Source organism: Pezoporus flaviventris, unplaced genomic scaffold (assembly GCF_033815535.1).
Source record: "Pezoporus flaviventris isolate CSIRO_AGI_PZ_B2104156 unplaced genomic scaffold, CSIRO_AGI_Pfla_v1 ptg000002l, whole genome shotgun sequence".
Classification (NCBI taxonomy): domain Eukaryota; kingdom Metazoa; phylum Chordata; class Aves; order Psittaciformes; family Psittacidae; genus Pezoporus; species Pezoporus flaviventris.
The window spans coordinates 35,958,197-36,085,975 of NW_026892550.1; the positions used below are offsets into that span (position 1 = coordinate 35,958,197).

A 127,779-nucleotide genomic window follows, 5' to 3' on the forward strand; every position below is an offset into this window, starting at 1 on the left:
GAACAGGTTCACTTCCCTCTTGTGTTGGGGGCCCTACAGCTGAATGCAGTACTCCAAGTGGGGTCTCATGAGAGCAGAGAAAAGGGGCAGGATCACCTCCTTCGACCTGCTGGTCACGCTCCTTGGGATGCATCCCAGGATACCTTTGGCTTTCTGGGCTGCAAGCGCACACTGAAGCCGGCTCATGTTCATTTTCTCATCGACCAGCAGCCCCAAGTCCTTCTCTGCAGGGCTGCTCTGAATCTCTTCTCTGCCCAACCTGTAGCTGTGCCTGGGATTGCTCCGACACAGGTGTAGGACCTTGCACTTGTCATGGTTAAACTTCATGAGGCTGGCATCAGCCCACCTCACAAGTGTGTCAAGGTCCCTCTGGATGGCATTCCTTCCCTCCAGGCTATCAACCGAACCGCACAGCTTGGTGTCATCGGCAAACTTGCTGAGAGCACACTCAATCCCACTGTCCATGTTAATGACAAAGGCTTGAGGCTAACACAAGTATGGTGAAGAGCACTCAGGGAGAGCTCACCATCACTTTGTGTTGGTTTTCAGAACAGAATTCTTAGTTAAATTCAGTAAGATAATAGACCCCTTACATTCAAGCATGAGGAAAGGTAAAAGCCCCATTCTCTTTCCTAAGACCAATAAAGTCTAGGTTGAAGCATTGCTCCAAACGTCAATTTAAAAGCAAATACAATTCAAAGGTGTTATCAGAAGCTTTGTGGCATGGCCAGGGTCTGTGCAAAGCAGCACAGAATAGCACAGCAAGCGTTAAATGAGCTCATGCAGATGACAGAAAGCCTAGTCACCGACAGGAGAGTTTTGTAAGGGATAATTTATCCCACCTTTTACAAAGCCAATGAAATCATAATGACCTCCTGCAGCAAGACTCAACTAAGTAGGTTGCAGTACCAAAAAAAGATAGAAAACAAGAGAGGAAATTCTCAGTAATGCAGTATCATACCAGAGCCTGCAGTCCAGGACAGTGGCACCTGGCAGCCCTGCAGAGAGCTTCAGCTCTCCTTGCAGTTGTTAATGCTTCAGCTTCTCCAGCAGCCCATGTTGGAGCATTCAGTCAGCATACATTTTTTCCACAACTTTGATGGGGAAAGATAGTATTATTTTTATGTGAGTGAATCCTGTTTGGAGAAGCAACACAGCGAGGAAGGCAAGGAAACACAGCCAGACCTTTTCCCCTGCTTTAGTAGCAATCGATAGAGTCACTCACACCACTGAGAGAACATGGCCAGCTCAAAGCAATTTTCTCAAGGTGAGAGGCCACAGAAACAACAAAATTGCCAGCAACAGAAGCTCCAATTCCCAATGAAAGGATTCCCAAGGTTGTACAGAAAGTAATGAATATCAATTCTGCTGCAATATTATTTACCTCCTAGGAGAAAACACTCTCCAGCACTCAGGCTCAAGCACCTCTAAAAGTTCACAGGAAAAAATGATAACAACAGAGAGATGCAAGCCAGAGAGCAAACTGGGGGATCTGTTCAGCAGCTATACCGGCGTCACGTACCTTATTTCTCTTTAGCACCCTGCCACAGGAAGCTTGGCAAAAATGAAGATGGTCTCAGTGCTGCTTCTGCTGAGCACCCTCCTGGGTACCCCTGCGGCACCTTCCCGGCATCCTTCTTGTTACCGGAGAGCCCTCAAAGACCACAGCTGTGACAGCATGCCCGATGGCACAGAGAACCTTCGCCAAATCGATGATGGTCTGCAAAATCATTTTTGGGAAGGGAAGGGCTGTGACACGATCTGTTACTGCAGCTGGAATGAATTGCTCTGCTGCCCGAAGTAAGACCACACTCATTTTATATAAACCCGTACTGTTCTGTGTGACTGCTAATTATATATCCATCATTTTACATGATGGAATAAGCAACCATTTTAAAGAAATGCATCACCTCACATAGTTTGAAATAATATTGAGAGAGCCAATTACCTACTCCACCGACAGTTTTCAGTTTTTTTTTTCCAGTGTCTCACCTAGGACTTGCTTATGGTGTAAACCTCCATATCCTATTATAGGGGACTTCAGTGTTTAAATCACCCAATTTTTTACTCTTCTGTTTGATCTAAACTGAGCATGATAACTACATCATATCCTTACTCACAGCACTTTGCAAAGATTTCAGGACCATAAACAAAACTATTAGATTTCTGTTACACATTGAAGAACTGTATTGCTATTCTAAGGCATATGCACATATGTCAGTTGAATAAATGATTCTGTAAAGACAGCTGTTTAAAGTAGGAAAGCAAAAAAGGAGAACAGAGGTTCACAAATGCCTGCAAGGGAGGGTAAAGATTTAGCTCAAGAACATAAACACTTCTTCAGCTCGCTGGCACTGCTGACAAAGCTGAATGGTGAAGTTCTCGCTGAACATGGGTTTTGCTGTTGTTGTTTTACAGAAAGAATGTACATCGCAACAAAATTAATATTGAGTTAATAAACACCACCGGCCCATATTGGCTTGAAGTAATAAAATGTATTAAGATGTATTATTTAATTCAGCTTTCCAGCAACATCTTTTATTCAGGAAATTTAATAAAAAATATCAACACTGCAAAACTTACTAATGCTTCAGGGACACTAGAATGTAATGGCATTACACAGGAAGCAAAATTTACTTTTAATATGTGCTCCTCTTACGACACAAGTTTCTGATGTCCCCTAAAATCCAATAAAAGGCAACTTTCCAGCACTCCTGTAGGGGACTATGTCTGAACCAAGTGGGAATGACTTCTGCAGCTACAAACCTCATGTTCAAACTGAACACAGTTTAAATAAGTTTTTCATATTTTACTTTCCCTAAAACTAGCTATGGTATCCTCACTCTGAAGCACACTTTTGGTGTCTAGCTTCAATCTCTGAACTGTGAGCAGCCTAACAAAGCCTCTTACTTTGATACAAATACATAAGGTTTTACTTGAACCATCCTGAGGTACAGACAACCTATGCTGCAGGACTGCTCTCAGGACAAACGCACTAAACAGTACGCATGTGCATGCCGAATACATGCACATGCTTTTTTAATATAATATTATGTATTTTATAAGTTTACTTTCTCAAAGATACAATTCCAGGGTGGAGTCTGCGCTGTTCAGGCAATAAAATGTTTTGCCATCTCTTCCAGATCAGGCCAGCAGAGGTAGAAATGCAGTATCTACATCTAGATCTGCAGTTGGATGTGCATTGCTGCAAGTGCAACCCATGAACACAGTAATCTTATGTATACCCCATCATAAGCTAAAAAGTCAACAACTAGACATGCATGCCATGTTAAAGCTCTGATAACCCAATGATCTAATTATTGAAATATCTGATAATATCTTTCAGGGATATTTTCTTTGGACCAAAGATATCTTTTGTGATACCCTGCAACAGTCAGTGATGGATATAAAGTCTGCCAGTGAAGACAACAGACATCATTCTACAGTCACATAACAATGCTTTCAAAGGAGAAAGCAAAACCACCACCTCAAAAAAAAAACATTCTAACCACAAGACAGTGCCTCTTTTTACACTGTAGAAAAAAAACTTTTCTATACCTTTTCATAATCTCAAATATGTAAAAAGTTCTCCTTTCAAATCTGATAGCTGACTTAAATTCCCATAATGGTGTAAAAGACTGTACAAGCTCATAATGCTTTCTAATATTCACCCTGCAGCAAAAAGCCTAACTCTTGTTACTCAGCCCAACATTCTCAACAAGTCTGGATGAAGAAACTTCAAGCCTAAGCCTTCATGTCATTAGAAAGGTGGCTCTTGTAGCAACTCACTGCTGTACAGCTTTGCCATCACACACTTAATGCTGCTTTAAGCTGAAACTAGTCCGTCGCTGGCACTTCTGCAGACAGGCTCCCACAGTCTATCTGAACATCTTAAAATTACATGCACCTACAAAAGGCAAAATTTAACATTTAAAAATTCCATGGGGTGAAGGTGTGGAGGGAAGCAGGCAAAATGCACATTACTAGTACACTAAAGCAGATTTATATGTGTAAGTGGTCACCTGCATTAACTATGCACTCTGTAAAACCTTAAATTGCTTAACATTGAGCATTAAAATTCTAGGACACTTACAATAGCATATATATATATATATATATATATATATATATATGTATCTCCAGAAAGACCTCTAAAGAAGACAGGACTAATTTAGTCTGTTAAGGCAACATAAAAATCCACACTTAAGCAGCTTTTTTAATCAAGCCTTGTTTGAAATACAGTACTCCACAATTAAGTTTTAATGCTGGGTTTTTATTTTGGGGCTAGCCCTGTAAGGCAATAACTACGGAAGAGAAGACAAAGAGGTAAGCAATCATCTTAATGTTTAAGAGTTATCATGATCTAGGCTGTAGATAGTCACCTCTCAACGCCTGCCAACACCAACTGCAGTACAAGAGAAAAACAGCTAAAAATTTGTGTCCTTTTGTAAGTTTAAGGAAAACCACTTGAACAAAGCAGGCTTATAGGCAGTAAACCCGGCTTATTGCTTTACATACAAAACCTCTTTGGCTATCAAGTCATACGGAAGGTGTGTAGTACTGAAGTAACTATTTAGCCTTTTCCAGTCAAAAAGTGTACTATTTATCTAATAATCTTGAACCATTACACCACAAAACCTGCTACCACCAGCTTACCAGACTTATTTCACATGCAGTATGAAATATCACAATGACTGTTTTTCTTCCTCTGTTAGTAAACCAGGGTTGGATGGTGAGGGAGGGAGGTGATTATACATAGCTAATAATAAATGTTTCAAGTAAATCTGTGCGTACTATTTTTGCCAAGTAATTTTTAGGCTACTAACTCTTAAAACAGTTTGTGTCACCAGGCTTTTTAAGCCTGGTTTGTGTAATTATTCTCAAGCCTTTTAGGCTCCCTACCAAATTAAGGGTAAAAAAAAACCCCATAAATCTGACAACCCACAGTCAAAATATCCAAAGTCAGTGCTCTGCTAAAGAAACACATGGTATCTGCTCTTGTGTGAAGTCCTCTATAACCATCTAGCAGTAACAAGGGCACATAACTTCTATTGGTTGTGCCATCTACTATCTGCATGAATCATGTAATGTACGCCTGGCATTCACAGCTTTTCAAAGCAGCAGTAGCAAAAAAAATAAGGCAGATGCAAATCTGGGTGATAAAGTTAGTAGGTGGTTCTCAGTCACTTTCCTTCCACCACTCCTGGAAAATCCATAATCCACTGGAGCAAAATTCTGCTGCTTTCCACATATAGCAGGATATGGTCACTTTAGGGTACTACCTTAAGACTGATGTCCCATAGAAACTTGCTTTTGTTTCTCTCCCTCCTCCCAAAGGTTCTATGTGTCCTGCCAGGCCTAGGTGAGAACACTCACCCCAGCCAGGCACTCAAGAGAAAAAGCTCTTGTCCTTTGGATGCCCTATGCATGGCCAGGCTCCCCTGGCTGTTTATACTTTAAATGTGACAAGCTGAATTTGTGCAGATATTTAGCAAACTTCACAGTCTCTCTAGTGAAATGGGCACTAAAACAGCTCTTCAAAGGAATACCAATTTTAGCTGTTACTACCTAGGTATCACTAACTGTCTTGAACTGCAGCCAACACTGCAGAACTTTATTGTAGAAATATATAAGACACTGCAAGTGAAAGAAATAAGGCCACTGAGAGCTACTGGGAAGGCAGCCAGTTTAAGGTTAGGTTTTATGGTTTATCATCATTCAGTTCAATGCAACTGTCACAGGTCAGAAAAAGCAAACTGCAGCATCTTAGTTACAGTGATGCTAGCAAAAGAGTAGTTTTCAAAAAATGCATAATATTAACATTGAGCAAATTAAACCACAGAAATACGGCTTTCTCATTTTTCCCCAAATTAAGAAAAACCTTTTCAACATTAGATTATGGCTAAGAGTTGCAACAAATGCTAACTGAAAAAGCTGAAGCTGTGTTCTCTTCTGCTTTAAGAACTGTTTCCCTTCCACGTTTTCAATTTATGTGTCATTTAAAGAAGAAAAATCATATTCCATACATCACACATTTAGACTGGCACAACAGTTAAATGACAATAAAAAGTCATTCATAATATCATGTTCAACAACAGACTTTACTAAGATACTCAGTTAAAAGCAAAAGTATTGCTGGATATTTCTCATATGTGTTATCATAAGTTTTGTTTGGGGATTTTTGTTTTTATATTTTTAACAGGCCTGAGCTAATGCATGCAATGAAAAAGAAGCAGCATGCCTATTAAAAGATACTATATTGACCCAGCACAGACTCCGTCTTCCATTCTCCAATTAAGTTCTGAGCAGCAGCCTATGTAGACAAATGGAGAAGTCAGCAGCTAAAGGATTTCTTACCGAGTGGAAGGATTTCTCAGCACAGTAAGCTGCAGCAGTCTTTTCATCCTACTTATAGCTTTGAAATTTGAGAGCTGCTTTTTTTTTTCCCCATTTTAATATAGGAGCAGGAAGGTCTCAGTGCTTCGAAGCACATATCCCAGCAGTGACAAGATGAATACACACACCAGAAAATCCCCCATCAATTCCTGTTTCAAGGGGAAAAATAAAATGTCATTCAACTATTTCTGCCCAGCTAACAACTGGGACTGTCATTTAAAGCCTTTCACCTTAGGAAAAGGAACCTATTGCCAAGTCTGCCACAGCTTTGGGTTTTTTTTAAAGGCATTGCACCATGAGAACTTGAAGTACATTCATAAATATATTCTTGGCACACTTTAATTGAAAAATATTTTAATATTATTACATAGTTAGTCAAAGCATAACTATTAGGTACAAGTAACTCAGTAAGTTACAGACACACCCACTCAAGCAACAGTATCAGTGATATTTATTTAAAATACTTTTGCTGAGGAAATTTGTTTCATAAGTGATGGTTTTCAAACAAATCAGCAGGGTTATGAAAAATAAAACAGAGACAAAGTCTCTGGGGAGAAAAAGTTACAAAGAAAGCTTCTGCGTATCAACAAAACCTCAGTCTTTTGATTTGCAGCCTGAGTCTCAGTCCCAACCTTTTCCGTCTAATGAACCCCACTATCCATCTTTAGATCTGGCTTGTTCTTTTCATTCTTCACCGAGTAGATGAAATATGTTAAGGTGTCCTTTTCATTCACTGGAATTGTCCTAAAGTGGCAGCCAATTATCTACAAAGGAAGAATGCAAGGAAATTAAATAACAACTCCTATATGCAGTAACCAAAGTTTCAGACTGAAATTGAGGACATTAAGCTTTAAAAGATTAATCAAGCAGCTTTAAAAAAGCTACCTCTCTTCAAAAGACTTGGTGCAGTTTAACTAAAAAACTATAAAGCAACTAATAACTGCAGAATATCAACAAAACGACAGCACAGAAATGGGAGGCTACTGCTCATCACTCAGGCTGGGGGGGACATGAGGGTATGTCTGTATCAAGTCACAGACAGAAACATCCACAACAATTCAAGAATCTTCAAAATACTATCACTGAAAATTCACTGCACTGGAACACTAAAATATGATGATCTCTAAACAGTTTTTGAATCATTTTTTTGTTACTCCATTCCAGAAGTCTTTCCCTTCACCACAATGAACATCAGCTCTAACACAAACCATGCAAAATATTATACTTGCCCAAGTCTATTCTCTGGCTTTTGGCAGAATGTTTTGTTAGACTGCAATTAGCAAGCAAGAAACATGGAATTGCTCATTTAACTACCACTATATACTACTAGCTATATAGGTATAAAAGGTTAGTCTAATTAGCAAGTTAGGAAGCTTTTTAAACCCCATCTTCCTAAAAAAAAAAAAAAGAAAAAAAAAAGAACATCACAAAGAAGTAGTTTGACAGAGTGACAGAGTCCTTTGAAGTGAACTTTAAGTAACAGCCAGAGGAGTGTCTATCGTATGTAAGGACAGGTTACAAGGAATCACATGTACTGTAAACTACACAAGTTTTGCAACTTATGTTCACAAAGGCCTGCATGTCAGTCAAACCAAGCACATGACAGAAGCAGCTTTGCTGGTGCACACCATGCAGTAAGAATAACCCAATGCAAATATCTAGAGAGATACCTAAAGCAGACACTTAAAAAATGCCAGTTGTGCAGAACAAAAACAGCTTGTGCTTTTTCAAATCACATTACTGCTAACTCAAAAGCTAGCTGTACCTCAACTTGCAGATAAGAAAACAGAAGCCTGATTTCACATTCTTATAGTGGCAGCAGCTCAGCCTTGAGATCTCCCATACATTTAAGAATCTCGCCTTTAATCCACACAAATTAAGGGACAGACCAACAAAATATCTGCACTGGAGTATAACTGAGTATCTCTGCACATAAGTGAAAAAACAGTAGCTATACCTCCCTTTTAAGAAGATAACCAGCTGCCATGGCTTAAACCAAGACACCAGTTCTCCCACATATTTACATCAGCATGCTGTAACTGCATCTTTGTAGTGCAGAATTCCTTAAAAATATACTTTTAAGCTGCAAAGATGCTTATGTACAGCTGTACGCACACAGCTCCAGCACTTTTAGGAATATTAATAAAAATCCTTAATTTCATAAAGTTCCATTTTTCTGATGGCAGATCCCAGTGATTTTAATCAACAGAATTAATTATCAGTAGAACCCTGGTTTTTTTCAGGTTTACGTACTTTACATATACAGAAGAACATGCTTGCAGTAACTAACTTTCTAAAGCAAACTCTGAACCTTTCTAGAACTTCGCTACCACCCCTCAGTTTCTAGTTCTTTCAGCAGGACACTTCAGGTGAAGGTGTGACTGATGCACAGACTGTAAATGCATGATTCTATGATATTCAGAGACATGCAGATCATCTTACTGCTCTAACTCAACGCCTCATGTTTTTAAGCAGCACATACTCCTATCGGAAGAGTCCCGCCTCTGGAAAGAACTTTTACTTTTGATTTACTTGGCTCAGGAGCTGTGGGCAGTAAAGGAAAGTAGATAAGCAGTTCCCTTTTGTTCTCCTAAAAGCCAGACTACACATGCTCTTTATGCAACTATCACATTGTATAGAAAACCACATGCTATGGCAAGTTGCATTTTCTATTATGGAGCAAACGCTCATACGTACTTCAACAAGCTGTGCTTTGTTAAGTCCTGGTCTGGTCTGTAGCTTGAAGTGTCTTTTATACCTTCGAAGTGTGTTTACTTGTAACTGATATAAATCAACCTAGAAGAAAAGGAGGCGGAAGGGGAGGAAATCTAATGCAACTGAAAATGATTCAATCATTAATAGTTTGCCTCTCAAAAACATTTTGGAATCTCACAGACACACAAGTGAAAACAGTCAGCCCAGCAGACCTCATTTTGACAAAAAAAAACCTCCACCCTATACCTTCCAGCAGAAAGGAAAACACCCCAGCTCAGTTTAAGAGCATTTTATCATTACCAAGCATGGCTCTGCCACCCTTTAGCTGTGGACAGTATTCAGAATTCACTGGGTTTTCCATTTGTTCCCCAGTTCAAGCATGACAACACAAGGCCCAGTAAGAGCTTTCATACAGCATCTATGAAGACGCTGATTCAAAGGAGGGCCCTATATTGTGATTTTTTTTTATTTTTTACACAAGTTCCATGCAAGATATGGCACATCCACACCACAAAAGAGCATGTATTAGAATCAGGAAAAAGTCTAGAGTGCAAAGTTTTTCTTGGCTTGAGGTGAAAGAAGAAAACAGCTGCTCTTGCTCTCCAAACATACTCCTGCTATATAAGCACAATGCAGAAGTTATGTGCATGGGTGTAACTAGCCAAACTGTTTTTCAGCACGAGTGGATAGTTGAGAGAATTGCACAAGGTCCTCTTAGGGATACAAACACACAACCTTAACCCAGTCCTCTGCCAGTTTTGAATCCCATGAACTCTGACCAACAGTCACTTCTCCCAGCAACAGCTTACCTTCCTCCCACCTTCCTTGACAATGGAAGAGAGCTTAACCAGATGACTGAGTGGGAAAGTAAGCTGAGAAAGCAGGCTGAATGAGAAAGTCTGCTAGATCAGTGGCAATTACAATAGCATTCTCCAAACTCACTGCATTAAAGATTGCTTTTGCTTTAAATTCATTTAGCAGTCTCACTACAGAACACTTCAAGAAAAGCAGTGCTACTGCATACTTGGTAATCTGGCCAGACTTTATGTGATGCAGCCTTCCATGACAGAGGATGGGTAGGTATCTTTTGGTGTTCTAAAGCTTACATGGCACAAATTCCACTTCCCAAGTCACAGTGCGGAATCCACACCCCAGAGCATCACACAGAGGAGTACTGGCAGCTTTCCATCAAGTCGCAGAAGGTACCAGTACTGCAGAAGCCTCTTCGCCTCCTGTAGGAGCCACTTCTAACAGGTAATGATGGTCACAACCAAGATGGAAACAAGAACGCTTTACAAGTCTTCAGAAGAACGGTATTTTTACTTTTTCCTTAGTAGACTGGATAGCAATTGAAAATAAAGAAGATTGAGGGCCAATGGGCACTTAATGCATGCAGTAATAATGTGGGATGAACATACTGCCCTTATCCAAATGGCCAGCTGAAACTCCTCAAAAATACTTCCCAGGCAGTTTAATTTCGCTCAGTAGTGCCATTAATAGAAAAAGCTTGCTTTCTTGTCCTAGAGATATCTATCAGTTGTGACATGTTTAATAATTCTTTCATGAGAAAAGAAAACAGGCTTGCAAGAGAGCTGCGATTACCACTGTGCCAGAGAGCTACCTGAAGTCACACACAGCATTAGCTTCAGACAACTCTCAAAGATGCAGTCCCAGATATTTAACAGACAAACAACACAGCCCAACATCAAACTACTCCCAATCCCCGAAAATCCTCTTAGCTAGAGCCTTCGGACTGGAGCCACGTGCTTTTAGACACAGATTCCTATACAAAATTTCACCACTTACGATGCTGCTAACTACAGATACTGACCATAAGGATTCCATTAAATTAACACTTACGGAGCAATGTTTGAATGCTTTAAAAATCCCTCTCAGAAAGGAACAGGTAGGCATGACAGCCTCTGCTCAGAATTACCACACTGAAGAGCACCTGCTAAACCAGGCTGTAGCAGAAATAATCCAGAGCACATGGAGAGGGGAAAAAAAAAGGGAGCCTTTGGCGCAGTCTCTCCTACTGTGCTCTGAGAAAGGTTTAAAACTTTTTTTAACGGGTGAAGTTTCACTGGTCTGCAGCAGAGAAATCAGGTGGGAAAAACACCATCTTCTTGTATAGCACAACTCCCTGAATGTCTCTTCCCCCAACAACAGGGTCAAAACACAGACTACCATTGTTAAACTGTGTGTAAGGTGACTAAGGCAACAGAATAACTGCAAGAGCCATCTCCAACACACTGAGCACAGAGTAAAGGATCAGAGGGATGGGGCACAGACAATATCCCAAGCCCCATGTGCAATTCCCTTCAAATTGTCAACTCCTGCGAAGACAGTTTGCTGTTATGTGGCAAAGCACCACTCTGGAGAGCACCAAAAAGCAAGCTGGAAACAGCTGTTTTGTGAGAGAGGGAGCAGCCAAAAAAATCACAGACAGACTCTTGTTCATTCTACTATGCACAATTAATACAGAAAATATACTGTAAGATTCTGTTCTATTAAGAGTGAATCAAGAATCTTTCCCACATGCTCCAAAATAGCGTAAGAAAGTGGTGTCTGTGTGGACTTGGTAGTCATTAACAACAAGCTTAACAGGACAGTTAGGAAAAAATAAACACCAAACCAAACAACTACTTAGCTACCTCTGGAGTGTCGATGTCTTGCACGGGTGAGTCACCATCATCATCGCTGCCTTTCCTCTTTCTTCTATTTCTCACACTCTGAATTAAGTTTTTGTGGAAGTCACAAATATACAGATGTCTTGCCTGGAAGAGTAATTCGGCGTCTTTCAGTCAAACTCACGTCAGAATCTCCCACTGACAATATAAACGCACATACAGAAACAACCCTTCAGCAACCGCAGCCACATTAACTGCGTTGAGAAAGGTTTTCTACCGGGTTCTGCTCAACAATGTGCTGTGCTGCAGCTCGCTGCCACCGGCTTGGCCAAGGGAAGCCGAGTCCTGCAATCTACGGGTTCAGCAGTAACAGGCTGCAGACACATACGCGTACCACCCTCCCTCCAGCCATGCACCCCAACCCGGGGATCGGGAAGCAAACACAAAACAAGCTTTCAGGTGTTCTTTGGAGGGCAAAATGCCGGCTCCCATTTCCCATCTATAGCCTCCCACCTCTTGTTTCACTTCCACTACCTAGGGCAGGTCAAGCAACACTTCTTTGGGTATTTTTCCCTTTTCTTTATGTTTCCGTCTGTGGGGGTCTGCACACACTGGAGAGCTCTTCAGCAGGTACCAACACCGAATTTCACGGCAAAGAAAGTACGGACCCCGCTTAGGGATCGCGCCTGCGGAGCGAGGAACTCCCGGCCCGGGGTGGGGCAGCTGCGGGGGTTCCGCTGGCCGACCCGCGGAGTACTCACGTCCGCTACCGCGCATTTTAAGCGACCTTGCCCCCGCGCCGGAAAAAAAAACTGTGGTACGGGGCCAGAGAAGCACACCTCCGAAACGGGGCTGTCCCCGCTCCCGTGCCGAGCCGCGCTGCGCCTGATGGCTGCCGAGCGGAAGATACAGTGGCAAAGGGAGACGTGCAACATTGCAACACGAGGCGGAGCAGCCGAGCGCTGCGCTCGCCAGAAACAGACACAAACTAGCGCGGCGGGAGCCATGCGGGCTCCACTCTGGGGAGGCGGGGCGCTGCCCAGCCACGCTGCTTCCCGCTCCAGCTGCGCGGGGGAAGCGCAGCCCGTGCCCCCCGCTCCTGGGAGCTGGAAGGAGACCCCAGGAGCACGCAGGAGGGGCCAGGGCTTTCCCCCTGCTCCTCCTGCCGATGAAGAGCACTTTCAGGCCGCGCTTCTGCAGCACTAGCCAAACTCCACCGTGCTACGGAAAAAGGGGCGAAAGCGGAAACAACGCTTCCCCGCCGCCAAAAACCAAAACAAAACCAAACCTAAACTTTATTAAAATCCCCCAAACCAACTGAGGCATGGGAGTACCCGGCCGGAGGGAGCGGGGACTGGGGTCGGACCCGCCGCCGCTGCCCAAGCACGCACCGCCGAGACCCACTGGCCGCTTTTGTCCGCCTGCCCCGCCGCAGCCCCGGCCCCTGTGCGTGGCATCCTCCCCTGCCCGGACTTACGCTCTTGTCCAGCTCGATCTTCACCTTCTTCTGCGAGATGCTCTTCTGGATCCGCTTGCTGAAGCTGGCGTTGCCGGCGGCGCGGCCGCACCGCTCCCCCTCCTCCCGCAGGCAGCACAGCTGCCCTGCCCCGGGGCCGCCCGCACCCCCGGCGCCCACCAAGCCCGCGGCGGCTGCTACGGCCGGACCCAGCCCCGACGGCGCTGGCGGCGGCGGCGGCACCTCAACGGCGGAACCCGCACTGCCCACCACCGCGGCGGCTGCGGCAGGGTCCGCCCCGCGCTGGGTCACCTCCTCGGGGGGGAAGCCGTTCATGCCTGGCGCCACCGCCGCTGCGGCGGGAAGCCGAAGGGAAAGAGGCAGGATCCCGCCCCGCGCCGAACTTCCCCGGTGAGACGCCGCGGCCCGGGGAAGCGCTCTCCCGCTCTCTACCCGCTCGCCCGCCTCCTCTCAGCGGCGGCACCGGGTTGCAAACCCGCCCCCGAGGGCGGCCAGCCCGCACGTCGCGGGAAGGGCTATCCCCGTCTGCTGCGCTGCCCGAACCCCACAGCTACCGGAGCGGCAGCGGCGCCCCGCGGGTCACCCCACTTCCTCCTTCCCCCTCTGTCATGTGGAGACTCTTCAGCTGTTTCCTATGTAACAACAGCAACCTGCCCGCCGCTCCGCCCCGCCCCGCCCGCCGCGCATGCCGGCTCCCCGCCGCGGGGCGCCACGGGAAATGCAGTCCTGCCCCACCGACCCCTCCGCGTTCGCCGCGGTGGGAGAACTACCGCTCCCGAGCTGCTGCGCGACGCCGGCGGGAGCGCGGGCGGGCGGGCGGGCGGGCGGGAGTGCAGGGGGCGCGCCGCGCAGTGCTGGGGTCTCGCCGTGCCGCTTTGCGGTGCTCGGGCTGGCTGGGCAGTCCCGCCCCGGTGGCAGCTGCTTGCTCCTCTCCGTCCTGCCCCGCGCTGCGCACCCTGTGCCCCGCCGTGCGGAGGGGTGGCAGCTGCTCAGCCCACTTTTTAAAAGGCCCCGTTCATTCTCTTCCCCTTATTCCCCCCCTTGTCGCTCCTCCCTAGCGGCGCGGCCGTTGGGATTTGAAAGGCAGCCATGCGGAGAGCTCATCCCGGCCGGAGGCGGGAAGGCGAGAAAGGCGCCGGGCGGAAGGCAGAGGCCGGGCAGGAACCGGCGCTGTCGTCCGCACCGCCGAGCGCGTAAACGTGCCTCCGCCAAGGGCGCATCGGGCGGCCGCGCTTCCCCTTGCCCGGACTCTGGCGGTGCTCCTCGCTGCCTCCCTCGGCGCTAACTCCAGCTCCGGTGTTTCCGCCACCCGGGCCACTTGTCCAGGGTTTTCTACAAGTTGGGGATTAATTTCTTGTCGTCCCTTCTTGCCTCGCCGCCTCCTTTCTTTTACACTTTTTCAACCGTTGCCGGGTTGCCCCGGGTGCCGCCGCGCCGATCCCGCTGTCACGGGCAGCTCCCTGGGAGCCTGGTCGCAGCCCCCGATTGCCGCTCTGAGTCGAGAGCAGCCTGAGCTCCGGCCTTTGTTACATCTGTTTTTAAACCACACGCAAGGGGTCCGCCTGGCGTTCCTTTGGTAAAGATCTCTGAAAACAAAGAGGACTTGCGAGTTCACACTTTTGTCATTTAAAAGAGCTTTTTGTTAATAAAGGTGACTTTTAACAACAGAAAAGACTATGAATGCAGAATCGTTTTCGCTACGAGTGAACCAAGACCCTGCTGTGCACACGGCTAGCTAAAACAGTGTGAAAACACTTGATAAAAGCAACTATTTTCTGTTTTGAGAGTACAAAAACTACGATGCGAGATGCATTGGCATTAAACCATGTAACGATTCAGCTGTCGACAGCAGAGCGGCAGAAGCAGCAAGCTGACCTTCTCTCTTTCTTCCAGCGCCTTCAAAGCAGACGCAGTAAAGGGTGAGGTTTTGCTTTCCTTTTGAACGGCCGCAAATACTCCCTTAAATCTCAGAAGCGGCATCCGAGCTGACCGTACTCGAAGCGTAATGATTTAATCACTGAAATATTTGACCGTATCGCTTGGCCTGCGTTTCCAGCTTGCAGGAGGAGGAGAGGAGTAGTGGGGAGGGCGGTGAGTGATTCGAGGAGACACAGATCCTGCGTAAGCCAAAGTTCTGCGTGAGCCGGGAACGCGATTATAGCGCAGTTTTGGTTTGTGCTGCAGATGGCTCCTTAATCTGATTGCATAACCTGGTATTAGAGAACAAGGGTAGGTCCCGCTTCACTCACCCACCGTTGCAGCTGAAGGAAGGATACAGTAACTGAAGCTAAACTCAGCATAAAGTCACTGGCAGCAGTTCCCTAGAAGTCACGTTTCAGGCATTAGAGAAAGGAATTGTGTAAGAGGTGGGAAAAATACCGAATCCCGGTTTGTTTGATTGAAGACCATGTGGAGTGCCTGGGTTTAATTCCACGCTCTGCTGCTGTGCAGTCTTAAGCATCAGAAGTTTAACTCACTTTGTGTTTCTTGTGATTTTACACTTTCAAAAATATAATAATGTTAAAAAAAACCAAACCAAACCCAAACCCAACAACAAATCAGTAACAATGATAGTGGGCCTTAAAGAAAAACATAGGAAGCACAAGCTGGGAAAAGTGGGACAAGGGTGAGTTCCAGGAATTCTTTAGTGGAAATCTGGATTCTGAATAGCAATTTCTAGATTCTTAGGCTATGTCTGTAGAGGTCCCTTTCATTTCTTCAGACATATTTGACCTTACTGCAAGCATAAAACATGTCAGCCTGGGTCTGGCTGCTGTGATTTGCTGCAATGGAAAGATCAGTTGTGCATTTTAAATGTTTCTGATCCTCTTTGTACAGTTTGTGAGCAGTTAAAAGCCTGATTATGTTACCCAGCCATGCTTGCCAGTATGCTAATTTTTAAGTGGAATTTCAAGTAGAGGAGTATCATAGTTTCGTGATTAGATCACAATAACACAGTTGTGGGGCTGAGAATGATGGTCCTGCTTCTGCCATAAACTGCGCATTTTCACACCTGTGCCCTGTCCTTCTTTGTGCCTGCAAAAGCATTTCTGGCAAACAGGATTGTGTTACAACTAGACCAGTGACAGGAAAATCAGAGAAGTTTAACCCTGCTTTACCGCTCAGTCGCATGATGTCCCAGGACACAGGAAGGTCCAGTGGAAGGGCAGGATCGTGTGATCCATTCAGGGGGATGATTGCCTCATTTGGTATGAACCCCTGCTTACAGTAACAAAGAAATCATGCCACTTTTAGTCTTGCGTCATATGTGGGATCAAAAAATACAAAGAGCTGCAGACAGAAAATACAAAGCTGCAGCTAAATGAGCTTAACAGGCAGTATCAAGCTTAATATAGGATGGATGTGCAAACTTTCATGAAGCTTGGGCCTCATGAGATAAAAAAATCAGTTGTCGCAGAGTTTGTCATCTAAAATTATTATTTTATAACATAAGCTCTAGTAGTGATTGGTAGAATTATTCAGGTATAACTAAAACACATCTAGGGAGAGATTTTAAATAAACGTAAAACCATGCAGCATTGCAACAATATACTGATTAGAGTAAAACATTAAATATTAAACCAGTTCAAAGGCAGCTACAAACCAGCAACTCTGCATGAGATACCAGTAGCACTTACAAGCCGTGCACACAAGCAGAACTGAATCATACGGAAGGCAACAGTTATCTACATCCCTCATAGGTGCCAAAACCACAGCATGTACTACTAGTAAGTGGTATGCAGTAGGAGCAGGAGCTACAGCATCCCCAAAAGTGTGCCTGAATCCACAGCTCCCATGCTCTGAAGCTGGCAGGACTTGGTGGCCCCTCCTGGCACTGAGGTGGGCCAGGCACAGGTGGAGCTGGGCAGCTTGTGCCACTCTGAGATGCCATATGTCTCAGCTCTTGTTGGCTCTTGACTGATGTGTTTTGTAATTTGAGAGAGAAGAATGACACCAAACACATCACCTAGGATATATTGCAGGCGTGCTGCAAACATATTATTAGTAATTAATCATGGAATGCAAATGTGGCTTCTAACTGTGTACATCTTCACATGATAAGGTTCAACTGGGGACGACTCTTCCACAGCACACATTGGCGCACTTGTGCGCAGCACCTGAAATTATCTTGTTAGCAAATAAAATAATAAGGAAAACTATTGGTGTACATTTTTCCACAGCAAATATACATTTTCTTTGTTTTGGATTGTAACTTGGATTGATTTGGATTTTTCAAAAGAAAAATAGATTACTTTAAAGTACTTTTAAAATTCCACAAATTCTACCACATGCCCTGGTGGTTTTGATAAAAGAACAACCTACTTGATAGGCATTCATGGGCTGTGATAAAGAACAGTGACTAAACCTCTCCTCCCTTATCAGAAACAAGTCCTATTCTTTTTATTGGTCTCTCTTTTTTTCTGATTTTTGAATTTCTGATTTTCCCTTCCCACTCCTGCGCCAACTAACTGCTACTGCCTCCAACTAACCAACTGCCTCTAACCAAGTAACTGTGCTACTGCCTCCTACTGTTGCACTGCCTCCAATTAATTATCCAAATCTGTTCAAGCATAGAGTCCAAAGAACAGGAATATTGGGACTTATTTACAGACTGTATATTTTTTCACTTCTTTATATGTTTTACACTAGGATAGTTAAAATGTAACTTCAGATAGTTAATTGTATAATAAACCAATCTGCTTTAGCACACATAGAGGTTATTGTAATACAGTAAGAGAAAAAAAATCATGCCTTTAACCAAAATAGTGATATTGGTGCCAAACTGGTATTTCCAGGTTTTTTGAGTAAATCCACCTGAAGCCAATGTTCCTTTTCTAAGCATTCTGCCTTATACAGTGGAAACTAAGGGCGTATGAAAGAGTTCAGGTAACACAGGCTCTTATTGAAAGATTTAAAGCAGTAAACAGGGTCCAGAACTAAACACTGTATTTTAAGAATAATCTAGGTGTTACAGGATTAAAACCGATGAGCCTGCATACTGTAAAAGCTTTAAAGCTTTGTAATACATGCCCCTTAACAATTTGTGCCAGTTCACTTTCACAATAAGCCATTAGTTACAGGAGGCATCAAAAGGCCTTCTGTTAGAAGGCTTCATTCTTACGTGCAGAAATAACAGAAACTTTAGATGTTCTTTGTTGACAAATGGTTGGTGGGGGAGTTAAGTATGAGATAAGGGAGATACCTTAGATACAACAACTGCCCGGAAGCAGAGAAGCCAACTTCCAGCTTTGCACTGCACTGGGGTACTCCCAAAGTTTCAACACCCATCTTCTAACTCCATCTTCTCCTCCTCCTCCCAAGCCCAGCTTCTGCCAAGTTAAAAGTGTACATCCATCTGCTTTTTTCAGAGGCACCGATGACTTGTCTATCTAGAATTAATTTTAGAATTAAACTTGGCTAGGGATGTTAAGGATAACAGGAAGGGATTCTGTAGGTACGTAGCGAATGAAAAACAGACTAGGGACAATGTAGGCCCCCTCCGGAACCTATTGGGAGACCTGGCTACACAGGATTTGGAGAAGGCTGAGGTTCTGAATGAATTCTTTGCCTCAGTCTTCACTGGAAAAGGCTCTGACCTCGCCACCCAAGTCTTGGAAGGTGGACGCAGGGACTGTGAGAATGAAGACCTTGGGCCCACTGTAGGAGAGGATCTGGTTCGAGACCATCTTAAAAACCTGAACGTGCACAAGTCCATGGGTCCTGATGAAATCCATCTGGCATTTGGAGCTGGCAAATGAAGTTGCTAAGCCACTGTCCATCATATTTGAAAAATCATGGCAGTCAGGTGAAGTTCCCGATGACTGGAAAAAGGGAAATATAACCCCCATTTTCAAGAAGGGGAAAATGGATGACCCGGGGAATTACAGACCAGTCAGTCTCACCTCTGTGCCTGGCAAAATCTTGGAGCAGATTCTCCTGGAAGACATGCTAAGGCACATGAAAAACAACAAGGTGCTTGGTGACAGCCAGCATGGCTTCACTAAGGGGAAATTCTTCCTGACCAATTTGGTGGCCTTCTATGATGGGGCTACAGAACTGATGGGCAGGGGTAGAGCAGTTGATGTCATCTACCTGGACTTGTGCAAAGCGTTTGACACTGTCCCACACGACATCCTTGTCTCTAAATTGGAGAGACATCAATTTGATGGATGGATCACTCGGTGGATAAAGAACTGTCTGGATGGCCGCACGCAAAGAGTTGTGGTCAATGGCTCAATGTTCGGCTGGAGACCAGTAACGAGTGGTGTCCCTCAGGGATCGGTGTTGGGACCGGTCTTGTTCAACATCTTTGTTGGTGACATGGACAGTGGGATTGAGTGCGCCCTCAGCAAGTTTGCCCATGACACCAAGCTGTGTGGTTCGGTTGGTACCCTGGAGGGAAGGAATGCCATCCAGAGGGACCTTGACATGCTTGTGAGGTGGGCTCATGAAGTTTAACCATGACAAGTACAAGGTCCTACACCTGGGTCAGAGCAATCCCAGGCACAGCTACATGTTGGGCAGAGAAGAGATTCAGAGCAGCCCTGTGGAAAAGGACTTGGGGGTGTTGGTTGATGAGAAAATGCACATGAATGGCTTCAGTGTGCGCTGGCAGCCCAGAAAGCCGACTGTATCCTGGGCTGCATCAAAAGGAGCGTGACCAGCAGGTCGAAGGAGGTGATCCTGCCCCTCTACTCTGATCTCGTGAGACCTCACCTGGAGTATTGTGTGTAGTTTTGGTGTCCTCAGCATAAAAAGGACATGGAACTGTTGGAACAAGTTCAGAGAAGGGCCACGAGAATGATCAGGGGACTGGAGCACCTCCTGTATGAAGATGGGCTGAGAAAGTTGGGGCTGTTGAGCCTGGAGAAGAGAAGGCTGCGTGGAGACCTCATAGCAGCCTTCCAGTATCTGAAGGGGGCCTATAGGGATGCTGGGGAGGGACTCTTCATTAGGGACTGTAGTGACAGGACAAGGGGTAATGGGTTCAAACTGGAACAGGGGAAGTTTAGATTGGATATAAGGAGGAAGTTCTTTACTGTGAGGGTGGCGAGGCACTGGAATGGGTTGCCCAGGGAGGTTGTGAATGCTCCATCCCTGGCGGTGTTCAAGGCCACGTTGGATGAAGCCTTGGGTGACATGGTTTAGTGTGAGGTGTCCCTCTCCATGGCAGGGGGGTTAGAACTAGATGATCTTAAGGTCCTTTCCAACCCTAACTGTTCTATGATTCTATTTAGATTGCTTTGATTAACATTTTGTTTCACAGTGCATGAGATCTCACAGCCAGAAAGAGACCAAACAGAATCATTGTTAGTGCTTTTCTAAAATGTAATGCAACTGTCTGGAATGTATAGTGGAAAAGTATCATAGAATCATAGAATAGTTTGGTCTCAAAGGGCCCTTCAAAGCTCATCTAGTCCAATGCCCCTGCAATGAGCAGAGACATCTTCAACTAGACCAGGTTGCCCAGAAGCACATCAGCCTGGCCTCGAATGTTTGCAGGGTTGGCACATCCACCATCTCTCTGGGCAACCTGTTCCAGTATTCCACCACCCTCATTGTAAAGATTTCTTCCACACATCTAGCTTGAATCTCTCCTCTTTTAATTTAAAACCATTAGCCCTCGCTTTATCACAATAGGCTCTGCTGAAAGGTCTTTCCCCATCTTTCTTTTAGGCCCTTTTAAGAACTGAAAGGCCACAACAAGTTCTCTCTGAAGTTTTCTCCAGGCTGGACGACCCCAACTCTCTCAGCCTTTCCTCATAGGAGAGATGCTCCAGCCTTCTGACTATTTTTGTGGCCCTTCTCTGGACCATCTCCAACAGGTCCATCTTTCCTGTACTGAGGACTCCATAGCTGAAATCCTCAGCTGTATCACCTCTGGAGATTTTGAGCAATAATGCAATAAAAAATTGGCTATGAGTAATAGACCGATATAGTATATTGCTTAAGAGATATTTCTTAATCCACTGAATATAAATAAAAAGCTTGCTCAGCTTTTTTTGTTTTGTTTTTTTTTGTTAGCTGTAATACAGACTGTCATATCTTCTCAGCAAATTTTGCAGGTCTCTAATGCATTGCTGATACCACAGAAAGCACTGAATACTCTTTGCTGAAGTCTTGTGAACCACAGTTTTCTCCTTATAGAAACTCAAGATTTGACACTGTCTTTAATCACTTGCTTTTTGAGTTGAATAAAGCATATCACATGATCTTCGCAGTTTTGTCAGTCTAGAAACTGCGGTGGTGCTTTACACTATCATGTTTTCTTCTGATCTGGATTCATTCTTCAGAAAGGGAAATGGGAAATGTCTGTAGCCCTGACGCTTCTTCCAGTGCCCTTGTCTTTGAAGTGCAGTATCTCGCAGTTTGACTCAGCTCTTGTTGAGCTTGTTTACAGCAGGTTTTAAGTGCCCCTTGGGAGCACGCTTCCTCCACCTGAGTCCAGAATGCATCACTTAGAAGGTCTCTAGAAGGCATTTGGTTCCATCAGTAAAAACAAAAGAGAGTCCAATACGAATACAGATATTTTTATAAAAATAAAATGAGTAAAATTACATATGGGTTTGGGGTTTAAATGTTTTCCTGACTTCCTGCAGAGCTCATTCTATGCAAAAGATATAGGCTTGTACTCCAACAAATTGAAATATCATCATAGTTTTGAACTGCAGTTGGCTTTTGATGATGTTACTTGACAGTAAACCCTTAACTGAGAAATGCAATGGGAAAAGGATCAGATAAAATGTTCTCCGGTCTCAGCTTTCATATTAACAAAACTTTCAGCCTTTATGGCGGCAAAGGTAAATTTGAAATCCTAAAGGATAGAACACAAAAAAAAGACTCCCACCCTCCAGCTTCAACATTCTGGTTTTTAAACAGATACGGTTTTAGAATTTTTCTTTTTAATCCATGAGTTTGCTTGTTAATCTTTATTAACATTATTAACACCATAGATGTGACCCAATTCTGCTATTAAAGCTATCCACAGGCACTAAAAGATCCTTACCTCTCTCCAGAAGTGACTGCTGGAGCACAATTTTACATGATCCTGTAAATTATGTCATAATTGGGAAAATAATAATGTAGATCTTTTACCTCTTAAACAACGTTAACTTCTTTGTTTTGTGATTCTCTCTTTGTAGTTATGTTATGAAAGGCTGTCCCAAAATGAATCATATCTTTACAAAGTAAATTTTTAACTACTGGAAAAGGAGAATGAAGATTTTATGCTTTTAATATTTATGCACATGACAATAATTTAACAACATATAAATGCTAATTATTAATATAAATTTAATGACAAAAATTGCACAACATGATCAAGCCTACAAACTGGAGTATACTTATCAAGATGGCTTCTCAAGGGTTTACATTGAAGTCAAGAGTTTACAGGTTTTAAGGATTCTTGTTTTCAACTTTTAAAAAATGGAAAATACATTGTTTGGGCTGCAATTTAGCTTTTTGGTAACTTTGAATAAGCTGCCCTTTCTTTGACATGAACAACTTGACATTTCTTTGTTTATTTCTTCCAATGCACAATTGTGCTGCTTCCTATTTCTTTTTCATTTGTAGTATGTGTTTATCCCTGCCAGTTCTTGGGGAGAGCTTCTTCTTGACTTCACACACGATCAGACTAAATGATGAGAGTTAATCATGGGCCCAAGGGTTTATTATCAGACTTCCTTAAGATTTATTCCCACCTCCCAGCAGTTGGCGCCATGAAGTAGAAGCATTAGCTTTGACTGGTATTACAGACAAACACAATTTCTAGTAGCGCAAGATCTCTGAAATAACCTTCCTTATTACTGTAAAACATTTCCTAGTATGGAGTAGGGTATACAATTCAATGTTCTAGAGAAACTATATTTTTATATCATTAGTTGCTGGAAAATCCCGCAGGGTCTATGACAATCAAGAATTTCAAAATTTCCTGTGTATTTTCTTACTAGTCTCAGATTACCTGTGTATCCTATGATCATTCCTCTGACACGTATGACAGCACTATTTACCAGAATAAATTACTCTACCAAGACAGTGTCTACATTAGCAACAGCAAGGATGCACTCCACATGACCAAAACTTGAGACCCATTTAAGTTTAATGAGACTCATTGAAATTCATTTAAGCTTTCTACCACCTGGATGCAAGGCTAATGAGTATCACAGTGCTCAGGAGGAACACAGCTGTTACCAGTCAAACCTGCTCTCTCTCCTGGCTCTGCAAGATAGGAGGGCACTACTCCTCCTTCCTCTTGCAGCTTGTGGCACGCATCCTTGTCAACACACGCTATCATTTCTCTTTCCTAAGAAATTTTAGACCTACAATTATATAGGGAACAGCTTCTGCCACCAGATTCAGCTTGGTTTTTAGGTTTCTAGCCCTCACAGCCACAGAAGAAAGCAGTCCCTCAGATAGGACAGGGTACAAACAAAACATTCTGGTTTGCTCTGTAGAAGTTTCAGCATTTGTAAGTCACCATGGGTTATGAAGTACTTAATTCTGGCAGCATGAGCACCAGTGGCTAGCCCCACATGGGTGCCTGGACTATTCAGGAGGTGGACTGGGACTGCATTCTCTTCAGACCTGCTTGCTGGATGTCACACCTCCAGGGCCAGACACAGTCCAACCCTTTGTCTTACTGCTTAGGAGAGAAAAAGCCCCGCATCCTAGAACTGTGTTCTCCAATTCCCAAACAATGCAACATTAGTAATTATATTTTATTTTTTAAGAGTAAGTCATGTAAAGTACCAGTGCTTACCAAGGCTGTAAGGGGCTGGGGGGTGGTAACAGAGGGGTAAAAAGCTTCCCCCCCCCCCTTTAAACTGATTTCAGAGTGTAAATTACAGCTATCAGCATTTTAAAGTTCCTCTACATTGCCTGTGAAACTGTCTAATGGATGAACAAAGGCAAATTACTGCTTTCTTCTCATACCCATAAAAAGGGATTAAGAGTATAGCAAAATATAAAGGAGTTCTATTAAGATCTTCGGGCAAAAATGTTACATGAGTATTACTTTGGATGTAAAGAAGAAAGTAAGTGAAAATTAAGTCTAGGAATACAAAAGTAAAAAATATATACGTGTGTGTGTGTATATATATATATAAGCTTGTAAACCCAATGCAAGAAAAGTTCTTGTGAAATTAAGACTGAAAAAGTTCAGTTAACAATTACTATGACTAGGAACAGCTGGTGCTCCTAGTATTATCTACATTAGTACCAGGAGAGATTTGTTGTACTTATTTCTTATCGTGTAACCACTGCAGTTTCAGTCTCCACTCCACACCTGTCCCAGGTAGCATCTAATGTAGGACACCTTTGTTTCAAGTATTTGGTACACAGCAGAAAGTCAAAACAAGTTCCTGAGCTTTCAGACTAAACCAGCCTGCCACTTGCCTATGAGCTGCTTAACTGGTTATGCAGGCTTTACAAGAGCCTGCATAATAAAACTATAATGTTTAAAGGGTAAATATATTTACAATTTTTACAAAATACTTATTATTTGCATGCTACAGCAAAAATGGGAAAAGTTCTATTATCTTAATGCAATTCTTTAAGACATTGACAGAAATACCAGTTTTGCAAACTTTTGGCAGCTGCAGTTATATATGTTTTTATCAAAGTACAAAGAAAGGAAATGCTTATAACTGGAACACTAAAGTAACATAGGTTTTGTGTTGAACTTGGGTAACCAGTAGCCTAGGTAGATCTGGTTTTTCAGCAGCTTTTCATCCTAAAGCTCCTACCATATATCTATTATGAGATGCTCACATAAAATAGGTCAAAAACATAGTTGCTGCCTGTAGACTTTGAAACTTATATTAAAAAGTGGGGGGTATTTTTGTGGGTATTTTTTTTTTCTTTCTTCTAAGTAGTGACCTATTTAAATGCTTTTTGCATCTTGGATTTTAATCTTTTCCTGTATCAAAAAATTGCTGATCAAAGCTAAATTTGTTCTTTCTTTCATCATTTTGCATTAGTGAAGCTAGGTGACATTGAAAGCAGCTGTTAACTCTCTTTCATTAATCATCTGTCAAACACTGACTTTTCAGGTCCATAAGAGAGACCCTTTCAGCAGTAATCAATCCAGATTGATCACTTTCCAATGCAGAATTTTACTGCCATTCAGGCTACATTAAAAAATATTCCATACAGAAGCTCAGGTAACAGCAGAGTCTCTGGGTAAAGACAGTAGAGCTTCTTCATCCAACCAACTGAATTAGAACTGACAGTGTCACCATATACTACGCTTACGCCGGAATGGAAGTTTGGTCAGGGTTGAGGTCCTGGAACTGTAGTTTGCAATTTCCTCAGCTGAACGGTAACTGTTGCAATGGATCTGCTGATGGAAACATTAATTCAAATAGAATTTTCTTCCCCTGCTTTGTCCACCCTGACACCAGTACCCAGAGAAGCTGCACACAGAAGCCAGGAGATACAGTAGGATGTGAAGTTTTATCACTCCAATCACACATTTTTGTTGTCCATGACATACTTTTCTTTAAATCTATTAATCAGCTCTGTAACCTGGTCTCATCCACCTCGTCTTTTCCTTTTACCCACTGTTTCTAGTCACTACATCACTTATCTCTCCTCATATGCAGTTTACTGAAGATTAAGTGAAGTTTACAATAGTGCCCAAAATTGTAATCGTGGAGCAGATTAGAAACTCCAAAGGGCTCAAAGCCAGGGAGCTATTTCATGAGTTGAATTATTCAAGCAGGAGCAAGCTTCAAGTCCTGGAGTCTACAGTTGCCTTTCCCACAACTGTCATCCACATGCGGTTAATAAATTAACCACACAGACTGACTTAAGTCAATACTGCACAGACCACTGCTTTGGAGGAGTAAGAGTGACTGAATCTCTCGAGACAGAATTTGCGGTTTTGTCTGAAAGGGAACAGTGCGGTGTAATGAAAAAAAAACAGTGACAGCTTATTGTGGAACCAGGCGCACAGAGAAGCGCTTTCCAGGTGTGAGGGTGCTGGGAAGAAGGCTTTGGGACTGACACGTTTCTAACATTGGCATTTTTGTGCGCAGCTTTCAGCATAGGCGCTGCTGTGGAAACCTTCCAGTATCATGTTCAAGCGTGGAAAATTTTCAATACTGCCTTCCTTGTTGGAGGACAGACAGATGTTACAGTACAACTGCTTGGTTTGTTACGCTGCCCTGTGTTGCATGACATTGCATGACATAACCCTGTATGTATATATGTAATTGTACAAAAGCTTTCTTTTTCAGCGAAGAGAATCTAGAACAAGAATATCTTTAAAAGAACAAAGAACCCCATTTCTTTCTTAAAAGATCCGATTAAATCATTTGAAAGTCAAGTCGACCCCTTTTTTTTTTCCCATAGCAGTAATTAGATTTTCTCACCCTACCTGCTTTTCCAGAATTATTTCCTTCATATTCTTGGAGCAGATATGAAAACAGATGCAACAGGGGAAGCTGTACTCCAATTATATCCCATAATTTCAAAAGACTGTTTCAAAGTAATTTTTTCCCCTTGTTATATTAATGTGAAAAGGAAGAGTAAAATATGTTGATAAACTTAACACAAAGCTTTTCCTTTTTTTTTTTTTTTTTTTTGCTCAAGAACTGACAGAGAATGGATTTGGAATGATAAAATGAGAAAAATTCTTCTCTCCTTTCAACTGTTAAAAATAATTCCCAGTGTGTGTGTGTAGCCATCCTGATAACCTGTCAGTGATAAACTCCCTCCCATTGGTCAAAACTTGCTATTTTAGAAACACAGACACTGAGAAAACTTTGTTTCCTGAAAATCAGCAGCCCACTTCATTATTTTTCCAGCTGCATCAGTGAGGATTCAGAAGTAAAACTGATTTTGATGGAATTAACCTACACCTTTAAATAGCTGTAAACAATGCAGATGGTACCCATGAACTTGTTTGAATGGCACGGTATGGAGAGCTACAGGTAAATCTGGTGGACAAAGAATGGTTTTACACCAGAGATAGTAAGAGCTATTCCATACACACTAGAATTGCAAGATTCTACCATCTATTACAAAACTGCTTTATAACTAAAAAACACTCTGCAAGAAACTGTCATCTACAGGTGGTTTACCACAAAGTGAATGAGTAACCCATCTGGCAGCTTAATTCACCAAACAAAATAGTGCTTGCCAAGTAACGTATGAAGTAAAGGCACTTTAAAGCTACATAGCAATTAAAATAACTCCTTCACAGAATTCAGTGCCACAGAACTGAGAATATGAATTTGCTATTGAGCAGCACTGGAATGGTTTACAGTAATAAAAAAGCCAAAACTGGAACACAGAATATCCTCTGTAAATGTTCATTTTAGAAGATAAGTGTAAGCTCTGTTTGTACATTAAACACCATCAAAAGGAATAGCCACAGAAGGCAGCCAATACAAGAATTTGGATAACTGGCTTCTGACAGGCTTTAACATCTGCAAAGCGACTACATCTCTATGTATTGCTCTGACAATTTACCTCCCAGTTATGCACTCTTTGTAGCAGATTCTAACTTTTTCCTAGTTACATTATGTCTATTAAGGCTGCAGTTTGGGCAAGTACATAAAGCTTAAAATGAAACAGGGATCAAGGAGTCATTTGCTACATTAGTGAACTACTCTATGTGAACACATCAACACAGAAGAAAAAAAAAAGGCAAAACACAGACAGCTTGAAGGACTGAACCCGGTAAGTGCTTCTTATTCAGTGTTGCTTACAGCGAGCAAATCTGGAACTGGGGGGAGTTAACAGATCAAGATACTGACTGCTCTCACATCTGCAGTTACTCAACACACTCAGATATCTTAGGGATTCTTTATGCTTTCTGGGTTTTGCTTCATTTTTTTACCATTGAGCTAGGTTAATGTGATTAAAACTCAACTGAAGTCATGGCGTCTTCAGCAGGCAAAGTTATAACCTGCTTTTCACCAGTGCTATAAACTACACCTCGAAAAGCAAGAGTGTTAGAAGGTGCTCAGATGACTAAGGGTATTTAATTAAACCGATGTCAGCTAGAGAACCGAATGAAAGCAATCAGAAGAAAACCAGCATCAGCACACCCCACATCGTGTAAACCGGGGTCAAATCACGATAAACCAGACTGAATGACTGTACGGAAACTTCGGTTTTATCCCCAAACCGAATGGGCCAGGTTCACTGCTGGCAGTTCACTTAAGTACATTAACACTGACCACAGGCGTTACAGCTTGGACTGAGCGTTGTCCCCGGGCTCTCACTGCTGCGGCTTTCCCTTTGCAGAAAGAACAAAACACGGAAAGGGGACACTTTCTCTTCCCAACACAGCCCGCCGCGGCATCTTCCATCAAACCTGCCAGGACGAACGGAAGGAGCAGGCAGTTTCTCCACACCAGGCCTCTCTGATGGCTGGGTGCAGCACCCCGAGCCCTCCCCGCTATGTAACCCCGTGCCTCGCCAGCCGTTACGCCGCTACAAGGCGGCTCGGGAGTGGGGGTTCGGGGTTCATCACCACCCCGGAGCAGGCCTCGCTCGGGTAGCTCACCCGAAGTTAAAGCCCAGTTTTACAGCTGTGGCGACTGCTGCTCGCCAGGCTCGGAGAGCCCCGGGACCACCGCTCCGCCCCGAGGGAAGCGAGCGATGGCGGCTCTGCCCTCCGCGGCGCGCCCCGGCTACTCTCCGGGACAGGAGAAGCATAAAAGCCGAGGGGACGCTACGCTCTCCGGCGGCCATGCCGAGACCTGGACAGATGTCCTCCACCGCCGGCAGAGCTGGCCCGGGCGCCACTCGCCCCGGCAGGGGCCCACCACCACCCATCCCGTTACACGACTACCCGAGTTCAACACACCCCACCATCCTCCTCCCTCCCTTTGTATTTTTAAACCACGCTACAGCATCCCGCTCCTCCCAATCAAACCGCGCGCAGACCCCAGCGGCCAATAGCGCGGGCCCCCGCGGTTTTTTAAACCGTCCCTCTCCCCCAATCGCCGCCCAGCGCTCTTAGTCCCGCCCCTTCCACTATCCTCACCCCAACCGGTTCCAACGAGTATGAGAGCTAACGACCCCCTGCGCTCGACCTAGCCGAAGAACTGCTCGGCCACTGACGTCAGAAACGCAGCCAGCGAATCCCAGGCAGCTCTGGCCCTAGTGGGCGGGGCTGCAGGCAGTTTGAACCGGTGCGGTAGCCAATCCGCTGTGGCAGGGGGCGGGCCCTTAGGCGCCGCGGGTCAAGTTGCTGTGGCGGGTAGAGCTGTGGAAAACAAGAGGCTGTAAGTGCGCCGCCGGGAAACCATTCAGCGGTAGTCGCGGAGGGAGTACAGCCCAGTGCCGCCAACGAACTCATCCCAGTCAGGCAAGGCCCCGCTCACCCCCGGCCGCGGGGAGGGCTCCGGGAGGGAAGGAGAGAGGGAGCAGGGAGGCGGGAGCCCCGCCGCCTGTCCTGGGAGCGGAAGGAGCGCGGGGTTGCCAAGGCCGGCTGTGCGGCCAAGCCTGAGGCAGGAATCCCGCCGGGCGGGTGGGCCGGGTGGGGAGGGCGGCCCCACCGGGGCGGGCTGGAGCGCGGGCGGTGGCTCCGTGGGGGCCGGCAGCGGCGGGAGGCGGGTGGAGGCGCCTGGTGGCGGGAGGGACCGCGAGGCGAGCGGGCGGGCGGGCGGCAGCGAGGTCGGCGGCGGGGGAGGGGCCGAGGCCGCGGGGGGTGTGCTCGGGCGGGAAGCGCCGGCAGAGAGAGGCGGGAGCGGCCGGAGGCGCGGCTCCGCCCGGCGCTGCTCCCGCCCTCAGGCCGCCTCTCCTTTCCTGCTGCCCCCCTCAGGGACCCTCCGCCGACTGCGCCATGGGCAAAGGCGACCCCAACAAGCCGCGGGGCAAGATGTCCTCGTACGCCTACTTCGTGCAGACCTGCCGCGAGGAGCACAAGAAGAAGCACCCGGACTCGTCCGTCAACTTCGCTGAGTTCTCGCGGAAATGCTCTGAGCGGTGGAAGGTGAGAAGGGCCGGGCCGGGCCGAGCTCTGCCGGGCCGGCCCCCGCCTGTCCTGCGGGCTGCTGGGAAAAGCACCCTGGTGGCAGCTGCTGCTGAGGCGTTAGTGGGTCACCGGGCGCTTTATCTTATGCTTTTACCTCCACGTGTCTGCAGACAATGTCTAGCAAGGAAAAAGGGAAGTTTGAAGAAATGGCAAAAGGAGACAAAGCTCGTTATGACAGGGAGATGAAGAACTATGTTCCTCCCAAAGGCGAGAAGAAGGGAAAGAAAAAGGACCCCAATGCTCCTAAAAGACCACCGTGAGTGTTTCTGTGACAAAAAAGAAGAGAAAAAGGTATTATTTCTACTAGTCTGGCACTTACCTTTAATCACTGTCTCTTATTTTAGGTCTGCGTTCTTCCTTTTCTGTTCCGAACACCGTCCAAAAATCAAAAATGATCATCCTGGCTTGTCTATTGGAGATACAGCAAAGAAATTAGGTGAAATGTGGTCTGAACAGTCTGCCAAAGACAAACTGCCATATGAACAGAAGGCTGCAAAATTAAAGGAGAAATATGAAAAGGTACAGTGAAAGTGATAAAATAATGGCTCAAGTTGTACAGGTGAATGTGTGACTTGTTTTCCACCTAAACCATGTATACCTCATAGCTACATCTTTATGTCAGCCCTTGTCAGGCTTCAGAGGGCAGGGTATGATGTGAGAGGTGTCTGGAACCTTTGCAGTGAACCTGGATGTGTTTTTTGCATGCCTAGGGATTTTACCCATAAGATGCTTTACTTCCAGAAGACAGGACACCTGCTTGGTAAATTACACAGTCATGCTCCAAACTGCTGTGGTCATGAAATTCTTGAGCTGTCCAGGTCATGTGTTTTCTTGCTAAAAGGTTTAAGTGTGAAAGTCTTAAGGCTGAAACCCTGTTTTACCGCACACTCTGTAGTTGGTTTGCACAGTAAAGTAAAATTACTGAAGCAGTACAGATTTGTCTTCAGAACTATGTTACCATCATCTAAACAGCATTTTTCTCGCAGGATATCGCAGCGTATCGTGCCAAGAGCAAGAGTGACGCAGGAAAAAAGGGCCCAGGTAGGCCTGCAGGATCTAAGAAGAAAGCGGAACCAGAAGAGGAAGAGGAGGAGGAGGAGGAAGAAGATGAAGAGGAGGAAGAAGATGAAGATGAGGAATAAATGAATGTCCCGCTGTAAAGATTTATGCTCAAAATCCAATATTTTGCTAAGAATGTGAACTCAAGTGCAGCTCATTGTTAGCTTCAGTATAAAAATCTGTACAGAATTGTGTATAGGTAATGTGGTTCTTTGTAGGGAGACCTCTATTTTTAATGTAAGTAGTAGCTGAGGGCTGCTACGGTTTGGTTAAAAATTAAAGAAAAAGTTGTGGAATGTTTCTGCATATTTAATGGTTTTGTTGAAATTCAGTGACTGATAGCCAGGTGTTTCTTTATAGCTAAGTAAAACAAAGGAGGTAGCTTAATAGCTGATCTTATATTTTGTAGTATATTACATTGTATTACTTTTTTAACAGTTTTGTAATAAAATCTTGTACATGATGATTGTTGCATTCTTGACGTTTTGGAGTGGCTGGCTGCCCCTAGAGCACTGCAGCCCTCTCCAGGGAAGTGCTTTGTGTTCTTGCTCTTGTCACAAAACTGACAAGTGTCTGGGACCATTGACTCCTGGAGTCTGTACAGGAGCCTAAACCTTTTAAGTCACAATTCTCTCCCACATTTACTGCCGTTAGCTGCTGTTGATGTTTTCCTTATGCCAGCATTTACTTAGACCACCTTGTGAGTGAAAAAAAAAAAAAAGTACTGAAGTTGCTGATAATTAGTCATGGATTGTTTTTCCCAAGCTACTGAAGCACGGGTCATTGAGTTTTTTGCCTTGTATTCTCTGACAACTGCAAATCTTGGGAACTTCTCCTAGAGCTCAGGGCCACAGGCCTTTTCTGCTGCCCGTACCAGGACAGGAAAGTTGGCTGTTAGACAGATGTGGTTAGAGGTATGTCTTCCCAGATGTTCCCTACTCCTTTTGTCTTCCCTTGGCCCCAGTATTAGTGGCTTCTCATAAAATACACAGCTTGCAGAACAGCATGAAAAATGTTGGAATGTTATTTCCACACATGCCAATAGATTCCTGCAGAAAAGAGAGGAGGAGGTAGCATTTGTAAAGAACATGTGCTCCTGATATATTCCCATTTGTGATGGTAACAGTATCATCACATAAAATTAATTGGTTTTCAGGGATTTTTTTACTCAACTGTTAGTATGTTTAAAAGTAAATCTAGATATCTATGTTTGCAAGTGGGAAATGGGAGGTGCCACAGCTAAACTAACAGCTTAAGTTTAGTTTGCTCAGATAAATACTAGTCAATAGCTTTTACGAAGACTTTGAAAGCCCAGCAATGAGAAGCATTTAATGTCTAAAGTAGTAAGTACTATAAAGAGCAGGTTTCCAACTTTGTTTTTTAACTGTCTCCTTATCGTCCATCAACTTCTGAAAAGAATCTTCTTACAGTCATTGTGCATGTGTAAGATAAAAAGCGGTTTCCATACTGTAACCGTGGTGAATGTCACTGCAGTTGGTTAACAAGAGCGTAGCACTGTCTGAAGCAGGAGCCTGGACATAAACACTGTATTCCTGAAAGTATGGAAATAAGGTAACTGTATAGGCAGTGCAACCATTTTCATACTAATACAGGTACTAATCTTTGGAAGCCTCGGAAACCCAGAGTTGCTTTTTCCTCCCCACCCTGCTTCTGAGGTAGATACAGTACTACCAGAAGGACTGGCTGCTGTTCAGGTGTTGGCCTCGCTGGAGATACTCTGCACAGGCGGGATCAATGGCTCCGTTTTGCAAGCTCAGCTTTTGGGAAGCCACAGGTGTGAACTGGCACCGAGAGGCAGCAGGTCTGTGTGCAGTACATCCAGTGCTGAAGAACATTTTCTTTTGCTGGAGAGCCTGCAATCCTAGAGCACCTTTATCCTTACTCTTCCAGCTAGAGGCAATTCCTTTGTCATAACATGTAGCTGAGACTGTGCTGGTCTCCGTCCTTTTCAGCATATTCTGTTCAGGTTTCCCTGTAGAAATGCACCACCACATCCCCTCATCTCTCAGACTTCTTCCCCAAACAGAACAGCAATGCTTCAAGGAGTCTTTCTGATTAGATTTAAATAATCTTTTGCAGTGGAGCAGTAGCATCAGAGTGAATTGGCTAATTTGATTACATGAAATGTTTTTTACTTCTGCTCAAATCCTTTTAAATTGAAACAAAATACAACCCTTCAAGTGTCCTAGAAAGCTGCACAGCTCATGGAATTTTCAATACTGTGTCCGAATTAAGAGCACACCTAGAGGTAATTCAGAATAAAGGAGCTCTCCTAATATTTTCCTCACTGAGGTAAAATGGCTTTTAGGTTCTATTTCATTTAGCATTAATTGGCTAATTTTGTTGCAGCACAACTTCTGCACAAATCAGTGCAGAACCACCTAATGTTGCCACTCTGCTGTGCTCTGTCTTCATGATGTGGGTTACTTTTGTTTGTGAGCTCATTTACAAATATATATCTCGATTGCTGGAGTGTGCTGTATTGCAAAAATAGCCCATTACACAGCTCTGCTAGCCTGACCCACATCATTACACTGATCATTTTGGGTGCATGCTACGTCAGCATGAGCTGCAGCAAGCCACGGCAAAGCTCTGCATCAGGCTGATCTATCAACCAGGAATGACGTTATGACTCAATCAGCAATTTAAGAAGAAAATAGTATTTTGTCCTTTTGATAAGAAGTATGTTGAATACAGATTAAAGGCAAATGGAAAAGAGCATGTGGAAATTCCTACTTTCAAATTAACCTTTAAAAGGTACGCTATGTCAGGTCAGGGGGTTCAGAGAATGCCCATCTGTGAGCACTGAAAGAGCTAGTGCTGGAAAAGACTAGTAAGTGATCAAAGTGTAATGGGAATGTTCAGAAAAGATAAGGCCTCAGGAGAAAAGCCAAATTAGTTTTTCACATCCGTGTTCAATATGGACAATCTTCCCAAATGACTCACTGGAAACTTTTCACTGGATGTGAACCGGGAGGTCTGTCTCAAATAAAAACTAAAAGCGATGCCTAAAATGGTTGCAGGCATCAGGGAGACATTGCACTAAAGGTCCAGCATAGAGGCATACCACCAGGTGAACCAAGCCAAAATACCACCAAAAGTAAGATTGAGGTGGATAACGAGCAGGTATGAAAGAGTAACAAATGTAGGAACTCAGTCTTTAACAAGTCAAAGTTATTTCTAAACCAGAAGAAACCTGCACCTCAGCAGGCCAGACACAGCAATGTGTGGCAGGGAAAAAGAGCATCAGAGCAGCTTGAGAAAACATATTAATAACAACTTACAAACACATCTGTTTAACCCCACCCAGCAACCAAGCACAACCCAGCTGCTCCCTTGCTCCCCACCCCAGTGGAATGGAGAAGAGAATCAGAAGGGTAAAAGTGAGAAAACTTGTGAGTTGACACAGATAATAAAAGTATGAAAAGGTAAATAACAGAGGGAGAACTAAAACCCAAGAGAAACAAGTGATGCAAATTGAAAACAGTTGTTCACCACCAACGGACTGCTGCCCAACCTGTTCCTGTGCAGTGGCCTTGCTTTCTATGCATACCATATGGTATGGAATATAGTTAGTGGGAGTCAGCTGTCCTGGCTGTGTCCCCTCACAGCTTGTTGTGCCTCCTTGCTGGTGGGGTGGTGTGGGAAGTAGAGAAGGCCTTGACTCTGTGTAAGCACTGCTCAGCAACATCTAAAACATCAGTTACCAACATTATTTTAGTCCTGAAACCAACACACAGCACTGTACCAGCTACTAGGAAGAAAATTAACTCTATCCCAGCTGAAACCAAGTCAACATTAGAATCAGGAGGCCTGCCAAGCTGTCCTAAGGACAATAGAAGCTCAAGATAAAGTAGCAATGCCTAGAGAAGATTTCAGGAAAATAAAACTACTTCTTTTTTCTTTTTTAACCTTGTAGAGGAGCTGCAGGAAGTTTTCATGACAGCAATTTTTAATTGGAGAGGCATGGTGGAGCATCTGTCTCAAATCCAAGTGTAAAAGGTTCTGAAACAAAATGACAGGACAGATGGTATTCATCCAAGAGTTCTAAGGAAACTTAAGGATGAAATGGCTGAACTATGAACTGTACTTTGTATTTTTTCACTTAAAATTGCCTTAGTGCTAGAGGAATGGAAGGTCACAAATATGACACTGATTTTTAGAAAGCATTCTGTGGAGGTACGGGGAACTTCAGATCAGTAATATCCATATGGCAGGTTGGTAGGAGCCATGGTACGCTGAGAGTTGTTGTCCAAATGGCTAAACAGGACTGGCAGTTTCACCAGAGGAAATCCTGTCCCACAGACATGTAAATATTCTTCAAAGAAATCAGTGAACATGGAGGTAAAGGAGATCAAGTAATTCTGGCCTGCTTGAGTTTGGTCTGGCCCACTCAGAAATAAGTTGTCATTGAAGGCCTTGCAGGGGTAAACAGGTGGTTAACAATACAGGAACAAAGTAGGAATTAGTCACCAGTTTCACCAGTGGAGGAACATTACCTATGAAAACCCATAAATTGTTTTTGGAGATGGGGTTCCTGACTAGTGGTTGCTTAATATATATATTAGTGGCTTGGAAAAAAAGCAGTGAATGGTGCTGCAAGAAGGGCGAGAGCTAACAGCAGAGAACTGCAAAGCCAGCCTGCGGCCTGAAGTGACAGGATAATAAAACCAACAGGTGAAATACGGTGTTAATACAAAGCATACTATGTATTAATATGTGCTTCTCCAACACATGGGAAGGGGAAAAAACAGGCCTAACGTTTATGTCATGGGTAATGTGAGTGGACAATAAACTACATTATGTTAGTCTGGAGGAGATGCTGAACCTGTAATAGGTGATTCTGTGAAGACATAATAGATAGTTGCTAGAAAACCAAATATCTAACGTTTGTTAGGCATTATTAGGGAAAGAATTAAGAGCAAAACAAGTATTTAGTGTTTCCTTACCATCTTCCTAAAGGAATGTAAAGATTCATTTTATTTAGATCAGCTTAGGACAAAGCCTATTTACAAAGTTGTTCTTATTTTCCCAAAGTAAAACCTATGGTTTGAAGAACTGTAAATATATTTAGAACATCTACAGAGCAGGGAACTTACTGCAGCATATACAGGCTGTAGAGCTAAAAAAACACGAGAGAAATTGCAAACGGGTGTGGAGAGAAAATCAGAAAAAAATGGAATTGGAGTTTTATCTTTAGCTTATGATCTATTAAACGGTTTTGTAAGTGTATCACAGGCATCTTGTATATCGCATTGGTAAATAATGTAGTACATACTGCTCAGTGATGGATTATTTGCTGTGGTGGTGTCTGTCACTGTTCCTGCTACACTTGCCTTACCATCCTTTGTGTATATTTATTCTTGTTTGTTTTCTCATTTTTGGCTTGTATTTCTTTCCACATCTTGAAACAGATAGGTGTTTTGCCAGCAACCCCTGCATTTCCGAAATTGCTGAGCCTCTTGTATGAGCTGCATCATAGCTCTGTCTGCTTTTCCATGATCCCATTTGAATCCAGTGTCAAGAATCCCATAACGGAGCCCAGATGTCGAGCTCATGGCTGCATTCTCCAATGCATGCAGCCCTTGAGGGATGCATAAGCTCTGCTGGCTGTTATGGGATGTGCATGAGATTCAGACCTACCCTGTTAAAAATTTGACTGCCTATGCAAATTTCTCTTTATCACTGCAATTAAGTAATTGTCACAGGCCAGCACCAATTAGTGAGCGAATCTGTACTTTGCTCCGACTATCCTGATATCCTGAGATAAACTATCCAGCTTGCCTTAGTGTTGGAGAGGGTCTTGATGTTCCAGGACTGAATATCATTATATATTATATTACATTATATTATAATCTATATATTCAGGAAACTGCTCATAGCCAGCATATCTGGTGCTCCACCTAGAAGTTGTATGGCTATTCTCAGTATTTCCTGGCCCAAACATCTAATGGTAAAATTTGTACCCATAAACCAGTTCTTCAACAGAGCTACAGGGGTGGTGTTTGTGTGGCCAAGACCACACCCTTCTGAAAGGCCCTTTGAAAAACATGCTGTGATGATGTTATTGTCAGTGCTGCCACCTTGAAGCCAGTTCCTGGCTGGCTGGACCCAGCACTGACCTAGCATTAAACACTGCTTTGAGAATTAAAACCTTTAGCGAGCCTTCATAGTTCTGCTATACCTCACTGATTTGTCTCAGCAGAGGAGTGGACTGCAGAGCCAGCGTGTCTCTTCGCAAACCTTGGAACTTTCTGCATAATCAGATCTGACGGATGACCGAAGCCTGCCTAGATTCAATCAGCAGTTGGACAAATTCTGAACTATCAAATAGAAAACACCATCTCTAGCTCAGAAAGTGCTTGAGTTGTATACTGCCAGAAGAAGGAACAATGTTGGACAAGTATCCTTATGTTAAGCTCAGTTCTTTTCCTAAGTCAGGGTTTTTTTTCAATTTTATCCATTAGACAAAGGGTTCTGATATTTCTGAGCGTGGACTCCACTCCCCTCATAATCATCACATGGAAGATAATAGGATACTATAACAGGCAGAAGAACCAAGCAGGAGTACCTGGGAATGGCCCAGTTCAACATTACTTCATCCCCAATTGCTCTAATACCAGCATTAACCAGACCCCACTCTGCTGTAAGGTTACAGAATTGTTTTCTTCAGCAACACCCCACACCATCTTACCTTCACTCCCAGACAGCAAGACAGGCACCTTTCCCTTCCATTGCCAGGCTGATTAGCTCTGTTATTAGAGTGCCCTTGACATCTTCAGGACAGGCAGGACTTCAGGGCATTCCTCAGTGCAATTGAAACAGCAGTATAACCAGAAACACTTCTAGAACTTGGTGTGCTTTTTCTCCCAGTCAGCTCTTCTTAAACCTCCCTATGAACCCACAAGAATCCTCCAAAAGGGTTCTACTCTCATCCAGTTCTACTTTTGTTCATTGTTTGTGCTGCTCGGAAATAAAGATATGAAAATGCAATTGTGGCTGCTTGTGCAGCTGTGATGGCCCTGGGGACTCTGGCAAGGCGGTGTAGCCATCCTGCAGGCTCAGGCTATCAAGACAGCAGTGTGTGGGGCTTCCTGAGTGTACCACAGAATAACAGGGTGCTTCTCCAGTGGGAAGAGATGTGTGGAAAGCACGGCTCATAGAGGGCACATTTTCACTCAACAGCCCTCAGAAATGCAGGTACCAGCCTTCATGGCTCTGGACCAGCTGTTACCTGTAAGTGCCAGTGCTGTACCTCAGAGAACATGCATGCACGCAATCACAGAAGACCCAGAGTGCTTTGCACTCAAAGATCCACCACTGTTTAATATCAGGGCTTGTTCTACAAGGGGCTGCACTATTCTCTTGTGGAAACCCTTCCAAACTTCCAACAGAAAAGGCTGTATTTTGTTTCCGATTTCCACTCCAGTGCCTTCAAGTGATTCAGAAAGCCTATTCAAAGCAGGACTAAGACCACTTTAACTCTCTGGGCATGCTGCCTTTTTGACTGACACACACTGCCACCAGCAGCCCTCTCCAGGAAACTGAAATATTGTCTCTCCATTAATTTTCCCTTCCCCTTTCAGGAGCCCTGGAATGCTCAGCCAGAGGGCTGCTGTTGCCATTATGCACATCTTAGGCATTAGCTTGTTCGGTTCTGGTTTTATTGTGAGCTAGTGCTACGCTGCTTCTCTCACCTTTCTGCTCCTGTCTTGTGCAGGAAACGTTATTCTTGTTTAGGAGACATTACACTTGAAGAAGAAACATCGCCGAGTTATTCGAACTGGCAGCCCACCAGAGGCAGTTCTGCGCTCACACTGAACGACTGCATCCAGGAGACCTGCGGGACGTAGCTAGCCCTCATCCCACCTCTACTTGCACTCCACCTTGGATGGGGTATGGTTCTTGTCCCTAAAGCAATCACATTTCTTTTCAGTAAAGCATATTACTGGGAAAAGATGTCTTCTAACACTCAAACATACCTCTTTATCTGGGTGTTTGAACAGCTCAAACTCCTGTTTACATGCTTGGATCCTTGTCACATTTGTCGACCTGTTAAGGAACAACCAGTCAGTTAAGGTCTTAAGCTATGCCACTATTTTGCTGAAGAGTCTCCATCTTGGCCCGGTTCAGAACAGCCAGAGGGCAGTGCAACATGGGAAAAAACCTATGAGTTGTGCAGACAGCTTGTTTTTTTCTTTTATGAGGACCCATCTTACATGGTAATGGGGAATAATTAATTTGTTTCCCAGTGTAAAGAACGGATGCTTTTAAGATTTAAAAACCAAAGGTTACTAACCATTAACTGGGTTAATGAGATGTATAATCCACACACACACTTCTTCCCGCTTTTGCTGTGCTCCACACTAGCTGGTGTAGAGGGCACAATGAGCAAGGCAGCACGCACCAATGCACACGCTTGTGGCAGCAGCATGTGAGAGAAGACTGCTGGAGGCTCCCCACAGTGAAAGGAGGGCCAGAGTGGCTTCAGACTTCAGGGGTCACTCACGGTTTATATACTTTTTGTTCTTTAAACCTGAAGGGAGGCAACGTATCTTGATAAGCCTATTGCTTTTCCTAACTAGACTCACTCTACATAGAGAGTCCTCCTGTATAGTGCCAGCCAAGGCACACAACTACAGGAGTTCAGAGGAGGCCTGCAGGCCAAGTCAACAAGAAACAGGAACAGCTGTTTTTTTCCCCAGGTTGTTTCTTTTTACCTGTTACAACTAATGGATCTAAGCTCACCAGCCTGCAGGGAACAAACAATTAATGCTTTTACAAAAAGAACCCAGTTCGTGTTCAATGATGTAGGTAATTTCTTCCACACTGTCTGAAATTCCCCTCCTTATTCCCATGCCTCCACAGATCTTGCACAACTTGATGTTTTTTAACCTAAAGAGGAAATTGCACTTGATGTACAGCAAAATCTACCAAAGCACCTTTTGTGGTTTTATAGGCAGAGGTATGTTTTTTCTTTTCTTGTGAAAAGTCTCACAGATCAGGCAGAAGCATAATTTTTTTTACATCTCTGACATTATGTAATAGATCCCAGGCTTCTTGGTCTAGTTTCAGAGCACTAAGTTGTCAACTTTTGGCTTTAGGGACTGTGACTTGGAGGCAGATGGTACGGAAGAAGCAGACAGTAAAGGAGATTGACTGGCATTAGGGAAAGAGGATGAATTGATTCTAGGATGCCATCAATGGGGACAATATCTCTGGTATTGCCCAAAGGGTTTTGTTGGTTTTCCTGGTGCTAGGATCCTGGTAATAAAGAAGGATGTCCCCTCCCTTCCTATCAGTCCCTGTTTCTGTACATAAAAGGATATTCCTTACATGAACTGGCTGCTACTATATCCCCAGGGTTTCGCCAAAGGAGTCTTTAGAAATGTTAATACACAATAGTGCACTGACAGACATGGCTGGGAAACAAGAATATCCTATGTAAAAAATGCTGTAGATTTCAGCATATAGGTTTGTTCTTAGGCCAGAACTTGCCCCAGTTTAATTGCTTACTCTTTTGCTAAGAAACCTTTACAGGGCAAAAAAACCCCAACAAAGTATATCTGATTGAAACATGTTTGCTGGTGGAAACAGAAACAGACCAAGTTAAAACAGAGAGTCAAAACATTACCAACTAGTCCTGATCTTTGGTTCTACATTAGAGATCATTCTCAAATTAATTTCCTATGAACATATTAAATCTACCTAATTAGATCAGGGCAGGCGATACAAAAATCCAAATGCATCCATGCGGCAACTCTCAGTGGGAATTTAATTTTTCATTTCACTGGAAAAAAACCGGAATCCCCACAGATGTGACAGAAGGTGCCTAGATAAAAATTAAAATGAAACACTTTAAAGTAAGTTTGTAACATTGAAGTTGTCTAAATTTTGAGATATGGGATTTCCATAAAGGTAATAATCCAGTTTTACTCTGTAAAAGTATAGTAAACCCAAAAATCCAAATCTTTTATTTACTTCACCTAAAAAACAAGCAGCCCATAGGTAGGATATACATAGGTTTCCTCGATTTATCCCTAATAAAGTTTTAAAAGATTTATACAATTTCTACAGAAACATACAGTGTATCAAAAATCTGCATAAATCAAATTTATAAAATATGTAGAAATGCATAGTGATATTATCAACTTACAAAGCAAGAATATGGGAATTATTTTTTTCCAAGCTGGCTATAGTAGGAAAAAGTCATTACAGCAACAGCTTCTTATGATCTCATGTTTTGTAAGGTTTCAGTCTCACATACAGATTCATATTCACATACAGCATCAGCTTTCAATGAATTGCACAAAATATCCATTTAAAATGCACACCTGCACAATTTATGTGCCACCATTCTTTCTCTTATGCATAGTCGTATGATTAAATTAATCTACCCAATACACAAAAATGGAGTCAGTTTTCATACACACAAGGAACAAGTACCGGCACACCCCCTTATTTTCTTTTTTTTTCCAGTTTCTCCCTCCTTTATTTTCTATTTTATCATAACTCTGAAAGGACAGATGAGAAGTTTAAAGAAACTAGGAAAGATCCCAAACTAATAGATCAGTGCAGACAGCCCTATAAAGATCAAAATCTGTCACCAAATATGATACATAACCCTTGTTAACACCAATGGAAGCTGCATGCAATGCTATTCTAGACTTTAGGGAAGTATTTAGTCATATTTATTAGTGTGACACGTTCTAGGCATGACTCTTTTGAAATCAGTACACTGATGTCAACATTTAAGTCACAAAATCTGGAATAAGGAAGTGAGGATAAGTCATTTCTCCTCCACCTCTCTGCTTATTCAGAGTAAATATTTATACTCCTAAGGGTGTTTGCATCAGCTCCTTTCCAGAGCATTTTTAGAAACTTCTTCACATTCTATTCTGTATACTATAGCACCAAGTGGTTGTATTTTGTGTTTGTAGTCCCTCAGGAGAAGTTCCAATGACTTCCATTCTTCCAAAAGAAGAAAATTAGTATGAACAAATGTGGTTTCAGGATTTCCATTTCTCTTTTCAAATCTAAATCTGGCATCCAAGCTAGTTGACAGATGTCCTCGTAAAGAATTACGCAGCTGTGTTAAGAAGCGGGATGCTTTTTCCTAATTCAAAGTTTTAGTCCACCTCTAAGTGATTTCCATTTAAAATAACAAATCAAATGAAGCATTGGATACTTTCTAAGTTTTACATAATTGTGCAGCTTTATTTCTTTGTTTTTTAATAATTATTTTTTATGTAAGGCATGGTTTAAACAAGCAAGTTAGTGCTTATAAATTCTGAACTGGAATCACGAGGGTGCTGACTACCAACAAAATGTACCACATTTGCACTAAACGTGACATTAAGCTCTTCTTTGCACCGTACAAAGTGTCCAGTTGAAGTAGAGCAGCCAAACTGGCAATAGGAATTTGTCTTTGATCACACAGTAATGACACGGGGTAGTATGGTTGGTCCCTACCCTTGGTGACAGCTCAGAAAAATCCATTGTTTAATTTCCACAAATGCTTTTCTTGTGAAAGAGAGAAATGAAAGAGGCACTAAATATGTTGAAATTCACCTTCCAAAAAAGCAGCATGACTGTGAGAGAAGGCCACCCTGGCTAGTAACCTGTGGCAGTGCTTAGTAGGATGTAAAATTAAATAACAATATACAACAGGTTGATAATCACCAAGTTCTATGAAAATCTGGTTACTCCAACCTTTTCAAGTGTGTGTAAAAAAACTGCCTTCAGACCCCTGAGTGTAATCCCAAAGAAGACGACAACGCCTTTAGCTATGTTCCTATGAAACATAGCTAACAGCACATTAATTTACCAACATCTTGAAACAAAAAGATGTAAACATCTACAGAGTTTAAGGTAAAGCAGTTTTGTAAACATTAACTGCGGATGATAATGTTATTGTAATAATCACAGTTCCTCTATGTCCTTCATCCAACCCAGGAGGCTCACAGCTGTACAAAGTTAATAATTGCAGCAGTTTTCAGGCTATTTTGAGTCCTGTACAAATTAATGTGTCAGTAGGTAGGTTTCGTTTGTCTACACACTAAGGATGTTGTTCATTTCCCATTTTTGTGTTGCTTTACTGGAGTCACACTCTGAAATGAAAACTTGATGGAGGACTTCGGAGCGATCCAAGCACTTCCCTGATGGAATATGAGTAAATCTGTGTAGATTCTGGAAAACAAAACCATCAGGAACATGTGAGTTTGTTTTTTTTCTTTTTTAGTATAGCTATTTACAAAATCAAGTTTCAGGGTCCCAGAACAGATCAGTCCTATGCTCATTTTACTGTTTATTTAACCTAGACTTTCGCAGCCTTTGTATTACTAAATGTTGGACACATGTAGGCCTGCCTGAGACATTTCACATTTCTCTTAGGCAACAAACTGCTAAGAAAATGAGGGGAACTGTGCCTAAAATGTTTCCAGCCTTTTCATCCATCCTGTAACCAAACCAAAAGATTGACACTTGAGGACAGCTCTATGAGAACTGACTTCACCGGCAGATCTTCCTTTGGTTAGCCCTTCACACAAAACAACTGCACGACACTGGCATTAACTGCATTGGAGAGAAAAAGCACTAACTTTGCTACCTGCTTGGCTGGTAGAAGGAAGAGAAAAGGGTATGAGAGCAAGTCTGGCCTCCAGAGCAACAGGGCTGCCTAAGAAACTGCAGACCTATTGTGCCTAGCACATTCAGGCTTAGACTCACACACTTGGCTCCCTCCACACCCTCTGTGCTGCCACGCTCAAGTTCCATGCCTGTGGCTCCTCTCCTGCTTTCTGACCCCCTGCACCAGATGCAGGCAGACTCACTAACTTGTATCTAGTGTGGAGAGCACCCGAGTGGAAGCAAACTCCAGGCACTGCAGCCAGGCTGGGGCTGCACAGCCCTGCCCTGTGCACCTAGCTTCTCTTGGCATAGGGACCCTCTCTCCCGTCACTCCCACACACATGTGCATATCCAAACGTTGGTTCAGCTTGATCCCTGCTCCTGCCATGTGGCCAGACATGGGGATCCTCTACTTGGAGAGGTAAACAGATGCCTGAACAAAAGCAATAGGCAGGCTACCACCAGCTCTGTTCTGGACGTTTGCTTACGGGCACTGAAGCTCTGCTACTGCTCAATGCTCAAGCCATACAGAGGTTACACTCACCAAACTGGCACACAAATACTAATTCCAGAAACAACCGACTGACCAGCCAGATAAAATCTCCTGGCAGCTTTCTCTTATAGGAGGCTGCCACATTTTTCAGCAGTTCATAAGCATTTCATTCTTTATTCGCTCCTCATTAGAAGAAAGGGTCATACCCTCTGTACTGCACAGCAGAAAGTGCCAAATTTCTAGTATTTGCTTGGTTACACACCCTTGGTGGTCGTTTTGCTCTTACCCCCACCTTTCTTTTTTGCCTTCTGGAAGCCAGTCAGTGTTTTGTTCTACAGCCCAGACCATGCCTACTGGGCTTCCTTATAACTTTCAGTAATAAGCAAACAATTACACAACTCACTACCAGTGTGGAGGAAATGGATCTTCTTGCATAAAAGAAATGCTTAGAGAAGAGCCAAGTAACATGCTGGGACACACTAGAATGGCTGGAGAGTTAACCAGTGCTATATATTATTACAAATTTAAAGCAGAAGTTGCAGGGACTGAAACACTGCTTATCAAGTTTTAAGTTTCAGGTCTAAAGAATTTTGTCTATACGGCACAAGAAAGCTGTGTGGAAATTATTGTGCTTGATATTTCCTCTTTACATTGATTATCTATGTAAAGAGCAGAAAAGATAGAGTGGCTTAAAGAATAATAAACAGATTTCACTGCACTCGACAGTGCCTGCCTCTTTCAGACAAACACAATCCAGATAACTAGCTAATGAACTAATTAATATGCAACATGCTAGGTAGACTGAAGAAAAACTGACTCAGGATAGTTTCTTAGACAGAACCAAGTTATGTGTTGTTATATCCAAGGATAACATCACACTTATGAGTATTCAGTTTCCTTTTTTAAAGAAGCAAGCAGAAATAGAACCATGGACATTTTTCTAAACAAGTAGTAATAGAGGACTTACAGGTGTAGTGACTAAATAGACTGTAGCAACCCTAGCACGTCCATCAGCCAACATTCCAAGTCTTTATTAATTCATATTTTGCAATAGCATTATAATGGTGCCACACCCAGAACTCACAACAGAACATGTTACTAGAGAACGGCTGATGAACTGGAAAAAGAAATACTGAAGATGGCAAAACCAACACAAAAGGGCAAAGAGTAATGCTATGTTCACCTATTTCTATGTAGGCTTAAAAAGATCTGTCTATAAACAGAGCAACACTTCAATATAGACTTCCTAAAATTAGATTTAATATTGAACCTAGCTGCTAAATGCACCCCAGAATTTAAGTAATCTTCTCACAGTATACATTAGATAAATAAACTTTCTTGACAGAAAGCACAGAAGCAGAGAGGGTGATGACACTAAAAGCTTTTAGAAACTCTGTCATTGTTAGTGGACATCCTCTTTACTTCCTCTGAGGCAAGTGCTAACTCTTAACCTGTGGCAGTAGATGTAGCCTCATGAGACTCTCCTTAAAGATTTTGCTACAGAAACCAGCAACTAGAACCACTAGGAAGAGCATCTTTTCCTAGAGGAAGCTTTCCCAGCAAGCATGGATTTTTGAGTTAACAGTGTGCAGTTAATAATTTAGCTGGTTCAGTTAACCATGTCACAGAACTTTAGTTTCAGGTATATGTAAATAATAAAAAAGAGGTACAAAAACCCAGGATACAAATTATAATTTTTTTTCTGCTATATATCTGTTACATACCTTGAAGTATTGCCAATCCTGGTATTCATTCTGATTACAGTGTGTAATCATAATTTTGGATCCATCTGGTCCTTTAGTTAAGCACTGATCGTACTGCATGAGTTGATTAGCTTCATTGATTCGGAAAAGCTAACAGGAAGAAAAAAAAAGGCCATCTTTTAAACGGCTGACTCAAAATTATGACTATTTTAGAAGCACTGAAAATACCAACTAAATTTCATCATTCAAAACATTCTCTGATGTCATTACACCTAACTTTCAGAAGGATTCTTAACTTTATATGATGTAATGCACTTTTACTGTCATGACACTCAATTTCAACTTTCCTCTCAGATTTAGGAAAGTAAGAAATTTACGTAGCAAGACAAAAATGGTAAAAATTAAGGGATTCCTATTTGGGAGACTTTTGAAAGTGTTTGATTAAAAACCTTTGTATGATTTGATGGTCAAACAATCCACTATCTTTCTGAAGGTCTGGTAGCAAGTCCTAGGTGCTGGATGGTAATTTCATTTGAATGGCATTTTACCCATGGAGGAAATCAAACTAATGCACCCAGATAAAGAAAGATTATCCTAGCTACTACTTATGAAATCATTGTTACAGGGTTTTTGGGGGTAACATATAAAGAAGTAGTAGTTTAGGGAACTTTTAAATTAAATAGCAAAGAGATATTTCCAGGGGCTACCAAGAGCTAACCCAAATATGATTTTTTAAAAGCATCATTCTGCACATGATTTCATGACTGCTGTGACAAAACTTGCCTGGTTCAAGTCTACATCAACATAAATAAGGACTCTGAATTCTGAAAAGTTTTCCAAAAGGGATGTAAAGACAGAACAGCATGTTTTTGTGGTACCGTGGGTAGGTTTGTGAAGATATAGGTCAAACATGATAGCAGCTTGGATTGCAAACATCTATTAGCAGTTACATTCTGCCAATTAATTTGTAAATGAAGCAGACACATATCTGTATTCAATTTCTTGTCTCCTGTGGTGGAAGATGACCTACTGCACAGAAGTGTTTTATACCTCCATTAGAGCAAAACAACTTTGTGAAATAATTGAGCCAAAGTGAATAAGGGGATTGTTTCCTGAATGATTAATTATTAAGTGAAGATAAATGATGGATCAGCAGCAATGCCAGGAGCTGCAGTTATTCTAATGCAGTGATATGGTTGCTGTAAAACAGTACAGTTCTCGCTTCCTCATGTACCTGTTTCACTGAAGAAGAGATTATGAATTTGCCCTCAATTTTATACTGTTTGTGTTTGTAATTTTATTTTCAGATTCACATATTTTACCAATGTCACTATGTTTATGGAAAGTCCCCAACTCCCATCTCTGAAGCTGGCACCTAAGTGACTTTATGTACAGGCTGAACAGAAAACTGGCCTGTTATTATCCACAGCAAGTGATTCTCCTTCAGACCTGCTTCCAAGCTACTTACCTGATTTCCTCCCATCCTGTGGCATGGCCCAAGCTCAACAAAGCCACCGTTGGTGTGCCCCATGCTATCAATGCAGTAAGCAGTTTCAAAGCCTCTAATCTGGAAAAGAGGTTTTGCACTCTAAGTTAGCCTCAAGTTAAAAATAAGCATGAAGGAGTTCAGGAAATTCTCACGTATCTTCAAACCAGAAACAGATATGTGACAGAGAGATATGAGACAAACCTGTGTATGAAGTTTAAATACTTATGCTAACTGTTCTGAGAGACGGAGCTACCAGGTGTCTGTACTAATTTGCAGGCTCCTATGTGAGTTAGAGTACACTGATATAGCTAGAGTTATAAAGCTCAGTTCCAAATTAATGACACTGAGATGTAGGACTTTCAATTATTTTAATTTATTCAACCCCCTATCAAAGCATGTTCAGTCTCACAGGTCATCATAAATAAAGCAGAAGCTCAGCTAAGTTGCTCTCATCTTGTGGATGAGAGAAACAGGATGCAGAGGAGTTATGCATGGCAGTTATTAACTGCAGCCAGGCACAGCCTACTGACCCAGCTGCTCAGATGTACCTTCTGCAGCAGCAATTACACAGTAGAAAAAGAGATAAAATTGATGAGGGGCAGGCATAGGATATAGAACAAAAGTCCTGTCAGAAAGCATGCCTCAACTGCTGATTAGCCCAATCCTTTCTCAAAAGGGCCAACCAACAGCTTTACAAAGACTTTATGACACAAATAACATTATTTCCAGACCTGTTTTCTTTGCCAGAGCCTCTTTTTTCTTCATGACAGGAGAAGAAAGTCCGGAAGACTAAGCTTAGACCTGACTCCCAGAGAAAGGGTTAGAGAAGATGAACACCACACTTCCATTCCAGGCAGTTTGGAAATGCAATTAGTGTGGTGTTACAAACAGAGGGGTATTTCTCAGATGTAGGATAACTAGCAGCCAGTGAAGAAGAGCTGAAGAAAACTTCAGAGAAGTCTGTGAACTTTGACTTTCCTGTTGCTTTACCAGAGCTGCTCGCTTTTATTAGGGGCGATTTCTCACAAGGTGGCCATTATTATTTTATTCTCTTCAGATACTTACACCTCAGTGAGCAGTAACATATAACATGCCTTCCTAAACTTTTATGTGGATTCAAAAGGAGGTCTAAGGCTAATCTAGTAACTGATACTTTGTGCTAGCTTTTAGGCAAGAAATAAAGGTGTCATTGTTCACCTGGTTCCTCAGAAATGATACTATTTGTACCCTATTCCACCATGCACATGCTCTGTATCACTAATTCCTCAGGGAAATTAAAGATGACACTTTCTTGGCCATGGGAAACAGCATATATCTGTACTTTCTAATGCTCTTTTGAAGTTATAACTGAAAAGGTAAAAATAAATAAATAAATCTGAAAGCAGACAGGAGACCTGCAGTAAAGAGCTCCTAAAGGTGTGGCCTAAAAGCCAGGAGGAAACAAATGAGGATCAGTGAGGTGTCCTGCACTCCCTTGACTACATGTTGTCTTTTTCTGCAAACCATGTGAAAATGACAAATTTGTAACCACATTCTTAATTTATTGAGAATTATACACTGTACACTAATGCTGGAAATGACTGTTAAGGAATGGCATCAAATCATTATATGCAGATAAGTGATTTACTGGGGCTGTAACTGTGTGCGTACATCTCAGGCTGGCAAATATAGGTGAAATGTACTCCTCCTGGATTTAATGATCTGTTCTCTAGGCCTTCACAGAAAAAGATTATCACCTTTTTATCTTCACCAATACTCCTACATGCTCAGGATTCACATTTCTTCTTTTAAAAACCCCTAATTTTCAGTTATGGGAAAAAGAGCTTTAGACATAACTGAAGAAAGCGCTAGATATGAAATCATCCTTCAAGGACCTATGGAGCTAATTAAAAAAAATTCACACCTCTTAAAGTGTATATAATTTTTTTCCTAGGGTTATATTTCTACAGCTCTCTGTTTAATATCGTATACCTTAATGTAAGAGTAATCGAAGAAACTGTTCTCAGGTTGGTGCCAAGTAACAATCAGTTCCTTTTGAATTCCCATTCTTTTAGCTCCTAAAATAAATACAGGTTATGTGCTGTACTTACCTCTCCCCAGTCCACATTTTTTGGTGGCAAGGGATAATATGAAGTTATATCATATGCTATTTCTTCCATAAACCACTTAAAACTTTTGCAGTTGTGATCTTCACGGAATTTTTTCAGCTCAGATATATCTCCATAGGGTAGTGCTTTTGTTTCTGGCCGACTGGCATAGAAGTAGTCTTTGTATTCATCCCACCACACTTCTACAACTCTGACATAGTTCTGTCAAGAACAAGGACATTGCTGTGACCTCAAAGCACACACAACAAACAGGTCAAATGCAACTACATGCCAATTTCAGAAATCTGAGTATTTCTCCCTTAAAAAGTAACAGCATGAAGTTACTATAGAGCACCAATGATTTGTGACTTTCAGCAGATTGTACCAGAACTGTAATTCAGAGTTTCTATTCACCTTCTTCAGTTTTAATACAGAGAATGATGCATTAGTCTACTAGGCGCAAAAAAAAAAATAAGTCTTAAATGGGTCAGTTGGGACATATCAAGGAGATTTTACCTTCCTAAGTAGTTTACTGCTGCTTGGACAAGGGGGAAAAATGGATAGCTCGCCTGCTGAACAAGCCCCTCCCTCACATCTTTCTTCTCAGTTTCTTTGATGGCTCTTATCTCTGTATAACCTGTACCTGTTCCAGATGCACACCTCACTTTGTATAGTTGTTCTAGTATAAATGACCTGGTGTTAAAACAGTCTTAATAGATCTGACTGATGGCCCAAACTATTACAAGTTTTCCTTTAATCTACATCCAGCATAAATTGAACAAAGCTATAAAAAGCAGCAGGATTGGCACAAGATTTCCCTTCCATGGGGAAGGCCATCTCAGCTTTAGACACTAACTAGCTTTGGATAAAGTGCTCTCTAAATTGCTGCTGATAATTTAAATAGCTGTTGTTATCTAAAATCAAAAACCACCCTCAAGGTTGCAGCAAAATAGTACCTTTAATGTAGGAGAAGACCCAACATACACAGGAGGAGGATTTCCTTGCCAACCCTGGAGACGGTAGATGTGTCCAACACGAGAACAGGGAACAAACAACAGTTTTCCCCCACACTGCCAGATCTACAAGTTAAAGCAAAGGTATTATTAATATATATATGCACAAGAATGGATGAGATGGTCTCCAGAGGTCCCTTCCAACCCTAACCCTGTGGTTCTGTGAATTTAAGACAGACAGACAGGTAATAAATTATGGAAGAAATATTGATTACTTTTCTTACTGTGCTAACTGTATGATATATTTAAATATTTTTGCTTCATACATAAGCATAAACATAACTGGTCTCTGAAATGAAAGTCTTCACTGAATGCATCTTCAATTTAGCCATAAAATTACTCAGCTAAATTACTTTTTTAAAAAGCTTTTAAAAAGTTTGCCATCTCATTCCATTGCTATTTTACAACAGTAATAAATGAACCAAATCTGGAACTGGATAATTTTTATTATGACAGAATTAGTCAAAATATTTTGATTTTATTAAAGCAATTCACATACCATCACTAAGATGGGTTTTGGTTAGATTCCCATCACATTTAGGTCTTTCTTAATAAAGGCTAGTAGGAGATAAGGATGTCTTTGGTAACCCAAGTACAAGCAGATTTTTCTTGAACTATAGTAGCTGAAAATAAAATATGGGTGAAACATATTACCATTCTGAAATTCTCTCCCTCCCACATGCTCTTGGATAATCCATTTATGAGGAAAAGAAAACACACCAAAATCTGAATTTGGTTGCTTACAGTTTTGACAAGTTTGAAATGTAACATTAAATCCAAATTCAAGATAACTTTGGGGATGTACCAAATCAGTCCAAATTTCAGATTAAAAAATATGACTTAGCAGTGTTAGGAAAGATGGGCAGAATAGTTTACTTCCTTTATGGCATCATCATATCGGTTTTCTTAAGTTTCACAAAAAAAAAAAAAACAATTCAGATATGCAAGGCCACTATATTTGCTATCTAGGAGTCAGCATGCAAGGCTGGTAAATACTGTTTAGTTCTCCTAAAGACTGGTTATGATAGACATGAAACCAATTTGGAGGTCTCTACATAATCACCACTTCAATTACAAAGCTACTGTATGCAATTTCAATCATGATTTAGCTCTAAGCAAGATGGAGAATTACAAGGATAAAGACCCTGTATATGTAACATTCTCAGTAACTACCTTTTGCATATGGATTTACAGCTGAGCAAGTGCACTTGGAGCATTCCTCAAAATCATGAAGAGCAAGAGTAACTAGAGGAGCTCTGAATGTACTTTCAGTAAAATTCAGCTACAATTTCACAGATCACTACTGAGGATATTAAATGTCTCCACTTTTGTTTGTTAATTGAGACAGATTCCTGCTGTCTGCCACTTGTGTCATTATGAATATTGAAGCTGATGATTATCATCTTACGTTTCCTGCTAACTGAAGAGCCTGCATATGCCTAGGAGTGAAAATAAAATCTTCTTCAGTGATTATGAATTATGCAGTTAGCATTTCAATTGTGAAGACATCTCTTGTAAAGAAGTTCTTGAAATTTTGAAAAGTATATGAGATCATTTTCTGCCCATAAAAAAGGCAGGGAGAAGGAAAGCAGGGCAGATTACTTCTTGTTGCATCATTATATACTTTACAGGCATCTATGCATAAACTGAGTACTACTTGTTCTCTATAATCACTTTCATTGGAAATGACATTTTTCTGTACTCATCGTAAGAGCAGTCATGTAGTCAAATCCCCAGATTTGCCAGTCTGCTTTCAGATTAGATATTTCAGGGCATGTGTGATCCCAAACCATTAACAAGATCTGGATTACTCAGCATTCAGCTCTCAGCACCAGGCCACCTCTCTGAACACTTCCGCCCCAAAGGGGTCCGCACAAGGAAACACTGAGGGGACACATCTCTGCCACATCTCCTCACAATGGAACCTTATGGGCTGCACATTCACAAGGCAGAGGTGGTGCAAATCAGAGGTAGGTCTGTCTGACCTTCAAGCAGAAGTATTTACCAAAAAAAATCTAGTAAACTGAATTAGTTTTCCATTTTTGGTGTTACCTTGTAAGAAATTTCAAAATTTTCACCACCCCAAATCTGAAGGCCTGGATCATAGAGACCCAGTTCGAAGAAGAAATCGCGTTCTATGGCGAACAATCCACCAGCCATTGCAGGGGACCTGAAAGAGGAAGACAGTGTTAAGTCATTCTACCAAAGGGATACGATAACACACAGAGAAAGCATTAAATAAGGGAGTAAATTACTGTTAACATATAATAAAGATTAGATAAATGGCAATGCATTGAAAAATCATGAAGCTTTGTCATCAGTTTCCAGCAATTTTCTGAAGTGACATCCGTTTAACTTCTAGTGAAGTTAAACACAGTTTTTATTATCTTGTGGTTTTGGTTTGGTTTAGTCTTTTTTGTTTGTTTGTTTGTTCTTAAATACACAATTTTGGTTAGAATTATTTATTCAGTCAGCCAGCATTCTTCAATTAAAATAATAACAAAAAAGATAAGAATCAGTGTGACAAGACTCTCTTGAAAGTTGTTCAAGCTTTTGAGAATGAGACTGCATAGCAGACTTAAGTTTACATTCTGAGAAGCTGCCACATTGAAACACTGTCTATTAGCAAGCAACAAGAGTTTTTCCAGCTAAATGATACCTTTCTATCTTCTCCCTCTGTCTCTTTTCCTGCTGCTGCCATATGAGGTATTTTTCAATCTACTGGAAGGGTCTGGATTCAAGTTGTAAGGTTTGCATTTTGGTTTATTTATTTATTTTTTTTTAATGGCTTTGCAAATCCCTCCATGTATGCCAAAGTTCAATTAACTAGCTTTAATGTGTCAACAAGATGTTGTGGTTTGGATTAGAGCATTTTTGCACAATGGCTCTACCCAAAATTCTTTGGTAGCTTGCTCATAGTGAAACAGTGAGTAGGATATGTTAATCCATTTCCAGTGCACATACCAAGCATTTTCACCTGAGGATCAATAAATACATAAAACCCCTAATGGATACAAGCTGGAGTCCCTACTAAGATGGCAATAAAAAAATAAGAAGCTGGTGGGGAAAAAGCGAATTCTTTCTGACTTCAGATGATCTGCAGTACTGAAAGCAGGAGGATCAAAGGGTCCGGATCACGCTGGTGAGCAAAGTAAAACAAATGAAATTTTCCTTCATGACCAAATTATTGAGAGATAGGTCATTTCTAGCACTATTCAGTCTCTCCATTCCATTATATTTTTAACTTAGTGGCGCTCTTTTTAACAGCAATGATTATGTATTTCCCTTCTGCACATAAATGGAGATCTGCTTAAGAGAAAGTAACCCAAGGGTTAATATACACCCCCTTTGCATAGCAGGGGCAGGGCAAAAACAAACAGCTATTGGGTGTACCAGCTGAATTAAGTACAATGGTTATCAGTTCAGATGCTCTCCAAATCACTTGATCAGTTACCCCTAAATATCCCCTCCCACTTGTCTGCGTACTGTATTTGCCTCCAGCATTGCTTTTGCATCACAAGGGTTCAAAGGACTGGAAGACAGCAAGCCCAGCAGGGAGAAGCACGTTGCATAGCACAGCCCTGTGGCTTTCCTGCATTTTTTGGTTTTCCTCAGCGCTATAAAGACTTGGCAAGTGTAGAGGCCTCAGATGGTGAAGTTCCAGTCTTGGCCTCCAACATGCTGTCAAGTGTATTAAAGAACACAGTAAAATCCACATAAGCTCTGTAGTTTATTTTATGGGATATGAAGAGGTAAGCACAATTATTACTGAAAAAGGGGCAATTTTCACATTACAAAAAGTTTGTTTCTGTGCTTTAAGCTGTTGAGGTTTTTTTTGTTTGTGTGTTTTCTTTTTAAACCAAGCAATCCTGGCTATGGTTTCAGCAAGACTTTTACTTGGTCTTACTTGCCTTGGTATTGCTGCAACAAAATGCACACAGCCTGGACATAAACAGATGCAGGGAATATCTCTTTTTAAAAGAAGCACTGTAACTCTTGAAAGTATTATTAAAAATAAAGTAATCTTTTAAACCATTCTGAGAACATGTGTTCTGTGTTTCTGGGAACAGTTTAAAGGATTTTAAGACCTGTTTGGATAGTAAACACAGAACACAACAGCAACGTTTGAAATAGTTTATCCCCCTCTAAGAGAATATTAAAGTTCCAATGTGGACAGCCTTGTCAGAAAATGGTATTATTTATACTATATACAAAACAGATCAAAGCTTCATAACTTCCTTGCATGTGTTGCCATTTTAGCAGAGAACAATCACGGGTGAGGATAGGGAATTACCAACATCAGTTCTTACAATGTTTAAATCATATATACGAGTAATAGAAGACATTAGATTCTGAAGATGTGAGGATTGCTTTCAAATGTAGTAACACGATTAGTTAAGTGTGAAGGGGAAAGTAATAAAAACCAGCAGAACCAGTCTCCCAATCTTGAAAAGCCATCCAGAAACCTAAGCTCCTAAGCTAGGTTTCTAGCCAGGTTTCTGTGTGCTGGGAAGAAAACATACCCCACTACAAACCATAAGAAAAAGGTGGGACTTCTATGAAAGTTACTGGAGTTTTCTTAGAAAATATAGTGGTAGTGTTTTTCTTTCTTCATTTTTTTTTAAACTGTTATGTGTATTAAATTAAAATTCCCAAACATACTGAGACCTTAGAAAATATTAAGCCAAGATTCTTAAACAATATGCTTCTTTGTCAGATGTGGTCTATTATAAAACAAATGAGAGAAATATGACAAAAGGGATTTTCTTGATGCACATGCGTAATCCACGAGCTGTATGCATGCATCAAGCCATGACAGCGGGTTACAGATTTTATGCATTACCATCTATTATAAATACTCACAGCATGCTTGTTATTTCAAATCAAATGTTTAAATAAGCACGGTTGTTCCCAACACTACTTAAAAAAATATCATAGCTAAATTAAGTTTTCCCTGGAAACAGAGTCATTCAGCATTTTATTTTGCAAAAAAATCCCCTGTCATTCTAATGTGCACCCTATTAACCACACAAGAGCAGGAACAGAGAGGCAAGACAAGGTAGCAAAGGTATTTTGAGCAAATAGTTTTGGCAAACAGGTCTGGTTAAACAAAGCAGCTGGTGTGGTTAGAAATACAGAGATTTTCAGGATAGAAGTACATGCAAGTTTTAGTGGATCAGTATTGACTTCAGGAAAAATGAGAAACGGTTAAGTGATTTAGTGATTACCGATACGGTTCAGTTTTTGTCTTTCTGCTTTCCTTCTCTCGCTTGGTCAAGGGAACCCTCTTCCACAGCATACTCCAATCCCACGCGCCTCTAGCAAACCCATCTTCGTCACCACCCCCTTGGGGCACAATCTTATAAGTGTTGCCATCTATGACATCTATAAGTGGCACAGTGCATGTGGTTCTGCAGGGTGGCGGATGGTGGCAGGGAAGATGTAGTTATGTGAAAGGACCCATGTGGCACGCGCGCATGGGTTGTAGTTCATGGGAAAAGAGGTGGGGGAGGGAAAAACGAAAGGGTTTAGACAATTATTCATTACAATTCACAGTATGTAAACAGCTCTTTTTACCGATAAGGCTCAGTTTTATGCTTTCGTTTGGACTTTTCCTTGTGGCTTAACGGAATTCGTTTCCACAGCAAACTCCAGTCCCATGCCCCTCTGGCAAAACCATCTTCATCCCCACCTTGTTGTGGCTCAATGGAATAATCATTTCCATCTATGTAATCTATTAGAGGTACAGTACATGCAGTTCTGAAACATTTATAGAAGGGAAAGAAAGAGCAAAATACAATTTCAGAAGAGTAATCTGTCTAATCTGCAATTAACACCATTAATTATTAAGCTTATGGAGCAGGGTATATGAAAAGTCACTTGTAAAGATACTACCAAAAAATGAAGCCTATTTTGGATTAACAAAAAAAGAAAAAAAAAAAAAAAAGGGATAGTCCTTTCTTTATGCTGCTTTAAGGGGTTGGGAATGCAGAAGAGTTAGGTCTGAAATGCTAATATATCAATTTATCGATAATTTTTCCTTTATGTGCACTTCTTGAAATTGGTCTTCTAATAAAGCACTGCAGGAGGCAACAGAGTAGCCCACAGGGTTCTCACAGTATTGTTATTTCCCATGATTTCTATTCATATCAGATCTTATCTGTCAACATGTATGGTAAGCTCTTAGCTTCTACTAGTATAAACATGGATTTTCACTATTCTATCCTATTCAACTGCTAACCTCTCAGGATGAAAAAAATATTACTGGTGCTCTCCTAGCAGCATTCTTCAGAGAATTTTTCCTGTTTGATTTGCAATATGTTGCTCATTGTGATCTGTCACATTCACAATATTCACCAAGGAAAAGACATTATCTTATTTTTCTCCCTGCTTTTCCAAATGAGTTTCCTGGTGACCAAACTTGGCGCATTTCCATCGTTTTAAGTCAAATCCTGTAAGATCGAAAAATCAGTTGGGGAAAAGAGAAACACTAACTCTGTGCCTTCTTTGAGGCAAAAGCAGCAGCATGCTGCACCCAGGGTTGGAAGAAAGCTGCTGAGCCCTGCCCTCTGGTGTCACGTACCCCAGCATCACTGGTCCTCCTGTAACTACTGCTTTTGACGGTGGTGCTGGAGAATGCCTCTAGAGATGCCTGTTCTCACCAGCCTCACTCATGCAGAACAGTAACACACATTTCATGAAAGCACACAAGCATTTCCACCTTCTTTCTAGTACCCTGGCCCAAATAGTTTTAAAGGCTGAGTTACAGCCTTTCAAATACACAAAACCCACCTGTTCATGAAAGTTCTGATAGTACAACAGGTTAACGTACAGCTTTTTTAGGATTAAGCAGTTATCTTATGCGTTAAAGAGTTTAAACAAGCACATAGTTTCCTAAACACACATTCCCCCGACCACACAAGCTAAGAGCACAGTAGCACACAGCAACAACAGCATTTCAACAGCTGGAAGAAGTGAAGCCCCTGGGGATTCCCCTCCTCTGTCACCTCTCTCAGATCCCACACACGCAGCACAGGCATTTCCACCGCTTGACTCCTAGCAAGCGCCTGGGCTTGTGGCAGACAGGCTCAAGCCCTGGCCTTGGTTCACTACAGACAATGCTCCAAAGTGCTCCAGAGAAAACAAATAAGACCACATTGCAAGACCAAAGAGGAGAAAGTTGTAAAATTCTTGAGACCACAGTGGCTTCAAATCCCCATTAAATCAAAACACTTAGTGCTGCTTTTCCTCTACCAAAAATAATAGTTTTGTTTAGTTCTATTGTTTGATCAGGCTCCTTATTCAGCCAGAACAGCACATTTTTATAACAGTCCCTCAGATCACTGCAAAAGACAATCATTGTCTTATATTTAATCTATACTAAGCAAAATATCCAGTATGCCTACTAAAATAAACTACCCAGAGATTCGTTTGCCTGACTATTTTCCTTCCTCCTCACATAGCTTTTATGCTGGAAGAAAATAAAATCATTATATAGCTAATACTGACATAGTTTGATATATATATGCATTGGTATAGATACAAAACATACTGACTATAGTTTGAAAAGTGAAGCTCGTTACTGTGACTTTTTCTTCCTAAGGGATCAGACACTGGAAATAACAGGAGAACATTACCTGTCCTTAGATATAGGAGCTATAAGTGGCGCATACCAATTAATTCCCACCTCACAATGGGCATCCAGGTAAACCAAAACCTTCAAAAGAAATAAGTAATGCAATTTATATTTCTGTATATGAAATCACGATGACTTAATTAAGCTTATTTACCCTGACATACTTTCATATTATAAACGAAAAAAACATTACATCAGTTAAATTAATCCCCCTGTAACTACCACCACCTCACCTCCCCTACCCACCGTCTGCCTTCCCCAAAGACAAGCCTTGTGTGTGAATTGGATCCTACCTGTCCAAGTTTAGCCTTCTGGGCTCCGATGCTCCTAGCTTGGATTAAACCTTCTCTCCTCTCATTTCGAAATACCTTTACAAGGCCATTCCACTGCTTAATATACTCATCCAGCCTCTCTTGTAAGTGCGCTATCAAGTAACAGAGAAAAAAAAAAATGGTGAGGTTTAATAATAAAGAGCTTTGTACTCCTGACACAACACAAATCAACCCTACTTAAAAGTATCTACAAACACTTAAGAGAATCTTTAATTCAACTGCTTGTACTACCACTCACAAAGCTCACAAAACAACTGCTTGTACTAAACCTGAAGATCTGAAGACTTGGAGCTCTGACTTCATGGCAAAGGTTTGTCTCTGGCACACTTACAAGAAAAAAGCAGCTGAAGCAGTTGGCCACACCACAGGGGAGCTGGGTGGACAGTTCCCAGTCACTTCAATAGATCGTATTGTGGCTTTCAGGTCATCTCTAGTATTTCAACCAGGCAGAGAAGTTTCTACACTTCAGCACATGACCTTTCCTTATCAGATAATGTCATGTGTACAGTTGAAGGTCCCACTTTTCAGTTAAATGTTTGTCCTCACTTTTTGTCTCACAAAAAATGATCTTGGTCTATTAAATCTGGAAACCTGAGACAGAAACCAACCATAGTCAAACTATTGCACTCCCTCACCTAGACCAGTTTCCTCTTGGGGCTGTGGTGGTCTTACGCTAATCTTCTAATGAAATAAAGAAAAAGAATAATTGGAGGGCCAGAACTGGAGTGAACAAACTATGTCTAATTATACTGATGAGACTGGAAACCTTTAGCCAAAGGGACTTGGTCAGTATAGGGCTGAGTAACCCCGTAAGAATCATGATGGGCTACGCTTAAATGGTTGCAGATTTGTATTTGCACATTGGTCTTTGCTGAACTAATCTGGAAACCACATTCCTACCACACAATTTGAAAAAAGGATCCTAGCCTTGCATAATATTGCACAGATGATTCTGTTGAGAAATCTCATAAAGGCAGAAGGGCTGGCGCTTGCTGTTTGAGGCTACGCTGATTTAGCTACTGGTGTTCATTTAACATCTATTTTTGTACTGAAAAGCTCAAAAGAATTGCCTACAGCTTCAGTTTCCCTCAGTCAGGAGTCAAACTAAGCCACCTCAGCTACAGCTGAGGCATCCATGCACTGGTCTGAACCAGCTCTGAGGGGCTGCTTAGAGGCCATGCCCCTGCTGATCTAAGAGGAGAGGGGATGTGCAGAGGTGGAAGGAGAAGGATGTCCCCTGTAGCAGCAGTAAACCATCAGCTTGCTTCAGCAGCAACATCTTTCTCACCCTGAAATGACTGAAGTCTGGAGTTTGCTGCAACTTACATGTCAGTATGTTTTATATTCTTGCTGACAGTATTGAAAAAAAATCTAGATTAAGCAAAACTGACATATAAATAATTGAAATGGAAATGTTGTTTTTTGGAAGTGTATTTTCCAAACTTGAAAATCCAGCAACTCTACCAAAGAACAATCTCTGAAACCACTATCTTTTAACACTCTTATTATCCCTCCTCTTCACCTCTATAAAAGAATAAATTTTCTCAACTGAAAGTTTTACATATACTCTTGTTTCCCATATGCATTTACAATCTCTTTTGTAAATCCTTGTGCATTAGGAAACCATCCAGGACACATAAATATCAAACTAGAGAGAGAACAATTTTATCACATATGCTGTATAGAATAACATGCCATGTAATATATATAGAATATGTGGTACGATAGCTGTGATATAAATTTTTATAGGATAAAATCAACAGAGTTATGAGGTCATACTGAAGTGGTACTAAGAGAATCTTTATACCACGCCATTATTTATTCTGCAAATTCCAAGTATGTGTTACAGAAGGACTGTCAGGAATGTTTTAAAGATTTAAAACCTGACTTTATTTCCAGCTCTCCTGCCTATGAAGCCAAATGTTTTAGTTATCAAATGTTCAGCTATGTAAGGCTCACAGGGAGCTGTAAAAACCTGTCATATTGGTTGTGTAAAGCTTTTCTACAGTACAAGTCTCAGGACTTTCCAGTCCATTATCTGAAACCGTGCCAGGGTTAGCAGCAAGTGCTATTTCCCACAGGAAAAGTGAATTTTCCCTCCTTCCCGTGTTACAAAGCCTGCATGACAGTAGTGTATAAAATCCCGATACTTTTACAGTCAGAAATACCGTTTGGCCAGTGTTAAATTTTGTTCACCTAGAACATGTATTTATGATATCTGTCAACAGCCTTACAACATTCTGTTTTTTGTTTAAAAATGTATATTTCACCTTTCAAAATATTATAACCACCGCTCTGGTCCCCCCTTGTTCCGGGGGTTCTCTCATGTCTCAGCACATGATTAAAGCATGAATCTACGATTTTTTCAAACCACGTCCTTTCTCCAAAATATCTCAGGCACTGCAGATTACAAGAAGGGGGGAGGAGGAAGGCAGCTTTTTTTCTCTTGACTCATGGATGTCAGTTTGTAGAAAAATAGCATCAGAAGTCCTCCCTAAAGCAGCTGCCCAAGTCCCCTGCACTGTAATACTATTCATGTGGGGCTCTCGGCTAACACAAAGCACTGATCAATGCTTCAGTTTCCCCACTACAAGCACTGTTAAGTTAATAAAAATACTGTTATGTGTTTACTCTCATTACATCCCCTTTGGTTATATTATGGGATGCTGCATCAGTGGGAAATATAAAGAAAAACCAAGTGAATGCAAAATGTAGACAAAGCCTTTAAAGGCTATTAGGAACACTGGCATTTACCTTGCAGTCAATCTTTACAGGTAGCATGGGCTACAAAAGTGAGCTGCACCAGCTAAGATATTGACTTCTATGCTCCAAAGCAATACTTCTATACCTCTAAAGCAAGCAAGCTGGTGTCTAAATGCATAACAAGTAGTTGTCAAAGACCTATATATACTACAGCAATTGTAGGGAGCTTCAGAATATCTGGTGGTGTGAATTCTCATTGCCCTTCCAGAGCAACTGTAGCCTCTACTCAGCTAGCATTCACAGCAAAATAAAGTGTTTTGATCACGAAACACAAGCAAAACTGAGGAAAAAGAGTCCCCATGAGCAGCAGTGTGGGCACACTGACACTGGTAGAAGCAGCTGCAACACTTCTTGGACTCTAACAAGCGTTAACACAGAGGTCTCCATTGAAAATATCAGAACTAGCATCATTCAACTATCTTGGTGTCATCTTGTTACTGTTCCCTTTGTGCTTTGACAAAGGAAAAAATGCTCCAGCAGAACTCAGCACACCTCTCTGCGCAGTTATCCGCGGTCAAACCCTGCTGTTTGCAGAAGAGATTAAGGAAGGGAGAGAGAGTGTTGCTTAGCAAAAAGAGTGCTCCCAACTGACTTTATACAAAGAATTATAATGAAAACGACGTTTTCCAAGCATTGGAACTGTTTGTCCCTGTGAGGCACAACATATATAAGCATCTATGCAGCTGTAACTCCCTTCTGATGAAAGAGGATTTCTCATAAAGGAGGACAGGCAAGGCTTTTTTATTAGCCAGCCTTTGGAAGTGTTTGCAACAGCTATGCTCCATTTTAATTTCGTATGGCTGGAGAAGGAGGTGGCTAAGAAATAAGGACAGTCACACTGAGTGTGAGAAAACATCTACTCAGTTCAGCATCTGCATCTCTCAACGTTGGTCTCAAAGAGTGCAAAATGCTCTTTGCTGGGTGGAAAGCCAGATATGAAGTGTGTAGTCTGAAAGCAGGTGGGGGAAGGAGAAAATCCTGTATCTGTGCTGTCAGCACTGCTTTTCTTTTGGCTGAAAAGGCAAAAAGCCACCAGCAGCTCTGGTGTGATTAAGAGTGTTTGTGTTTTGCAGCTCCTAACAACTGGAGATCTCTTCAGGAGGCTTGGCACGCTTCACAGCCTGTACTAGCTCATGGTTCTCTCTGTGGAGAAAGAAGTGGAGCAAGATTCTATTCCCTTGGCCATTTTTCATCTAAAATGCAATTTGAATTATTGAAATTAAGTTAATTATGTTTACCAAGTAATAGCCTAAGGCACTTTGAAGAACTATTATAGTGAAACAGTACAGTTGCAGCAAGGTGTTCAGAGCCATTCTAGTCCGTGCCTGTTTTCCAGTCAATCATACATGAGAAAACTGCATCTTGATCTTGTTTCACTGAATTTTCTGATTCACGAAAGCTACTTGGGAAAACGAAGCGTGGGAAATAGAGAAACAAGGATCTGCTGGAGGTTAGGTCCAGGCTAGTTGTATCTGCTAACCATTCATATATGAGCAGAAGGCATAAGTAAAGTTCTGTATTACAAAACAAATTTCTTGTAAAATCCTGCCTCTATTTAATAATTGTCATATACTGGAAAAACTGTAGTACAAGTTATGCCAGACAAACTCATTCCATGAATTACATATACATAGCACAGAGTCAGCTACCACTCATGTGAAACCCAAGTACTGAGTCCAATCATGAGTAAAAAGTCTGGTAATTTTTCTAGAGACCATCAGTGTCATAGTTATGTTATGCAGCTAACTCAGCCCTTGAATGGCTCTGAAGGAAAGCTGTGATCCCAGCTGAAAAGGAAAACACAGCACATGTCTGCTGACTGAATTATTAAAATTATATCCCTTAGGAGAGAAGATATTTTTGGTTTACAGTGTGCATGTATACCTAAGCCAAATTCCCAACAGCTGTTAAAGGATATAGGAGACTATAACGTAGCATTCAGTATCTTTATTAGACTAAGACAGATGTAGTTAAGTTTACAATACAGGTAACTGTTCCTCTCCTGTAAAAACAAACAGAAAATGATACCTACTTATCTACAGGTATGATGTAAAAATTAGCATACAATAACTACTTTTAACAGCAACTTACACTCATAAAAGGCAACCTCAAATATGTGATGAGTTCAGTCATAAAAGTTACAGTGTGTATACCTGCAGAAAACAGCTCCTGTGAAGCAGGAGTTGGGAGAAGATAAGATCACTTGATAAAACAGAGGGTTTTAGAACAGTCATCTGCTTTCCATGCCACTACCCAGTTCAGCTATTATAAAAACAAAGAGGAGGGTAAAGGGAACGCATCCTATGCTGATGACCAGTTCAAACTCGCCTGTGCTCCTAAAAGCCATGGTCATCACTGTCTAGAAGAGGCTATCATCCTCTTTTATTCAATATTAAAAGTTATGCTTTTATTTATGTATCTACTCTTTTTCTGAGTCAACTTCTATTCAAGAACTATACTGCAATAACATCTTGAAGAATGTACAGCTTTGATGCACTGTTTTTAAATTTGCTTAAACCAGACAGGCTTCATCTAATCAATTATCTATCTCTAGCATACCTCTTTCAGTTCTTCTTTGTATTGAGCCTTAATTAATGCTGAAAATATAACTATTAAAGGAAAAAAATCAGTGTGTGTTTATATTTGTAAGAATCAAATGTACGTAGGTACATCCTGGCTATAAAACAAGACCAGAATGTATATTACTAAGGAGGAGGAAAATCTCTGGACTTTTGAAAATGTTTAAAGGCAGAAATTAAAACACACTTAAAAGCCCCTGCCCCTGTAAGAAACAATAAACCCCTTAACATGATGTTTAATTGAATAAGATGTTGAAAATTAGAAACATAGTGAAAATGGATCAGAATAATTCAATAGTCTTAGATGTATTTTTATTATAGCAACACACACACCAAGAGGGAATCTGGATTCCTATATGGAATAAAGAAATTATGCCTAACAGGCTTAATAAACTCCTTCAATAACCTTGAACTACTTGTTTTCACAAGAGCAAAGAGAAGTACTAGCTATCCCAGCTTTCTACTATGTACTGCTCAACAACTGTGGTAGAGAGCCCTCCACAAATCCTGTATTTCAATCAGCTGAATACACACGAAGGATTGCCACCTTTATGAAAGCAGTTCATTGGAAAAGAGCTTTCCCTTCATTGAAAAATGAAAGGACTGTGAAGAAACAACTTTTCTTGCAGTCAACTCAATCCGTGACAGGTAATAAATCAAAAGAAAACTATGTAAAGAAAAGGATAAGTTTCTTTTTCTACAAGTAGTGTGTTAATATTCAAAATATACCTTTGTTGCTAAAATCATCAATCAGCACGATTTCTGCCAAGTATTTCCTGGGTGTTCTTTTAATGACACTGTGGACTGTCCTCATGAGTGTGGACCATCCTTCATTGTGGAAGACAATGACAACGCTGGAGGTGAGCAGGTTATCATCATAATGCCAGTATTTGCATCTGTAAAAAGATTTGATTTGATTAGTTTTGACATTGTGATTTACAGAACTGCTTAACAACTCTTCAATGAAGATTTCATTTGGACAAAGATGAAGAGAAACAGGATATAGCAGGTAATGAGGCTTAAATGCATCACAGAGGTATGAGGCCCAAAGAGCAACTTTCTTCCCAGCCAGTGAGCCTTCTTCCCCTCCTGAAAGGCAGGATGGAGCTGGTGAACAAAACCACCTGCCTCAATAGCTACATACTTCCGGTAGGTGACTGGCATTGCATGGACCACATGAGAGAAGAGATTCAGAGCAGCCCTGTGGAGAAGGACTTGGGGGTGTTGGTTGATGAGAAAATGAACGTGAGCTGGCAGTGTGCGCTTGGAGCCCAGAAAGCCAACCATATCCTGGGCTGCATCAAAAGGAGCGTGACCAGCAGGTCGAAGGAGGTGATCCTGCCCCTCTGCTCTGCTCTCGTGAGACCTCACTTGGAGTATTGTGTGCAGTTCTGGTGTCCTCAACATAAAAAGGGCATGGAACTGTTGGAACAAGTCCAGAGAAGGGCCATGAGGATGATCAGGGGACTGGAGCACCTCCCGTATGAAGACAGGCTGAGAAAGTTGGGGCTGTTCAGCTTGGAGAAGGCTGCATGGAGACCTCATAGCAGCCTTCCAGTATCTGAAGGGGGCCTACAAGGATGCTGGGGAGGGACTTCATTAGGGACTGTAGTGATAGAACAAGGGGTAATGGGTTAAAACTTAAACAGGGGAAATTGATATTGGATATAAGGAAGAAGTTCTTTACAGTAAGGGTGGTGAGGCACTGGAATGGGTTGCCCAGGGAGGTTGTGAATGCTCCATCCCTGGCAGTGTTCAAGGCCAGGTTGGGCAGAGCCTTGGGTGACATGGTTTAGTGTGAGGTGTCCCTGCCCATGACAGGGGGGTTGGAACTAGATGATCTTAAGGTCCTTTCCAACCCTAACGATTCTATGATTCTAACTCATCAAATGCACGAATGGACATTCAAGTAACAGGTTCAATCAACCATGTATCTGGCTATAATATACATGTTTCCAGCAGTCAGATCACAATTGCATAAACTGAATCGCAAGAGTAGTGTCAGTGTCAGAAAGAGTAACATAAGAAATGTAGCTATTGTCTATGTTCATTCCTACTAAATCTTTTTAATTTAAGCATCAGTATTGGTGCGTTCCAGCTTGGTGTGCCATGAAAAGCCCTTCTTTGTCCATTCAAAACATGACGAATTTCAACTTCACTGTAGACCTGGGCTCAGGTCTTTTTTCCTGAGGGATTACAGGATTATTTAGAAACAAGCAATATAAGTGATTCAGTACACACTTTCCAGTATTCATTAATCACATTTATCAACAATGCATTTAATTTGCAATTGTAATGTCCATTTCCTCAACTGCATCCCTAAATGAGACTGTCATAGTCTTCCTAATTACAACCAGTCCCAATATTTCCTTACCTGGAATTTCCCTACCTTATCACTAGCCTGTTTCTTACCTATGATAACAGAATTCCTATCACCAAACCCAGAGACATAGCAGTTTTGATTTCAATGGGGAAAAGACTTCTTTTTTTAATCTTTCAGATTAAGAGAGAGAATCTAGAGAGAATCTGAATTTTCAATACTTTCTTGTACTAAGAAAATATTATTGACAAATGAAACATTTTAAACTTATGGGTGCATAGACTTCCACAGTTATAACTCTGTATAGACAATAAAATCCTCAAATGCCCAGAAACATTGCTGTGTTTGAAAAGAAATTATCTTAATCACCAGAAATCAGAAGAACTGCTGAAATTAAATTAAATTTAATGTGGCAAGAACTCCTATAACAGCTCTATAGGAGTATTTAGCTTATTGTCAGGAAACAGCATTAATATGTATTTCACACTCCTCCCCCACAAAAAAAGAAACTAATTGGTAGAAACATACTATTAATTTCAGTTCTGTAGGAAAGGAAAATTACAGAATCAAAATAGTCTATGACTAAGTCCAATATAATAAGGTATTTCTTCTCTTACGCATGCTGTAAGCAGTCTTTGAAACAGGACGATCACTGCAAGTACAGTTTGCTGACTAAAATTCTCCAGTTCAATTGTTTTTTTTGTCTGAAGTAGTCAAGTTAATCATATTTATAAGCCACAAATATATGAGTGCTAGACTGACTGTTTAAAATGCACAGTTAAGGCCACTGATGCCTGCCTTCCACAGATCCCTCTCAAAAGATTTCGGCTGATTACAGATTGCAGTACTTCCAATCAGTAGCGCAAGCATTTAAGGTATTATAATTTAGCCATCTGCAGAGATAAAATGGATATGCTACCTAGGTGTGCTAAGTTGGCTGTGCAATAGAGAGGTTTTCCGTTATATGTTTAATAACAGGCTAATAACTGTGTTGCCTTACATATATATTTACCTGGATTAATTTTGGTGATACAGTTACATTAAAATGCTGGAAAATGGGGTGTTAAATATTTAAAGTCAGCATGCCAGATGAATGCCATTCAAGAGTTCCAGGTAAAAAGTAGTGGAAATTAATAGCATCTTTTGCCTCAAAGGAGAAGGTGATATCTGGTCCAGGTTGCACTCTGTCACTGACCTGTAACTTCAGTGGTTTATCTAGGAAATCACTCTGCTCTCCAACTAAAAAGGCAGCAACCACATTTCAGACTGCCTTCAACAACAGAAACAAAGCAAACACTGCAAGAAACCTCAAAGCTTTTGGTTGCTTATTTCTTCCACTTCCTGCAGTGTAGTTTAGTCATATTTAGGAACAAAAGAGTGAAGAGCATAAAAATGAAAGACAGTAAGTTTAAAAAGCCAAACTTCTTACAAAAGCCTGAACTGAATAACCCATCTGTGTGCAATTTATAAGCATTTTTTGATCCGTATTTAATACATTTTAAAAACATAAAACCAGAGGTCTAGACAGGCTTTTTTTTGCTACATATCCAACTTAATCTCCTCGAATCTGTCAGCACGTTTTACTTTTTAAACTTGAAAAATCATGTGTTGCTAAATGTGCCATTTGCAAGCCATAAAAGCACTACATTTATACCTGCAGTAAGATCATACTTTTAGGTTTTTTCCAAAGGCTTTATTTCACTTACTGGACAGTCCACAGACTGACTCACCAAGCCAGTAAGCTCCAATAGACTGCAGCAACCCCTATGCACTACCTTGCCTCTCATTCTGCATTGAGAAGTAGAGATCTGAGACACTGTAATTGTTTTAGATATGTGCAACGAATAAATATTTTAATTTCTGCATCGATTTTTCCAAAGAAACGTGAATGTTGCTCAAGTATTTCAGTGACAAAAATCCGGATCCTCCGCTATCGTTTCCTTCACACCCACAGAGAAGGAAGCAGGGAAGAGCCTTTCTTCAGTGGAGCAGCACTGACACCCAGTGGTTGGCAAATCAAATACCAAGAGGCCGTAAAAGTTTTTTTCTTGTGTTTAAAGCCGAATTTTACAGTACCAGCTTCCCTGTAAATTTTAGGCACCAGAAGAGGAAAATAAAAAGCCTAGACTTCCAGCCTCATGCTTCAGTTCTAAAAACTAGGGTCAAGTAGGTATGGATATCCAGGAAAAAGCTGCAAGCTACTGAAAATTGTCATGGGCAAAGTACAAAAGGGTTTGTGATAAAAACGATTTAAATATGTTTCAACCTCTAGCTTCCTCCCCTGGGTGCTGTCCTGCCCATATACGTGTGCCCACAGCACAGTGTCTTATCAGATGTAATCTGCAGGCCAGCTGTGGTGATATGCTTTGAACCAAACTGATGAACAAACTCACAAAAATGTATCTGAATTCTTATGTTATAGCTAAGAGAGCAGCACATTGCAGCAGGTGTGCAGGAATGACAGGGTAGAATCCTTAAGCTAGTCTTTCCTCTAGACACTTCACATCACTTTTCCTGACCCCTGTAAAGAGTTACTGTATAGGGCAAGAAGAAGCAGGCGTGCACGGATCTGTGAAGAGCTGGCATCACCTCGTGAGGGTGCTCAGGGGTGAAAGGAAGCAACATCTTCAGATCAGTCCATGAATAAAAACTTCCTGTCCCCAAATTAGCACTGGTATCACTGAACAAAGAAATGGAGTGACTCATCACTGGAGCGAGAAGAAACCTTTTTAAAGATACTGTGGTGATTTAATGGAGAAAGAGGGCGAGTAACATTTCTTCTCACTATTAGCCTGCATACTTAAGATGTGAATTAGTCCTACTTTCTCACTACCCCGGGAGGGAACAGCACTGTTGGAGGCTGCGTCACACCAATGTCCCTGTCCCTTACTTGCAAAGTTGTGCATTAGCCACAGCAGGAGAGGACCGCTTTTGTAGGGACCCCTCCCCACAAGAAGCTGGACATCTGAGCTGGAGCCCTCCTTGGATTGAGGAAACTTCTGCTCTTACAGCTCTGTACTCTCTTTATTAGCTTGCTCTTACTGATGTCCAAAGGCCCACAAATGTGATTATGGGTGCATGCTCCAAGGACTGGATGACCCTACAGCCTCCGTGTTAGCAACCACTAAGAGTTGTTAATGGGGAGGATGTAGGGTTGCAAATATATGCTCAAATTTCCTCAAGGTAACAAAAGCACAGGCTCGAGGCTGCTTTTCCTGGAAGAGTAATCCAGCCATCAAACAAAAAAGCAAAAGTGAACCTCAACAGCAATTTAAGGGTGAGCCCTAGTCAGATACTTAGAGGGCAGTCTGAGATCTTGAGACAACAAAAGTGCTTCCCATGACATCCTGAATTCCTCCCTTCTCTAGTTATACCAGCACCTAAGATCATAGAAAAGTAATACGTGCAACCAGCTCTATAACCTGATACAATCTTTATCAGGTCAACTTGTGAATTAAGTTTAGTTAGCTGAATTCTTTAACCGAGTTGTTCTGATGGGGTGGTCTTGCTTAGCATGAGTAGTTGCTTAGCATGGGTACCTGCAGTTGCTGGAGCCTTAGGCTGCAACTACTTCTGCTTAGTTATGTAAATGAAAGCTTGAGGCCAATGCAAATTAGAATATAAAGCAGATACATCCTTAGTAAGGAGCAATAACTGGAGAGATAAGAAGGCATTCACCACTGCAAAAGAATTCAATGGCAGACAAGAATATCCCAGACCAAAGCCAAGAGCCATGTGCAAGGCCCATAAACAATGTGAGCTGGTCAAGTGTGTAGAATGTAAGGGTATAAACCCCCAAGAACTTCTTTGTTCTGGGTCCCTCACTGAAGGCATCAGTTCAAGCTGTGCCTATTCCTGCACCAGTCAAACTATTATACTATTTTCTAAGATTCTGACATCTGAGACTCTGCTGTGGGATACAAACTTTAACAAACTATCAAACTAGCGCTGTCACTTACCAAAGGTACACCAGTCCCCTCTCTGGATTTTAAAGCACTGTACCTCTGTGCTCGGACCAAAATGCAGTAGCAGATTCCTCTGGGGTAGCAGGCAGATGATACTGCATTCCTGTAGCAGCTCTAGCAGCCAACTCCTAAGAAGCTCAAGTCAGCCATTTCAAGCTGAGAGCCCTGAATCAGTACAAAGCTGAAGGTCTTAAATTAGCATTTATCCTGAAATTGTAGCTAACATTAAACAGAATCTCTCTTCTCCATTAGTATAAAACTGTTCACAATTTCAATTAGTATTTTATTTCATGTTTAAAATGGTATGAGATTCATAGTGATATCAATTAGCACCTATTGGTAATTGCTTTACAATGTAGGCATTTTTCTCACTCTTTGAGAGGCTCTAGTAGTAGCAGAGCCCCAGAATAAGTTAGGAGCTCTGTTTTCATTTGCAGCTCCCTTTTCTAGCAAGCTCTGACAAAGAGAGAGTCATTCAGCAGACAGCATGCTGTTTATATCCTTCAATACTGAATTCAGGGCTGCTTATTATTTTAAATCATCAATTTATTATGACTACTGCAGCAAACTGCATCTACCCCTTAGGAAGATGGATGAGAGGTTCTTTCACAAGACACCAACAGTGTGCTCATCTACATGGCTGGCATCATTAAGGTTCTGGCTGAGACCGGCTGCTTCATGTCTGCAAGTTAGAGGGATTGTTGCCTAAGCCTAGAGTAGAAAGAAACAGATTACAGAACTGGGCAGTTCTTTGTTAAGATATAACCAAGTGAATCTAATGTTCATACTAAATTTGTTACTTATGAAGCCTTACAGGGTATTTTTATGCACCATCAATATCAATGTAAGGTTATAGTAATCAGCTTACAAAACAGGGGTTCTGAAGGAGAAGTGCAGTGACAATCCAAAGACAGTTTGATCAGCTGAATAATTTATATATTTTCCCCCTTCAGCAAACAGCAGCAAAACCTCTACTACACACAACCTACCAGCTTAAACCTACACTGAAACATAGTATTCAGCTACTTTTACATTAGCTACAAGCATTGTCTATTTCCAATCCTGAAACAGCCTGCAAAACATTTTGTTATTAATGCACCTGGAAGCATAAGCTACATCTCCTGTCATACATCTGAAAGTGCCATCATCCAATTCAGACCAAGAGACCCAACATTAGGGCTGATGGGAAAGTTGAAGGAATAGGTTTTGCATTTCTATTTTTGATCACAGAATTCTTGCCCGTGGTATCACTTGCCCAACACTGACAAAGTTGAAGCAATAAACACCACAGGGCAGGAGAGCTGCGGCAGCTTCCTTAGGGAAGGGAAAACCCCATTCTAGAGAGGAGTCAAAGCCCTCTTTCCTGTTTTGGTTTAAAGTGGTGCAGTACCTCCCAGTGCATCTCCAGCCCTTCTGCAGCACTGTCACGTACCAGGCACTCCTGCAGGGAGGAGATGGTGCAAGTGGATCACTTGTCACCAACGTAGGACACTGCTGCGAGTTAGCTGCATGAGAGCAGCTTGCTGTGATGCACTCCCTCTCCCCTCTGAAGGGGCTAGGGCAGTGTCCTCAGAGAACACTGGTAAAAGGAAACACATCAAGCCATAACTAGTTCCCACCTCAACGGAGAAATTATGAGAATTGCCAAATGCAGCAGACTGTTGCTTATGTAAAGCTCAAAAGAGTCCACTTTGTGCATAATTCTGTATTTATCAAACACTGTCCGGTTTTATCCAATATTGTAAATAAAAGGCTAGAAGGAAGCTTAGGGTAATGGGCTCAGTCCCACAGAAATGCTTTCTTTCCACCATGTCTTGCTCATCAGATATTAAACCTTGAATCTCCTGCCCATGCTCAGCTTACTTACATTATAACTTACATCATGCAAGTTTATTTAAATGCTGTCTAAGTTCTGGTTAACAGGAACAAAACAGAGCACTTGTAAGTTCATTTGATTTATTTTGTTTCACATTCAGATTACAGCTCATTTAACAGAATGCTTCCTCCCTTTGCCTCAAAATTTCTATGACGCAAGACAGCACCTGGAGGGTTACATGAGCAGCGGCAGGAAACCTCTCAGGCTTTTCTCTGCCCTCTACTACCAAGTCGAGGTTTAAGGCAGAATTTAAACATACTCCAGGGTGCTGCACTATACATTTCTATTGAGCAAGAGGTCCTGGTCAGAGCTTGATCCTCTCATTTCAGATGTGCACACAAGAGGTAAGAAAATCCAACTACAGTTAATACACCTGGTGTTTCTATCAACTTCCTCATACTTTTTGGGTGAATCATTTATCTGCTGAAACTTATAATCTGAAACGCTAGCAGCCAAAGCTAAAAAGACACAGGATCCATCTTCAGTGTAGTTTTCACTGCTGGGACCTTAAACATTAACAGAAAATGCTTGGTTTTGCTTTAAGGCCAATGCCTGGAATTCAAATCCTTCCTGACCACAAGGAGACGCTCTGACAATACGTGGCTAATACTTTAAACACTTTTTTTCCTCCAGGAGCCTTGCCAGCAGTCAGGCAGCTGATAACCTGCAGTGGAAAGCCAGCTTTCCTGATTTAGTGTGACCACTATAATTCACCTGCTTCTCAAACCCAGCTCTTGACTGAAGCACACAAAGATTTATGTATGTACCATAAAATTAGTTTTCTTGGTTACAGAAGAGTTCCAGTGTATTATGCGGCACTTGAATAAAAGGTTTTCCCAAGGTACCTTGTGAAATGAAACCAAGTCCCTAATGCTCCATTGCCAGTCACATAGATACCAACAGTAATTGCTGAAATATTCTTCATACACCAGTATCAAATATGTAATTTGCACAGTGCTATAATTAAGGAACTAATGACATTCCTGAAGAAAGGAGGGTCCACTCCAGAGCTTTGCTATTCAACCTCCTTAGCTATGACAAGATTGACTGGACAACTAACTACTTACTGAAAGGAACATATTAAATTCATGTTATTTGCCCACTGTAAAAAGACCATCCATTTTTAATGAGCAGCTAAGATTTATCTGCCTTATTTCATACCCAGAGTAATTGCATATGACTAGAGATTTCAGTATTTTTTCAACTCAAGTATAGCGTCAGAAGTTTGCTATATAACTTGATTTCTTTTATAGCATTCAGACTGACTAAAGGGCTCAAGCTGTCACCATCAAACTACAATAGCAGAATATCTTTAGTAACACCTCTCTGCTTTACTAACACACAGCTTTGCATGTGTGTATTCTTGGAAGTCTATTTTTGGCAAGAATTCCCTCCACTGCTTCTACTAAAAATAATAACAATAAATAATACTAAAAATAATAATAATAATTAAAAAAGGCCCTTCAAAATGACAATTTTAAAAACCAAGCCAATTCTTATTTCCTTGCAATTTATTTTATAAGATGCCATGAGCTTCAAAACCAGTTGTCTAAAAATACATTTCTGTACACAAGGAGCATCATATTCAAACAAGGAAGAGTTATTTTTCCAGATTTTTCAACAAAAGCTTGTTGCCAGTTGTTCTGTTTGAAGTAAAAAGGTGACCTATGGCAACAAATCCAATTATTCGAGGATGAATTTGTGTGGCCCAGGGGACATTCCTTGTAAAAGCAGTAATGTCATTAAAAAGAAAAAGTCAAACTAGATAAGCCATGGAAGGAAAACACACTTAAAAATATTTATTTTGCCATGATCAGACTGACAGACATGTGTGGGTGATACAGCTGAAATGTTGGCTCATGCTGGCCATCAGACGGTATTTCAGTATTGTCATACTGAAAACCAAAAAAAAATATCCAGTAAGAGTTTAATTTGTCTCATGCCATAAACATTCACAGAGTCATGATGCTTCTGCTCCCAGTTAAACTACTCAGAATGAAATTCTTCCAACATTTGTCAAAAGAAGCTGTCAAAAAAAACCTGTCTTAAATACAGTCGCGAGACGAATACTCTGGGTCAGTAAGAATAATTCGTAAGGAAGTTGCCCATGGATTGGATAAAAACAGCATATCAAGCCTGAGCAAAGCACATTGAGCACTGAGCCCTTCTACAGCCAGTACAGTTAATTACCCTGGTATGAAATGTAATCAACAGTATGAACAACCCTGGCTGAAGGGGTGCAATGTAAATTAGTTAATAGGACAAACAGGGAGTTTCACAGAGCATCACTTACAGTACACTTTAAGAGAATGCTTCCCGATTTAAACTTCAATAAAAAGTGCAATAAGTGTGACCCAAACCCAGCAAAATATATCAATAGAAATGCCAGATGTGGATTGAAATGTTTCATTAACTTCATAAAGGAAAACCTGCATTACTTCTCAGTGTTACTGAGATAAAAGAAACTACAAGACACTAGTGCAACTATGGTATTGTAGATATGTAATATTTAGAAATACCGAATAGAGATTCTCTGGAACAACCAGAAAGCATCTTGTTAGAGCCTCACACTCGCAGTCATCGGTGGTTTTGTACTTCAAGCAGTTTTCACTCCTTTTTTTCACTCTGTCATAGGGAAACCATTATTTAAATGTTTCCCAAGAACTGCCATGATTTCAGGTGTCACAACTTGGCCATAGAGGGCCTGTTTTGAGAACAACCTCGCCAAAACACAGTAATGGTCCATCCCCACATGCAGTAAGTCAAACAGGCGTGGCAGAAAACCCACTTGGCTGTACTAAGACCTTCTGATGGATCTCCAATGCAAAAAACGAAGAGCAGGGAAGGTAGATGCATGGATTGGCTACCCAGGAGGAGTACAGAAATATTGGCTGAGTACATGCAGAGAGAATTAAAGGCAAAACTCTGATGGAGTTGACATCTGTGAGACAGGAAGGGCTTGCAGGCAAAAGACTAAAGAAAACATGAATTTACAGCTGAATGAGATGCAACTTTGTGCCAAAGGACACAGAAAGGACTGAGCCACTCAACACCCAATTTCCGTGTCTTTTCTTGCAAGGTTTGCGGTCACGCATCTTCCATGTCTAGTGGCAAAGTCTGTGGAAGTGAAGGAATATCCATCATAGAAGGAAGGGTTGGTGAGGGACCATTTCACTGGACATATCACAGCAAATGGGATAAACACAGCACAAATTCATTGGACTGGTTGGGCTGTACCAGAGGGTGCTGAGGGAGCTTGTGTGGTCACACTCTGCCAATTTTACAAGTTTCTGGTACTTGACTGTGAACAGAGGACTAGAAAAGACAAATGCCATGCCCACCTTCAAGAAGGATCCAGGGAACTATAGCCAGGCAGCTTAATCTTAGCCCCTGGAAAGATGGCCACTGGAAGACATTTCCAAGTGGATGAAGAAGGTGAGTTGGAATAGCCAACATGGTTTTACCATGGCCATGATCCTGACTGTGAAAAAATTTCCAACTCAAAATTAATACTTTCTGCCCCAACAAACCAGCTATTAACAACAGCCATTGGGAATAAAAAGCATAAGACTATGTCCTACAAGAATCCATTTAGGATAATGACATAAAAAGCAAAATGCAGTTTGACTCTGCCTCCTTTTAAAAGGAGGCCAACACACAATGTCAGTATGGGATTTGCATTAATGTATTTTTCAGCATACTGAGATTATTATACAACACTTGCTGCTCCGACAGTCATGCAGCAGGACTTCCATGAGAATGCAGGAAAGAACATTATTCACTGATTTGACATGACAACCACAGACTTCAAGCAATTTGACTTCTAAGAGTGATAATCACTTCATGTAGGTCTCTTTAAACCTGTTGATTTGGAGGAGTATCACAGTATGCTAGAGATTGGAAGGGACCTCAAAAGATCATCTAGTCCTATCCCCCTGCCGGAGCAGGAACACCTAGATAATGTTACACAGGAATGTGTCCAGGTGAGTTTTGAATGTCTCCAGGGAAGGAGACACCACAACCTCCCTGGGCAGCCTGTTCCAGGGTTCCGTCACCCTCACCCCGAAGAAGTTTTTTCTCAAGTTTAAGTGGAGCCTCTTGTGTTCCAGTTTGTACCCATTACCCCTTGTCCTATCATTGTTTGCCACTGAGTAGAGCCTGGCTCCATCTTCGTGACACTCCCCCTTTATATATTTATAGACACTAATAAGGTCACCCCTCAATCTCCTCCAAACTATAGAGACCCAGCTCCCTCAGTCTTTCCTCATAAGGGAGATGCTCCACTCCCTTAATCATCTTCGTTGCCCTGCGCTGGACTCTTTCCAGCAGCTCCCTGTCCTTCTTGAACTGAGGGGCCCAGAACTGGACACAATATTCCAGATGCGGTCTCACCAGGGCAGAGTAGAGGGGAAGGAGGACCTCTCTCGACCTACTAACCACCCCCCTTCTAATACACCCCAGGATGCCACTGGCCTTCTTGGCCACAAGGGCACAGTGGTGGCTCATGGTCATCCTGTCGTCCACTAGGACCCCCAGGTCCCTCTCCCCTACACTGCTCTCTAACAGGTCGTTTCCCAACCTATACTGGAACCTGGGGTTGTTCCTGCCCAGATGCAGGACTCTACACTTTCCCTTGTTATATTTCATCAAGTTATTCCCTGCCCAACTCTCCAGCCTGTCCAGGTCTCGCTGGATGGCAGCACAGCCTTCTGGCGTGTCAGCCACTCCTCCCAGCTTAGTGTCACCAGCAAACTTGCTGATAGTACACTCAATTCCCTCATCTAAATCGTTGATGAATATATTAAATAATACTGGACCCAGTACTGACCCTAATTTTGTAATTTTGCAGCAGGTCGCTTCAGTTACGCTTTTACCCACAGCTCCAAATGCAACAGCCCCCTTGGCCACCACTGTGCCTGCTTTGTCTGCAAACTTTAGATATGCCATGGAAAGTAATAGAACAGACTGGAAGAAGCAGATGAGAGGCCTGGCCCAAGGACTCATTCAACATCTCACACCCTCAGTCATGGAGCTGAGAGGGTATGGACATGGTTTATTTTTGTGTGTGTGTATGTGAGGTTCTGCTCTCTTTCCCCCCAGATGGAAAGAGGAAGAAAATAGCTGGATGTACCAAATTTCCAGGAAATATAGGGAGGGGTGGGGGAAGGAAGGGTAGAGGGAGAGTAGTTTCAGTGCCTGGATGAGAAGACAGCATGCTCTGAATTCATTTGTACATTGTGAAATTTTTGGAACTGATTAACTGTATCAGGAAAAAAATTATAGCAGCCTAAAGGGGACCTACAGGAAATCTGGGAAGGGTCCTTTTATAAGAGCAAATAGTGATAAGACAAGGGGGAATGGCTTTAAAGTGAAAAAGGATAAACAATTAACTATAAAGAAGTTCCTTCCTGTGAGAGTGATGACACACTGAACAGATTGCCCAGAGAAATTGCTGCTGCCCCATCCCTGGCAGTGTTCAAGGACAGGCTGGACAGGGCTTGGAGCAACCTGGTCTAGTGGCAGATGTCTTTGGACTGTCTGTGGCAGCGGGTTGGATCTAGATGATCTTGAAGGTCCCTTCAAATCCAAACCATTCTATCACTTCATGATTCTCCAAAACCAGAAGTAGATTACCAGAGCTTAAATGTGCTAGGGTTTGTCTAGTATGAAGATAAGGGGAAGCCATCAACACAACCACACAGAAGTACCAGCTGCCCAAGCAGGACTCAGTACCTGCAACGTGTATGGAAAAATCAGAGAACCTGACAGGACAGAAGATGCAGGAAGCTTCTACTGCCTCAGGGGCCACAATAAATATAAACTGTGCTCCAGACATTACTGTTCCAGGCATCACTAATTAGCGATTCCACAGAGGGCAGTACATCAGAGAACCCACAACAGAAGCAGCACATTGAGTCCTCAGTGGACAATGCAGAGCTCATCTGAAGACACCTATGTTGGACCACACTCTAGTTGTGGCCACAACACACTGAAGTTCTAATGCCATAAGAGGTGGCCCAGCAACATCTCCTTTTGAAAAGGGGAACTGTAAAGAAGTAAGTTGGGCTTATTGAAAAGATAAGCTAAGGGTAAAATGCCTTCAGGTTGCCTGGAGCTTTTTCAAAGATACCACATTAAGAAGCTGAGAGTTTTTATCGTTAATCATAAAAAAAAAGCCTCAACAGGAACTAGGGAAAGCCAGCATGATTAAAAAACAGATGCTTTTAGACAGACATTCTTTAAAAGCACAGGGTGGCATTCAAAAAAGGAAAACTGAAATGAGCACTAATTTAGGAAAAACAAAATGTAAATAAGAAGATAGATTAAAAAGAAAGAAAGAAAAAAAAAAGGTTGAGAAATAGCTTTCTGAAGTATAAAAGCTGCTATTGAAATACTTTTTTTTTGAACACCACAAATAGGATGCCTGCCAGAAAGTCTGTTGGGCTGATAGATGATCAAAATGAAAAGAGACCACTTCAGAAGCAGGAAAGCTAAATTAAGTATTTCCGTTGAACTCTCAGCAGTGACCAATGCCAGAAACTCAGGGAAGAGAACAAAAACAGGGCAAGCACACAGTGACACTTCTATCTTCAGCTACCTAAAACTTAATGACTTTGTAAATAGAATCATAGAATCGTTAGGGTTGGAAAGGACCTTAAGATCATCAAGTTCCAACCCCCCTGGCATGGGCAGGGATAGAAGTTTTACAGCATGGCTCTGCATGGCTCTGCACGGCTCTGCACTGCTCGGCTCGGCACGGAGAGACAACCGAGGAACCGAGGCACCCAGGGGCTGTGGGGCAACCCGGCAGCGGGAGGGGAGGAGTCGCGGCGGGGCGGGGCTGCTGTCCCGGCATGCAGAGGGGACAGCTTCCCTCTTCCCATCCCTCCCCGTGGAGGCAGTGCCGCTCAGTGTCACGGTCTCCAACGGCAAGAAGAGCCCATGCCCTGGCTACTGGTGTACCTGCACCCAGCAGAGCCGGGTGCTCCGCTTAACAAATCCCAGAACTATCGCAGCAGCATTCCTGCGAGAGGATTTTGTATTTAATGGAATTCAGGCTTTGGATGACGGGGGGCTCTTTAATTTTGGAATTGCTGAACAAGGGAATTCTGTTCCTGCAAATCCGAGTTTCAAAGAATATTCTCCTGCCAGTTTAGCCCAGCCAAGCACAGCACTGCTTAGTACAGTTCAGACCAGTTTAGCATAGCCCAGTTTACCCCAGTTCAGACAAGTTCAGCCCAGTCCAGCCTACTTTAGCCCAGTTCAGACGGGCTTATCTCAGTTCAGCCAAATTTAGACAGTTTATCCCAGTAAAGTCTGGTTTAGCCCAGTTCAGACCAATATACCCCAAACCAGCACAGACTGGACAAGTTTAGCCCAGTTTGGCCCACTTCAGCCCAGTTTAGAATTGTCCAGAATAGTTCAGCCCAGCCCAGCCTAGCCTCATTTAGTCCAGTTTGGCCCAATTCAGCCCAGTCCAGCACAACTAAGCCCAGCCAAGAACAGTTCAGCCCAGTTTGGCTCAGTCCAGTCCAGCTCAGTTTAGCACAGCTTAGCCCAGCCAAGCCCAGCTCAGTCCAGCCCATTTAGCTCAGTCCAGACAAGTTTAGCCCAGTTCAGCTCATTTTAGACTTGTCCAGCCAGGCTCAGAAATGTCCAGCCCAGTTCAGACCAATGTAGCCAAAGCCAGCCCACCTTAGCCTAGCCCATCCCACTTTATCCCACTCCAGCCCAGTTTAATCCAGTACAGCTCAGTTTAGCCCAATGTAGCCCAGCCCGGTTTAGCTTGGTCCAACCCAGCTCAGAACAGTCCAGGCCATTTTACCCCTGCCCAGCCTAGTTTAGACCAGCCCATCTTAGCCCAGCCCACTTTATCTCACTTCAGATGCTTTACCCCAGTTCAGCCCAGCCCAGTTTAGCCCTGTCCAGCCCATTCCAGCTCATCCCAGCCTGTTTAGCCCGCTTTAGCCCAGCACAGCCAACTTTAGCCCAGTCCATTCCAGTTTAGCCAAGCCCAGCCCACTTCAGCCCAGTTTAGCCCTGTCCAGACCAATTTAGCCCAGCCCTGCCCAGTTTAGCCAAGCCCAGCCTAGCCCAGTTAGCCCAATTCAGACCTCTCCAGACCCATTAGCACAGTTTAGCCCAGTTTGGCCAACTTCAGCCCAGACTGGCCCACTTCAGCCCAGTTTGGCCCACTCCAGCCCAACAGAGCACAGTTTAGGCCAGCTCAGTCCAGCCCAGTTTAGCCCATAGCCCAGTTAATCCTAGCTGGGCCCAATTCAGCCCAATCCAACCCAGTCCAGTGCAATTAAGCCCAGCCAAGAAGAGTTTAGCCCAGTCCAGCACATTTTACCCCAGTTCAGACCTGTCAAGCCCAGTTAAGCCCAGTTTAGCCCAGTCCAGCCCAACTAAGCCCAGCCAAGAACAGTTCAGCCCAGTTTAGCCCAGTTTGACTCAGCCCAGTCCATTTAGCCCAGTCCAGACAAAGTTAGCCCAGTTCAGCTCATTTTAGACTTGTCCAGCCAGGCTCAGATAGGTCCAGCCCAGTTCAGAGCAATGTAGAAAATCAGAGGTTTCTGTATGATAGGTTCTGCTGGATTTTTGTGCCTTGAATAGCCATTTTTATAAACCTATTATTTCCAAACAAATGCAACCTAAATTGACAAACTCTTGCATTATATAAACATTGCTGACACCAGCCTTGTTATCAGACAAACAAAAGGAGGAAAACATGACACCAGTTTTTATAAAAGGGCAGCGAGGAGGTAAAGAATTGCAGACCGCTAAGTCTGATTTTTATGTTGAAAAGAAGCAAGCCATAAATAAGAAAATTAGCAAACCATAGACACAGGTTCTGTGGAAGAAAGCCATGCCACAGAAACACACCATCTTTTGAGGAAATCAGAAACTATGTAGACACAGGTGAGCCCATTAATAGAGTGTATTTTACAGTGTAAAAACTGTCTATTCATTCAAATTTTTTGAGGAAGTTTGGGAGTATAGTAGCCTTAAGTGTCTGCGCTGGGAGCCAAGCTGTCCGCCTCCTCTTCCAGGTCATTACTGAATAATAGAAAAAAATTCTTGGCAGTTGCAATTAGAATGACTATAAACAGCTGCAGAATAATTCAAGGACACTAATGAAATGAGCCGGCAGGAAAGCTCCCTGTAAGTGCAAATGACTGTATACGGAGTGTTAAACCACTCTTAGTGTGTGCAGTCAGTGACAGACCTGAAACGCGGCACTACTACTCAAAAACCAAAATAAATTAGAGTGAAACGTGAATAAATTTTTTGAGCATTTTAGCTCAGAGTTAAAGAAAAGACAAACAGAATGGCGGGAATAATAAGGAAGCAACACAAAACATTTATATAGTAGCTTGATGTAGATATCTCTGTTATTACCGTATCACAGGGTGGTACATGACAGTATCCAGGAGGACAGGCTAAACAAACAGCATGTTCTTCAGCCTGGAAAGAGTCACTGACTCGGGGTGTCATTAATTCCAAGAGTAGAAAAGCATTTAAAAGACAAGTCTGTGCACAGAAAAAGGTCTATGAATCATGACAGTCCTGTTGCGATTTTTGGCTCAAGTGTCCCAGCTCACTGGTTGCCAGGAGTGAAGCTTAGTCTGTTTTCGTATGTTTTCTCCCAAGCATGTGTTCCTGGCAGAGCTAGAGACAAGACTGTAATGAAAAATGATATCTAGTCAGGCCCAGAGACCTATAAATTGCATTTTATTTTAAAATACTCTGCACAAGTGGCTCATTATGCTGGAAAAATAGCTCAGTTCTTGTTCTCCCTAGCAGCAATTCTCTTCAGTTCTGATTCTGAGAGGACACACCTTGTTACCTGACAGCATTCACCCTCAAACCTAGGTCCATTTTTTATTTCCCTCACATGATGTGTTTATCCTGAATCCATGACCATCCAGAAACTTTATCACTCTTTTTTTTTTACACCAGCTCTACCTCTGTACGGACTTCTGATCACAAAAAATAAATAAAATCCAGAGAGCAATCTAATTAATATCCTTCTTCCCTGAGGCTAAAATTAGTTTTATCACAGGTCTGGTAGGAGGCAGGCACATGTAAAATCCAATATAAAATATAAATGACTGCTCTAAAAAGTAAAAGGCTGTCACCTATCAGGATAATAAAAAAGGTCCGAAAATGGTAAAACACACAAAGTTTTAAGGAAAAGTTTTTTTTCTGCAACTGTACAGAGGTTTTGGCCAGGGCCTGCTAAGCTGGCTCTTTTTCTCTGCAGCTAGAAATTTGGTGGAAAACAGGTATTGCTCCACCTTAATCCAGTTTATAGCTCCCCTGGCTCTCCTGCAGAGCACTCAAAGGCTGCAGTGAGATGATACCATCTTTGAAATTTTGTACACTTGACTTTTACGTATTCCCGTAGATTACCGATTTTGTTTAACCAGGCTTATGACTTGCCGTATACCCACAAAAGTGCTTGGCTTCAACCTCAAAACAGATCGGTTAAAATCCATACGGCAATGGAGTGCTGGCAAAATAGAAACATTCTGAAGTACCTGACAAGCAACTTCAACACACCATCCAACGTCATTCCTTTCTACAGGGTGCAGCAAGAGTTCAGGCTTTATGGCAGCCGAGACTGCCCAGAATCATCACCAAAGTTCCTATTGAATCAATAAGACAGCTGACAAATCAACTTGGCAAGGCATCCGACTCCAGTCAAATATAAACAGAACTGAATCCCCCTTTATTAGCATTTCTTCCCTCTTCCCCCTCCAGCAGGGACAAGCCCCAGGGCTACGTGGCTTTCAAGCTGAGAAAGAAAGTTCTTGCAGCACTATTTCACTCCTGCTAGCACTGCTGGGAAAGCATTTGGCATACTTCACTGAGCAAACCCAACTGCTTAGGGTGACAGTTAACAATTTTGATGCTTAAAGAAAGAGAAGGCTCAGGTGAGGTCTACCTGGATTTGAATGTCTACAAATGAATAACCCAGCCTTTGCCTGAAAAACTTGATTATACTGCTTTTTGGTAGGATTAAACTGAATACTGACAAGCCTTATCAGCCAAAATGGCTTCTGGACTTTTTAAATAGATCAGTGGGAGGAAAATAAATGGTGTATCTGACCTTTTGCTGCATTTCTTGCTGATATCTGAGGATGAGGAGAGTATGTTGAGACCTGAAAGCATACAGCAGTATCGGCCAACCTTACATTGCTTCTCCTCTCTTCTGCTGTTCCCAGGAGACGCATGGAATCTATAAACCCTTAACCTACGTAGGGCAACTGCAAGTGTCCAAGGTATTCAATATACAAAATATCTGAAGTTGTCAGAAAGATGGCTTTTGTTCACAACGTTTTCAATGCTGTTTTGTTTGCTTGCTTAGAACATTAAATAATAAAACCTAATTTGAGCTGCTGGCTTTGACCTTCATGGAAGACTTATCTGCAAGAGCACTTGGAGGAAGCTGTTTCTAAAATCCACCATTTCTGTTCTGACCATGCCACGGCTGTACCTTCTATTTCTCAAAGTATGCAAAGTATTTGCTGCTTCTCTGGAAATTTGTATTCATTACCCTCCTTCAAAACAGAACTAAGGACCAACTCTGAGATTAGGAAAAAAAAACACTTCAAAAAGCTACAGATTTCAAACTGTGTGGCAGATACATATGCTGATGCCTTCCACCTTAGGGAAAAATAGAGGGGAGGGAGCACTTGAGATCTACTGCCAAAGACAGGGCTACTAGCCTGGGCAGAGGCAGCCCGGTCCTGCCTGCCATTCATGCTGCCATTTCTGCTCTGCTGTCCTTGACAAGCGGAGAGCAAGGAGGAGAACATGGTTCTATCTCTTTCCCACCCTCTCCAGGGAAAGCAGGGCCAAAGCCATCTCTGCTAACATGAACTTTTGGCATCAGCTCCCCTCTGCCTAGTTAATCACAACACTTGACAGGGAAATGGGTTTTCTCTGTGGACTTGTTTATTCCTGTTGCTTCCTACAAAAGGGGCCCCAAATGCCTCAGCAGAAGCAGCAGTGTCTAGGGAATAACCGTGTATAAGAGAACTCTGACCTATGCAAGTTACCCAGATGATTTCCTCCTCTCCAGAAAAATCTCTTCAGCACAGAGGTCCGTACATGCACAGCCATGAGTCACTCACAGGTGGCCAGCTCTCTCCTACCTCACAAAATGGAAAAACACCCACTATAAGAGGCTACAGCAGAGCCTCAGTAACCAGACAGTGACCAGCCAAACAGATAAGCAGCCAGAATGGGAAACACACAACCCAGAGGTTGGCACCCAATCCAGGGGTTGGTATAGTTCCATTGCCACAGATGAGGGGCGAGTGAAAACAGACAATTCCGTCATTTTATATGTAAATTTATATAACCTCCCCCCACAAATGAAAAAGTATCAACCAAAACAAAACAAATAAAACCCCCACCACGCCACCAAAAAAAAACCCACAAAAAAAACCAAAACCCCTACCAGTCAGTTTGCTCAGAGACCTGTCCATAGCTGGTATTTAACAAGGAAAATGATACCAAACACAGATTAGCCTGAGAGCAAGTCTGGCTCCAGCATTTACCAAAGATCAGAAGGGGCTGTGTAAACCCATCAGTAATCATTGAGCAAATGCTGACAACTTCCCAGAAGTTCCCCACACCAAAGTAGACACCCTTCCAGCAAATAAAAAATGTTTTTCTAAGTTTCCTTCCTTCTTTATGACAAATGTAGCAAGAAATCATTACCAGACTACTCTTCCATCAGCTCCAAACCCCAAACACCACTATGGCAGATCTATATTTCTGTTTATGTGGGTAATTAAGCAGAGTTATTTAAAGGGAACAACATTTGTTTCTTTTCTATTTACTTAGTTGTAATTTTTAAAGCCTTGGGGTGAAACTAAAACTGAATAAACTAAGTAGCAGAGGAATTTCTAATAAAGAAAATAATTCCTTCTTGAAGACAGATCTTAAGAAGTGATGGATTAAGATATAATAATGAAGACTGTGGCTGGACATGGAACATGCCAGTATATGCAATTAGACACTAAAAGAGATGACTTCAGAGATTAATCAATATAGATTAAGTATTCATGAAAGGAAACATTGCAACAGCATTAAGAATAATATATGGAAATATTTGACATAGTATAGTGCTCTTGCTTGTCAGGACAAGAAGCTTTAGGTATTTTACCTAATTAATATTATTTTAAACATCAATTACTACATATGGAAAAAAATAATCAAATCTGTAAAAACAGAACTAAAAGAAAACAAGAAGTTTGCTTACTCTTCTTGACGCAAGTCATTAACGCTCCGATCTAGTGAGATCATATCACTTGCCACCATATTAAACCCAAACTCTTTAATGCTGGCTTGAATGGATTCTTTGTAATCTGGTCCTAAAACATATGGCTTTGCTTCCTCTCCAGGGCCACCAACAACTCCGTGAGGCTCAGGCTCTTTGGGTTCGAAATTACCAAGGACTCCAGGTCGTAAAACAGGATCTCGGTATACAAATGTCTGAGGCTTAAATGTGAGATATTGCCTCTGGATGATGTTTTGCTGCTTGTTATCACCACCACCATGATGATTTAGTTCATTTTTGGCCTTATTTTTCCTTCGAATGGATTCCAAGTCCACTTCTACACCTTCAACATGAGGCCAAGGTACCACAGGTTTGAACTTCTCATTTCCTAGTCCATGGTCTCCTTTGTTTGGCATGGGTCTGTTGGCTTCTTTGTCATCCTAGAGAAACAGCAGATCATACATATTGATAATCCTTCATTTATTTAAATCCAGTACCTTAATGCATTGAGAGTTGATAATAAATATATGTAAGCAAGAAGGGAGAAGTCTCTATATCTCTGTGAAGGGGTTCAATGAACAATATTTACTAAAGCAACTGCTGCTGGAGAACATTGCCAACTGTTATCCACACTTACCTTGGCAAGTAGAGCCTGGAAATGGCCCAACACCCAAACCATTCCTAAAGACCAAATACTCATGTAGGACATGCTAGCTTGGACATAGCTCAGGCTGCACACCAAACCAATGTGCAGGGAGCACTGACAGAGCGTTTTACAGGGTGTGGTACGGAGGCAGACAATGCCACAACGTGAGACGTGGCACTCTTGGGGCCACTCTTTCTGAGGCTATTCATACTGGACGCTGAGACCTCTAAAGGGTTTCAGTAGTTGCTAGATACAGCCTCAACATGCTCCCACACTGGGAAAGAGTGTCATGACTACCTGTAATCTGGGATGCACATCTGCAGCAGCCTCAAACCACACCTTATCTCTGTTCTTCATCCCCCCTACAACTCACTCCCACTAAGCATCACTCCTTCTGCTGCAACAGCAACACTGTTCATTTAGAGCCATGAGGTAAGCTGAAGGCACTGGGAACAGCCAGCAAAAATAAGATGCAGCCCTGGTCTGATGTGCTGCCTGGCCACACAGACTGACCCGCCTGAGGAAGCAGCGCTGGGGCTGAAGAGCGCTGCCACAGGCACCAGCATCTCCTTGTTCGTGTCCTTGTTTAAAAGGTCTTTTCTATTTCACAGCACTCCTCCCTGCCTGAAGAAAGGCTGGGATTTTGAAAACTGCCTGGCATTTTCAGTGATCAATGAGGTTGGTGGGTTAGAATGAGGGCGGGTGATTTTGGAAGTGTGAAATCCCCAGAGTACAACTGCCCCACCCAAAACATAGAGTCACTGCTTTTTCCAATACTATCGTCCAAGAGGACAACAGGAAACATTGCCAAAGGCTCAGATTTCCTCTAAAATTATTTGTAAACACAACATGTTAGATCACAGGGAAATCAGCAGAGAACAATGCACACATTTTAGCAATGTCTCACTATCTATTCACAAATACAGAATCAAACAAAAAATTGAGATAGAAGGATGTCACCTATTCAAACCTGCTGGAGGCAGTGATAAGTTCACACTTAGATCAGGTTTCTCAGAAACTTGACCAGTCATACCCTGAAAACATGCAGTGTCTCTGGACAACGTGTTCCAGAAAGCCAACTCTGTGCTGGGCTGCATCAAAAGAAGGGTGACCAGCAGGTCAAATGAGGCGATTCTCCACCTCTACTCCGCTCTCGTGAAACCCCACCTGCAGTACTGCATTCAGCTCTGGGGCCCCCCAACACAAGAGGGACATGGACCTTCTGGAGCGAGTCCAGGGGAGACAACAAAGATGAGAAGGCTGGAGCACCTCTGCTATGGAGATAAGCTGAGAGACCTGGGATTGTTCAGCCTGAAGAAGAGTACGTTCCAAAGGAAAGCTTTGTAGTACATAAAGGGATCTACAAGAAACCGGGAGAGGGACTTTTTACAAGTGACAGGACAAGGAGGAATGGCTTTAAACTGGAAGAGGGGAGATTTAGATTAGATATTACAAAAAAATTCTCTATGGTGAGGGTGCTGAGGCACTGAAACAGGTTGCCTACAAAAGTTTTTGATGCCCTGTCCCTGGAAGTGTTCAAGGGCCAGGTTAGAAGGGACTTTGAGCAACCTGGTCTAGTGGAAGGAGTCCTTGCCCACAGCGGGGATTGGAACTAGATTATCTTTAAGGTCCCTTCCAACCAAAACTACTCTATGATATGACCCATCTCATAGTGAAGGTATTTTCCCTTGTACCTCAGTAGAAGTTTCTCATGTTTCATTTTGTGGTGACTGCCTTTTATCCTTTCAGTGTGCACCCTTCAGAAAATTTTATTTCTGTTTTCTCTGTAACCTCAATTTTGGGGGCAAAGAGATCCAATTAGATTCATCATTAGACTTTTCTCCAGCCAAACCAAGCTGAGTTCCTCTACCCTTTCCATGATTATGCCACATACTGCAGCCCTATAGTTTCCTTAGCAGGTTTTGCTCTCCATCTCTTAGTATCTCTCCTGTGCTTGGCAGCACAGAAGAAACCAGGCATAAGCTTGTTAACGCTATGCGTCAGGAAACAAACCACATCCCTTTGCTTGGTGGCTAAGTTCTTCCTAATGTAACCCATTATGCAGTTCACCAGCAAGGGCACAATGCCAACTCATGTCCATGTTTAACTAAATCCCACAATACTTGTTACTACATTACAGTATTTTCCTCATGTATCATTCTGCATTACAAGGCATCAGAAATGAAGAAAAGCCCAGTATAAAAAATGTCTAGGTTAACAATGTAACAATGGGAGTCAGACTTTCTTCAATTCAAAATATTAAGAATTTATTCAGGAAACTTTCTACTTCTCTGCTTGTTCTTTAAATAGAGAGGACATACAAAATGCAGAAGTCTTACATTACTCTGTTCTTCCATCACTATTTTTTGAGGAACTTCAAAGCCAGCATGAGAAAGGGAAGTATAAAGGCATGTGAAAAGGCACATTTTTCAAGGTGGTTGACAGGTCTGTAAGTGGACTGGGAAAGGGCTGGGCAGGGAGGTGCCTTCTAAAAACTCTAATTCAACAGCTGTGGATGCTGGATATTGGAAGAATCCAATGAAAAAGCAGCCAGGTTTACATGCTGCCACTCTCAGACACCATCCTGGATCGCTAATCCAATCAGGCAGTAATTTCTTATGGTCAGAGTGAAATTAAATATTCTTTCATTCCACTTCCATCATGTATAAAACAGTTATGAGTTTCCACTTAGTTTTGACTCCAACATAATACTTCTCAAAGTAGTTTCTTCATTTGTCTGTCATCAGAACTATGACTTATCTTGTATTACACTTCGCCTCATTATAACTGTTATGTACAATTTGCATTGTAATGCATTTATTTGCTGTACCCTTTCAAACACTAAATATACTTCATTTTTGTAGGCCTGAAAAAATACTGCCTAAAACAAGACAATTACACAGACACATTCATCTCTTTCCTTCAATTTTTGTGTGCCTAGGACAAACATGATGGAAGGTATGTGTTGCGGGCAGCCCAGCACCACAGCTGCTCACTCCTTCCTCCTCTCACTGCTCACAAATCTAAAACACATCATCATATGGGATGCTATGAAGAAAATTAACTCAATCTCAGCATTTTATGGGCATTTAAAAAGAAAAAAAAGAAAAAAAAAGAAAAAAAAAGAACTAGCAGTGTGCAGACCACAGTTCCTGGAGGTTATTCATTTCTCCAGAGATAACCGAGGCAAAGGTTTTCCAAATACTGTCTGGAAAAAAAGCAAAGTCAAACCACAATCAAAGAACTATTTTGGTCATCATATAAGCCACAATGCTTGAACACAAATAGTGATGGAAGAACAGAGTAATGTAAGACTTCTGCATTTTGTATGTTGAACATCCAAAAGCTGCTTCTCTCTTATGAGCTATGACTCTCCTCCCCCCTTTAAGAAAAGTGATATAAAACCTCCTAAAATAATTTTTAGTCTGTGCACCTCACTGATTAGAAGCTTGGCTCCACTAAAAACTTAGTATCAAACTTCTAAAAGATTCATACAATAACAGTCAAACTGGAAGGCACTTCGAAAAAACCCAAACCACAACAACCTTTTAAAAGGTTTCCAAAAACAAGTCTTAAAGTTATTTGAAAAACTTTTAAAAGACAAATCAATGACATCAAGGTGAAAGGAAGGCTCAGAGGAAGTGAGCACAACAAACATCTGAACACTACACTTCTAGGTTGTCCAAAAATGAGGGCAGAGAAGCAAGAAAATCTGTGAGTGCTCTCACATCTGAAGACAAACATCAACAAAAATCTCATTACATCTTTATAAAGGACACATAGTAAGCTATTTACATGCATATAGAAAAATGATTTTTCCATAGATCATTGTTTTTTTTTCCTGTAGGGCTAGACCTAGGATTTCCCACCAGCTTTTCTAGCTCCATTTCAGTGCACACTGCTTTATTTTTTTAAATGTTCTTTTCACTCCTTAGAGCATTATGTATGAGTCACTGCAATGGGAGTTTTGGAAACAGTGACTTCTATGGAAAAAAAAAAAAAAAGAGGTATTTGGTGTAATGTTTTATTTATTTATTTATTTTTAATTAGGTTTTTCCTCTTGTGCAAAAGAGAGAAATGTGATTAAAGGCATACAGAACATAACTGCATCCCTTTGGAAACATGTTTTTGTATTATACAAAGTAAAAGGGAAAACTGGAAGAGATATTCATAGGTCTGCAAGACTGGTCAACTGGCAGGAGGGTTTGAGTTACAGCTGGCAGTAAAACTGTGAATGTGAAAGTTGCATAATCTACTTTCCTCCAGTCAACCAGTTCAAGACTGGCAACTCCCTAAAACTCCCCATGAAATAATGTCTGAAGTACAAACTGACATAAAAAAAGTGGATTTGGTTCGTTTCTAAAATGGAATATTAGCGTAGTGAAAGAAGTTTGCCAATTCAAAGCCACGTCTATAAAAGCAATTTGCTCATCTAGACAAAAATCAGTGATGCACAAAAACTGAAAAGGGGAATAAATAAGTAGAATCCAGTAATATTCTAATTTCCCAAGGATGCAATAGGAAAATAAAAACCCTTACACTCTCCGAATATACATGCTCATACCTAGCTGACTAGATACTGAGATAGTATCAGATACTGAGCACAGCAATATTCAGGTGTTCCAGGAAAAACCTATAAAAACTGATACAGTTTAATATTTTAGTAACCTAGGAGGCCACTCCCTAAGTAGCTCTATTTCTTCACTCCACCTATTACCCTTCTTAATTCTCAGCTGCATCAACATCATTGCACTTCCCATGAAAGGTGAATACAATATATGTTCTTCCACCATACGGAAGTATTCAAGGACATTTAACTAAGGATGAAATCAATAGCTCTTAGAGCTCCCCTGATGCAAGTTCTTCTTCTATGCAAAAAGGCATCATTTTCCATAGTGCCTCTGCCACAGATGCTCTGATGGAGACCACATAGCTATCAGTTTAGCAAGGATTTCAACGTATTTAAAATATGCTGGTTTGTTTGCCTCAACTTATTGCAGCCACACTCCCGGTTTATTGGAGAAAAGAGGCCACAGGAGAGAAATGATACAGAGCCTAGCATTTTCAATTATTTGAGTAAATAGGAGGGGGGTGTTTCTATTTATTCAGTTACCTTTTTAAAAGAAAAAAAAAAAAGGGAAGAAAAAGGGCTACAAGCTGGATTCACAGATTTCGTTATTAACTAGGCTCATGCTGGGAAGATACCAAAATAACACCTGCTCTCAGCCAAGCTTCTGGCATGATTCTGCTCTGCCAGCTAACAGAAGTGAGAAAAAACCTCCAACATCTAGTATATTTTGGTTTGCTTTGAATCATTAGTGTGTGGGTCTTACCAGGGTACAGTTCAGGGCACAGATGGAAAAAATAAAGTGCCACACAAAACTACTCAGTCATGCAACTATTTTTGTGCTACATGGTAGAAAAAGACTCCACAATACTCTTATGATCAAAAAACAGGAAGACTTTTCAGTATAGAGGATCAAATACAGATGAAAGGGAAAATCAACACATCCAACAATGTATTTCTGAATAGATTTTACTCTAAATACCCACTAACTTCAGAATAAATAAAATGAGCAATGATTCCCACCACGCAGTTGGCTGGCTGCCAAAAGGAGTCCATTAGCCTGCACACCTTCCACTTCCACCACCTGTGGTAGCATTCATCCAAGCAGTCAGAAGTTGTAGCTACAGCAGGACCAGCTGAAGAAGGGAAACCAAAACCAAAAGCACACACAAATGGTAAAACACGGCTTCACGAAGAGGGATGAAGATCTATGGCACAGCTGCCATCACTTCAGAAAATAAATAATTAAAACCCCTTTGTAATCATAACAATATTTTGCACATAAAAGACTGTTTTAAGCTCCACATGCAACACTGCCTTCAAGTCACAATTTGCAAAACTTTCCATCAAACAATTCCATCACAAGGCAACCACATAGACTCAAATTAGGGCAGAAGTTGAACCAGGAGAATTCTTTTGTCAAATATGAGCAGTAGCATTCAAATCGCCTGGCTCAAAAGGTGGCTTGAAAAGGTGCTCAAAAGGTGCATTTGCTGTCACAGCGCCTGGGCAAAACTCCCTCTCCTGATTTGGCTTCTTCTATGTATTTCAGAGGCATTCCAAGGGTGATGTAATGCATACTTACGTGCTTGGTAGCCACTATAGTGGCCTTTAAAATTTGTGTAAACACAGAACAGAGCATTTATGGGAACTATAGAAACACAGAAATATAATTTCACACTAAGTTATAGAAAACTTTTGGAGTTTAAAAATACATGTTTGTAAAAATAACAGATCCCTAAATCACTGTAATTGCACGCTTTGTGCAACCCAAGTGAAAAACTATACTGTTGATGGTACTTGCCAGCAGCATTTCCAGAAAAACATCTAATTTATGTTCTTATGTTGATAGTTGCCCTCAATTTTGACACATATACTGACAACATTAAAATGCACTACGCACCAATGCCATGTCTCTATAGTAGATTTGTTCTCTGTTCAATATTCTAGGGGAAAAAAAACTTACTTAAACATACCTAAATCACATGTATCAGTGCTAAAGCTGTGTAAATTGTCTTGTACCAACCCAAAATAAGTTTTGGTAGACAGAAGTAACTGTCTGCAGTCTTGTACCAAACCCACATTACTGCAGCGGTACCTGAAAGAGCAAGCAATGCTACCATAACAACCACATCAGTCTACTTTCTGGAGTGTTCAACATAAGACCTGATGAGAAGCTGCCGATGACCCAAGACAAAACTCCAAACAATTGAAAAAACCTTTGATGGTCTAAACAAGCAAGCATGGAATTATATGCATAATTTAGATCTATGTTCTTTTTGTCAAAAAATCCCAATATACTTCAGAGTAACTGAGGTGCAAGGGCCACACACAGCTTTGAAGAAATGAGTGTTCAGTAATTTTATACCGCTGTGTACCATACTCCCACCTACATCTGAGGAATGAAAAATAACATGTGTTTCTGTGTTGTTAATTTAAAAAAAAGTGAGGCAACTTACCCCTTCACCTGCTTCCTACATTTCACAGGATCTGTCAAGGTGATTGATATGTGATGCATTGCTTATGGGCCTGCACCATCCTTTATCCAGCTTGCTTTTTCTAGCCTGCTTTCTCAGCTCCCAAGTAGGTCCTCAAGAGGGAACTCAAGGAGGGAATTGTTTTGCCAGGGATTGATACTTGTAATAAAACAGGTCAGCAGCATTATGAAAAATCCCTTTTCCCCACTCATTGCTGGTAAGGCAGAACAGGACAGTCACTGGTACTTACATTTCTACAGTTACACAAGTGGCTTAGTTTCCAATAGGTACCAGCAGACCGCATTTATTAATATCAAATCAGCTCATTGAAAAAAAAATAAAAATAAAAAAGTGGCATTATCTTTGAGACCCTAATTACCTGACTTAGCTGATGGGCAAAAAACTTTGGGGATTAAAATCAACAGTTTTCTTCTGTCTTAAGGTTGACATTCCTGAGGCTTTCCATTGCTTATGGAAAAGCGACTGGCATGATCAAAAATAAAAAGGACACATAATAGGGGAGAGAAACTGTAAAAATGTAAATTTGGAAACAGCTTGATGTTCTGCTATTATGACAGAGTTTGACAGATTTTAGCATTCAAGTTCCGAGTGACTTGCATTAATCTACATGACTGTCTCTGACTGCAAAAAAATGGTAAAACAACTTCTTGTTACCTAGTAATGAGTCTAAAAACTAACAATACTAACATCTGTGGTCATCTCTGCTGCTGCTTGAACTTACCGGTGGAAGAAAGACACTGAGGAAGGTTAAGTTTCTCAACCATTTTTAAATGGTTGCTGTTAAGAGTCCCCTAGGCAAAAAAGACCAACTAGCTCTTCCTGTCTTGGATTTTTGTAAAGATCCTGTCTACTTCACCACAGCAAAAGCATTCATCTAAGACAGTGACTTCAGGCTATTGCTGCATACTGCCATGGTCTGCAGTCAACATCTCACAAGATCATCGCATACGAAATTGTGCTAAGCTGTGGAAACCCCCAGGTAACAAATCATATGGAGACAGCCTCTGCCTTTGTCCTTCCTTTTTCTGTCCTACCTGTAAATATAAATAATTCCCATATTCAAATTTCTAACAATGAAAGAATACTTATTTTCAGTTGAAATAACATGATTGCGCAGCTGTTTGCCTAACAGAGGGGAACACCATAAATCCTGAGTTTTACGTTTACCTGCAGAGTACCTTGGTTAGAGCTAGATATTCACACATTTAGGTATTTAGTCAATATGATACCCATCTCAGCATCCCATTTAAATGAAACGACTCTGTTGTGATACCATCTTTCACTTTCAAAGGGAACTTGTCAGAGCTAATGGTGCTTCTGTCATCCTCTTTGGCCTTACTGCACACACACCACAGACTCCTGCAGAGCAATGCAATCCTGCTGTAAGTGCTGTTTCAGCTTGTACTGCTTTACCCCCCGCCCCGTCCTTGCTCCTCCACTCCCTTTTCTGATGTCCCTGCTCTCCCACAACCTCCTGCTGTACATGTCCGTCCTCCTGGAGTAGTCTCGATCTTGTATAAATGTTACAGTCACACTTAAATGCACCTGGTCCAGACCAAGTAACTTCCTTTACTTAGCAAAGTTCAGTGACCTTCATCAAAAGCAAAAACTACCAGAAGGCCTGGGTCTGCTTCATGCCAGACCCAGCCTCTTAATGGGGATGCCATTGGCCAGCCAAAACTTGTAAACTTCTCTGTCTCTTTCGCCTTCAATGAGATTTAAGAGTACAAACAGGCCAGTGACAACATGGCCTGTATACCTGACCTGTCTTACATGGTGCCTCCTTAGGAAAGGTGCAGTACTTTTTGAATTCCTGTGTGATAGGCAGTTTCACAATTAGATTCTGCCCGATTGAAAGCAAAGGAAAATAAAGATTCCGAGTCCTTCAGAACAAATTACTGACAAAAATAGCAGCCTTTTATTAGGTTCATTTTACCGACATTCAGTGTTTGGGGAATATCAAACCAGCTATTAAACCTTCTGACTTTCTTGTTGCCCAAGATTCAACTCTTACTGTGCTTTTACACATCCCATACTTCCATTCCTGATACCATCATAGTTTATTGTCCCATACCGCTCCAGGTCCCGTCTGTGGTTCAATAGTCATGCTACACTAAAGAACCTTTGCCAGAGATTCACTTCACTCAAAGCGTCCACTTAAGAGACGCCCGAGGACTTTGTGGAGGTAACCACAAGCAATGCACCTCCTTGTGGCTCTGGAAAGCACCATCTCATGAGACAGTAATTAAGGAGATCTAAAATAGAATGACTCAGATATATACCTGAATAAATAGATATTTAAAGAAATCTGTTTAATTTTGTAACTTCAGGCTAGTTGTAAAGCAGGCAAAATAGCCTCTTACTGTTAGGATTGCAATAATTTTTTAGTAACACATATTTTCTTAAACTGAATCATAAATGAAGCTGCATATTACCTAAGCTGATGTTGTATTTTACTCTCCTTTTAGAAACAGAAAGATGTTGGCACTAGTAGCCTTTGCAGTAAAATACCCAAACCACATTTCCAGCTGCTAGCTGCAGAGTAATAAAAAAGTTAGAGCACCGTCGATAAGATAGAAGTATGATCAAGGGTCTCCTAGATCCTCTCCTTACATATAGCACACCAAAGATGACAGAAAGGTTTTTAAACTCAGAACGTCAAGAATCGTTTACAAGTTTGTTACAACTAACCAACATTTTCAGTAGAAGAAAGCCAAAGTGATCAAGTGGAACAGAATATTAAAAAAAACAGCATAAAAGCAAGTATCTCCCTAAACACTGCATCTTTTCAGGTGTGTTTGCTCCTTGCTAATTAGGTGGCTTTCTGTGTTGCATCAAAGTCCCCTAGAACCCAGAGACCACAAGAGACCATACACTTTTCCTTGCCTGCATTGATCCTGACCAGGTCTTCTTAATGGAACGTGACACAAATTGGGAAAAGACAAATACTGTGCATCATACAAGATAAGCCAGGTTAGGTTAAGTACTTAAGACTGCTCTAATCAACCACCAGCCAACCCAGACACTACACTTCAACATTACGAGTCTGCCATCACCTGCATTTCAAACACCCATAACCTTTCTTCTTCCTCTGCACAACTGACAAATTTCTACGCACTGCAGCCTACATTGTCATTAGCATGTACATAGCATGGTATTTCAACTGCAAAATAACATTATCCATAGTAATTCATTCTCAGAGACTACAATGTCTCAGAACTCCAAGCCAACAAAGAAGCACCTGTTTGGTATGTTTACCCTCAAATGCACCATATGGGTTGCTATACCATAGATAGGCCTCAACACAAATTAAATAAAAAAATAAATAAATTAAAAAATGAATATGCCAGTTGACACACTTCATGCTAAATTGAGTCATTTAAAGTATTTTATTGTAATTCACCTGTTTGGATCGTTTTTATGGTAACAGCCAAGCCCCATGAAGGGGTCTAAAGGCAAGAGAAGCACCCAGCTCTGGGACACAGTTATTCTACTATGGCACTAGGGTTAAAAATGGTAAGCAAAGCTCAGCAAACACCAAACCCTATCTTTCAAAAACAAAGTATAGTTTCTTGTCTACTCTTGAAAGCAGAGACTCTTAAGGACCCAATCACTTTCAATTTTCCTTCTTTTCTTGAAGCAACCCTCCACCAGAAGTCTTAGGAGATGTCAAGTTGCATCTACCCACAGGAAGGACACCACGTACTGCCTAGAAAGTTAAACCTTGTTTTCTCTTCAGAAACTTAATGAAAATAATTCTTTTTCAGTTTCTCAACCTGGAGGAAATCCATGGGGTTTGCTCTCGCCTGTGTGAGAGGTTCAGCAAGGTGACTTGCTCCTTAAGCAGATGTGCCAGCTGCTGTAGGTATCACAGGAGGAGCAAAGCAGATCAACTGATGCATTTCTGAACAAAAAGTGCAACAAACTGGCTCCTAGGGACACAGCAAACCACGGAAAAAATGTTTAAGCAGATGAAGGCTGTGGGAAGTTTCCAAATGCTTAGAATTCTGTCTGGCTGTAATCAATATTATCATCTCTCATTTCTGTAAACATTTGCTGTTACATATTTTGTTCAAATGCAACCTTCTGTTCTCTTTTTAATTTCTCTCAAATTTCCAGTTCTGTTTACAGTGCTTTGATTAAGATGGTGCCATTGCTTACCCTATTTTAGAGGGGCAGAAGGTGGAAGCAAAATTCGTTTTTCAGCTCTTTCTTCTAGACCAAAGCTGAATATCAGGAAATCCCTTTTGAAAAATGCATTGCAGAAATGGATGGCAGAAAATTCAGTTTTTTTTTCTGTCTCCCTCCTCCAAGTGATTATGAGTACCACATTTGTACATGGCTATATCATTTGGAGCAGTGCTATGCATGCATTCAATCAGATTTTGAAAACAGTGCTGAATGGCTCACATAACACATAATCTAGAAAACAGTCAAATCATCAACAAAAAGGGGAAACATAACCCTGCCCTTCAAGTTGCATAAAAGGGCTTCGGAGTCAAGTATCAGATGCTTTTCTCCATCTACTCTAAGCTTTTCCTGAGACATGCATATTGATCATGTAACATAGAAAAAACTCACAACTACACCATACAGTTTTCTAATGCAGACTGATAAAACTGAAATCCATTTCTTTTTAATAGAAAAATAGACTTTCAAGTCAAGGCCAGAAAACTGGAGTGAAGATAATAGTATTTATTCTCACACATTTACAATGAAAATAATCAGAAACATACTTGGGGTATAATAAATTGTTTAATAATAACCTGAATAACCAACACCTTGCTGGCCTAAAAAGAGAGGAACATACCATAATTAGAAAGCTGTCCACAATTTTTCTCTCTAGAGGGATCTTATAAATGCTTGACTGGAAAAATTATGAGTATTAAGAATGAAATGGACAATTGCTTAAGACATCATCTCCATCAGAACTGACTGCAAGATGCAAAAGAGCTTCCAGATATCAGGTCTCAACCGATGACTCTTAGACTATTTTGTCCCTTCTTCAGAAAAAGAAGGGCATTGATTTTTCATCTGAGCTTTCTTCATATTGCCAATTAAAGACTATCAGAATAACGGATATTGTGTTAGCAAAGTACGTTAGTGTCCTGGTTTCAGTCAAGCAACCACAGCAATTAGTAGAACTGTACTCACGTAAGAAAGCAGGTCCCATCTCTTAGCTTAATCTCCTTCCTGGTAGATCCCTAAGGCTATTAAACTTCAGTGATTAATAAAAATTAAGAGCAAATGATACTGACTACCTGAAATTAAATAAAGTGCTGGATTGATGTATTGTCAATTTAGTCTAAGTCAATCAATGTAGCCTAACAGTTTCTACAGTAGTATTCTACTACTGTCAGTGCACATGCTTTCAAGTGCCTGGCAAACAATTCCAACAGTTTTTGGAATCATATGGAAGAAAAAGAGAAAGCAGCCATGAGAATGAATCATGTCACTGCATTATTACCACAATCCACATTTCTATCACTGAGACCTTCTCTTTGGTACTGTCTTGTTTCAGTCCTGCACTCCATGATCTTCAGCAGCATCTCCTTGTCTTTTGTGCCCAGCCACTGATTTCCTCCAGTCCTATACCTACACTCAAGGTATTGCTACAATTGCTAAGAACTTTCTCCCATAGCTCTTAACAGTTCAGCAACAACAAGCCATCTCTCCTCCTTCCCAAAAACCTCTTCAATCTCCCCCCCCCCCCCCCCCCCCCCCCCAGGGAAGTTGTGCTCTCCAAGGTGAAAGGCTTAAAACACAGCATCACTGGAGAGACACAGTACAAGATTTGTTCTCGTCACTACATTTCAACATTAGACGAAGCTTGTGACCTTTCTAGTTGAGTCATTGCACTTCCACTTTCTGTCTTACTCTAGGAATATCCTTCATTTTATGCACGTTTGAATGAGGTCTTAAAAATAGAACTCATGTTTATTCATACAGATATTTGAGATTCTTAAGGGCTTATCTTAGCAGTCCTCTATCCAACTTCATTTCCTTCCATAAAGGAAGAATTATTCTCCTTTTCCTGTGTAGTGGTGTTGCACAGTGGACTATCAGGGGGCAAGGCTTTTCACTTTACTAAGACCAAGCCCCTTTTAGGAGTGCTCTCTGTAGACTGAAGAAAGAAACAGATGAAGCCACTTCTTTTGGACTTAAACAATCAAGATTGAGGTAATAAAATTTTATGCTATAGAGATAAGTAGGTAAAAACAAGCACATGCTTTGAATTTGAGAACTAAGAGACCAAAGAGTTACAATTTATAACCCATAAGTTTGCTATTGAAAATATCCAACTTCAATTATGTTTCCCTCCAGAGAGGAAAAAGCCTCAGAAAGAAACAAAAATTACCATCAATCCTCATGTCCTGAATGGCGGAGGACAGCTTTTCTAGCCAGCTATGAACATTGCACTGGTTCAAGACTGCACAGGAACTTCATCCTTGTTTCTCAATTATCTGAGACAGATGGCTATTTAAAAATCATGTATTTGTTTTACATATGCCAGCAAGTAAATGACATTTACAATACAATAAATCTATCACTGATGAACAAGCTTGATCAAGGGATGTGGGTTTCTGTGCTGTATCTTGTCTACCTCAATTTTTAGACACATATGTCAATCTCATTTCAGATTTCTTGCTGTTTATCTTGAAATACTATTACCATTCTCAAGTGTTACAGCAGCCTATTTATGTCTTTTTTTAAACGCATTTCACAATTTGCTGAGCACTACAATTTTGAAAGCTTTTTCAAAGCAGCCAGCTGAAGTCAAAAGCTGCATTATGTGAAAATGACACATACTAAAATCCATTTTCAAAAGTTTCATCTGAATTCCCAAAAGATTCCAGAAATTCAGAGTATTTACATAATTACTTTGTGTACTACTCACCTAGAGAGGTGAGGGGAAATCACTTGTTATGATCAATTGTGTTCTCAAACTCATCTTTCCTTGACCATTCATTTCTATGTATTTTTTCTATGTAGGATATTAAAGAGAATTTGTGTGGTATTTGCCAATAAATTAGTTATATTCTACTGAATTGTTGAGGTGAGGCAAGGTAATTTCTTATCTCTTCTAAATGCTTTAAAAAACAATCGACACATACATGCATTTGAAGCATAAGAAGGAAAAAAAGACATGCAACAATACTAAACTAGTAAGAACCAATTCATTGAACAGATAATTCAGTTTTAGTAAATTGACAACTCTTTTTTGTGACAAATACAGCTAGTGACATTACTTTGTTTTGCCGTGAAGTAAACAGGATGAATATCAAAACCTGCTTCATAGCTTTGCTTTAGAGGCCACATGCGTGATGTGAGCACAGCTAGGTTCTTTGCATCTTTCAGGTAGCCGGCATGAGTATGACAGTATAATCCACAAGCTTCTTGAAATGGACTCCATTGAACCTGCTTGCTCTCCAGTATGCTTTTAGCCTTACACTTAGCTCCGCATTCTCCAAAGCAACATCTTTTATTTCTAGCATGGAAGCCTCCACATTCATGTTGAGACCACAAGACCCAGTGGAGAGGCAGACACACTGCACCTGGACCTCAAGGAACAGAATCCCTTGACATTTACTTTGTTAGTGCAGACAATCCACACTGGTGCCAGCAATCTAAACCTGAACCTATCTTAGGCTAATGTTCAAAACATTACTCTCAAAGCCATCTTTGGGAACAAACATCCTCCTACTTTCTTTTAATATGGCACTAAGGATCAGCCTTCAGCCTGGAACATCTTCCAAGGGGCCTGCCTACACCTGCCAGATCCACAAGGGAGTTTTCATGTCACTTTCGTGTTCCCAGCTCAGGTGCGCTCTAGCTGGCATTTCCGACCACATGTCTCTAGAAGATGCAAATGAACATTACTCTCCCGTGTGCAACAATTCCTTTGCAACTGGACCATAGCATTCTACTGTTTAAATTACTTGGCATACAGCACACATACAAAGAAAGAGTATCCTTCTTGTTTGCAAGAAGAGGAAGTCAGTGTTCTCAGCAACAGCTCTAACCACGGGATACTCCCACCACCCCAACAACATAGCAAGAGGCATTTCTCTGAAGCTCTGTAACCTTTTCAGTAACTGTTTGCTCCTTGTAAACATTTATGTTATGAAATCACAAGTCTTGATAATTCAGATTCTCCATGTAAAAATTGATCTCAAACCAACAGCAAGCCTTTCATCAGGTTATACTCTCCCCAGTAACACTGCTTCCATCTGGAGTAATTTGCACTAAAAATCCTTAAGAATGCATAGTCCTGTTAGGCTTCAAATGGAGCTGCTAATAACTGCATTTATAAAAACCGTGCCCTTCACTTACTGCATCTAACGCAGAAAAGATATTAGCAAAGCATACTTATGATCTATCCTGTTCATTAAATGGGTGTTTAAACATCAACACAGTTCACTGAATCAAGATCTAGCTAGCCTTGCACTTTAACTTCTGACAAAGACATCTATGTTAAACCCTGTCAGAAAACTCATATCAAAAGCCCTCTGTAGTCCCCGAGAAAGACAGTCTATTGTCTCTAACACAGCAAAATCTGGCCAGCAGCTGGAGAAGGCAGAGGAAATAAGGCAGCTCATAGTGAAGTCTGGCTGGGGAGAAACTGCCTCCCAAGAGGAAGAACAGCAAAAGAAGAAAGATGTTAGTATTTCAATCTTCAGTATGAAGCAGAAGCTCAAATACCAGAGAAGGGTGAACTGGCCAATGTACCAAGACAGGACAGTAGATAAAACTGTTATATAGAAAACGGTAAGTAAAAGCAATATAGAAGAGCCTCTTCAGTAACAGACAAAACATTCACTGTGATTGTCAAAAAAGCCAGTATTATTGCTGTCATTAATCAGTCACCTTTTGGGTTAAGGTCCTTTAAAAGTTCTTGCATACAAGAATTATTTTTGGCCCGGTGAGCGCATGACACTTCAGGCCATCAGGGCAGAGATGCAACATATAGATGGGCCCGTGACCGAGGGGTGGACTTAACAATGGACACTATTGCCCAGGTTATTCATGAGTGTGAAACATGTGCTGCAATTAAACAAGCCAAGCGGTTAAAAACTCTTTGGTATGGAGGACGATGGTTGAAGTATAAATAAGGGGAGGCCTGGCAGATTGACTATATCACACTGCCGCCAACCCGCGACCTTGGCGTTATTAGCACCAAGCTCTAACCAACTGAGCTAACTGGCCAAGAAAACGAGTTCCACCCAGAAACCCCTGTCCTTCCGGGTAACTCCCAGTTACATCCTGGGCATGACGTGCTGTGGTATGGAATACCTCTTTGGTCAGTTTGGGTCAGGTGTCCTGTCTCTGCTTCCTCCTGGCTTCCCCTCCTCCCTGGCAGAGCATGAGGCTCACAAAGTCCTTGGCCAAACCAAAACATCGCTATCAGCTCTGTCCCCAAGCTGAAAGTCAAAACACTGCACTGCACCAGCTACCAAGGAGGAGAAACATGACTGCTACTGCTGAACCCAGGACATACAGTTTTAAGTCTCATGGGAAACTAAAAATATCAGTGACAGTGACAAAGAGGTGTCAATGTGTTCTTTGATGAAATTGATGGCAATAACCAACTGGATATTAAAAGAAACCCTTTGTACCAAGAGAACAGATGAACAGTGGGACAAGTTAGGCCGGTCATGCTGTCTCCCTCCCTCCTTGTAGTGCTCAAGGCCAAAGCATACAAATCCCTGAGCAGCCTGTCTGACCGTATAGCTGACCCTGCTTGGAGTGGAGGTTGGACTAGGGACTTCCTCAGGTCCCTTTCAGCTTGAATAACCCCATGATCTTATGCAAGAAATTCAGACAGCCTTTCTGACATCATTAAAGCTGGAACTTCTGACTTTGCAACTTGATTCCTTTAAAAAAAATATAAAAGGTTAAAAATAAGCTACTATGAAGTTTTCTGTTTTTAACGATTTCAATATTAACATGCAGAAACTCTGTTCATCTCTTTAGCAGCTAAAATCCACAAGCAATAAAAGTCACTTCAGACACAGTATTTTACCTGGAAACAGAACATTTTCCTTTCGTTTAGTATGGCATTTCCAATTCTATAATTCCTGACAGCATGACAAGTGTAGATTTGTAAAGGAAGTCAGGTTTCAATAAGACATAGAAAAAAAAAAATCACTTGCCTACACTTCTGAGTAAAGGGACTCAAGGCTGACTTCCAAGGTTTATTTAAAAAGCAAAGTTTGGAAGACCTCTGAATGTCAATACTATGATGTATTACATTGACGTTTACCTTCCCAAGATTGCAGATACATAGTAAAATCTGAAGGTGATATTTTTCATCTCTGCTGTACGGAGAACAGGGGAACACCAGCAATACGAATTACAAGATGCACCTGGCTCTTGCAGAAAATTAATGACTGTAGACGAGCTGCCTTTACTTTTTTGTCTTCTCTAATTGTTTTTTGATTTAAACCTCTGTCTGATAGGTGTTGGATTTTTTAAGCTGATGTTCCAAAGTAAGACGGATTCATTTTCACAACCAGTGTACTTTTCCCTCACGCATTTTTGTCCTGTTTGTGTGCCAATACAAGCACCTACCTCCACACCCGCATGTGGAGCTGGATCAAGGACATCCCCCCCCAGCCAGCTGTGCAGCAAACCAAATGACTTTGACATCCATATGCAGGGTGAACATCAGCGCTGAGCTAGTTCAAAACAGGAGCATGAGGAAAAAAAAAGGAAAACAAAAAGCTGCTGGAAGCAAGGGGTAGCTGAAAACACTGAGGAAAGTGCCCTAGTAGTAAACCACACAGAACACAGCTGCCTCCCCAGGCCTTTAAAACTAGAATTTGTACATAGGCATGCAGCAGAGATACAAAGACCCTGCAGTTCTGCTTTTCCCAAGAGGTTTCTGTACACCCTCAGGACCAGAACAAATACCTGCGTGGGGCCCAACTTAAGAGAGCATCTGCAGCTTTTATACCTTTACAAAAAAACAACACAACACAACTAAACAAAACCAAACCAAGAAAAATAACCCAGAGGACCTCTCTGAACCTTTCTTCTCCCTTGGAGAAAATCCACTAAGGAAAGGGAGGCATAAAGGCAGCACACTTACGTCCCAACTGAATTTAAGGTCAGACACTCATGGTGCGCTTAAGAGCGTCAGGAAAAAATATGCAGGCTTTCTTGGTTTTCCCAGCCACCACACCCCACCCAGACCCCCTTCTAGAAATAATCCAAGTGTTCCTAGGCAGGGAATGCCTGTAACAGTAAAACATGACTCTTTTGGGTGGTCTGGGCAATGGCTTCTGGTCCCCTTCCCAAGGCACCCAAGGCCTGCTTTTCCAGTGTTTGTTGTGGTGTCAATGGCAATGCAGGAACACTGTTATGTTTAAACAAAAGGACACTTCTGTTAAATATTCTTAGCAGTATGAATCTCCCTTTCCTCTTCGCAACCAAAGCTACAAAAAGATTATTTTCTCTGGTAGCGCAGAACTAAGGAGATAGTTGCATGTTCTTAATGGGAAGAGAGGGAAGATGTGCATAACCAGTGGTTGCCTTGACCTAGGTGAGGGCACTTCTCTCCTTCCAAGTAAGCTCCAAGCCTCAAGAGAGTTCTCATTAAAAAAACATAAAAATGGCGACTCTTCACAGCATGGCGATTTGAGCATGTATTTCTAAATCTCCAGTACTACCCTTTCCTTAGAAAACGCACACAACTGTCAGGCAAAGCTCCCTTCCACATAACTGTTTTCTCATTCTTGTTCCTAATCTTTTAAGCCACTACTGCTAGATAAGAAAAAGTGCTAGCAAATGTGCCAGTCTAGCACTGGCCACATTTCTTCAGTCTATAGACAAAATAAAGTAAGTAAAGAAACCAAAATTTTAAAAGCAAACATGTATTAAGGGAAATGAACACCACAGAGGTTAACATGCATTGGGATAAAATCAGCACTGGTTATAGAACATTAGAGTTGCCAGAGCTGGATTTTTTTTTCCATTACATTTAAAGGTTCTTTGAGTCCTACAGCTGACACAGTATAAATCAGCTAGGCAACATTAAGGTCTGACAAAATTAACAAAGGCATACAGGGGAGAAAATAGACTTCCTGCAGGAAAGTTGTTGGGGTTTGGTGTTGGACTATGAATAGACTGCCTAAATATACACTGCTGGAAGGTTTCCATTTGTAAAGCCAAAGTGACTTACAGAAAGACAGCTACATACAGGAATATTTAAGAGTTCAGCTATAAGACAATGATTCTATATCTGAAACCTTAAATTCCTCATTAGTAAAACTGGTCTTAAAAATAAACACCTATACATTTTTGTAAATACATAAAAAGTATATTGCTCTGGACTTGGGAAATCTCAGGTTTGAGAATGAAAAAAGGATGACAATAAAATACAATTATATGCAAAAGCTTTCTTACTAGTGAACACTATGGCATCACAGTCAATAGCTTAACACAGTCAGTTAAAATATTAAAATGTATTTTTAAAGCATCAACCTAGAAGGTATAATGAATTCTGCTTGTAACATTATGCCTTTGGTAATAATAAGCAGTACATTATGGTTATAAGAGAAACCAAATTCAGAGATATTTCTGCCTGTTTCTTAGAAATTAAGAACTATGAAACACTCCTGAAAATTAGGATTGCTGGGATTAGACTGCAAACTGTATTTTGACAAATCATAATTATAGACTAAATTCTTGCAAATACCATACGAGATAAAACTTGCTCAAAAACCTGTTCAAGCTGCCCCTCCTTTGCAGCAAAGCTAACTGGCCAAGTCTACCAGTGAAAACTTTAGTGCTTAGCATTTGAGGCTGTGAAGACTTCTTTAATCATAGACAAGAATCGTAGAGTTTAAAATTAAACAGGTTTCCCCCCCCCCCCATAAAACCTTAGCATTTTATATCCTGTGACAAACCTGTTAGAAGATAGATTGCTCAAGCTATTACAGAAGATAAACTCAAGAAAAGTAGTCTGATCATTTATCTTTCTTCCTTAGTTCTAGATATCCATATCACTTAATACCTTACCGCAATGCAAGAAAACTCTTAAGCTGTTGAACAGGGGTTTGTGAGAATAAGCTTAATTAACTCCTCAGATTCCCACAAAGAGTGCACAAGGAACTTTAAATGAGGTATTCATCCTTCAGCTGAGGATAAGACTCAAATAAGAATCTGGAATAACAAAGATCAATGCACCTCATTACAGTAACATGGATTTCTGCTGTCCATACCTTCACCACCTGATGTAAAGGTACAGAACTGATAAAAAAATCATTTTAAAGAAGAAAAAAAAAGTATTGTTTTCAGTAGATATAAAAATTATGTTACGATCTGAAAATCAGTCTCACATGCCTTCCTGTAAGCCCAGCAGCATCTCTGTTCTTAGCTTAACAGCAAAACCATAACGAGGTACCTCTGATTACCTGCAGTCCCCGCACACATTTCACCACACAAATATATGCAAGTCAGCCTGGGTTTAGAAATTATGCACCCCTAGGAAATATTGCTAAAACAAACACCCTCCAAAGAGGTACGAGGCATCTCTCAACCACAAGATCTAGGCATATAGGAATCACAGAAAGGGGATGTAGGACAGATGAAGTGTGCTCAAGGACAGCAGATTTCAAAGAATTTTAATTATTTTTAAAGTAGGCCAACCCTCAGGACATATCCATTTCATCCAGAAAAATTAATCCAGCCTGCTCCCTGCCATCCTCTTTTCCCAAGGCCCCTCAGGCATACACAAAGATTAAAGGCTACATGAACTATCCTGGCAGTCTGCTCCCTTTTATCACAACAGCTTGACAACTCCCTTGTCATCACCAGCCTTGGTAGAAGATAATAATGGGAGCAAAATTTGTTAACTCCAAGAGGTGACTGATACGACTATTCATGGAAAAGGTAAGTCTGCTATCTAATACTGCAACTCTATCTCACAGAGATTCCTCCCCCTGTCTCTCTACATGAAATCATGGCAATGGTACTGACACTTCAGACACATACTCACTGCTGTATATGAGCACTCAAGGGTCCCATCATACATTGCCAAAGCTGGGCAAGAGTAATCGTTTGCTCCAGATTTGATATGAAAGTCTTCTCCCAGTCTAGATTCCACTGTCATGGATAGCTGTTCTTGAGGCTGGTTTTCTGCTGGTGACTCTGAAGGAGGAGCTTGCACCTGAACACCGTCAAAGAGCTTCACAGCCTCACTGTCAAGCCAACACTTTTTGGCCTCCCTTAGACCAACCTGTCTTCTACTGTTGACATCACTAAAAAATACCCAAGTGTTCAAGACAAATATACTGGTATTGGAAAACATAGAGAGGGACAGAAAACACAAGAAGCCTTCAAATCTTAGACACTGAGATCACAGAAATGCATCCCAGAAACTGATCTGCTGTCTTACATCAGATACCCAGGGCTGAAAAACATCCCTAGAGAATACTCAAGACCACTTTACACACGCAGTAAATCTCACAGCATATGCTGATATTCCATTGAGTGGAATATCAGTATCTTGAGCTCAGGATCTCCAAAAAGTGATACAAGATGCTGGAAAAGATTCTTTTCCAGCAGGAGACCCATTCTTCTGAACTTGAGAGCTGCTGGCTAAGAGCTCTCTAGTCAGAGGCAAGTGATACACTTAGAGACAATCAGTAAAATCTCATACTCCATCAAAAGAAAACAACAACAAAACTCACCTCCCACCCTTTTCCACCTCTGCAGGTGATACTGTTTTTAAGCTAATCACTAGTGAAGGTCTTGGTTCTGTGGAGGAGCAACATATTGCATAAAGGGGAGGGAAATGTGGAATGGGTGAGAAAACCCTAACATATTTCATAGCCGCTGTTCAAAGCTTCTCAGAAGCTTTGGTATGTTAAATAACACTTGTGGGAGATGGATTAGCAGAGCCAGAGCAGGTGAAGCAGTCTAAGGTGCATAGTAAATGCACCACTGACACATGCATAGCTTTTAAAAGACATACATTACGAGCCTTGAAGAGCTGACTTGAAGGGATCATTTAAGTGAGAGTGTAGCAAATCTTGTTTCAAGACTAAAGCATGCAGGGAACACTTTATTTTCCCTGAAGAACACATTATCTCAATATTGTCTTTCTTGGTCTTCCTTCCTCAATAGATATGTCATGAGAAAACTTGTGACATTACCATATCACATGCTTTTAAGAGGTAGCTTGGTTACTTTTTTTGGGTTTACTTCAAAATGTTGCAGATGAGACATTTTCTACAGCCGGCTTAAAATAATGAATACCTTTTTCTTGGACATATCTAGAATTCTTATTATCTAGCTCAAAACAAGGTCATTGCTTAATTACCACAAATCCATAAAGGTAGGAACTGCGAACTAAAATGGGGTGCTGTTATGATTCTGCCCTATTGAAATGCTATCCTATTGAAATCCTTTTTTTTTTTTCAGTCACCCTTAACATGGGAATCTTTCACTACAGGTTAAAAAACAAAGCAAATTTTAATTCCCAAGTTGTGACAAAAATATGCAAAAGGCTATATGTGATTGCACTGAAAGCACACTATTCAACATAATACTTTCTGCCTTATTGATAAAATCAGCTGCATTCACCTAAGTGATAACAGTTCTTTCTGAGCCATTTTCATTGCCCATTTTTTAGAAGACAACTAAGTAAGTAAGAAATTTTGTGAGCTGAGTACCATCTGCTTATGCTTTAATTTCATTAACAGTTAGAATTTGAGACCTTCAACTGCAAATAACGTTTTCCAAATGTAAACAGCATGTAAACCAGTATACTCTTTTTACCTTATACCTTCCTAAAGTTTTTTCCTGCTGCTCTGGGGTTTACTGCACATCAGTGCCAACTGCTGCCATTTGCAACTGAATGTTCCACAAGGAAATCAAAAGAAAATAAGCTGCACCTTAGGAAAGCCAGAGCAATATAAAAAACGTTACTGGAGTCAGCGGTTAGAATGACGGATTCAAGGAGACATGGTAAGAAAGAAACTTAAAAGAAATACAAACCATCATAGAGCAACAAACAATTAGTTTATTATAAAAGAGGAGAAAAAAAGATGCAGTTTGTTCCACGAGTTGCAAGAAAGCATGTTTATGCATGTAGAAGCATGCTTAATTCCTGCTTAATACAATCTTTTTTTAAGCATCAACTCTTCATTACAAAAAGAAGACATTTTTGTTTAAGTAACAATGTATGTATACAACCTGGTAAGAATAATATTTTTATTCCTATGTGGGAAGTCAGTGGATTTTCAGAATATAGGAATTTTCTGCTATAAAATGCATTCCTGGGAAAGCACCGACCTGTTTCAAAACCAGCTTGCATTAAGCAAAATTTTCAAATTCCAGACCTACAAATTTGATACTCCAGTGAGTAAGCAAACATTTCAAAACTGTTCTGTCCCAAGCAGGGGAAACCCAATAAGGATATTTGTTTGAAAAACAAAGGTAGAATTCAAGCACTAGCCTTCTCCTCTGTGTCTTGTCACAATTATTAACAACAAAAAAACCCCTGTTCTACAAAACCACACACTTTCCTAGCAAGTTCCTTCAAGTAAGTTACAATTAAACTGATAAATCCCAACCCAGAAATCTGCTATAAAGCAGAACTTTAACCTTTGGTTTAAATTCACATAAATTTACTGAGTTTAATTTTCCTCTCCCCTCCCCAACTTGTATTAGGTGAAAGGTAAGAAAAATAGCCCTAAATTCAAGCTTAACAGTACCACAGGTTCCAAAGACATGCATGCTGCTGTCTTCTTATTGCTCTTCTTTTTTGGACCATTCCTGGCAACTTCTTCCCTACTGAACACATTACCTTGGCATTGCTATTAATCATTGGGGGGGGGGGGGAAGAGGGGAAAGAGCAGAAAACCTCACTCACCTAAACAGCATTTAGATCTAAAGATCTAAATCTAGAGCATTGTGGGGTGAAGGTGGATTGCTGAAGGCAGATTCAAACAAGATAAGTTTCCTTTAATTCACAAAAAGATTAAAGAAAACTGATGGAGAAGGCAGCCTTTTAAGCAGCACATTGCTATTTTTAAACTAATCTTTCACAGTAGACGTTTGTTTTCCATACTTGTGGAGGAAATCTAGTAATTAAATGTAACTGTTACCAGACTTTGAATCCTTCTCTCAGATTATATGGCCTAGTTTCTGTAAAAAGCATCTACCCCCCCCCCCCCCCAGGTAGAAGTCAAACCTATTAATGTAACAGCTTATCCTGCCCTATTTCCACTTGGCAGTCTCCCGTAATGCTGATTTAATATCCGACAAAAATAGGACAAAGATACTGTCATTTTTCATTAGGGAATGTCAGCTCAATACAAGCAATTTTAACTCTGCTGAGCTTCGGGTGAGGGAAGGTGCATGCTGTTTGGCCATGTGGCGAAAAATTCCATGTATATACTTCTGCGTATGACATGCCTTCTCTCAGGGCTGGCAGCCTGATGGCCCACTGAGCTTCTTCCGAGAACTAAATATACTAGCACTGGAATTAGTACTACATCAGCTTAGCCATCATATCTTAATTCACCTCCTTTAAAATAAAGCTAACTACTACCTAGATTTTTATTTTAAAAATTAATTTCATTACATGCTATTTTTAATGCCCCATTGGGCTGGCCACTAAGCAGCACAAAATCACTTCTGTTGTTCTTGGGTTTTTTAAACAAATGACAACCTGCCCAACTGGTTGTGTTGATCCTTCCTGATTTCTGTGATCATACTGTGGTTTCTCCACTAGATACTGCAACAATGGAATAGTTTTACCTGTGCGATCCCCCAAACAGACACAATTACTAAGATATTGTTGCATAATCTTACCCAAGAGTGCTGAGGATACAGCCCAAGGTTCTCTGGGTGGTCTATATCTCCTTCTCCTGCAACGGGATTCTTGAAAAGCAAACACCAGCCTTAACATAAGATCGTTGATTTTTCAGCTATTCAGTTCCTCTACATTACTCACAAATGTTAACACTTGGTGCTAGAATAGGACAAAGGAATCTTGTCACAGACACTGCAAAACTGCTCTCTCTAGAGGAGTAGACATTTACATAATTAATAGTCTAGAGATAACAATGAGTTCTTTACCTAACTTATTACAGGGGATCTTAATTACAAGCGAGTTCAGGAAAGTTTTAATACAATCTATGTATGTGTACATAAATTGTGGGAATTATGTAGGCTTTTTTTTTTTTCCCCATTTCTTCACATTATTTTTAGTGTGGTCATTTATTTGCAATGTAACTGGAAGCATTTGTTAAATGATTTCACTTTTAATATGACAGGGATTGGGGTTTTTGTACTCTCCCAAGGGTGACAGAATATTTTTACAAGCTTTATCAAGGCCAATTTAGATTAAAGCACACATTAAAAAAATTAGCATTTAATATCTCAAAACATTTTGCCTATTACTGTCACTAGCAACACTAAAGATTAAAGTAATAAACAGAGGTGGTGGAGGAAATGATGCTTACTTCTTACAATGGCTATAGCAAGCTCACTTCATCCTTGCACACAGATTTCAAACCAAACTCATTGAATCTGCCATGGTGTTAACACAAGTAGTAGTGATTTATCACGTCTTTGACTGAAGAAGGCAGCATGCTTATGCCTAGTCCTGCACCTGTAGGTAGCTTTTCACACCCAGATGATGAATGACTGTGTTGAGCTTTCAGGTAATGCTGGCACGCCAGAACTGACTTGGTGCTCCTGGTGTTAGGTCTCACCCAATTATAGAAAGGCAAACCAGTAAAAAAAAAAGTGACTAACATATAGATAACTATACAAAGCAATTGGAGAGAGATATTATTTTGCTGTTTCATTATGTGTACCACAATGCATCACGTTTTTACCAAACTCAGACAACTCGAATCCCTTCGCTGCTGAACACCACTCTCCCTGTTACATCAGATTTATCATCTTGTTCTGATTCCCACCTTTCATCCAGTAATGATATCAACTCCAAATTTCTGCATCTAGGTTTCTTTTCTAAGCACATTTGTCCTTACTCCTTAAGGGAAAGTGGAGAATTTGCACTGGGACTTCCACAGCAAAGAATCTAATTTAAACTACAGCAACACTTCAAGTTCAGTCTACAACTTGTCATTAAGTTCTCAGTGACAATCCAGCCAAGGTATACAGGATATTAGTGGTCTCTAAAGGAGGGGAGAAGGGGTGTCACCAGAAAGCTCAGAAAATGTCAATTCAGCTTTTGTTTCTTTTTTTAACTCTAAGTCCTCCACCTCCACCCCATGAATTCTGCACCTTCTAGTGGCCATGTGCAAACTGTAATGTTTAAACTTGGCTGTTGGTGAGGGCCCACAGCCCCAGCTGCAAGCCCATCATCTGGCTTCCTGAATCAGAGGGACATGCCAGAATCATCATCTGCACCAGGGTCCTCAGCAGAGCCTCCCTTCCCGATCCAATGATAAACCTCACCGTGGCATGGCTTCTGTGACACCTGGCAGCCAGGACAGTTAACCAGGAGATCAGGGTATAAATAACAAAGGATGGGAAACCGTGGCCTTAAAAGCTCCTGTTAAGTTACAGACAATGCACACCTGGCATAGGAGATGTGCATGTTTCCAGGGTTGGCAGGTGGAAGAAAAGAGCTGTCCAATTACTTATGCACATACAAAGCAAAAGCAGGCCTGGGAACCCAGTCCAGAAAACCGGAAAGCTGTTGATAAACAAATACTCCCTAAACAAAGGCCCATTTAGAACATGTCACTTACAGACACAGAAAATTAAAACACCTTCAATATGTGGCAAGACAAGCTCAGATGCAGTGGCTATGGGCTGGCTAAAGTTGGGAAATACCACAAATCCTGTAGTGCTTCAAATCTGAAGCACCAAGTTCCCAGATATGAGGCCAGGCAGCCCATGCCAAGAGTTCTGGGAGTGTTCCTCGCTGCACGTGACAACTTGTGAGGTTTGCAATCTCAGCACCACATTTCTGACTTGTGCAAGGTCAACCACACACTTCCAGCAAATCTTTTGCTATTGCTGTAGGCTCCAGAAGGGGACTAAGAACATGCTGGACACTGTTTCTTCCTGTCCTTCATATGGAGAAATGAATAGGGTAATTTCTGTCAGCTTCTTGGAGCATTCCAGTGAACATTAGATGAAGTGAGAGACCACTGTTCATGGTACTGCTGCATAGATTATGAACTAGCAAAGCTGTACTTCCACCTTTGCCTCAGGTAGGTTTGAGAGATATTAAAAAAGCCCCAAACAAACAAAAACAAAACCCCAAACCAACCAACCAAAAAACCCCAAACAAACATGAATCAAAACCACGAACTTCAATTGTACATAGCTTTGAAGCTTTGGAATATTAATTTGGTTGGATTTCGAGAGTTAAAGTTGACCTATGCTACACTTACTCCTCCAAATACACAGTTTTCAACTTTTCAGTTACAAATCTTTCTTTACAGTCCATTGATTCTGCCTGCTGTACTACCCACTCATTGGTGATGCCAGCTTTTAAGGCTGCATCTCTGAGACTGATCATTAGCGACACATCTCACTGGAGGTTAACAAGTACTATAGCTGGGGTCCCTACAGCAATCTTCTTATGATGAACAGCTTCAAACTGAGGTCCAAAACTGTGATACTTTGACCCAGAAGATCAGAAAGTACTGGAAAACATCCAAAAGACCTCACAACATACACATAATAAAACAGATCGATGATTCTACTTAATCTTTTTTTTCACAGCCACAAACAAGAGTGTTCCTGCCTAAATTTTTGGTACCCTTGTAATCCTTACTATCATACAGCAGATGTCCTTATTAAAGACTCTGAGAACAGACCTTAATATGTTTTCATTGTTTCTATTTGGTTTAGGTTGGAAACTAAAAGCTCTTTAGGGTAAGTATTATTTTATTCTGTTTGGATATTTTGGATAATGATAATTTTTTATTTATTAATGCTAATTTCTGATAATGACAATTTATTAGAAATGGTAATTTCTAATAAATACTTAGGCTCTCCATCCAGATCCTGCAAGCACTTTTTCCTCAAATAGTGCCTTGCAGAAACAAAGCTCCACAGCAGAGTTACCTGGAGAAGACCTTTGTCCCGTCCCCCCGTTCCCCCCCCCCCCAACTTCTGAGCATGCTTTCAATAAACATACACCTGTGGTAGTCTTATATCAGGTAGAAAGGTCTTATCTCCAACTGTCTGTATTACTGTTATTATCTCTGCGTTCTCTCATTTCCTCCCTAAACCAGCCACTTTTCCACCTTCACTTTTTCTTTTAAAAGCTTTCTGTATATTAATCATCATTCATCTCCAATAGATCTCTGAAATATTTTAAAGTTATTAGAAAAAAACATAATGCAGTATTTGAAGGGAGAATATACTTTTTTAAAGTACATAGTTATAACACTACTACGAGATCTTCAGAATTACTTATTCCTGCCTGCTGCTGTAAGCAGAAAAAAGATTCAAGGTTATAAGCATAAAAAGAACAACACAGCAGAACTTTTCATCTTTGTTGCTTTAATGCCTCAGTGTTATTAAAAAGTGGCCAGGGTTACAGTGCAGAGACGGAAAAGGTACTGCCTGCGGTTAGTTATAAATAGTTAAATTCTACTTTAAGCTGGTTTGAGGGGGAATTCTATGCCTCCTGGCTAGTGCTTTCAGAGCAAGCAAAGGGATGAGGGTGTTGTACCAGAAGAATTACTCTGTTATCTTTAGCTTAACAAACTTTCAGGCAACTAGCAACAGAGCAAACAGGCACCTGTGTGCTGCACACAGTGAACACCAGGGCGTTTCAGAGAAGCAGTTACAATTACTCCCAGTTCCAATGTGCTAGCGCTGTACCATCACATCGTGTCTCCAGGGGCAAGACACAAGCCTACCCCATAGGGACCGCACTGCCTCGCCTAGCAGGATGCAGCATACACAGACCCTAATCTCTGGACCTACTCCTGTGCTCTGGCAGCTCCCCAGAAATATGCTGGAGCACTGCCAGTACTGATCCTGCTCACCAGTGCTTAACTAGGACTCTTCACCTGAGCAGCTTCTGAGGAGGAGAGCAGTCCAAACCATGACATGCATTTAGTAGTAACAGTACTGTTTCCCAGAAAATGAGGAAGCAGCACGTGTTACCCTCTCTCATATATATCATGACAACAAGTAAACAGCTGATCTAGCTAATGAACCAGATACTCTCTTTAGATTTCATCTTTGACAGTGTTTACTTAATATAATTGTATTTGTTCCCAACAAACACTGAATTATTTCCTGAAGTGGCTGTTATGGCTATCTCTTCTTCCAGCCAAGGCAAGGGCAATCAAGGCAGCATAATGCTTTATCAAGGGCTGGACTGTAAAAACCTCTTACGACTCCTTTACTGCAACACACAGCAGCTAGAGAAGATTTCCAAATTAGACCTCTCATGTGAATGGAGGTTGATACAAGGGATCAGCTTAAAAGCCTTTGAGCGAATGCTTTCAGGCTTGTGACAAAGGACAGCATGATTCATTACAGCACCTGAATAAGTTGATACAGTGCACACACTGTAGGACTACAATATTTCACTTGTCACCCCAGAATAATCACCTGAAGATGGTCACTGCCCTACACAGCAACACAACCAGACCTCCTTTTTCTTTCTTCCCAGAGGATGTCATTTTACAGGTCTGTTACCCCTTCCTAAGCAGGAAAAGCAACTCAACCGGATTTGATGCAAAATGTTTACTGCCCGATGTTTTTTTTTGGGAGGTATGCAAATAAAATTCCTGATTTTTTTTCTATACATGGGAAAGCCTATGCTGTGTCTAGAAGAACAGATTACAGAAACTTCACTGCTTAATAAACTGTGTATCTCCAATATGGCCTATTATCTCAGCAGTAACTGCCAAGACACAGCAAACTATAACAGCTTCAGAAGACAGAGCATCTGCTGAAGGCGTCCAAAGTCATTTCCAGTTTTCAAAAGCAAGAACTCAGTCAGCTCGCTTGCCCTCCACGATTATTCAAAGCAGCCCACTAGGAAGGGCCAAGATCATTAGTGAACACATCACAAAAGATCACGTTTTAATGTAAGCACTGTAAAATGTTATGACTTTATCAAGATTAAATGAATGTTCACTATTCTTACTTCTAACAGATCTCCTAATCCCAGCTATGTTCCACAGCTCTAAAACATCTGATGAAATGGATAGAGCACTTCGACTCCTTCCAGGACCCTGGTATTGTAGGGTCAGATTATTCTCACTTGACTAACATACGGCCTGCAAGGCTCTCTATACAGACCTGTTTGCTGACCTCCTGAAGCATTTCTAAAGGCTACTGCCCCTTTCGGCCGACGCACTGCCCACCCCGCGCCTCACGGGTCTCCCCCCCCATTTCAGAGATCTGCACTGCCAGCACCATCAACCCGACGCCTTGGGGCTGTTCTGCAGTTACCCGACCTGCTGCTTCTCCTTGGCAAAACGTGCCGTTGGGTTACTAAAACGTCAGAAAGCCGATCCCCGGGGACGGGGTGGGTGGGTGAGTGGGAGGGGGGAACACCTGCACCCTTTGTTGAAGCCCAAGGGAACCGCTGCAGGATGCTTACACCGCTCACACCATTTTCGGGGTGGAAAACCCCCAAAGGCGGCGCAAACCCACTTGGTTTGGGTGCGCAGGGCACGGCGGCGGGGAGGTCCCGGGTAAGGGCCCCGTCGAAGCACTGCCCACACCACCACGCCGGCGGCGGACACCAGCGGCGAGCTCCCCGCCCGGCTCCGGCGGCTGGGGATGCTGCGGACGAGACCAGACACCCGCCGGGGCCCATCGGAGAGCAGCGGCCCCGGTCCTTTCCGCGGCCCGGCGAGGGCAGCATTACGGCGGCAGCGGGCCGAGGCTCGGCGGCGCCCGGGCAGGGACGCCGGATCCGGGGGACAGCTGGGGCCGGCGCCACCGCTCCGCGCTCCCCTCTCGGGCCTGCAGCGCCGCAGGCCGCAGTCCTGGCAGCACCCCCCCCCCCCCCCCCCCCCCCCCACGCCCGCTCGCAGCCGCCGCCGGTCACATCCCGGGAGGCGGCCCCTCCACCCGCTCTGTCCCGCCCGCTCCGCTGCCCGGCGCGGCCGCACACTCACCCGCGTCCGTCCCGGGGGAACCGGCTCCTCGGTGCGGGGCGACAGCGAGGACCAGAGCAGCAGTAGCCCCAAGAAGCTGCCCGCCAGCAGCACGGCGCGCAGCAGGAAGCCCAGCTTCAGCCGCATCCTCCCGCCCGCCCTCTCCCTCCCGCCGCCGCGCACGCAGCGCCCGGCCCCGCGCACCGGCGGGCTTCCGCCCCCCGCGGCTCCACCGGCACCTCCTCCTCTCCCCCTTCTCCCCCGGCCGCCGCTGCTCTCCGGCAGCCACCCGCCTGCGGAGGCTCCCCCCCACCACCGCACGTACAAACTTTCTGTGTTTTTTCTCTCCTCTGTTTCGCCCCTCTTTCCCTCCCTCCCTCCCTCCCCCTGCTCCCCGGTAGGCTCCCCCACTGCCGGCTGCTCGCCTGCCTGCTGCCTCCCCGCTGTGCACAGCGGCCGGGGCGATGCGGAGCAGGAAGTAGCCGCCGCGGGAGCCGCGGTTCCACGTGGCCGCCCCGCACCGGGCAGCCGCTCCCGCCCCGGCACCCAGCACCCGCCCCGGCGGCAGCAGCGGGTGTGTGCTCCCGCTGCACCTGCTCCGGCCGTGGGGTTAACGGCGCCTGCACCCCGCCCGGAATAATGGGACGGAATGGGAGAGCTCGAGTCGGGGGTTGGCTTTTCTCAGCCAGCCGGATGGGCAGCTCCGCTCTGGGCACCGACTTGTAAAAATCGAGGCGCAAACGCTCAGCTCCAGTGCTTGTCACAGGGTAACACAGGCCCATTAGTTATTGTTTGCAGCCTGGGCAGACTAACACCGAAAAGTCAATAGATTTTTCTTGAGGGTAGCAGATTAAGTACGAGATTACAGAGATGTTATCGGCCCGTATCTTGCACGTAGTTTGTTACTAATTTTCTGCACTAAAAGTTAGGCATCCTGTTTCCTCCTTTGAAGGAGTCTCGCACGTGCACACACGCATGCAAACCCGATAATGTGAGCTCTTCACAAAGCAGAGTGATGCAAGAGCAGTACTTCCAGTGTAATACTTTTGCTTTTTCTGTGTATTCAGTGCTATCCGCTTGCTTTGATGTTTTTCAGATCTATTTCTTGTGTGCACTGTGAGGATATCACATCCAAGGATCCTAAGCGTTAACTTCAATGATAAGCACTGTAGAAATAAAACAGTATATTACACTCTGAACAGGATCACTTTGGAGGAAAAGAAACCCCAAACCCCAGCCCATACCTAAGTGACTTTTGTAGTTGGACACACCTGGATACAGAAGTCTTTGTTTATTCATATAACTTGTGCTATAGCCCTGTATGATCTGCCACCTCCCTCCCCCCTCCCATTCTTTAAGAGCACAGCTCAAGACTTAGAAAAACACATTGTTCAAAGCATGGGCAACAGCTCTAATCCTTAGGAGTGTTTGCAAAGCCCTGTGACTTCCCCAGGGGGGTCCCCAGAGGTGTTTTCCCCAAAGCCCCTCCCCTGTTTTAGGTTGCAATAACCCCACAAACAACCCAACGCAAAAGTTTATGTGACTGTTCCCAGGTAGATAATAGCACAAGCCTGGGAGGGATTGTTTTTTTTTTTAGCTAGGAAAAGCATAGGGTTGAGGTGCCTGGCTCTAAGCAGACCCCTTGGTTTAGCAAGCCGAGTAGGAAAGGGCAGGTTGGGGCTACAAACCGTGAAGCTTTGTAGGCTGTCGAAAACGTATGGAAGTGTTCCTTACAACTTTTCACTGCCTTATGGAGACCTTACTGTGGCAAAAGGTGCTCTTTCCTCCCGTTGTTTAATTGTCCATTTTTGGGATCCCTTTTCATTGTGGGGGCTGTGAGCACATTCAAAGAGAGTGAGAAGAAAAAATAAGTTACCTTTACCACTGCACAGAGGGCTCTGTAAAACTGGCTACATTCAAGTGATGTGGTACCACTCTGCTGCTGCTTGTCGAAGCTGAGAGTGACAGGGACAGAGCCTTCTGCGTGCGAGTCAATACGATGTGAATTCACATTTGTAAAGTTGCCTGCAGAAACCTTTTTTTGTTTGTTTGTTTGTTTGTGTTTTTTGTCTGCTTTTAAACGCAGGCTTATGTTCTGCAGAAACCCATGGATGAACCGTGCATCCAAGATCATCACAGAGTGCTGTACACTGTACAAAACCCAAGAGTTTGGTTTTAGACAGCGGAAGTGCCGCCATCAGTGAATTCCCCCATTAGTTGTCTGAGGGCAGTGGTTTCTGTACTGGGCATTTAAAAAACCCCTTCTTTTTCCCCCGAAAAAGAAGTTGATGCCCACTGGGAGGCAGCACGGGCCAATGGACAAGGTGCTCATGCCAGCCAGCCCCACTCCCTTCTGAAACTACCCCTGACAGCAGACTGGAAAAAGCATCATGCTTCTGTTTTACTATTACACCTGCCTGCTCTGGTCCCACCACAACAGGGAGCATCATCTACATTTTTCCCTCACACACAGGCCATACAGTCTGACTGCAGAAGCATTAGGTTAATACTGACCTTGGAAGTAGTTGTTTCTTTTTTCCAGTTTTATCCTCATTAAGGATGTGTGGAAGTTTCAGATTCTGCACTTGCAGTTTTCCCTATGTAGTGAAGTGCCTGGAAAGACCTGCAGAAGATATTTTACATCTTGGTGAATTCATACTGGCAAAGACGGAAAACTCAAATTAAAATTGGCTTTGGATTGCCTCCAGTAACATTCAAAACTACTTTCAAAGTCTTTTACAACCTGGACAGGGAAAAGGGAGGGTTAAAGATGGATTTTTGCCTCTCTCAGTTGCAAAATACTGTAGAAACCACGATGCTTTTTACAATCCATCCAGTACTATAACAAGACACAATCCCCACTGTTATTAGGGAGTTAATCAACCTCTGTCAGACTGATATACTGTCATTCAAATGTTTCTAACAGACTGGCAACTGTCATAATATTTGTATCTATATGTGGACATGTCTGCTGCTTGCTGCACAGAAATCATATGCTCACTTATCCATATGCCTCCAAATAAATATCCAATAGTGTCTAAGTCTTTACAAAGCCTTGCTGCTCTTGAACTAGAGACCTACAATGACCTGGAGGTGAAGTATCCGATTACCAATCCCCTAAGCCAGGCAGTTGCCTTTTTGCTGGGGATTTGGGGGATGGTGCCTGGAGCAGGGTCACTAGCAAATGTCAAAATCTCATGCAACTGCTAGCACTAGAGAAGCACCAGGATCTGGATACGCCTCTTAACTCTTGTCCTGAATATTTGGCCATAATAAAGCACTCTGCTTGCTCATTAACATAGTGTTTGAAAGGAAATTCCTACAGAACTTTTGTACCTATTAAGATGAAAACTTAAGGAAGCTCTGTAATACAACAAAGCTGCTCTGAGGGCTTCGCTGTTCATGCGCTCATCTGCAGGTTGTTTTCTGTCAACACATAGATCTCCTTTGTAAAATCTGCAAGTCAGGGACCAACTTCTCTTTCTACTGAGTGCAGTGAGCACAAAACACAAATTGTGGGTTTGGTTTTGGTTGTTCCCTTTCCCCCCCCTCTCCCCTCATGAAAATAGGTCCTTTGAAATTAGCGATGGCGTGCTGGCGCTGGCTGGGGTAGAGTTAATTTTCTACATAGTAGCTAGTGTGGGCTGTGGTTTGGATTTGTGCTGGAAATAATGTTGCTAACACACCGATGTTTCAGTTGTTGCTGAGCAGGGCTTGCACAGAGTTAAGTGAGCAGGTGGCTGAGTGGTGTTTGTTGCCAGCTGGGGTTAAAATACGACAAATGAACTGTAGACCTCAAGCAATTTCACTTTCTTAGAAGTTTCCAGATCTAACTACCAATGCTCCATTTAATACAGCATTTCACTACACTCTAGGCTTCACGTAACACAAATTTGGTCGTGCTTTGATTAAACAAGAAAGTGCTAGAAAAAGCCAGCTGGCAGAGAGTAACTTGCTTTCCTAAACTGAATACCCTCGACACAAGCAACACCTCTGTTCCAGTGAAAACTTCCAGCTCCCTTTTCACACCTCTTCTGACCTTCCCTACTCCAGTGCCAGCTCTTCTAAGGTCATTTACATTTGAACAGTCATCTCTGAACAAATCTGATGTAGTTTTCCATATCCCTACATACTGCTACACTGACACGGAAAACTCTTGTGTGCTGCTAACTGAACTTCTGGAGTGTCCAGGTGGAATCCAAGAAACTCCTTCCCTAGTTTGCATCTGAGAAGGTAGAAACTCTACATGTGGCTGGAGAAGCCTGATTAATTTATGTTAATCAGGCTCATCCTCCCTTCTGACACTGTCCCCAGCATTGAATGATTTGCGGTGAGATTCTGGATTATTGAGGTGATACTACGATGGAGATAAAACTATGCCCTAAATATGTACAATGCATGTATATTTAACTTCACAGTTGATAAAAAGGAACTACAGGATTTAAAGTTCTTCTTATTTTTAAAACAATCCCAGAAATTAAGTCAAATAAGTGACTCAGTAATATTTAATATGTGCTTTTGCAAATTAGACTGTGATGTGCTTCATTTTCATTGTTTTATGTTAATGATCTATAGCCTTTAGTAGCATTCCTCCTGTAATTCTCATTTATCCTTTTTTTTTTTTTTTTAAACCAGAGGTTTAGCAACGTGTGTCCTACCAAAAATGATCCTTCAATATTTCAGAATTTGAATGGATGCTTTTGGCAGAGTGCAGTTTGCCTCATTTGCTTTTCCTGTCATTTTTATGAAGAACATGTTATGAAGTTCCTGTCATTACATTTAGCCCCCATACTCCTGTCATGCCTACTTATTTGGTTTTCCTCCTGCTGTATCACCTCTAGCTACTCTTCTCTTTTCCCACACAAGAGTAAATGAGCTCATTATTTTGTACTGGTCTGGATTCTACCCATGTTCTGAAGACTAATGTAAGAAGCTGGGTTTTTTTTTTTTTTCAGCTGTCCTTTTAGGTATTGAGTACCAATCAATGTCTATTAGCGATGTTGTATTATTAATACTGCTTTTGTCTGAAGAAATTTAACTTCTTTCAGATTTGCAAGTCCTCAAAACATCCACACTATGATGAGTGTTGACAATCCTTGACAGATTTAGATCTCATTAAAATAGTGGATGGGATGGTCTGTTATGTGGGTGTTTCATTTAAGTTTGAAGAGAACTGGATTGATTCTAAGTGCGGGTTTGCCATTTTAAAAGTAAAAAAATATTTTAAATGTCTATTTTTAAATTATTTTTTATTTTTTATTTTATTTTTTTTTTTTAGGAACTCTCACCTGTATTTTGAGCCAGATGTAAGTAATCAGGTCAGGTCTAGAAAATATCCTTTTCCAAGGTATCATATTTCTGAATATGAACAGAAATTAACTTGCATCATTTCCTGAATCTAGGGCAGAGAAAATTGAAATAGGTTGCTTCAATTTCTGTTATGCTGAAAAAAAAATGAGTGGTGTAACCACCCACATTTCAGATGCTGATTTACTTTTCCAGAAAGCTTTTAAAATATAGAATATTAGTGGAGTTAATGTGATGAAATTGTCAGGCTGAACAAGATCTGCAGTGCATGTGAGGTGCAAAATGGAAAATTTTCCAACTATAAATTAATGAGATTTTCGTATTTCTGGATTTTTACTATTTAGTGATAAAGTGTTGATTGATAGTCTAACATATAACTGGTAACTTAGGAATTATCGATTCAGTATCATACTTGCTATATTGGCTGTAAAACTTCAATAACTTTGACAGTTTTTTCTTCAGGATATATTCTGCCATGTTGCTCAAAATGAAACAAAACCTAACTACTGAAGATAATGAACATTTATAAAGCACTCGATGAGTTCAATAAAGCCAGAGTGTCAAATCTGAGCAAGATCAAACCCTATGAAGCTTCACAGACAAATAAAAAAAAGACACTTGAGACTTATATAGAAAAGCATGGACATGCAACTAGTTACTAGTCCCTAAACCAAGTATCTTTTGTTGTTCCTTAGTCACAGGGTAAGTTTGCAAAGCATTATTTCAGAAGGTGTCATTAGCCCTTTTTTACATAAATAAGTAAAAGGTAAATTAATAACTACTGTGAAAGTCCAGTCCAGTAGATAGGCTTATACATTAACATTGAAATAGTAGAAATTGAGCAACATCACAGAGATCATCTGGACTCTGTTTTTCAGACTGGGGTCCCTGGATGCTTGGAGAATGGGGAAGGTCTCTGCAACAGAAAATGACAGCAAGACTATTGCAATCAGTCATTTAAAGTTTTCAGGACAGAGCCTCCTTCACAAATTGATGCCTGGAAGTTGAGAGTCTTAGTAGCAATGAATCATAAAAGCACTGCCAGACAGCTCCAAGCTTTGTTACTTCTTCCAGATTTCATAAGTTCTAAGTTTGATATTACCAGCAGCTGAGCTGCTATTTGGAGAGAAACTCTTAAACAGTAGATTATTTCTATTATGTATGGTCTGACACCAAGTTGTATTGATTAGTAGTTCAATGAAACGATTCTGTTGTAAAAGACATATTTTGTGGGAATTGCTTGTGGAATTGCAGGCAATAGCAGCTGTTGGATCATAACACTGCACACATTCAAGTCTTTTACTAAATATAATCATAATGAAACAGATTTCAAAAGGGCTTTAGTACAACATGCAGATGCATCATTTTGTTGTAGTTTCTCCTTTTTCTCTGGTCCAAAGTTACATACAGATATCCTTATTTATGAATTAAATGATTCCTAACTTGTGCAGTTTTAACTCTAGTATTGAGATAGATACTCCTTTCAAATTTTTGTTTTAAAATGTTTTCCATCTTTCTCCCAAACTGAAAGCTAAGCCAAAAAAAACCCACAACAACCCACAACTGAAAAAACCACCCACCCAAAACCCAACCAACTTCACCGAAAAAATTCCTAGACCTGTCAAAAAGACTTTGAAATAAAGGTGAAGAACTGTAATAAAGTCATCATCTTGGCAAGCTGCTGCTTTTTAGTCACCTGTGACAAGTAATAGTAACAATGGCAGGATCCCATCCATCTTCAAATACTGCGGGTTTTCAGACCTCTTAATTCAACCCCCTTTTTCTAATGTATAACTGCAGTGACTTAAAAACTAGTGGGCTGATTATTCCCATTAAACCAAAAATTGTCTAAAATTCCCTGCAATTAGCAAGAAGCAGATTTCTATATTGTACTTTCATTTTAATACTGGCTTAACTGAATCTTTGTTCTAAGTACTTTGATCAACCCAGGGGCATCCTTTAAGTTCAGAATTTACTTGGAGTTCACAAAGTAAGAGGGAAAAGACTAATTTAAAGTTTTGTCCTTAAAAAAAAATCAATTTATTTCACTGGTTGTAACTTGAGACTCAACACACTTATAAAGCAGATTACTGCAATTGACATTATTTCAAATTAAACTGAAGAATCGCTGATGTTTTAACAAATGAAAGCTGCTCCTGTAAACCTTAGGCCAAAGCGAAGCTTATTCCATTCCTCATTTGCTATCAACAACTTTGACATATTTGTATGTACTTAAAAATGAACACAGCATGTGTGGGATGAATTGGTTTCCCCCCGGTCAAAATGGTGTTTTGGGACAAAGTGGAAGCAATAGGAAAACTTCATATTCCGATAAAGCGTGGTGATCCACAGTAGGGCTTTTGTAGACTCTTGACTAAGTGCTTGGAAAAGCTGCTTGACTTCTTACTAACCTACAAGACACAGGAAGCTAAATCATGTCTTCAATACACTTTAAATAATAATATGAATTAAAATCAGCGTAATAACTTTCTTGTCTTTCAGACTTATATCCACGCGCTCTCTTCAAACTTGCCCTGCTCAGCCTTTGGTGTCAAGGTGGATTAACAGAAATGAGGAGAAAGAGGCACTGTTCCTTGCTACATTTAGGTCAGCCCTTATACTCTCTTGCTTGTATCTAGGCCATGCCTAATTAATCCCAGAATATTTCATCACTGCTGGATTACCTCTGTCAGCTTCTCCCACGGAAACCTGGCAGCAAAAATTTTTACCTTAGGTGAGGAAATTCCCTTTTCTAAAGACAAATGGGTGTGTGGTTTTTTCATCATTTAATTACATAATGTTTTTGCAACAACTTACCGAGCCCTTAGGATATAAAGCATTTAGCAGGGTGAATACCTTCACTTGAAATTAGTGGAGCGTTGCACTGATTTAAATAGAGCCAGGATTTCACCTTGAATTGTTTTTAGGATAAAAATTACTGGCTATGGCTTTCTCAACTTTAAATTTGATGCTGCTATTCAAAAGAATCACATTTTTCTTCTTTTTCTAAGCTAAATGTGAATACAAGGTGTTTAATCAAACTCAAATCAGAAAGATCAGATCTGCAAAATAAAGTAAGAACTCCACCTAAAATCCTGTTGCAAACCAGAACTTAAGGGGCTGAATTGTACCTGTGCACTTTAAGTTGCAGTCTGCAGTATCCTGTGGTATTATCAGAATTACATAAACAGTTTGCAGAGACACTCACATCAGCGTGGGAGGTTCTTAAAGATGAGCTTCATTGTGGAGCAGTGGATACGCAACTGCTGACCACTGAAAAATAATCCAGCACACTTACTGAAGTAGGATACACTGTATCCGTATTCCATGTATTACAATAGTGATGCACAGAATCATAGTACTAAAAATAGAGCATTAATGGCATTTCTAAATTTATATGCATTTATGCTAGTTGCTGGGTGTCTCAAGCAATACCATGTTTGCATTCTGAGGGCAAAGTATTGTGACTTTTCAAACCAGAGCTCTATAAACATGCATTATTCTCGTATACACAAGGCCACATGATTTTTTTTATACCTGATAGTAAAATACTAGATGAGAAGACATCTTACTACTTGCAGAAGAAGAAATACCTGTTCTTGGAGATCTATTAATATGCACTTAAACATAGGCCAAGAACAGCACAGGCATTTTTCTAGTGGGTGAGGTATCTTTTTTAACTCCACCCTTATCTTTTCAAATTACGCCTTTACAATCTCCTTTAATTAATCATCAAAAGGATTTTCAGTGCATTTGGTACAGCACTATTGTCAAAACCCTCATTAAAATGCTTCTACTGATACCTTAAGAATTATGAAATATTACAAATGTAAATAGGATGCAGACTTTTCACATACTTGTTTTCCTTTCCTATGACAGTTGATTACTAAAGCTATTCATAAATGCTTGATACCAACACATTCAAAAAATACATATTGAAAAACTCATTTTAAATTTCATTTGAGAAACAGTCAAATCAGTATCAACCATGAATTTTGCCTAAGTTAAGATTTACCTGACCTTCAAATGTGCAGTTGTGGATCAGCTGATACCTATATTAACATGCCTTACATCTACATACTGTGTTTGAGAAGCTATCTTATATTTTAGATCACATTAGAAGCAGGAAAGCAGATTTTCTTAGGTGCAGCATGAGTGCATCTGTAGCAAAAGTACATAGACATGTATCTCATTCCATAGCCAAAGCTGTGAAAATGTCAAATTCCACTGTCTTGCGCTTAGTGTTTTAGGATGAACCCACAGAGGTAATAAAATAATGTCATTCATTTTGATAAGTTAAAAAAATGCACACAGGCTGGTGATGTAATAGTAAAAATAATCTGAGACAGTGTAAATCCTCACAGTTCACACTGATCTTCCACCAAGGTTGCCTGCTATGACACAGGACTTCAGCATAGGAGATGGACTCTAATCTTTTCCATTGTGACCCACATTTCTGGCTGTATTTCAAGTCCTACAAGTGGTAACAGTGTGCACTAAGGCAGGTAGACTGCCTGGATTCTAGTCATGCAGCTCAGTTCAGAGCTGGTGGATAACTAGATTGGTATAAGTGTTTTAGTCAGTGACAGGCTTCTTGATGCTATGCATTAAATAAGATAAAAATAAGCTTGATGGTGTGGGACAGGGTATGTTACTGAGAGATTGTAGTGTATTTTTCCTTTTGCTTCAGAGATGTTACCACTTCTTTATCACTCGTTGCACAAAGGGTGGTTTAATGGTGGTAACTATAATGACACCAAACTGTTCTCTAAACTTGTCATTCCCCATCATGTGCAGTGTCCACTAGGCTACTAAATTTTCATCACTGTTTTCTGACCAGCCTCTCAAATTCATCAGCCTTAAGTAGACTGTTAGTGAAAGTTACAGTTGTTAGATTTATCTATAGTCTTCGTGATATCAGCTTGATGATACAGAGATGGATGGGCACTGGGAATTATTTTTGTGGATTATACAAGCTCTGAACTTGGAGTATTAGTGCCCTGTACACAGCAGAAAAACACAAAGTTGTTATTCCAAAAATATATTAGTCACTTTAACTTAAAAAGTGACTAGAATCTGGATTTTAGACTGTTAGGCATAATTTTCATTAATTAAACAAGTAGTTATTGCTTTGCAATCTAGACAGAGATGCACTATTACCTTCGGCAGGAGTGATCAATTACTTGCACTCTCTGAAAGAGTAAGTGCCTATA

The 127,779-nt window shown here is 41.5% G+C and overlaps 4 protein-coding genes across 6 annotated transcripts in view; 2 read left to right on the plus strand and 2 right to left on the minus strand.

The window, feature by feature from the left end:
- Positions 1-3,639, plus strand: part of SCRG1 (stimulator of chondrogenesis 1) — a 7,745-nt gene extending 4,106 nt beyond the window's left edge. Inside the window, exons 2-3 of one of the 2 annotated variants that reach the window (XM_061475007.1) lie at positions 1,538-1,800; positions 3,347-3,639. In XM_061475007.1, the coding sequence (XP_061330991.1) occupies positions 1,565-1,800; positions 3,347-3,401 (291 nt within the window). In that variant the 5' untranslated portion in view covers positions 1,538-1,564 and the 3' untranslated portion in view covers positions 3,402-3,639. Of the gene's footprint in view, positions 1-1,040; positions 1,801-3,346 lie in introns of those variants that run through there. The other variant, XM_061475015.1, reaches the window with a different exon arrangement.
- A 3,094-nt stretch (positions 3,640-6,733) lies between these two features.
- On the minus strand, positions 6,734-13,869 carry SAP30 (Sin3A associated protein 30). Its single transcript, XM_061474991.1, has 4 exons — positions 13,219-13,869; positions 11,766-11,888; positions 9,094-9,192; positions 6,734-7,160 (listed from the first exon to the last, which is right to left on the minus strand). The coding sequence occupies exons 1-4, from the start codon at positions 13,531-13,533 to the stop codon at positions 7,038-7,040; spliced, it is 660 nt and encodes a 219-aa protein (XP_061330975.1). The 5' UTR covers positions 13,534-13,869; the 3' UTR covers positions 6,734-7,037.
- A 16,025-nt stretch (positions 13,870-29,894) lies between these two features.
- HMGB2 (high mobility group box 2) lies at positions 29,895-31,733 on the plus strand. The gene is made up of 4 exons (XM_061475024.1): positions 29,895-30,169; positions 30,322-30,467; positions 30,556-30,730; positions 31,198-31,733. The coding sequence occupies exons 1-4, from the start codon at positions 30,020-30,022 to the stop codon at positions 31,351-31,353; spliced, it is 627 nt and encodes a 208-aa protein (XP_061331008.1). The 5' UTR covers positions 29,895-30,019; the 3' UTR covers positions 31,354-31,733.
- A 9,511-nt stretch (positions 31,734-41,244) lies between these two features.
- GALNT7 (polypeptide N-acetylgalactosaminyltransferase 7) lies at positions 41,245-117,434 on the minus strand. 2 transcript variants are annotated; one of them, XM_061475040.1, is made up of 12 exons: positions 117,281-117,434; positions 85,454-85,911; positions 64,743-64,909; positions 58,633-58,763; positions 58,341-58,420; positions 56,281-56,463; positions 52,756-52,873; positions 50,647-50,769; positions 49,694-49,912; positions 47,583-47,681; positions 46,136-46,264; positions 41,245-43,480 (listed from the first exon to the last, which is right to left on the minus strand). In XM_061475040.1, exons 1-12 carry the CDS (start codon positions 117,404-117,406, stop codon positions 43,343-43,345), a joined length of 1,971 nt encoding a protein of 656 aa, XP_061331024.1. In that variant the 5' UTR covers positions 117,407-117,434; the 3' UTR covers positions 41,245-43,342. The 2 variants fall into 2 exon arrangements, with proteins under 2 accessions (XP_061331024.1, XP_061331018.1); XM_061475034.1 differs by lacking the exon at positions 56,281-56,463 and adding an exon at positions 55,932-56,114 and having other exon boundaries at positions 117,281-117,432.
- Positions 117,435-127,779: the final 10,345 nt, after the last annotated feature.

Coding starts and splice junctions, on each gene's coding strand:
- GALNT7 (XM_061475040.1), bottom strand. CDS start 117,406: ATGCGGCTGAAGCTGGGCTTCCTGCTGCGCGCCGTGCTGCTGGCGGGC. Junction 56,464..58,340: donor GCTCCTATATCTAAGGACAG/GTAATGTTCTCC, acceptor TAAATGTTTCAG/AACTGCATGTACTGTACCTC. Junction 50,770..52,755: donor ATTTTGAAATTTCTTACAAG/GTAACACCAAAA, acceptor TTTAACTTGTAG/ATCTGGCAGTGTGGGGGAAA.
- HMGB2 (XM_061475024.1), top strand. CDS start 30,020: ATGGGCAAAGGCGACCCCAACAAGCCGCGGGGCAAGATGTCCTCGTAC. Junction 30,468..30,555: donor AATGCTCCTAAAAGACCACC/GTGAGTGTTTCT, acceptor CTCTTATTTTAG/GTCTGCGTTCTTCCTTTTCT. Junction 30,731..31,197: donor TAAAGGAGAAATATGAAAAG/GTACAGTGAAAG, acceptor TTTTTCTCGCAG/GATATCGCAGCGTATCGTGC.
- SAP30 (XM_061474991.1), bottom strand. CDS start 13,533: ATGAACGGCTTCCCCCCCGAGGAGGTGACCCAGCGCGGGGCGGACCCT. Junction 9,193..11,765: donor AAGACATCGACACTCCAGAG/GTAGCTAAGTAG, acceptor CTTTTCTTCTAG/GTTGATTTATATCAGTTACA. Junction 7,161..9,093: donor ACAAAGCACAGCTTGTTGAA/GTACGTATGAGC, acceptor CTTCCTTTGTAG/ATAATTGGCTGCCACTTTAG.